Raw genomic sequence first — 134,466 nt, forward strand, 5'->3', positions numbered from 1 at the left:
GGCTGGGGGGCTCAGCTGCCACTGCCGGGTGCTGCCCAGGGGGTTGCTCTGCGCTGTCCGTGGGAACTCGACTGAAAACCCAGTGGCCCTAGGGGCCCAGGAAGGATGACCCCTTGCTGTGCCAGTAGTCCGGGTCAGGCACCTGGACACAGCGCACCCTGCTTCTGCCAAGGCAGGGTGAGGGCCGTTTCAGGGTTGCTGCCCCGGGAGGGCCGTGTCCCTGCTGCAGAGTTCCCATCCAGCACCAGAGGACAGGTCTTTCCCTGGGGCTCACCCCAGGGTGTCAGCCTGGACCAGGGGCATCTGGGAAAGCCCTGGTTAGGGGGAGTATCCCAAGCTCCCATCTGGGGATGGAGCCCGCTGGGTGCCCCGTCCCTCTTGGCAGGTCATTGTTTCCTGGGCTGGGCATGTGGCTCAGTGCTGCTTGGGATGCCTGCTGGGTTGGAGTCCCAGCCACCGCACTTCTCATTCAACTTCCTGTCGCTGTGCGCAGGGACACAGGTGCAGGCTCAAGGATGTGGGCGCAACTGACATGAGAATCAGCCGGAAGTGGGCTCAAGGCCGCGGGTCCCTGCCAGCCACATGGGAGGCCCAGGGTAACTCCTGGAGATCTGCTGGCCCAGGGCTGAATGCTGGGTGCATCAGGGAGGGAACCAGTGGATGGTGTGTCTGCCCTTCACACACACACAGAGACACAGACACAGACAGAGACACAGATACACACACACAGACACACACAGAGACACAGATACACACACAGAGACAGACACACACAGAGACACAGACACACACAGAGACAGACACACACAGAACAGACACACATACAAATTGATTTTATGTATTTAAAAGGCAGAGTTACAGAGAGATCTCCCTCTGCTAGTTCACTCCCCTAGCTGGTCTGATCCAAAGCCAGGATTCAAGAGCTTCTTCCGAGTCTCCCACGTGGACACAGGGTCCCATCCTCCATTGCTCTCCAAGGCCACTGGCAGGGAGCGAAATGGGAAGTGGAGCAGCCGGGACTTGAACTGATGCCTAGCTGGGAATGCCTGTGTTGTGGGTGTCAGCTTAATCCACTTTGCCACCACGCCAGCCCCCTCTCTGCCTTTCAAAGCAAGTGTTGGAGGAGCCAGCCAGTTCTGGGGTTCTGTGGGCAAACCCTGCTGATGCAGTTTGGGGTCACCAGGAGGACCCTGCTCCTGGCAACCCAGCGGTACACCCGCAGGTGCCTGCGTCCTGGCCCTCCCCGTTCCCTCCGCCCTGCCAAGCGCCCTCTTCGGGGGGCTCCTGTGTGCCTGGCGGGTGACAGCAGCTCCCCCAGTAATGAGAGGCGCCTTCTGTCGCCTTTTCCTGGCGGAGGAAGGCTTGTTCCAACTTGCCTCTGGGTGCTTGTTTTTTTATCTGGACGGCTCCCTGCCTAATTATTCGTCTGTGATGAGGCAGGACAGACCGCGTGCTCAGAGTTCCCCTGGCTTTGAGGAGGGAGCTGCAAATGAGAAGTTGTATCGGTAAACAGGCTGCTAATTGGATTAGCAGAAAAAAACGATGGATTCTGATTAAAACAGAAAAGCGGCCACCACCGGAAGACTGGGCGAGGCCGCCGTGGCCTGCTGGCCGCGCTTTTCAGAAGCGCCCCTCACCAAATTCGCTGTGGGCCTGCGGGATGCAATTGGGAGATGTGGGCCAAGTGTGTTTTCACCCAGGAAGGCCTGGGTGGGCGGAGGTGGGTAGATCGCAGCCACCTGACCGCAGAGTGCTGCCAGAAGCTCCGAGTGCCTCCCCCATCTGAGCCCAATGTCTCAGTCGTGTGTCCCAAGGGGCCCCGGGTTGAGTGGCTGGCCAGCATTTGACCTGTGTGCGAGCCACCTGTGGGAGCTGCAGACAAAGCACCCTGTGGGAGAGGGAGACGGGGCTGCGGGCCGTCCGCGTGGGTGTGGCCATCAGCGTGGGTGGCCGTCAGCGTGGGTGTGGCCATCCCGCGTGGGTGTGGCCATGAGCGTGGGTGGCCATGAGCGTGGGTGGCTGTCAGCGTGGGTGTGGCCATCAGCGTGGGTGGCCATGAGCGTGGGTGTGGCCATGAGCGTGGGTGGCCGTCGGTGTGGGTGTGGCCGTCAGCATGGGCGTGGCCGTCAGCATGGGTGTGGCTGTCAATGTTAGTGTGGTCACCAGCATGGGGGTGGCCATCAGCATGGGTGTGGCCATCAATGTGGTGGCCATCAGCACGGGTATGGCCGTCCGCGAGGGTGGCTGTCAGTGTGGGTGTGGCTGTCAGCATGGTGTGGCTGGGGCAGCTGCCCACGTTGTCTGGCTCCACGCTCAGCCCACTTGTCTGTGACCCATGACCCACGATGGCTGAGTGCTCACCACGGGCCAGGCCCTGGCGAGAGCTGCCCTTAGCCGGGCCGTGTGACCCATCCCAGGTGAACAGGTGCCTTCGGCTGTAGGTCAGGGGATGACATCTGACCAGGGAGAAGCGTGTCCTGTGTCCAATCCAGCAAGCCTTCCGACCGCAGCGATGAGCCCGTGGCGGTCCCATGGCAGGTGTCTGACTTCAGCTCTGATTCCTCACACCAGCTGGCTCACAGGTGCACCTGGGCAGGAAGGATGCTGTGACGGGCAGGAACACAGCTCCCCAGAGCTCCGCAGCCAGATTCCCAGATCTTAGAATGGCATCTCGTGAAGGGGCAGTGAGTGGGGACATGGTTCTTGTAGAGTGGTACAGAGCTGATAGCCAGCTGAGGTTCGGCCTGCAGTGATTGTCCGACCCATCCCTGCACAGAAGGCCCAGGCACCAGGCTGCACAGGAGGGCCCAGACCCCAGGCTGCACAGGAGGGCCCAGGCCCCAGGCTGCACAGGAGGGCCCAGGACCCAGGCTGCACAGGAGGGCCCAGACCCCAGGCTGCACAGGAGGGCCCAGGCTGCAGGGAGCCACCCAAAGGTCCCAGACCCCAGGGAGCTCACCCGGAGGGCCCAGGCCCCAGGCTGCACAGGAGGGCCCAGGCCCCAGGCTGCACAGGAGGGTCCAGACCCCAGGCTGCACAGGAGGGCCCAGGCCCCAGGCTGCATGTCCTATTCCAGCTCCAGCTCCTCCTGCAGACCTGTGAGGCACCTGGAGGCACCGGTGGCTCCAGCCCTCGGGAGATCCGGCTGCAGTTACCGCTTCCAGTTTGACTTGGCGCAGTCTAGCTGTGGTAGACACTTGTGGAATGAACCAGCAGATGGGAGTACTCACTTCCTCTTTGTTTCTCTGCCTTTTAAATAAAAGAAATAAAAAATAAAAAAGAAGGAAAGAGAAAGCGAGGATGAGGGTGAAAGCAGAGGTTGCAGGGAGCCAGGCTGGGCAGGGCGGCCTGAGGGTGAGGAGTGGGGAGGGGGAGCACCCTAGTGAGCCCTGGGTGGGGGGACAGACGGGCATTGTGGGGCACTGATATGTGCCAGGTGTGCAGCGGCCTCGGGAGCAGCACTCCTGCCCGGCTGTTCCTTCGGCTCCTGGTCTGATGGGCATGGGCAGCGCTGCCCCCTGACTGGCCCAGAATGGACACAGCCCTGGCCTGGGCCCAGAGTGTGCCGAGGGGTGCCGAGGGGTGCCGGGGTGCTCTGGGGTGTGCTCCTAGCCGGCACCTGCTCTTCCGACAGCTCCAGCCAGGGGTCCACTGCCTCATCCCTCCCGTCGCGGGGCCAGCCCCAGGGACCACGGCCTCAGCTCTTATCCCCAGCCAGGCTGGACAAAGCTGTGCCTCTGCCCCGAGCTGGGGTCTCGTATGCAATGGGCAGGAGATGGGCTGCCAAGGAGGCCAGGCCTTGGTGCGTGTGGGTGGGGTGAGGAGGGAAGAGCATCTGTCCCCGCCCAGGACCCAGCACAAGCCCGCCTTTCCAAAGCTGCTGGCTTTGACAGGTGGTCCTGGGTCCCAGATCCCCAGCTCTGCCCGTTGGAGCAATGGCTATGTGTCTCACACACCCGTGTGCCCCGTGTTGGCACACATACCTGCTGCCCATTTTGCACATGACCCCAGGGGCACGTCACACGTGCACTGCCGTGTGGATGTGAGCTCTCGTGTGGCCACACGGTCCTGTACAAATGCCTGCCCTTCCGGGGACACGTGCTCGCGTACGTGTGCTGTCACACACACGGGTACACACTGTCCGTCCACTGAGCTCACATCCCCCAGCACAAACGCAGACTTCCCTCCCTACCCTGGGGACACCGAGTGCGCCCTTAGATATGGGGGCCCAGGGGGCCTGCACAGTCTTTTTTTAAAACAAAGATTTATTTATTTTTATTGGAAAGTTGGATATATGGAGAGGAGAAGAGACAGAAGAAGATCTTTTGTCCACTGATTCACTCCCCAAGTGGCCACAACAGCTGGAGCTGAGCTGATCCAAAGCCAGGAGCCAGAAGCCTCTTTCGGGTCTGCCACGTGGGTACAGGGTCCCAAGGGTTTGGGCTGTCCGCGACTGTTTTCCCAGGCCACCGGCAGGGAGCTGGATGGGAAGCAGGGGACGGGGTTGCTGGGATTAAAACCAAAGCCCATATGGAATCCGGGCACATGCAAGGCGAGGACATTAGCTGCTAGGCACCTTGCACGGAGTCTGATGCCCTGAAGTTAGAGACGCGCGCCTGGAGACTTGGAATCCTGCCTCAGGGCGGCCTGTAAAAGGCCTTCAGGAGGTCCATGGGAAAAGTGTGTCACCAAAAAAGCTATTTCAGAAACCCTAACCCTAAACACAGGTCCCTTGATTAGCATAAGGTCGATGGGGACAGCGAGACGGCGTGAATGATTCAAAGTGCTTTTGCAAGATTTTATTAGTGACATTAACCTCCAAGCTCACGTTGATAGAAAAAAGCCGACTCCACAGCAGACGAGGCCTGAGTGGATTACAGAATTCCGCAGTCCATGCAAACGGAGGTGGGGCTGCCTTCAGGTGGTCATAGGGACATCCACCCGGGTGCCAGGCAGGGCGAAATTCCTTGCGGCCCTGCCTGCCATGCAACAGTTCTCTTTGCACCTTCGTGTCCCCCACATTCACTGCACAGACCCCAGCAGCCCTCCTCGTTAGAAGCGCGTGGGAGACGGACTCTGCTTTCGGATCCGAGGACAGAGCCGCGGGGACTCAGGCATGCTCCTACTCTATAGAATTGGGAATTTCTGCAGTGTGGGGCTGTTGGGAGATAGGCTGTCCCCACCCCGGCTGCCCCGCCTCTCAAGCTCCGCGGAAGCTGCCCAGGTGACTGTGAGGAGGGCACTGCCATGTCCACGTGGGTGACAAGACCCAGGCCTGGGCTCCCAGCCATGCCCCGCCTTCCCAGGCTGCTTGGTGGCTCCGGCGGGCCACGCTGTGGCCGCCCAGCTGCCTGGGCTCCAATGTCATCACCTAGGCGACAGGACGCTGCCACCGCCACCCGCCTGCAGGAGCCAGGAGCTGAGCCGCTGGCCTCCGGGCCCCCTCGGCAGGGCCCCGCGGACCCTCCTGGGGCCCAGGGCAGGACAAGGTAGGTTGGATTCGGAGGGCTGCCGAGGCCCCCACGGAGGGCCCCTTGTTGCCCCTGCCTGGGGCAGAGCCCGCTCTCTATGGCCTTCCCCTACACACTCCCAGCAGCAAGGGGTCAGCGTGCACTGTGGTCAGCTGTGGTAGAAGGGCAGCAGGTGGCTTGGTCTACCAGAGGGCAAGGGCCACTGCCGGGCAGCCCTTTGGAGAACCACATACCCCAGGTGGGTGGCAGGCTCTGGGCTAGTGGCAGACGTGGCCCTAGCTCCATCTTCTCCCCTGGGGTGCCGGGAGCTCTCCTCTTCCCGCCAAGGAGGCCCCGGAGCCTGTCCAGGCCTGAGCCAGATGGGCACTTCCGGGGGCTTGCCCAGCAGCACTGCTGCTAAGCCTCATGGGCCAGCCCAGAGGGGCAGCTTTCCCAGCTGGCCAGCCCTCCGAAGCCCAGAGCCTCGCCCAGCTCTGCCACACCATGCCCAGCCTCCCTGGCCATCACCCTGGTTTGTTCCAGGCCAGCCCCAGAGCTGGCCAGGTCAGAGGACCCACAGCCTTTACCTGGGCGCACCTGCCTGCTGGGCTGGACGCCATGACCAGGGCCTGGGGAGCTGGTCTCGGTGAAGAAGCCACATGTGAGTGCATGTAGGTATTTGTGAGCCCAAACACGTGTGTAACACTGTACACACATGGCCTGTATGTCATGGATGTGTCCACATGTGTGATCATATGGCTACACACACGCACATGTTGACATGCATGCCAGGTGTACAGATGTGGTTCCTGTGTCTACATTCGCACCTGCGCATGCGTGCTCACTGTGCGTGTCGTATGCATCTGTGTGGAGGTCCTCCTCAGCCCGAGCCTTGGCCTGTGCACACTTAGCTGGCATGAATTGTCATGGGGTGCAAACCAGATCACGCCAGACCTGTCTTGGGTGTGTCAAGGAATCCTTATTAACCAAGCCAAGCTTGGTGATAACAGGACCCACCAGAAATTAACAAATCACAAGTCCATATGGCAATCCAGTCTGAATCGAATCCAGTCAGAACAAATGGTCATGACCCCGAAGTCCACCCGTTAAGCTGAAGACCTATGGACAGCTTCCCCAGCAATGCCATCCTAACAAACAGGCTGGACACACTCAGAAAGCTGCACACTCACCTCTCCCTGGCTTCTCTGCTCACGTTCCCTCACTGCCAGGCCTCCCCTCTCCCGACAGCACACACATCAGAAATACAGACATCTTAGCATTGCCTGCTGCGCTGTCCCGCCCGGGCCGTGCACAGAGGGTGAGGAATACAGACACACGGGGCATGCTCAGGGCTGCCCGTCCTCCTGTCCTCAGCTCTGTCCACCGGAAGCCAGAGAGCAAGCAGGTCCTGGGGAGGCCAAGGGTGAGCGTGGCAGAGCAAGGGAGGCACAGGACAGAGAGAGCGAGAGAGGAAGAGAGAGGGAGAGAGAGCCCTCCCTGTCACGGGCCTTTATGGGGCTTGCGAGGGAGTGGTTACACAACAAGGCTCTGAGGCTCCAGTGGGCGGGAGGGGTCACCTGGGTGGAGGTGACCCACAGGTGGGCAGAGGGGACGGCTGATGGAGGTGACCCCACAGGTGGGCAGAGGGGACAGCTGGGTGGTGGTGACCCACAGATGGGCAGAGGGGACGGCTGGTGGTGGTGACGTGGGCAGAGGGGTCACCTGGGTGGTGGTGACTCACAGGTGGGCAGAGGGGACAGCTGATGGAGGTGGGGAATGACTTCCAAGCATGTGACCCTGAACTGGCTGCCTGCCCCACAGCAGTGTGTGTGACTGTGTGTATGTGCGTGCTATGCCTGTGTGTACACATGTGGGTATGTGTGTGCTTGTAGGTGGGAGAACTTACAGGTACTGCAGGTGGTGAAGGGGTGGGTCCCCAGTAGCCAGCTGCTCCCTGGAGCGTCAGCACTATTCTGCTCCCCCTGCTCTCAGCTGAGGCCCTGCCCCCGGATGGAATGTGGCGTGGAGGGTGAGAGCTGGGCTCCACCTGGGCCGCAGCTGCCTGCGGGGTCACACGGGGTCATGTGTGACCGCGAAGAGGCCCACCTCATCCTCTGAGCAGGGCTGGCATGAGTGCCAGGCAGCTCGCTGTCACCTGCGCCCTGCACACTCTGAGCTCTCAGACCCACGGCCAAGGGCGGGCCCACGGGAGCCCGGTGCAATGGGGCAGAGGATCAGGCCCGCACATCCAGGCCACTGCTTCTCCCGACACCCTGCAGTCTGATCGGGCCCAGCGGTCGGTCATCACCTACGTGGGAGCCAGCACAAGGGAGTCTTCCTGGGGCAGTGAACCAGGAGGGGACAGGCAGGTGCCCGGGACCTGGGAGTGCCAAGGGCTGCCTGACCCAGGAGGGCGGTGGGGGGCTGGGCAGAGGAAGGAGCTGCCGACCTCTGACCCCTCCCCATTTGCTGTGAGGCCACATGGGAGCTTGGCATGCACCACTGCAGCCCTGGGCTCACAGCTGAGTCAAGCCTCAGCCGCAGCCACCTGGGCAAGTCCCGGGGCCTCTGCTCGTCCCCGCGTCGGGCCGAGGTCCACCCTGGCAGGGTTGGGCAGGCCTGGGACCCTGCAGTCCACTCTGCAGGCAGGCAGTCAGACATGTGGAGTGTGCGCTGCCCGCCCCCTTGGGATGCCAGCAGCACCCAGGCCGCCCTGCCATGCGGTGACCACAAAACAGCCGTTTGAGCACCCCCGAAGGTCTCGGGACAGCAGGGTGAGTCAGACCGAGAGGCCTGGGGGGCGGGGTGGGGGAAGGGCTGGCAGGGGAGAGGCGCGAGCTTTCCCGCCCAGGGAGCTTGGGCCCTCACCGGCCTGCCGCCTGATCTGTGGATCACGAAGGTCCCAAGAGCTCCTTAGGGTGCCACAGGTTTGGGGGTCCTGAGAAGGTATGGTTGGGTCCTGATTCTGCTGGGGCAGGGTCAGCAAGGGCTGCTTCCTGGGAGTTGGAGGGAAGGGGGACGGGAAGCCTGGGGCTGTAGCATGAGCCTGCTCTGCTGGGTCCTGGGAGGCCGGGGCAGCTGTGGGAGCCTGCAAGCCATGGCAGGCGGTGCGACTGCTCCCCATTGCTGTACCTGCATCTCCTCGACTCCGAAGTCTGCATCCTGGCTCCTCCTTGGTGGCGTGGAACACGTTTCTGTTCTAGAACTGTGTGCCCAGTCTCGCAGCTCTGTCCTGGCCCATGGCACATGTCTGGGTCGGCCTCAGCTCCCTTTGCTCTGATGTGCGTGGCATTCGCCAGCCAAAGCCTGCCATGGCCACGCTCTGTGAGTGAGCAAATCCCCAGGGGAGAGGAGAGTGTTGGCTTTCATTCTGTGGAAGCCATTTCCGGGCAGGTCATCTTCCCCCTTCAGAGGCTCCTGCTGCATGAGGGCAAGGGACAGGGGACAGGGCTGTGGCCACACCAGGGAGCCCGGGGCCCGGCAGGTCATCCTCCCATCTCGGAAGCTCCTGAGGGACCTGCTACCCAGAGGACAGGGGACAGGGCTGCGGCCACACCAGGGTGTCCTGGGCCGCCCGACACCTGCAGGGATGCCGCCGGCTCAGGTCTGGGGGGAGCCCTGTCTACCTGCCCAGGCAGCTGAGGGTCTGCCTCCCTGGTCCGGGGTCCCCGGCTTCAGAGTCTGCCGATAAGTCAGGAACTGGGAGCTTCGTGGTTCATGATTCGGATGGGTACTGCACGGCTCCAGAGCTTGCTACCCTGGGAGACTGTGGGTGGCAGCCCCCTTCAGTGTGGGCAGAGGGCGTCCCTGCCCTGTGTCTGGGGGTGGGGGTGTCGCTTTCCTGAGGCTGCCCCCTTGGGATCTGGCCCAGAATTATCCTCAATCCCTCCCTTGGCTGCCAGCCTTCGTAAAGATGCCGACTGCCTTGTGTCGTGTGTGTGTGTGTGTGTGTGTGTGTGCCTTGGAGTCTACAAACTGACTGGTACCACACGCCTGAAGTGAACATGAGGCTGGGCCTGGGCTGGGCCTGGGGGCCAGCTTCCTGGGGGTGTGGTTCCTGGGGTAGGCCTGGGGTGGGCCTGGGGGCCAGCCTCCTGGGGGTGTGGTTCCTGGTGGTGGGCCTGGGATGGGCCTGGGACCAGCCTCCTGGGGGTGTGGTTCCTGGCGGTGGGCCTGGGATGGGCCTAAGGGGCCAGCCTCCTGGGGGTGTGGTTCCTGGCGGTGGCAGCAGCTGGTGTGAGGTCACTGTGGATCGCTCAGGGGTCCTGGAACAGGTGGAGTAAGCCAGGCATGGTGGGTGTGAAGGGTGGAGAAGATGGGGTCACACCCCGGAGTGGGATGCCTGCCCTAACCTGGGTTCTCGCTGCCGCTTCCCTGAGAGCCTAGGGGGATAGGCACTGGGCTTCTGGGCCTGTGTGGGGCTTTGCAGTGCTAATCTGCCCCTGGCCGCCACAGGCACCTTAGGGCCACAGAGCTGCCCTCCAAACGGCTCCCCGGGGCCTCCTGCAAGGGTGCGGCTACACCCCACATCCTCCTCAGGCTGGGAGTCTAGGCTGAGCTCCCACACTGGGAATGAGCTGGAAGAAAGGCAGGCGGAGGGAGGGGCTGTGGGGTCCCCGGCCGTGGCCCCAGCGGCACGCCAGCTTGCATGGAGCCGGGATGAGATGCCCAGGAGCTGACAGGCTGTCCCTTCCTGCAGAGTAAACCGCCAGGGCCCTGGGAAGATGGCCCAGAGCACCACCTCCTCCTCACCTGACGAGGGCGCCACCTTCGAGCACCTCTGGAACTCACTGTGAGTAAGCGCCTGCAGGCATAGGCTGCACCCCACCGGGAGGGCACCCCACTCAAGCCCGGACTCTCCTGCTCCCTCACAGCTGACCGGGACCAGAGAGAGGGCCCGGCAGCGCTGACCGGGCCTGACAGGCTCCCGGGCTGCAGCAGTTTTTGAGGGAGGTTATGGTCAGGAAAGGTCCTGGGGAGAGGCCACCTGTGACCATGCCTCCCTGGCATCTGACCAACCCCGGGCCTGGGGGCTCTGGGGACAGCAGCAGGGGGGCAGCCTTGAGCCCCAGGCCTGGGGATTCTGGGGACAGGAGCAGGGGGCAGCCTTGAGCCCTGGGCCTGGGGATTCTGGGGACAGGAGCAGGGGACCGCCTTACCCCGGGCCTGGGGCTCTGGGGGACAGGAGCTGGGGTGGGACCAGCCTCGAACCCCGGGCCTAGGGCTCTGGGGGACAGGAGCTAGGGGGGCAGCCTTACCCTGGACCTGGGGGCTCTGGGGGTGGCACAGGATGAGGGTGCTGATGGAGTCTGTCTTCCCTTCCCGGCCCAGGGAGCCAGATAGCACCTACTTCGACCTTCCCCAGCCAAGCCAAGGTGGCGCTGAGCCCGGGGGCAGTGCTGAGGCTGGCGTGGACGTCTTCCAGCTGCAGGATGTGACCACGCCTACCATGGTGAGTGGGGGCTGTGTGCAGAAGGCAGCCTGCATGCTGCTAGGATGTGGGCACCCCGTCTGAAAGGCAGAGTGAGAGACCGAGAACTTCTGCTGCCGCCTCACTCCCTGCCTCGCTGCAACAGCTGCACGTGGGCCAGGCCAAACCCCAGAGCCGGGGCCCCTTCCCGGTCTCCCGCGAGCAGGGCGGCTGCCCGGTACCTGGGCCCAGGTGCAGTAGCAGGGAGCTGGATGGAAAACAGCTTGATGACCTTTGGCCCTCCCCAGGGGCAAGGAGTCCAAGATGGGTGTCTGGGGGCTCCCTGCGAAAGGGCATGGCGGGCTGGGATTGTCCCAGCAGGTGACAACAGGTGAGTGGGTAGCAAGGGGGCCCCATGAGGGGGCTGCCCCTCACATGCTCACGTGGTCACGCCCTGGGCCAACTCCTCAGGCTGCTCGGGGTGCACAGTCCAGGCCCCGCCCTCCCTACAGGCCCCCATTTCGGAACCTGGAGCCCCCCCCAGGTGCAGCACCCCCTTTCCCCTGCCTGCTTGAGGCCTGCAGCAGGGGGAGGTGACTCAAGGGGCCGCCCACACCTCCCCTCTCTGCGTGTCTATCCAGGATCCCAGGCAGGCCTGGGGCTCGCGGGCCCTCACCAGCCGGGTCAGGGACCCCAGGCTGGGCTTCGAGGGTCCCTCAGCCTGGCCTGGCTGCCTGCTCCCATCTCACAGCTGTGCCACCGGAGCGGTGCTGGGCCAGTCAGGGTCAGAGGGCAGAGCTCCGTCCCTCCTCCCCTGGGACCCTCCAGGTCTCGCTCTGCCATTTGGAGGGACAGCGGCTGGCTGCGGGCTGCAAGGTGGGGAACTCTGAAGATGCCTCTCTGCCCACCCGCAGGAGGGTGCCCGAGACCCTCCAGGAGGGGCCCTGGGGCAGCCCTGGGCTCGTGTGGGGGGGTCATGCTCGACCATCCGGGCCTGGGATGTTCTCGCCTGTTTGGGCACGTCATGCCCGCTGAGGGGGGCGGAGGGCGTGGCTGGTGTCAGGCTGTGGCACGCCAGGCTGCAGCAAAAGTCATGTGGAATTCCTGATGCACACAGTTCAGCTCCCAGTGAACGGGGATTCCCTGGCAGCATGGCTGGTTGGGTCCCCTGGACAGAGTAGCCCTGGCCCCTGGCTGTAGCCTCACAGGAGTTGCCCAGTGGCTGGAGCGGTGCTCTCACCAGGGCTCAGGGGCTGCCTGGGGATGCTGGGTGGGGGGCCCGTGGTGCCATCCTGCCCCTGAAAGCCTTACTGTCCCTGGCCGAGCCTCATCTCTGGGGGGGGGTCACCTTGCATAAGAAGCCCCAGCCGGACATGGCTCAGATCACACAGGGCATTCTGAGTTCCCTGCTGGGGACCAGGGCCTCTCGCCCCGGGCTGGCTCTGGGAGGCTCTGCCCTTGAGCAGGAAGGGGGTGATCCCTCTGCTTTCTGGTTCCGGAGGACCTGGGCCGTGCCCCTGGGACACAGGGTCCTGAGCTCCACCCAGCCTGGGGTACAGCCCCAGTGGCAGCAGGAGCCAGGCAGAGTGGGTGGGCCCGAGTTCCTGCATGTTTTTGAGCTTCCGTGTCGTGGCCCCTGAAGCTGCAGCGGTACAGGTGTGGGGGGGACAGCAGGTGCCCTCAGGGTCCGGGACCCTTCCGGCAGCATCAACTGAGGGCTGGGTCCTGGGGTGGCATCTCCACTGTGGGCGTGGGCAGAGGGTGCCCCCAGGGGCAGCAGCCCCAGCTCTCACCATAGGGCCGCATGGCCACTGCTCAGCTTTGGCCGTCCCCCAGGACTGCTCCCTCTGCAGGGACAACGTGAACAGGCCAGGCAGCTCTTGGTGTGCGGGAGGCAGGTGCGGGAGCCGCAGGCTGGTTCCCCATCTGTGCCCCTTCCCGCCTCTCCTGGCGCCTTTTTCTGATGACAGCTGTCGGCAGGTGGATCGTGCGGGCGGGAGTCGTGGGGAGGAGGAGGGGCTGGAGGCAGCGGGGCTGGCCGATTGGCCTCTGAGCCTCGCAGGGAGAGGAGCAGCTGGACAGCTCAGAGGACAAGTCCTTCTTGGCTTTGGTGTAGAGGACGGTGGCAGGGAGCCGGCCCTGAGAAGGGGGAGGGACCTGAGGGGGCCATGCCTGCTAGAGGAAGACAGGTCGAGGTCAGGACTGCAGAACAGTGCCAGGGGTCCCTAGGCCACCCCGCCTCCATGAGCCTCGAGCCAGCCCCTGCTTCCCTGATGGAAGACTTTGGGGTGCACAGCCTGCACCCCAAGCAACCCCCAGCTCTCAAAGCCTTCGAGCTTATAGGGACTTCCATGGGGGCTACCAGAGCCGCTGCCCAGCAGGCCCAAAGCATCACGAACTTGAACCTGAGGGACTCAGCACAAGTCCCTCTGGCAAGCCTGCGCCCTCGCCGCCCATTGCACGGTGCTGGGCCGGGGCTGCCGTGGCCACCTGCTCTGCTGCGACGGTCTGTGAGAGGGCCAGCAGGAGGCAGATGCAGAGCAGGTGTAGGGCCTGCTGGGGGCTGCTGAGGGTCCGACAGGGCGAGGCTCCGAGGGCCAAATGGAGCAGGGGCCCAGCCCTGGGGGGAGGCCCCACCCCCACGCTACCCTTGGAATGTCCAGCTCAGAGAGTGTCCCAAGGGAGCCGCAGGCCACTCGGCAGGAGCCAACCACCCCGGGCACCCTCCAGCTTGGCTCTGCCCCACACTGCCCAGACCCTCGTGTGTGTGCGGCTCCCAGCTTCCTCCTGACGGGGCGGCCCTGGCTGCTGGCTGTCCTCCAGCTCCCTGCGCTCTGCCATGTCCGTTTGTATGTCCAGCTGGCTGCGAGAGCCGCGAGGTCCCGCTCTGGAAGGCGGGGCCGGGCCATCCCCTTGGGTCAGAGTGGAGCCGTGCAGCCAAGAGGCAGCAGTGGGGGACGGGTCGGGGTCATAGGTGGGTGGGGGTTTGGAGCCGCTCCCTCCACATGGCCCACTTCCGAAGCCCAAGAGGGACCCCAGATTCCACCATGCAAAAGTGCTGCCCATGCTGGGCTTCCTGAGCGTGGCCCCCAGGACCCAGCTGAGGGACAGGCCCTCCCTGGGGCGTGAATGGGGCTTACCAGGGACCTTCCTGCCTATGAGCGTCACCTGCACATGTGCACACACACACACACACACACATACACAGCTGCTGCTTCTACCAGAACATGTGAGCGACCCCACAGCAGACTCCCGTGGGCTTCCCCAGGGACCCCTGCCCCATGGAGCCCAGCACCCAACCTCGGGGAGTCCCTGGATCTGGGTGTCATGGCCAAGCTGGCGGGGCCGGGTCCTTCACTGTTGGTTCTCCGAGCTCCGGAGTCCTGGGAGCTCCTTGCCCCTTGAGCACCCCTGGGCCCTGCTGCTTTGCTCCTCAGGTAGTGTGGCCAGGCATGTCCACCAGTCTCTGGGGGTCACAGGCCAAGCTCCCACTGCCCTGAGCCTTGGGACTCGCCAGAAATGCTTGAAGGGGGTCTGCACGCTGCTGTGCAGCTCCGTCTGCATCCCACGCGGTTCCGGCCCAGGGGCTCGGCAGTGGGGGGAGACACAGGTCCTGATAGCTGGCTTCGTGGGAGACACGTGTGCGTTGGGCTGCTCGACCACTTCTGGGCAGCCTCAGTGTTGCGCCCCAGCTGGGTCAATCAGGATGGGGAATTCAGACACTCCCAGAGGCAGCCGCAGCGGGCGCGCCTTGCGGCCGTGCTGGGCTCCTGCTTTCTGGGGCTTGGCCAGAGCGGGGATGAGGCAGCAGCTGTGGGGGCAGAGCTCAGGCGCTTGGCCTACACCTGCAGCCAGGGCAGCTGGTGCCTGTTCCTGTCCCCTGGCTCCCAGAACACCCTGTTACCTGTGGGTGGTCCCAGAGGACCACTGAGTTACTTGGGTACTGAGTTCCTGTAGGCTGGCTCCACCTGCATCTCCTTGGGCAGCCACACCACATCTTCGCTGTGGGGTGGCCCAGCCATGCCTACCCAGGCCTGTGGGGGGCTAGGGATCCCCACTGTGCACTCAGGTGCAAGTCTGGGGGCCCCAGTGCTTCCCCGGGAGGCAGCTCCGAGAGGCCGGGATGGGGGAACGTCCATTGCGAACCTGGCGGCTGCCTGGGCATCCTTAGCCCTCCCCCCACCGTGGCCTCCTTGGTGCGGCCCGACACGCGCTGGGCAAGCTGAGGCCTGCCCAGGGCTGGCATGAATAGTCATGAGGAACCAAGGGGTGGGCTGTGGTTCTGTTGTTGGATGCAGCCGGTTGACAGAACGCAAGGAGATGGCAAATGCGAGAATGCCAACAAACGGCCCACATGTTTCCGGACATCCCTGGCTCCTGCCTGCCTAGCTGCGGAGCTGTGTCCCCTCAGGCCACGCCGCCCAGCCGCCCTCCCCGGCCACTCAGACCCATGCCTCGGGCTGAGGCTCACGAGCTCCCCGGCGCGTGCAGACCCCCGAGCGCATGCCATGCTGTTCGTCGGTGACCCCATGCGGCACCTTGCCACGGTAGGTGCGATGCGCCTTTCTCAGGCCGCTTGGGGTGACCGCATCTCCATTGTTGCTCGGGCTGGGCTGGGGTCTGCCGTATCGCAGGGGTCGGAGGCAGGAAGTGAGGCGTCAGGGGCTGGAGGCAGACCCAGGCATGGGGGAGAGTGCTCCGGGACACGCCTGCCTCTCTGGGAGTGGCTCTACGGACCTGTGCCCAGGGACTGGGCAGGGATTAGGAACTGGGCCAAGAGGCTAGGCCAGTGTCTGGTCATGGCGGGCGAATGGTACCTCTGCCCCGATTGGTGGCTCCTGGTGACACTTGGTGTGGGCCAGTGGCTCTGCTCTGGCAGGCATGGGGATCTCCCCGCTGCTGGACTCCTCTTTCATGGAAGCCCTCTTCCCTGCTGGGCGTGGTTGTGAAGCTGCCTGGCCCTAGGTCCCTGAGCAGCCTCCTCCAGGGCTTGCTCACCTGATGCCACAGCAGGAGGGGTGTCGGCTGCGGCCACGCTCTGGGCTCCAGGCTGGACTGCGGCGCTGGCTCCAGCCACTCGGCTGCCCCTCTCATGAGGGCAGCTGGCCCGGAAGAGGGGAGGAAGGCCCCGTAGCATGAGCGTGGCCCCTGCAACCCAAGCCCCAGGACCTGGGCTCACTTCCAGCCTTGCTGTATCCCCAGGGCTGGGAAGGATGCAAGCTGCAAACTGAGCAGGGCGGGGGTAGGGAGCATTGCTCCCCACGGGGCCGCGTTCCCTTCCCGGGAAGCCGAGGGGTGCTCAGCCATGGGGCGATGGGGGCGGAAGGATGCAGGCAGCTGGGCTGAGCGTAGACACAAGGACTGGGGACTTAGAACCTTGAAAGAGGCCAGAGTGCTGGGCGGTGTGGTCAGAGGTGTGTGTGTGTGTATATTGTCAGGTGCACATGGGAATAGTGTGTGTGTGTGTGCGTGTGTGTATATATACTGTCAGGTGCACATGGGAATCGTGTGTGTGTGTGTGTGTGTGTGCGTGCTGACATAGGTGTAGTGTACAGCTCTGTGTATGTGAGAAGGGTACGCATGTGTGCATGCAGGATGGGGGGCACCTGTGAGTGTGTGTCCCGGCAGGGCTGCTTGGCTCGGTAATGTGTGTGTGTGTGTGAGGCCCCCAGGGTGGCCAAGCGATGTGAGCAGTGCCCCGGCACAACCTGACCTGGCACAGGCTGCGTTCCCTCGTGTCTCCAAGCTCCCTGGCCCCCACCCCGACACTTGCTGGGCTCGGCCACGGTGGGAAGCCACACGGGAGGAGGAGGTCCCCTCTGCCTGCCGCCCACTCCCTGACTCCCCGATGCATCACCGTTGTTATTGGAGATGCACAGCTGGCCTGGGGCTCCCCTGAGGGCAGGCAGCCTTGCACCCCCAGAGAAGCAGGTGGCCTCTGGCCTGGTCACACCTGAAACTCCAGGGGTGCAGCTGGGGCCCCCCGTCTTGGCCGCCCAGAGGCCTGGGGAGCAGGTGCAGCCTTCTCCCTGAATGTTGTCACCCTGTAACCCACAGTGGGGAGGGCTGGGCGGGGCGGAGCCTGGCGGCCACATTCCCAGGGGCGGGAGGGTCTCTGGGCACCAGCCTCGGCCACTCAGGTCCCTGCTGCTTGTTTCCACACCTGAGCTAATAATGGTTAACCCACTCACTCGGTCATTCACGTGGCCAGTAAGAGTCGACTGAGCCAGACAGCTGGTGCTGCGGAGGGCAGAGGCGGTACCGAAGGCCCTCCTTGGCACCCAAGCCTTTTGCCCTCAGGGACATGGGCTGGGCCAGAGAGAATCTGTGTCCTTGCCCCACCGTGTGAGGCTGTGCGGCAGAAGTGGTCTTTGCCCACAGTGGACGATGTGTGTCGGGACGTGGCCTTGGTCGTGGTGGAGGGTCAGCTCTGGCTGCAGCCCTGCAGGGAACGTCTTTGGGGAGTGGCACCCCTTCATCGGCCTCCTTCAGCTCTGTAAGTGATGCCTGAGCCGAGGGTTGCAGCAAGGGAGGGGAGCCCCTGGCCGTGCTGGCTCTCAATGGCGCACACGGAAGCCGGGCCTGGCAGGTGAGCATTCATTGTCGCCTGCCTTCCTTCCTGACCGAGCCCCCACAGCCCTGTGGAGCTTCCACGGCCTGCGTCACACAGGCCTGACTGGGGCAGGGTGGGCAGGAACAGGCAGGGTCTCCAGGACGAGACAGGTGCACAGCAGGGTCTCAGGACTGGGACCAGCCGGAGTCTCTGACTTCCCGAACAAGCCCCACACTGGCTCCCGGCCTGATGCTGCGCAGAGCTGACCTGAGAGTCCTGGGCCCTGTGGGCATCGGTCACTTTCAGGGCAAGCAATGTGAACAGGTGGGAGGTGCAGGCTGCCTCTGGGCAGGCAGGAACCCCAAGCAGGACTGTGGTGACAGGCACTGGTTCCTGGGCACCTGCTGTGTGCCACACAGGGCACAGAGCTGGCCCAGATCCTAGCAAGGCCCCGTGCAATGGGGGTTCGGGGGTGACCCCAGTGAGGCCAGGCTGAGGCTGGCTGAGGCTGGAGGAGCGCTCCAACCACGCAGGGCATGGAGGCTGGATGTGGGGTATGGATGGCAGGTACCAAGTGGAGCTGGGGGCTCTGCTTGCCCATCGTATCCATAATGCACACGAGCTGCCACTCGGGAGCGAGGGGAACGGGAGGACGTGGTGGACAGATGGAGCGGGGGACGGGGGAGGGCAAGAAGTGCCTCCCAGTGGCTGGGGCCAAGCTTTGGAGGCAGTGGGAAGTAGTTGGGCTGGGATGGGCAGGTGTAATGGTGACCTAGGAAGAAGGGCAGGACCTGAGGCAATGTCAAGGTTTCCTGTGGCGTGGGGCAGGGGCGGCTCCGCCAGTTCCTGTGATGGGAAGCCGTGGGAGAGGGTGAGATGGGGGCAAATTCAGGGGCCTGGGCCATGCCGGCTGGAGCGAAGGACTGGGGCCGGCAGGGGGCTGGGGGCTGTGTCGAGGGAGCAGGCGGGAGCCAAGATCTGGGACCACACACGAGCTCTAGGGAAGCCATGGAGACTGAGATGGGGCTGGGGGCCACAGAGGCTGCACCGTGCACGGGGCGTGAGGATACAGCTGTGAGGCAGACCCTCTGCAGGCCTGGGGCTCTGGCCACCTGGGGATAGAGAAGGGCCTGGCCTGGGGGTGGAGGAGGCAGCTCAGGGGCAGAGGCCCCCATGGCATCCAACTGGGTCTCTCGACTTGCATGGGCACTCAGTGTTGGCTCTTGCCAGCGGGGTGTAGCCTCATGCCTCCAGGCCAGGTGTCCTGACCAGGCTAGGGTGCATCCAGCTCCAGCAATGCTGGCTTTTCTGCCCCCGGGCAGGAAGCCTCCCGCCCTGGACTTGCGTGATTGACTGCAGGGGTGCAGCCACCGTGCGGTGCACTCTCCCCTCCCCAGCTCCTGTGTCTCCTGGCACCTCATTTTTCCAGCTCCCAGATATGAGGGGGAGCCGCAGCTTCTGTGGGCTGTGCTCAGGCTGTTCCTGGAGTCCGCTGCCCTCCCACTGTGGGCGCGTGGCTTGGGGGATGGCCATCATGTTTTCTGTGCTGTGCACCCCCTGGCCCCTTAGCCAAGCCCACGTTTCGGCTGCTGTGAATGGCTGCCACCGGGAGACCACAGTGCTGAGGCCTGTGCTCCGGAGTCCTTTCCTGGGGCCGTGGAGCCCAGAGGGGGCAGGTGCCAGCAGACCCTGCCCCACGCCTCTGTCCCCAGTGGCCATGCTTGCTCTCGCGTCGCCCGGAGGAAGCGCAGGCCCCTGGGGCCGTGGCTGCCTGCTGCCAGTGGCCTTTCCCGGCACGGCTTCCCCACATCTTCCCACGGCCCTCCTGGCCGCTCTCTGCTCAGCCACCTGCCCACGACCAGCCAGATGGCGTGCTTTCTCTTGCTGTTGGGTTGCGTGGACGGAATGCGGGTCCAACCCCCCCCCCCCCCACCAGGCGAAGTGCCTGCAGCTGCTCCTCTGCCAGGTCGCTGGTGCCCCTGTTCCAGCATCGTCCTGCTTACCAGCTTTGCCCAGGACCTATCCCGAAGTGCCCCTCTTCCAGGCCCACAGGTCTGGTCCTGCAGGGGTGCAGCCACCGTGCAGTGCACTCTCCCCTCCCCAGCTCCAGACGCTCCAGAGCGTCAGCCAGTCTCCCCCCGGGGGGCCCCCAGCCCATGTCAGCTCAGGTCCCGGGAATGCGTCTCTGCCACGGGCTCAGGCCTGACCCTGGCACCGTTCTTGGCCCAATGTTGTGTGTCAACGACGTCCCCGCAGACCCAGACGCCCTCTGCCCACTCTTGACTCAGAGGCGGCCGGCCTTGGCCCACTCCCTGGCTTGGTTGCCACCTCATGCTCGAGTGGCCAGCATCCCTGCTCAGCCCACTCCCCCTGCAGCCACCCAGGGGCGGACCCTTCCTGCCACTCAGCCCCACCCAGTGTTCCTGAGCAGCAGAGGTTGCCGCTTTGCTCATGGCCGTCTGCCCAGGGGGCGCAGGGGGCACAGGGGGCGCAGGGGGCGCAGAGGAGCAGGGGCCACTGCTCCCCCAGTACCTGCAGGTTGCCCGAGAAGGCCAGGAACAGACGGGGAGCAGTGCCAGAGTGGCAGGCCCACTGCAGGGCGTGCGCAGGGCAGGGTGGGCTCCTCCTGGGCAGCAGTGGGTGCTTTTCCTCGTGTCGCCTTGTCGCTAAGTTTACTACATCTGTGGCTCCCCCACCCGCCATCGCCTCCACACGTCAGCCTGGCTGCTCGCTGTCACACCTGGCCCCGACCTGGCAGCCTGTTGACCTGGCTTGACTGTCAACAAGACAGAGGGACAGGCAGGGTGGGGTCAAGTATGTGGACTCAGGGTGCTGGGCCGACACCGCCTGGTGTGGGCTCTGGCCAGCGGGCACAGGCCAGAGCTGACTGCGCCTGCTCCTGGCCCCGGCAGGCTCCACACACGACCCTCCTTCAGTCCAGCTTTGGCCTCCTGGATGGAGCCGTCCCCCAGGGCGTGTCTGTCAAGCCCAAGGGTCCACCCTTGGGGTACAGCCTCGAGACCCCCAACCTGGGGTGCTCTGGACCCCGCTGCGTCTGCCGCCCTGTGTGTTGCAGATGCTGGCCCGGGTCCTGCAGATGCATGTCTGTGGCAGCCGCAAGGGGCCTCCGGGGGCATGCTTCTTGAGGCACTAGGGGTGGAAAGTTCCATGTGGCCACAGCACAGCGCTGAGCAAGCTGGGCCTCGGCGGGCAGAACGGAGGGCGCTGTGTGCAGATCTGTGCAGGCAGAGGCCCCCCACCCCCACCCCGGGCACAAGTCGGATCTTGTCATCATTTCCATCCGTTTAATCACAGACTCCAGGAGACACTGTGGGAAATACCAGTGAAATGGAGGGCTCCCGCCAGCATGCCAGCGAGCATGAGCGGCCCTCTCTGAGCCGAGGCCAGGCTGCTGTGGGCCCCTCACCCCAGGGGAGGCTGCCACCCGAGTCCAGACCTGCCCGCCGGAGAGGCTGGGAGGTTGTGGAGATTCTCATCCTTAAGGACCCAAGGCTGGGCACGAGGCTCCACCGGCAGCCAGGGACCCTGGAGGGGGCGGCTGGGATGCCAAGTGGGAAGTCAAAGGGGAGCCTGGAGAGGCAGACCCAGCCCTCAGCGTCGTCACATGGGATGTGGGCAGTGCCCGGGGGGGGTGGGTGGCTGAGCAGGAGGGCCCGGCATGCAGGCCTGGGGAGGGACCAGCAGAGCTGCTGTGGGCTCCAGTGACTGTCCCTCCCCGTGTTCGAATCAGGCTGTGGTCCATAAGGATGCTACTGGGGGGTAAAGTGGTGGTGGCTCTGCTGTCCCTCCAGCAGGGGCCAAGACGTCAGGCTGCTGTGAACTGGAGCTCAAACCCACAGCTTTCCTGCAGCTGGCCCACCAGCACAGGGCCCCATCGGGGACAGCCAGGCAGGGGAGGTGGGCGAGGTGTGCTCAGGGCAGGCTCAGGATAGAGCTACAGGCATGGGGCGGGGCAGGGCTGCGCCGCCTGGGCAGGAAGGCCATGGCTGTGCACTGCCGTGGCTGCTGCAGGGCAGGGCCCCCTGCCCCCGAGAGCTGGCTTTCTGCTGGGACTGTCGGCGAGGCCTGGGTGCGTGTGGCCGTGAGGGCAAGCAGCAGCGTGATGGGGTGGGAGCTGGGGGACGTGAAGGCCCAGGCGCTCACTTCTGCACCAGAGTGCTCGGGGAGACGTTGCGTGAAGATGTAAGACAACGTGTTGACATCTAAGGCATCATCTGAGACGGGCTGTCAGTCAGCTCCAAGTGGCCGCTTCCAGCAGGGTCCGCTGGAGGACGCTTCAGCCAAGCCTCCTGCCATGTCACCAGCAAACATCGTGGGGACAAGAGCGGCCCCTGCCCCCAGGGGCTGCCCGCTGGCTCAGCTCTCTGGCCAGTCCAGCCTGCTTCCTCCTGGTCGGCTCTCTGTGCCAGTGAGGTGAGACCCGTATCAGACAGGGAGCGCCAGGCTGTCACTTCTCATGCTTGCCCCCACCCTCACCGGAGGGCCATGTTGGGTGTTCAGCCAGTAGCACGGGGGCTGAGGGGCTGGGCCAAGCTCCAGGCTGCAACCTCCTCTATCCTGGGCTCCTAGGCAGGGTCCCCGGCTGCTTCCTGGGGGCTGGGGGGCTGGCCGAGCTGGCGCTGAGGGTGGTGTTGAGGGCCAGATGCTGCTATGTGTGTGGCCTCAGGCTCTGGCCTTTCCCTAGCGTGTCCCCTGGACAGGGCTCGAGTCCCCTTCCATCCTCTGAGTTGGCCCAAGAGATGGTTGGCTCCGTAGTCCTGCACTCCTGGGCGGGGCCTCCCTAGCGGGCCTCCAGGACTCGGCACCAGGTGCTCACCGCAGTCACTGCCCTGTGTCCTTCCAGAGCCCCCACCCACGCCCGCCCAAGCACCTGTGTGCTGTTTGCCTGGGCCTGGCACAAACAGCCCGCCCTGCAGCCCAGGACCAGTGCCCCTAGTTCAGAGAATAGACACCCCAGACAGTTAGTGCCCCGTGGGCGGCTCTGATGGCCTCAGCTGTCCCTGCCCCGCAGCCCGCAGTGGACAGCAATGCTCTGTACCTATCTGGGGAGACTGCAGAACTGGCCAGTGGGTATGGACAACTGGAAGCTGAGAGGCCTGGATGGGGCCGGGAGACCCCATCGGGAAGGTCAAGCTCTCTTCACCCCATCTTAAGGCACAGGGACCGAGCAGGGCCTCGCTCCCCGCCACGGGCTCCTGGCTCCCCTTCATGTCTTGCAGCCCTGCTTGGGTCGCGCCCAGCAGCCCTGCATGCACAAGCATACACATGTGGGTGCCGCGGGCCGGGCGTGTCCTAATTAGCCCGCTATCTTGCAGTTCTCATTGAAAGCAAAACAAACCAAAAAGTCCTGGTTTAGCCTGGGTGCCGCCCTGTTGCCAAGCGGGTCTCACCCGGGCTTCCAGGGGCCTGTGGTTCCGGGGACCCCGCCAGGCTGGCCCCACCACCCGGGCCCCGGCTCCCTGCTGGGCAGTATCCCCTGGGCACTGTGGCCATGGAGAGGGAGGGCATTTCAGAGGTGACCCTGGAGACAGGGTGAGCAGAGGCATGGCCATGGCACTGTCCAGTGCAGTGGGCATGCCCATGCTTAGTGTCCCTGGGTGGAGGGGCTGGGGAGCAGTTGCTGTGTGGCACTGGTGAGGCCTCTGTTGGGCCCGGGCAGGAGTGCCAGGACCCCACGCTGTCTTTTGCCGGAGCCCCTGCCCGCCGATGGCCCTGTGCCCCTCAACTCCAACCAGCTCCTCTGTATGCCCTGGCACCCTGCTCAGCTCCCTAAAGAATGCAAATTAAGCCGTGACTGCTCCCTTCACCTAGGTGAGGCCTGCATTGTTCCCAAAGAGAGGACAAGGCAGGTGTTGGGGCTGAGGGTATCTGCTCTCCAGTCCTCCCCGGAGAGACCCTCTGGACAAGCCTCGAGGCCAGGGCCATCCCACTCAGGAGTACAGGGGGTGGGGCCCGCAGCCCTCAGGCCAGCCCGGGACCCCAACCCACTGCAGGGGAAACCCCTGCTAAAAGAGATGGGAGATTCCGGCAGGAGGGGCTGGCTCGTGGCCACAGCCTCTCCACCATTCATTCACTCAGTCGCCTGCCAGTCTTCCTGCTCAGCAGGTCACTGGCTGAGGCCCTGCCCAGTGCCATCAGATGAGAAAGCAGCATGAGCTGCGGGTGCCCTGGGCTTGGAGTCGCCTCCCAGAGAGAGGAGGCTGCGGCCCTCCTGTCTGTGGACCTGGGCTTCTCCCCGCCCCCACCCACACGGTTCCGTTAGCCCTGACTGCAGTTCACGGGCCATGCACCCTCAAGGCCAGCAGCTGCAGAATCAGGCCCCAGGATGGCCTGGACTCCCTCCTGAGACTTACAGTCCACCAGGGGCGGGGGGACGGAGCTGTGCCCTGTCATTGGGCTAAGTAGAACTCGGGCGTGGATGGCTGTGCTGGGTCGTCGGAGCTTGTCTGGGCTGTGGGCAAGCGCTGAGCAGACCAGACGGAGGCTTCCAGGCAGGGACGGTTGGTGAGAGCGATGGCAGGAGTGGGCACCAGGACCTGGGAAGCCTTGGAGGCCATGGCGAGGGTCTGAGGTCTGGGGAGTGGGCTGGTGGAGCTGGGCACTTCCCCTGAGCCATATCTGCTGGCTTTCGTCCCCAAGCCCTGCTGTGGAAGTGACGCGAGGCTGTGCCCTCCCTCCTTGCCACTCCTGGGCCAGACTCCCCCAGGACAGAGATGTCCTGCAAAGGGGCAGGGTCAGCTGACCTGATCGCAGGACCCTCCCAGCCCAGGAAGCCGGAGAGACCAGGGACCAGGCCTGCCACTAAGGGGGGGCTTTCAGCAGCACTCGCATGCTCAGTGCTGGAACATTCCCTCACCCCAAGGGAGCCCTGGCCCTGCCAGCCTCCACGCATGGTCCTGCCCTCCGCCCAGCCCTAGCGATCGCTGTTCTGCCTGTAACGCCAGCGTGCACTGAGGCTGGGCATGTCATGCCCACTGCACAGAGGGGCCTCTGCTGCCCACTCCTCTCCCCTGGCGTGATGGCTTTAGGGTCTATCCACGGTGCCTGTTCACACGGTTGGGCAGTCCTCAGCCCGGGGCCCCTCTCCTGGCTTGCCTGGGTCTACATGCTCGGTGGGCACACCACTGGCCCTGAGCCCTGCAGGTGGGCAGAGCTGGAGGGAGTGTGCCACCTGGGGGCCTGCCCAGGCTTTCCCTCCCTCCAGTGTTAGGGCGTGGGGAGCCAGGGTTGGAAAGACACAGGAACATCCTTTTCTGGTTTGGGGTTTGAAGGAGATGGATGGGTGAAGCGAGAAGTAATGAGGGCTGTAGGGACCCCACTGGCTGCCCACTGTGCCTGGGGACCCAGGCTCACTGCCCAGCTGATCACTGCTCCCTGTGTCCCCGAGGACACTGTCGGGTTGGGTCACTTTCTCCTCCAGACCCCTGTCTGCTTGGCTGTGGCCTGGGGAGAGTTCCCGCAGCCTTGGGTGCATCCTTCAACAGACAGCCCACTGCCCTGGTTCAGAGGAACCCCTGTGAGCCCTGGCCCTGCCTTCCGGGAGCTGCTGGGCGAAGCTGGCCTGGGAGGCCCCCAGGGGGCATGCTCACCAGTTCAGGGCAGGGCTGGTCTGTGGGAGCTAGCCTAGGATGGGGCAGCCGTGTCCTGGGGGAAGGGCCAGTCGATGGAGCCTTGGGCCTCCGGGGACTGAGCCCTGCCAGGTGCCCAGCCCTACTGCCTGGCTCAGGGTTTGTGGGTCTCCCCGAGCCTGTGGCTTTAACCTGAGCCACAGCGCCAGGGCTGGGGGCTGCAGCAGGACCTGTGGGGGCGCAGGCTGGCAGGAGTGGGGGTGCTCCTTGCTGGACCCCTGCCCTGTGCTTCGCAGCATCCCGTTCAGGCTGGGTGGCTCCCTGAAACCCTGGCACCCGGGAGCCACATGTGGAGGGGAGCAAGGTGAATATGTCAGTTCATCCCTACGCAAGTAGTGGCCTGTTGGGGTTGCAGGGGGGGCGGGGACGTGTTTGGGATGACTGGTACTGGCTGGCCCTTTAAGGCTGCTGTAACAGGACACCTCCCAGGACGGGACAGCCCGACGTGTGTCTCTCCCCTCCCCTCTCCCCCTCCCCATGCCAGGCCCAGTTCAATCTGCTCGGCAGCACCATGGACCAGATGAGCAGCCGCGGGGCCGCCGCCAGCCCCTACACCCCAGAGCACGCTGCCAGCGTGCCCACCCACTCGCCCTACGCGCAGCCCAGCTCCACCTTCGACACCATGTCGCCAGCGCCCGTCATCCCCTCCAACGCCGACTACCCCGGCCCCCACCACTTCGAGGTCACCTTCCAGCAGTCGAGCACCGCCAAGTCAGCCACCTGGACGGTGAGTCCCGCCCCTCTCCGGACGTGCCTGCTGGACTCAGGTTGGGACCAGGTGGCCGTGTCATCCAGGGCTCCCGACTCAGGACCAGGTGGCCGCGTCGTCCAGGGCTCTGGGCTTGGGGTTGGGAACAAGTGGCTCTGTCGTCCAGGGCTCCCGACTCAGGACCAGGTGGCTGTGTCTTCCAGAGCTCTGAGCTCAGGGCTCGGTACCAGATGACTGTGTCGTCCAGGGCTCCGGGCTCGGGGCTGGGGACCAGGTGGCCGCGTCGTCCAGGGTTCCAGAGGGTAGAATACAACCCCACTCGCTGGCTGCCTGCATGGGGCTCAGCAGGGAGGAGCGACGAGGGTGGGGGGCGGGAGGCGGGTCCTAGGGCTGGGCAGTCTGGGTCTGCCCACTTCTCGGCCTGCGGACCCAGGGGACAGGAGGCAGACACGGACCCCGGGAGTGTCTGCCAGTTCCCCTGCGCCCGGGCTGGGGCTCATTTGAAATGCTTTCCTGAGGGCTCGGCGAGAGGCTGGTGCACGGACGGAGGTGGGAGGGGAGCTGGGGAGAGGTTGGAACTGCTTCCTCCAGGCAGCCACTGGCGGCTTTGGTTATCCATTCAGCATTCAAGGTGTCCGCTATCATGGCTAGAGGAGCAGAGCCGCAGCATGGATGAGGGCTTGGGGTCCAGGAATGGCCAGCTTCAAGGCTGCCCCCCTTGCAGCCCCTGGCCATGGGTGTGGCCCCACAAGCCCCAAGGTGGGGGCCCTCCCTTGCAGCGGAAAGGAAACTGAGGCACGGGAAGGGTGGTGGCCGGCACCCAGTCATGCAGATTGTAGCTGAGGATATTGATGGGGACCCGTAAAGTTACGCCCCGACCACTGAGCTGCCCCCAACCACCGAGCTGCCCAGCCCGTACCACACAAGGGAACAGAGTGCTGCTGGACACGGGCCAGTGGGCGGGAGTGGCAGCCTCAGGGGCCTTCAGGGTCTCCTTGCCTCTCCAAGAAGGCGCCCTCCTGAATGGCCACACTGTGGGTGGATGGCAGGAGGTGTGCCAGGGTGCTCCCTGGCAGGGTGGGCTGACCCCCAACCCCTCCTAGAGTCAGGACCCGTGGAGCGGATTCATCCAAGCTCAGAGCCCTGAGCGCGCAGCGCCCGAAGTTCTTCCCCTTTAAGAACTGGTCCAGGCTTGGTGGGCAAGGTGGGCAGAGCCTAAGGCCCAGGCTGCATCCTGCAGGTGGCCTACTGGCCGCAGCCTCAGTGGGAATCTGGGGTCCACCCCCTGCACTTACTTATCCCTGGTTCCTGCCAGGCGTGGGCTGCCTGCTGTCCCTGCTTTACCTCCCCCCCTCCCCCAGACCGGCAGTGGTCAAGGGAAGGCTCAGCATGGGATGCTAGGGCAACCCAGCCCTGGCCAGAGGTTGAGCACTTCGTGTCTTCCAGGCCCACTCCCTGCAGCTGTCCGCTCTCCTGGCCTTGCCTCTGGCTCCCCAGAGCTGAGCTGAGCAGCCACGGCTCTGGGTGCGGTGTTCCGAGCCATGTTCCCTGATGGTGTTGCAGTGGCTGCACTTGTTCTGGGCTCCCCCAGTCCTCTACTGCCTGTCAAGACAGGGCCCCAGTCTGTCTCCCTACACAGCGACTTGGAGCTGGGGCATCCCATACAACTACATGCCCCTTGTGACAGGGGCCTCACCACTGCTCCATGTTCAAGCCCGCTGTCCTGTGTCCGAGGGGGAGGGGGCAGCCTTGCATCATGAGGGTCCGAGCTGAGACCTGGCAGGTAGCCAGGACGGGGTGGGGGGATCGGCTGCCTCTCGGCAGATGTGGGAGGGTGCCAGTGGGGTTGATGCCATGCCTGGGCACCTGGGGCTCCTCAGGCCATCTGAGCTTCTCCCACCTCCACCTGGGGCTCTGCTGCCCTCCCCCAGATCACCCACACCAGAACCTGACCCGGTGGCCAAGCAGTGGCCCTGGGCACCTGCAGGGTCTCCTTGCTGCCTTGGGCATGCAGGGAGCAGAGGCAGCTGCCTGCGCCCAGGCCCCTCCCCAGCCCTGTCCTCAGGGGGTGGAGGTGGGACCGACATTGATAATGAGATTTTTGGCACCTCAGCTCTCTGGACACAGATCCCTGGGGGCTGCCTTCCTGCCCGAGGAGGGGCCAGCGACACCTGCTCCTGGCCCCCGGGGTCCAGCTTTGCAGGCACTGCCAGCGCTTGCTGCCCCACCCCCACCACACCACCCGCTGGCGACCACTTCTGCGTGGACTGCTGGTCTTGGCTTTCCCACCGGAGCGCGGCGGCTAACCTTGGCCTCTGCGGAGGTGTGCCCTGGCCCCTGTGGCCCATCTGCAACCCACACGCATGCACACGCACAGCACGCGGCTGCACCTCCGTGTGACACACACATACCACACACCAGGTGCCCACGCATGCACATGGGGACACACAGGAACCACGCACCAGACACCTCTTTGCACGTGTCTTATACAGGCCGCACAGGAGGAAGTGTGCCCCGCCAGGAGGAAGTGGGGTGGGTTTATCGTGTGGTACAAACAGGGCACCAGTGGCAGCCAGGCCAGCATGTGGCAGGAGGAAGGGTAAGAGGCAGGATGGAGTTCAGCCGCCCGCTGGACACGGGCCCCTCCGTGGGAGAGCGCGCTGCTGCCTCAGCTCTCAGTGCTCCTCACTGCAGGCGGCGTGCTTGGCAGTGCCGCCACGCTGCTCAGGGCTCCCAGCCAAGGCTGGTCCTGTTCTTGGACCCACTGGAGACAGCAGGGACAGACCACGGGTGTGGGCGAAGGCCTCCAGGTCGTGGGCAGGTGGCCGAGAACCCCTGCCTGGGCTTCCCACTGGTCCCAGGGAGGAAGGATGGGGCAGGGGGCTCTTGTATCCCACGGCCATCCAGCCCTGCTTCTCCGCTTCCTGACCCTGCTTTGCCTTACAGGGAGGGCAGCTGTCCTTGGTGACTGGGAGCCTTGGGCACTGGGCAGAGTTGGGCAACAGGTTCCTTGTGGGGGTCGGAGCTGGCCCGCTCAGGGTCAACAGCCAGCAGGGTGGCTGCCAGGAGCTGTGATGCTGAGCCCCCGGCTGCCCTCGTGTGGCACAGCTGTGATGCTGGGCCTCCAGCTGCCCTCCTGCAGCACAGCTGGCCATGCTGCATGGTGCATGGAATGAGAGTGCCTCCCGCCCTGTGGGTAGGAGCACATGGCAGGCAGGGCGAGAGGAGGTGTTCCCGGGCAGCAGGAGACTGAGTCAGTGTTAATGGATTCAGGAGCAACGTTCCAGCCCCTGGCAGGTCTGCGAGCAGCAGAATAATAGCGGAGGTGTCCCGACACGATCGTGGTATCAACTGCGTTATCCCCCACGTTTATGGAATGCATAGGAGGAATTAATATCCTTTACTGGCACCGGGAGCAATTATGTGTGTTTAAAGGCAAGGGAAGCGTTCTAACGATGCCGATGGTGGAGCTGAAGCGTGGATTATTGGGGGGAAATTGCTCACATTGTACCCAGTGGCCCCGGGTGGTGTGAGCCCAGCCTGGGCGGCCAGGGACGGCAGGACTCAGCTCAGGAGGCCCAGCTCCAGCCCTGGGTCCTGGCCAAAGCGTGGACTCACAGGGTGGCCACCCATTGGGCCTGGCCACCTCCTCGCACGGCCTGGATCTTGTGTGGGCGGCAAGGAGCACGGAGGAATGCACCCTGCCCTGGGACAGGGGGTGATGGGACCTGGTGCCGCGTGCATGGCACTCAGATGGAGCCAGCTCTGCCATCCAGGGCCACGCAGGGCAGTGCCACGGTGCCACCTAAAAGCCTTGCTGTGTGTTGGCCCTGTGGCCATGAGGCGGGCAGTGAACACATACTCTCCAGCCACTCGTTTTCCGGATGGGGAGGCCCAGGTCATCCCGCGGCAAAGTGCCGAGCTGAGTCTGATGTCCACCTTGGACCCACCGTCTGTGTACCCTGGCTGCAGCCTGGCACCTCCTGTCTCCGTCTCCAGGACAGCTCTCTCTCGCTCTCTCTCGCTCTCTCTCGCTCTCTCTCGCTCTCTCTCCCCTCCATCACTGCTCTTAGTTCCTGGGGCCGGGGGGACAGTCTCTGGGACTCTAGGGGTCCCGGGTGGGCCAATGATAAGAGGGGGTTGACCTCTTAGGCTACACCCACCTTGACCTAACCCTCCTGTTTGTATCGGCAGTGGCAGGTGCCACCTGCCCTGTGTGGACAAAGGAGACATCACCTTGACACTTTTCACAGTGCCACCCTAGCACCAGTGTGCGCTGAGCCTGCCGAGCCTGGCTGACCCTACGGACCCAACCCATCTCCGCCAGCTACGCTGCATGGCAGGGACTGGGAGGTGCCCCGGCTTCTTCCAGGTCACACCCCGAAAGAGCAGGGCCGTGCAAGGCTCTAGGGCCGGCCGGTGGCTCACTGCTGCTTGTAAGCTGGGGGTAGTGGGGAGCCGCGGAGGCCAGCAGTGGGCAAGCCCATGGGCAGATCACTGGCATGGCAGGCGTGAGGCACATATAAGCTCAGAGCCCCCCGAGGAAGGACCTGCACCCTGCAGTGCCACCCTTGGGCCATGCCAAGTCTGGCTGGTACCGTCCAGGGGAGAGCAAATGCTTGGTGCCGAGGCTGCGGCCCCAGGCCTGGCCCTGGGGGGCTCTGGTGTGGGGCTGGGGGGCAGGGGTTTCTGATCCTTTGCCGGGTTCACTGAGAACTTGGGCTCCAGCCAGGAGCCCTGCACGTGTCCACAGCTCGGCTCTCCTCTCCTCGATGGGGTCTGGGTACCCGCCTGAGACTGCCCCCGGAGGCTGCTAGAAGGAGCTGGGCCACCGATGCCCGGCAGCTCGGCCTTGTGGGCGTGCATGTTTGAGTTTGTGTATGTGCTTACATGTGGACGCATGTGTGAGTGTCCATGTGTATGCCCAGCCACGGAGCCCGGTGAGGTAGCTGCTGGTGGAGGTCCAGGGCTCCTTGCAGCCCATTCTGACCCCCAAAGACCCACAGCACTACCCTGCCACTCGCCCAGGGCAGTTCCTCCTCCTGGCCCGGCGGCTGAGCGAGTGGCCAGGACCCTGCTGGCCACCTGCCATGTGTGGGCTCTGCAACTGGCATTCTGGGCTGGGCCTGACATGGAGACTGTCCACCCAACATCTGCGCAGGCCACCTCCCCTCCCAAGTGGCCACTCCGCCCTGCAGACAGCTGAGCTCATCTTGATGTCCGCTGTCAGGGGAGCCATCTCCCCGGCTGGACTGCAGGGTCCTCCTGTCCCTCGGCTCAGGGAGCCCGCCCCTGCAGGTGCCAGTTACCAGTCCTCGGTGGGTTCCTCAAGCTGGAGTCTGGATTCCCACCTTCTCCCTGGCTCTGAGTTCGCTGATAGCTCAGGGGACACAGGAAGTGCTGTGGCCCCCAGGGTGGCCATGGGGCTGCAGAGGACGGGGACACGTGGGCAGCATGCCGACCTCACACCTCGTGCTCAGCTCCCAGGAGCTGCTGATGCTTTGGGATGTTAGGAAGGGTGGTCGGAGACATCGCTGGCCTTCAGGAGCTCCTTCCTCTCCACCCAACCTCCCGCTGTAAACCCCTCCCCTTTATTCAAGCTTTGGTCTGTCTGGCAAGCAGCTCCTTAGCCCCCAAGAAGGCACCCCACACCCCACGCAACAGTCCAGGGACTGGGGGTGTTATGTGACAGGAAACTGGGGCCCGGTCTCCTGGCATCACAGGGCAAAGGGCCTGGCCAGGTGTTGCTGGCACAGCCCGGTTGTGGCTCCCTGAGCCCACACTCCGGGGGCTGAAGTGGGGAGGGGTAGCGTTAGGGCTGGCAGGCGGTGACCCAGGGGCAGACGCAGGGCAGGGCTGTCCAGGGAGGGACCACTCTGTCCACCTCAGCTCTGGGCCCAGGGCTCTGGGGGTGGAGCACACAGCGCCCCCATGTCCAGCTAAGATGCCTGCTGCCCCCGACACCGCCCCAATTCTGTCCAGCATGACCCCGGGAGCTGTGCCGTTGTGAGCCCCGTGGCCCGGGCGTCTCCCAGCTTCCGGGCCTCAGGGAAGGGGCCAGCTACCCAGGGCCTCCCAGAGAGCCCCATGTGGCTCTTGCCTGCCTGTCTGGCTCGGGGTGTTAATGAGCCAAGCTGCTCCGTGCCCAGGGGTGCCCTAGCTTAGCCCATCTCTCCCCCGGGACAATTTCCACCCCCTCCACACTGGTGGTCAATGGTCAGGCCTGAAGAATTGACCTCACACTCGTCTCCCACCCTGGTGCCAGCTGGGTAGACACTTGATGGGTCACACGTTGGCTTGGCCTGGGGACGGGTCTGTTGGCTGTGAGCTTCGGCTCGACTCCAGGCTGGGGGCTCCCTGGGGAGGGGACCTGTCTTCTCTGACGTCTGTCGGAGCCTGTCCCCCAAGCACCCGGCAGCTTGGTGCCAGAAGATGCCAGGGACAGCGGTGGAAAAAGGCGCTGGCAAATGAGGGGTGGACTACCCAAAATTGCAAGGGACCCGTGGGGGCCGTGGTGGGCTTTGCAGAGTAGGCTGTGAGCCTGTCCAGGTCACGCCAGGGTCAGCTCTGGGAGTTTGTGGGCAGGGGGTGTCCGTGGCGTGGATATGGCTTAGAGCCTCGCACACGCGCGTGCACACATATGCACGGGAGGCGGGTAGCTGCTGCACAAAGCCGTCTGGAAAAGCGGCGTGGCACGGCAGGCCCGTCCCCAGCATCTGTTGTAACAGATTCACCGGGCTGGTTAACGGTATTTGCGGTTTGCAAGAAGCTACATGTCCCGGGAAAATGACGGACAACTTATTATCACTTCTTCGCTGTCCTCCTGCCCAAACCTGCCCGTGCCAGGCACCCAGCTGCCGGGGAGCGAGAAACCTACGGCCCCCGTGCCCGGCCCCCACCTCCTCGCCCCCGCCCATCCCTGGCAGCCGGGGCACCCAGCCAGGCCCGGTCCATCTTGGACCAGGTGGGGAGGCGAGGAACAGCTGGGGGTTTGGGCAAAGCACTTGCCGCGAGCAGACGGAATACACGCATCCCGAGCAGGCAAGTCCAGGCGGCTGCGTGTCAACAGCCGAAGATAAACAGGATTTTATCGGCTCCGAATCTGTTGAAACACATCCATCTAGCGGTCCAAGGAGGCAGGAGGCGGCGTGGCCCCGAGGCCAGGGAGTCCTGCAGCCCAGAGGGTCCGCGGGGAAGGAGCTGGCCTCTAGCCAGGGGCACTCATGCCTCCCTGGACTCAGCTGTGCCAGCTAGAGGCCCCTGGTCAGGCTGGGCAGCCCTGGTACAACCTACCCCGAGGGCCACAGGAGCAGTGGGCCGGGGGGAATCCCCGAGGGGACCAAGGCATTCTGTGGGGTGTGGAGTGGATAGAGCAGGGGCTAGGATCTGCCCAGGCTGGGCAGCTTGCCCCTCAGCCCTGAGTCCTGGTATCCAGCTGCATGCTGGGTGCCAGGACAGTCCGTGGCCACCAGGCTCCCCTGGGGCAGGGCGTCTGCTTGACCCCCCATCCCCGTGGCTTCTGGCCTGACCGTGTGCCTTTGGCTTTCCTAGACCTTCTGGGGCTGCAGGTAGCTGCCCCTGCCTGTCCAGCCCTAGCCCAGGCCCCCAACCTCTGCCTGCTCCCCAGGCCATGGAGCCTGCTCCACAGCCACTACCTCAGGCTGCAACGCATGAAGTGGGGGCCCACTGCTGCTGCCTAGGCAAGTGGACAAGAAGACCAGCCAGCATGGAGTGGGGTGTGAGAGGAAGGAGAAGCGGTCCTGGGGGAGGGGACGAGGGGTTTTGCCACCAGGGCCAGGGGCTGGCAGTGTCTCCACCTGGGGCGCACCTGCTCCAGTGGGGGCTTGGTTCTGTCCTGTGGGGTTGGGGTGCAGGGGCCTAGGCAGCATCCCCTCCCCTCAACAGGTGAGGACCATGCCCACGGGCTCGTCACACCACAACCCATCCTGCACAGCTCATGCACAAGGACTCACCTCTTAGGCCGTGGGCTGCAGCACTGGCTGGGCGATGCCACAACATGGCTAACCTTGGGTAGGGAGGGCAAGGGGGGCCTGGGAGCCCGTTGGAGTCCCTCCTCACCCCCACCCTCTGCAAGCTGTAGCTGCCCCAGCAGGGAGCAGGTACTGCCTTGCCCAGGGGTGGCCATGGCACAGTGAGGATGTACGTGGGGCAGGCTGCCCAGCTCCAAGGGTGGCTCCAGGGGAAAGGCCACCAAGTACGTCCACCACCCCCACCCCCAGCCTGTTCTGCCCGGATTGGCCGGTGGCCCAGCCAGCCACAGGTTCTCAGCAGACACTGACCTAGCTCCTTGCATGGGACAGTGGAGCTGCCCAAGGCGGGACATGCTCTGAGGACTTTGTGTGTGAGGCCAGTGGACTGGGCTGTGCTCTGGACTGGTGGCTGGGGCCCTGGCACTTACGTCCCTGGACCTGGGAAGGCCGCAGGAGTGTGCGATGAATGGGTCTGGCTGAATCCCAGCTGCACACAGCAGACACGTGACTGCCGAGAGATGGCGCGGTGGTGCCAGCCCCCCACCTTCCCCAGGGCTCTGCACACAGTAGGTGCTGTGTAAATGCTTGGTAGCTGTCCCGGGGCCTCAGAGATGCCTTGGAACCTCCTTCTGCAACCCTGGCCCTGTGTCCTCGTGTGAACACCTGGCTCACCCCATCCCTGCTCCTTCCTGTCCCCAACAGGCTGAGATGGAAGCAGGCTGCCAGGTGCCTCCTTGAGAAGCCAGAGGCCCAGCCCAGGGTGCTGGCACCAGGAGCCCATGTGCCCATGAGCCCAGGACACTGGGAGCCCGCAAGCCCAGGGACAGGGCACCCAAAAGCCATGGGACCACCACCTCAGCTAGGAGGGGCTGCAGCCCTGAGCTGGACCACCGCCTCAGCTAGGAGGGGCTGCAGCCTGAGCTGGTGCCTCTGCCAGGACTGAGGCAGCTCTCCTAAGGCTATTTCTTGCATTTGATTTTGTTTGAGTGTTTTATTGATTTATTCTCATCTGCTTGAAAAACTTAGCAAAGAGGGAATCTTCGAGTCTGGCTCACTCCCCCGATGATCACAGCTCGGCTGAACGCAGCAGCGTGGGGTCCCACTCGGTCTCCCGTGTGCGAGCTAGAGACTCACGCGTCCTGAGCTGGCACCTGCTGCCTCCGGGCTGCAGCCGAGGGAGCTAAGCAGAAAGCCCAGTAGCTGAACTCAGCCTGCTGCACCACTTCACCGGTCCCATCTCCCTGCACTCTGAACTCGGGGTGTGCTGCACACACAGAGGCCCCGGGGGAGGCAGCCCGCTCGGGAGGCCCAAGTGGTCCCGAAGGCCTGGGTCTCCGGACTGGACACCAGGGCAGGAAGGGCATCCCGCGGGGGGCGGTGGATAGGATGCTGGGGCCGTGGTCAGAGCCCCCAACAACAGCGGCCGGCGACTCTGGGACTCCCCAAGCCAACACGGTGTCCTGTCCCTGGGCCGCCCCTGCCAGAGCCTGCCCCCTCACCCCAGCAGCTCCCCGGGGAAGTCGAGGCATGGGGATACAGCAAACCCACCCCTTTCCAGGGCCATTGGGTGAGTAGGGTGGCTGGTGGTGGGGCCTGCCCGGCTGCAGCCGCTCCCCGCCCCCCGGCACCTCCTCCCCGCATTCCTGGCCTTCCCTGATCTCTCCCATGACGTGGACAGCGTGGTGGCTCTCTGGTGGCTGCCCGGCTGCCGAGGTCCCTGGGCAGGGCTGGGGCTCCCATGGGGGCTCCTGCGGACTGCCCGCTCCCCTTCTCCTGCAGTACTCTCCGTTGCTGAAGAAACTGTACTGCCAGATCGCCAAGACGTGCCCCATCCAGGTCAAGGTTTCCAGCCCGCCACCCCCTGGCACCGCCGTCCGAGCCATGCCTGTCTACAAGAAGGCTGAGCACGTAACCGACATTGTGAGACGCTGTCCCAACCACGAGCTGGGCAGGGACTTCAATGAAGGTGGGCCGTGGTCCCCGCCTGACAGTGCCCTGGCCGACTGTCCTCCCTGCCCGGTCTCCCCAGCTGATAGTCTCCTGGGCTTCCCCAGAAGCAGGTGCCTCATCTAGGCCCTTCCTCCCTGCCAGTGATGAGCAGCAGGTCTTGGGGGGCTGGGAGGAGGTGAGGGCACCGTTGGGCCTTCTGGTACGAGGGGAGCCTGTGGGCACCCAGGTTTCCCCAGGGTGCCTGGCGAGGCCTTGAGCTCCTCTGGGTTTAGCAGGGGACCTGGGCAGCAGAGCCCAGGGCCGAGGGCTCCGGGGCTGCCAGCCAGCCTGGGGCTCACTGGGGCAGTGACGTGCAGTGGGCGCCTCCTGAAGCAGCTCCCCTCCCGGCAGGACAGTCGGCCCCGGCCAGCCACCTCATCCGCATAGAAGGCAACAACCTGGCACAGTACGTGGACGACCCCGTCACGGGCCGCCAAAGCGTCGTGGTGCCCTACGAGCCGCCCCAGGTAGGCAGGGCACCCCCCTGGGACACGCTTGCTGCACATCTGCTGGTCCCAGGGCCCTGCCCTCCTGGCCCGGACTAGGCTATGGTGGGCAAAGGCCCTCTGTTGGCCACCTAGACCCCAGCTCTGCCAAAGCAGCCAGGGCCGTGGGTGTGGGAAGGTCAGGTCACAGCCTCATGGGAACAGAGACTTCCACTCAGCTGAGAGAGGCAGGCCGGCAGGGGCCTGGAGGTGGGGTGCAGGTCAGAGTGCTGGCTGGAAGTGGGGTGCAGGCTGGAGGTGGGGTGCATGCTGGGGGTGGGGTGCAGGCTGGAGGTGGGGTGCATGCTGGAGGTGGGGTGTGGGTCAGAGGTTAGGGTGCTGGCTGAAGTGGGGTGCAGAGGTCTGGCCAGGAGAGGCTGAGCATTCTGCCCTGGACCCACTTTCAGCGCCACAGCCTCCATTCCCAGCTCATGTGAGGCACTATAGGAATGCACTCCTGGGTGCAGGGGGCAGCCTCGGGACTGTGGGGGTTGAGAAGGGAGGGGCTGGGACAGGAGGCCGGCGAGACGCTGCCCCAGGACCCCCTTCCCCAGGGCTGGGTTTGACGGGAGCCTATGGTTCCTGCTCACTTCCCACCCCGCCTGCTGGGTCCTGGAAAGCGAGGCTCTCCCGCCCTCTGGTGGTGGTTCCAGGAAAGGCTGCTGTCCTCCCGCTCCAGTCCACATCCTGAGCCAGAGAGCAGGACCCGGTCCCCACTTGTGTTTGCAAGAGGCCCAGAGGCCCAGGTTCCCCTGTCGGCTCTGCCACAACCCCTGGGAATCAGACTGTCAGGGGTCCGGCAGCTCTGGCCAGCACTCGCAACCCTTTGCCTAGAGGGACCCAGGTGTGCCCAGTAGGTGTCATTATCAGGGCCTTGTGCACTCATGCGCGGCTTCTGGCATCTGGCACTGACCGTGGGGCTCTGTGTTGCCCTGGGAGCAGACAGTGGGTCAGCTTCCCCCTTGGGTCCAGAGCCAGCACAGCACCCACTGCCTGACATGTGCCTGGGTGACAGGGTGGACAGATGGTGGGTGGTTGTACAGGATGGTGGGTGGATGGGCAGATGGGTGGTGGGTGTGTAGCTGCCCCTACGTCAGTACACGCTGACGCCCAGGCCTCCTTCGGCCTCTCCTGTACAGGTGGGGACAGAATTCACCACCATCCTGTACAACTTCATGTGTAACAGCAGCTGCGTCGGGGGCATGAACAGGAGGCCCATCCTCATCATCATCACCCTGGAGACCCGGGAGTGAGTGGGGGGAGACGGTGGGCGGGGAGACGGCAGGCATGATAGAGAGCAGAGATGGTGGGGGCGGGCCTGGGGTGCTCAAGGGGTGCTGTGTTAGTGACCTGAGGCAGAGGCCTGCAGGCCTGGCTTCCATCCCAGAGGAGCTGATCCTCTGGCTGGGTCGGGTTTGGGAAGCCTTGGCTCACGTCTGGGACCCCTGGCCTCACTCTCCGGCCCGTCGAGGCCCGTCCAAGGGTCCGAGGTGGGCAGGGGCTGAGCCCCGGAGCTCAGTGTGTGCTGTACCTGCCCGACAGCGGGCAGGTGCTGGGCCGCCGCTCCTTTGAGGGCCGTATCTGTGCCTGCCCTGGCCGAGACCGCAAAGCCGACGAGGACCACTACCGCGAGCAGCAGGCCCTGAGCGAGAGCAGCGCCAAGAACGGGGCGGCCAGCAAGCGTGGTGAGCAACGTGACCACCAGGGTGCTGGGGGAGCCCCCAGGATGGGGCCACCCGCCCCCAGGCCACAGGGGCTGGGACACAGCCAGGGTGCTGGGGGAGCCCCCAGGATGGGGCCACCCGCCCCCAGGCCACAGGGGCTGGGACATGGCCAGGGTGCTGGGGGAGCCCCCAGGATGGGGCCACCCGCCCCCAGGCCACAGGGGCTGGGACATGGCCAGGGTGCTGGGGGAGCCCCCAGGCCACAGGGGCTGGGACACGGCCAGGGTGCTGACAGGAGCCCCCAGGATGGGGCCACCCGCCCCCAGGCCACAGGGGCTGGGACACGGCCAGGGTGCTGGGGGAGCCCCCAGGATGGGGCCGCCCGCCCCCAGGCCAGCAGGGCTGGGACACAGTGTGAGCCTGTCTGGGGGACACAGGTCATGTAATTCCAGAGCCTCAGGCCCAGGACTTCTCCCAGGCCCTGACCTGGGTCCAGCACCCAGGGTCAGGGTCCATGGGCTGCACACACGGGAGGCCCGGTTCCCGGGGGGCAGGGAACAGGTGTCCCCCACTGCCCAGCTGCCCTGGCTCCTCCCATGGTTCAGCTAGCCCTCCCTGCCCACCCACCAGCCTTCAAGCAGAGCCCCCCTGCCATCCCGTCGCTGGGCCCCACCGTGAAGAAGCGGCGACACTGTGATGAAGACTTGTACTGCATGCACGTGAGTGGGGCAGGCCGCAGGCAGGCGGGAGGCGTGCCCGGCCAGCGGGCAGCTCTGAGGCCAGCCAGCCAAGCACGGTGGGGCAGGGGCGTGGGGCTTCAGAAAGCCCACTGGAAGCACGTGTGCTGGCAGGAACCACGCGAGGACCTCAGCAAACACCTGCCCCACTAGGAGCTTTTCATTCCCTGTTGGTTCAGGGTTTCTGCAGTGCCTTTGTGGGTGCCGCCTTGGCAGTGGGGTCTGAGTGTGGGTCCAGGGCAGGGGGTTCAGTGGGGCAGGAGAAGGGGCTCAGGGAGCCCCCCAGGAGGGTGCAAGCAGCCAGGTGTCCTGTGCTGTGTGTCCAGGTGCGCGGCCGGGAGAACTTCGAGATCCTGATGAAAGTCAAGGAGAGCCTGGAGCTGATGGAGCTGGTCCCGCAGCCGCTGGTGGAATCGTACCGGCAGCAGCAGCAGCTCCTGCAGAGGCCGTGAGTGCGCCGGCCGGCAGGGGGCGGCAGGCGGGGGGGGGGCACCTCTGAGCGCTGGGGCGAGGAGGCGCGCCTCCACTCCCTGCCATCCCTGGGCTTGAAAGCAGGGGTGGAGAGGCTTGCTGGGGTGGAAGCCGCTCTGTGCTGTGCCTGGGAGGTGAGGGGTCCCCCCACAGTCCCCCGGGGCTGGGGGCTTCCGCAGAGGCGTCCCAGTGGGGTGAGGTGCCAACGTGTTTGCTGTTCCCAAGCAGGAGCCACGTGCAGCCTGCATCCTACGGGCCTGTGCTCTCGTCCATGAGCAAGTCGCATGGGGCCCTCGGCAAGCTGCCCTCGGTTAACCAGCTGGTGGGCCAGCCTCCCCCGCACAGCTCAGCGGCCGGGCCCAACCTGGGGCCCATGGGTAAGTCCCCGGGCTGTGGAGAAGGCCTAATTCTAGATGTTTCTGCTAGGCCCAGGACCCATGGGCCATACTCCTGTTGGCTGCCTGACTGCAGCAGTGGGACATGGCCATGCACTCCGGGGGGTCGGGGGTGACCCTCGCTCATGGGCCTGCACCTGCTCTTGGCGGCTGGAGGGGCTTGCGGGGGGCAGGGTCCTTACCCTCACACGGTCTGCATGTTGCCATCAGCAGACTTTCTTGCAATGGGTTAATGACACAAGGCCCCACCAGGGGCCCCACAGAGGTGGCATTTGGGACTTTTAGTCCTGGAAGATCCTCCTGAGGGTGCAGGTGGACCTCACGGCCCCTGGCTGGCTGTGGGAGTGCCCAGCTCTCCTGGCACCTGGAGCTTGGTCTCTGTGACAGCCTTGCTGCCTTCCTGTCCAGGCCCAGGGATGCTTGGCACCCACGGCCACGCTGTACCGGCCCACAGCGAGATGAACGGCAGCCACAGCTCCCAGTCCGCGGTTTCGGGGTCCCACTGCACCCCACCACCACCCTACCATGCCGACCCCAGCCTCGTCAGGTATGTAGGACACCGCCAGCCCCGGCTCGTGCTGTCCCCCTGTGCACTAACCCCGGGGGCTCCTGCCCCGTCCCCTGTGTCCCGAGGGAGCTGCAGCTTTGCCCCAGAGGGAGAGGGCGGCCAGGAAGCCCAGCCGGGCCAGCGCCCAGCCCGCCAGGAGGATGTGCAGCCGGGCCAGTGCCCAGCCACCAGGAGGATGTGCAGCCGGGCCCTGGACAGGCACCGCGGCTGCATGTCTGAAGCCTTCTCTGCAGTTTTTTAACAGGACTGGGGTGCCCCAACTGCATCGAGTATTTCACCTCGCAGGGCTTACAGAACATGTACCACCTGCAGAACCTAACGATAGAGGTAACTCCCACCCCACAGGGCCAGCGGGGCCCTGGCCGCGCGTGGTCGGCTGGCGCCGGCAGCCAGGCACAGCGAGCCAGAGCACGCATGCACCTGCCTGGCCCGCAGAGGCAGGCGGCCAGACAAGCACAAGCAGACGCACAGGGCCGGCGGGCGTTCCAGTGGTCTAGATGCTGGTCCCAAGAGACGTGCTGGTGTCCTGGGCCACTGCAGCTCATGACAGTCTCAGCCAGGGGACACACAAGAAGCCCAGATCTCGGGAGCAGGGCTCTAATTCGTGCTTCGCAGCACCCTGCAGCCCCACTCCCCAGCTAGAGGCCCCAGCCCCCAGTCCAGGGGTACAGGCTCGAGATGGGAGTTTTCCAGAGGGAGCAGGGGCCAGCTGCAGCTCGCTCCGAGTGTGGCCATGTCTGTGTGTTCACTAACCTCCCTCCCCTACACCAGGGGCGGACGCCCAGGGTGTGGTTGGCTTGCTCTTCCGGTCTGGTGGTGTGGCATGTGCGGGGCGTGATGGCAGGGTGGGGGACAGGCGGTGAAGAGGAGCTGTGATGGACGTTCCTCTCTCCCGCTCCGCACCGCCCCAGAGTGGTTCCTGTGGAGGGCAGGCGGGCGGGCGGACCCCCTGCTCCGCCCACGGTGGTCCTGGGCTCTTGCAGGACCTGGGAGCCTTGAAGATCCCCGACCAGTACCGCATGACCATCTGGCGGGGCCTGCAGGACCTGAAGCAGGGCCACGACTGTGGGCAGCAGCTCCTGCGCTCCAGCAGCAGCACGGCCGTGGCCATGGGCAGCTCGGGCCAGCGCGTCATGGAGGCTGTGCACTTCCGCGTGCGCCACACCATCACCATTCCCAACCGCGGCCCCGGCGCCCCGGCGGGCCCCGACGACTGGGCCGACTTCGGCTTTGACCTGCCCGACTGCAAGGCCCGCAGGCAGCCCATCAAGGAGGAGTTCGCGGACGCCGAGAGCCACTGAGCAGGGCCTGGCCGCCCCCTGGCGCCGCGCGCGCCCCGCACGAGCCGCCCCGGCAGGCAGGACCTCCGGGCGCCGTTCCCAAGAGGACACTGGGGCCCCGTGGACAGCGGACGCCCGCCGCCTGGGCCTCAGGAGCGTGCCTAGGGACACGGGGGACACCGGGTGGCCGTCCGCGTGTGCGAGGAGCCCTCTGCGTGGCCTTCCTGAGGGACCCAGCGCGAGCCTTCCGCCTCGGGGGTCGCCCTGTGCCGAAGGAGCGGCCTGGACAGCAGGTGCAAGGGGTCGGCTGCCTGGTTCTGGCCCCGCCCCCTCTTCTGTGGGCAGGAGCTGGGGTGGCCTCTGCTGGACCTGAGGACCCCTCCGTGTTCCCAGCTGCTCCCACACCGCGGTGGCCATCTGTTGTCCATCCAAAGCAAGAAGCCACGTTTTGCTGGAGTTGGAGGAGGACACGGCTCCATCAATCCGAGCCTGAGCGCCCCGCAGCAGCGTGAGAACCATCCCCCAGCCCTGCCCCCGGGTGCTAGCGGGCACCCCCAATGCGTCCCCCCAGTCCTGCCCCCACGTGCTGGCGGGCACCCCCAACGCGTCCCCCCAGCCCTGCCTCTGAGGTGCTGGCGGGGGCACCCCTCGGGGCCCCAGCACGCCAATCTTTGATAAAACCATACCCTTTTCTATGTGGTGAGTCGGCCTTGTTTGTGGTTCTGTTCAAGTGTTCTCCATCACATTCTGGCTCTGTGTATGTCTGCGTCTGGATGGGCGGTGGGCAGAGACGGCTGAGTGATGGGCAGGGCAGGGCCAGCTCTTGCCCTAGGACCGCTGGGTGAGAGCATACCCTGGCAGGGCCTCGTGCATGGCAGAACCGGCGTGCTGGGCTGTGGGGGCTCCACTGTGCTCCCACGGCCACATTTGTGGGAAGGGTCAGCGGCTGACCCTCAGACCATCGGGGCCCAGGTCCTGGACCTGCCCCCTCCTTCCTGGGGCCACCCTGGGCCCTGGTGCCCCAGCAGAGGCAGATTTTCCATCCACTGGTTTATCCCCTAGAGGGTCACACAGTGCCCAGGCCCAGGCAGAAGGCAGGACAACTCCAGCTGGGTGTCCTCTATGGGCACAGGGCCCGGGGGCTGGTCTTGCCTCCACAGCTCTCCCAGGCACATTAGCAAGGAGCTGGATCAGAAGTGGAGCAGCCAGGACCAGCTCAGATGGGTCACAGACGGTGGCTTAACCCGCTGTGTTCCGTCTCCCGATGTGTAGTTTACAGATGAGCTGGCCCTGCCTTTTCTCTGGGTGCCCTGGGTGCCCTGGGCAGGAGTGTTTCTGCCGGCTGACTGCTCAGGGCTGGACAGGTGCGTCCTGTACCTCCGCTCCCTTGGCTTGACCCCAGTTCTGGCTTTATTCCCTCATGTAGCGTCCACACGTGTACGTGTCGGAGCAACAGTCATGGGGGCTGCTGCTCGTGCTGCCCACGGGGGAGACCCACCGTGAGGCCTTCTGGGTGCTGCCAGATGGAAATGCTGTATAAAAAGAAACTCCATGTTGCAGGCCAGGCGTGGCCATGTCCCAGAGGGCTTTGTCCCATGGGGCCACGGGGCAGGAGGCTCCCCAGGGGCACCGGCAGCCAGGGCATATGGTAACTGATTGCCACGGGCACCAGGCTCAGGCAGGTGGGGACGCAAGCTTGAGCTGCCTCGGGCTGCCAGCGTCATCCCGTAGCAGAGCCGGTTCAAGTCCCAGCGACTCCGCTTCCCATCCAGGATTCTGCTAACACATCCGGGCCGCAGCAGGTCATGCCCGGGTCCCCAGGCTCCTGCCACGCACACGGGAGATCCTGGTGGGTCGACAGCTGCGGGGCCCCTTCTGGCCTCACCCTGGCAGGCATTTGGGGGTAAGGCCTCAAGAGGCCCCTCTCTGTAGATAGATATTAGAACTTAACAAAGACACGGGTTAGAAACGAGTGGATGGGGAAAATACAATATGAAATGGTATCCTAAGAAGATGGATACTCGTCCTGCTCTCAGAGGAGTGGCACTGCGCGGCAGAGAGGCGGGGTGTCTTACACGCATGCACCCCAAAACACCGACAGGCAGAAGCTCAGAATCAGACGGAAAGGAGGTGACTCCCAGGTCGCGGCTGCAAGATCTGAATCTTTCCCATCGCACCCCCACCTCAACGACACGGGGCAGCGAGAGGGCATTCGGCACGTTGTCAAGAGCCGGCCCGGATGCCCACTCCCATCGTGGTTTGAGTCCCGGCTCTGCTTCCCACCCTGCCGCCTGTGCACGCGTGCGTGGGCAGCAGATGGTGACAAGCACTTGGTCCCGGCCACCCACAGGGACGACTCGGATGGCATTCCTGGCCCCTGGCTTTGGTCCAGCTTGGACCAAAAATGCTGGGCATTTGTGCAGTGACCGAAGAAGTAAACAAACAAGCAGATAGAATGAAACAGCAAACCCCGCAGTGAGAGCGGAGCGGCTGTCGCTGTCCGGGAGTGTGTCGCTGCCTCTCAGCCCGGTGCTCCTGCACCTGTGGCACCTCTCCCCTGGGTGCGGGTCACCCCCGGGCATGGGGGTGAGCACAGAGGGACGAGGGGAGACCAGGCAAGCCCCCACACCATCAGCCGCCACGGAGGTGATGCATGAAGATTTTCTCTGCAGTTACTTGTTGCTGCGGAGTCACACTGCCAGCGCTGGGAAGCAGCCGAGACCACCGGCGGGTGCAGGGGTCTTCACACGCAATCCGGAAGACCGGATGTTCACATGCAAATTGGAACTCAAGAGGGACCCCAGAACCCGGCAGGAGGGCTGGAACTTAGCGCCTTTCAGGAGCAAATGGAACGCATCTTCCAGAAAACAGGCCCAGCAATGGTTTCTTAGACACCGGGCAGGAAGTGTGCAGCATGCGTGTTTTCAAGAACACCCCTGTCAGCGTGGAACTTCGGCCCACTGAGAAGGCACTGCCAGCCAGGATGGCCCACAGCCTCTCGCAGGGCTGGTGCTGCGGTGCAGTGGGTTAAGGCATCACGCACTGCCAACATCCCATACGGGTGCTGGTTCCAGTGTCGGCTGCCCCGCTCACAACCAGCTCCCTGCTTGGCCTGGGGAAGCAGCAGAGGTGGCCCAAGTGCTTGGCCCCTGCTCGTGGGAGACCCAGGGGCAGCTCCTGGCTTCAGCCTGGCCCAAACCCGGCTGTTAGGGCCGTTTGGGGAGTGAACCAGCAGACGGAAGATCTCTCTCTCCCCAAGTCCCCTCTCTGTAACTCTGCCTTTAGAACAAATACAAGTAAGTCTGCAGGGAGCCAGCGCCTTGGCATAGCATGTTCAACCTCACCTGTGGAGCTGGCGTTCCGACTGGGCACCAGTTCACGCCCTGGCCGTCCCGGTTAAGGCCTGGGGAGGCAGTGGAGGATGGCCAGGTTCCAGGGCTGTACTCCCATGTGGGAGACTCGGAAGAAGCTCTCAGCTGCTGCGTTCCTCGGGGCTCAGCTCTGGCCGCTGCGGTCCTTTGGGGAGTAAACCAGCACATGAAGGTCTCTCTCATACTCTGCTTTTTAAAGGAAGAAAAATACATCTTAAAAAGAAAGCTTTTCACATTTAACTCACATGCAAATTTGAAAGTGAGCCAGGAGATGGCAGGACATGGAAAGCCCTGGAATACTGCCCATGGCCGGCAAAAGGCAAGGGAAAGCCATGGGGCGTGCACGAGCTCACCCCGCTGCAGCCAGCGTCCGCAGGGAAGTGCAGCCCAGCCCAGGAGGCCAACGGTGCATGTGGATGGCCACGTAGAACGGCTATGTCCTCGAGCCTCTGAGCCGTGTGGCTAGAGGTGGCTGTGGTGTGGCAGGGTCAGGTCTGCAATGTCAGCTGACAGGTCCCATGGCAGTGTGCAGGGCCCCTGGGCAGCATGCAGGGCCCCATGGCAGTGTGCAGGGCCCCATGGCAGTGTGCAGGGCCCCATGGCAGCATGCAGGGCCCCATGGCAGCGTGCAGGGCCCCATGGCAGTGTGCAGGGCCCCATGGCAGCATGCAGGGCCCCATGGCAGCATGCAGGGCCCCATGGCAGCGTGCAGGGCCCCATGGCAGCGTGCAGGCCCCATGGCAGCGTGCAGGGCCCCATGGCAGCGTGCAGACCCCATGACAGCATGCCTGGGTTCAGGACTGGGCTCTGGTCCACCAGTGTCCTGTTCCCGCAGCCTGGGAGGCAGCTGTGACTGCCCAGGCACTCGAGTCCCAGCCTCTCATCCACTGGGGAACCCTCTGTGGACCCTGCCCGGCTCCAGGTACCACAGGCACTTGGGGTAGGGTGCAGGGGTAAACCAAATGGCACTTGCCCACTTCCTTACTCTCTGGAACAATTCCGTTTTAGTGGTTGCAATGCCGTAGTTTAGTGTTGTGTCTCCTCACTCTGGGGTTTGGTGGGAGGCAACCATCCCTCCTTCTGCCCCAATTCCCTCTTTTTTTAAAAGTTACTTATTTTTATTGGAAAGTCAGATTTACAGAGAGCAGGAGAGAGAGAGGAAGATCTTCCATCCTCTGGTTCACTCCCCAAGTGTCTGCAACAGCCAGAGTTGAGCTGATCCAAAGCCAGGAGCCAGGAGCCTCTTCCGGGTCCCCCACACGGGTGCAGAGTCCCAAGGCTTTGGCTCCTTGATTGCTTCTCCAGGCCACAAGCAGAGAGCTGGATGGGAAGTGGAGCACCTGGGATATGAACTGGCGCCCATATGGGATTCCAATACATACAAGGAGAGGACTCGAGCCACTAGGCCACTTCACTGGTCCTCCTGCCTCAACTCTTAAAAAACAAACGAAAACATTTTCAGTTTTTGAGAAACGTTTCTAGGGCACAGAGGTTAAGTGGCCATCTAAGGTGATGGTGTCCCATGCGGCCAGCAGTTCAAGTCCCGGCTGCTCCACTTCTGACCCAGCTCCCTGCTAGTGCTGCTCGGACGGCAACAGGTCCATGCGCTTAGGTCCCTGCCGCACGTGAGATTCCAAGTGCTGGCTTTGTCCTGTCCCAGCCTCAGCCGTCGCAGCCACTCGGGGAATGAGATTTGAAAGGCCGAGGCCGGGGTGGGGAGGGGCGTGGTGGGAGGAGGCAGAGAGAGGATGAATGTTCTATCTGCTGGCTCTTTCCCCATTGGTTGCAATGGTTAAACGGGGCTTGCTGGAATGCAGAAGCCAGGAGTCTCCTTCGGGTCTCCTGTGTGGGTGCAGGGGCCCACGCCCTTCCAGGTCTCCCGGGTGGGTGCAGGGGCCCACACCCTCCAGGTCTCCCGGGTGGGTACAGGGGCCCACGCCCTTCCAGGTCTCCCGGGTGGGTGCAGGAGCCAGGAGCCTCTTCCAGGTCTCCCACATGGGTGTGGGGGCCCACGCCCTGGACCATCCTCCACTGCTCTCCTAGTCTGTTAACACAGGGCTGGATCAGAAGTGGAGCAGCTGGGACTCGAACCAGCAGCCAAATGGGATGTCAGCATCTTAATCCATTACGCTATAACACCTAACACCAGCCCTGCCTCCCCACCCCAGATCTCTAAAAATAAAAAGGAATGCTTCTAAATCGTGCATTTTAACCAAAGATACCAGAATTGTAACAAAGCCATTAAGGCTGTGTTGGATGTTAGGCAATAAAAAACTAAAAAACGGAATAAAGGCGGCCGGGAGTGGCTTGGGACTGCGGGAAAAGATCAGAAAACGGAGTGTCACGCTGGTGGCCTCAGGCTACACCCAGACCTGTGACACCCCGAGATTTCATGGGAACCGCCTTGCAGAAAGCAGAGAGCTGCTGGTTTCTATGGAAACGCCTGTGATGTCACGTACTGCATCGCCTGGGACGTGCAACCTTGGGGTCCGGCGTCTGTCCACGCGTGTCCCTGGACGCTCTGGGCCACACCAAGGACAGATCCACGGGGCTGTCTCCACTGCTGGGCAAGCAGTCTGGCTTCCCTGATGTTATCTCAGAAAACCAAGAAGCTCAGCTGGGGCCCCAACTCCATGGCCAAGGGCCTGATGGCGCTGCAGATGGTGGCCGGCCGGGATGCCCAGAAGCCAGACTGGAGACTGCACCAAGCCCGGCGCTGCGTCAGGCTGCTTGAGCCTGTCCCCGGCAGCACTGGGAAGGTGGCACACACAGGGAATGGCAGGGGCTTGGGGGCGGGCACAGCCACCTGCTTGTCCTGTTCCCAGGGCAGTGGGATGAACCTGGCCAGTGGCCGCCTGGGGGAAGGGACAGGCCAGGCAGCTGCTGCAGAGAGGGAGGCTCACACCTGAGCCGGGCACAGGGCCGGAGTGGGGGGTTGCAGGCCCCAGGGGCCGAGCCCGCTTCAGAGCGCCAGCCTCTTTTTGCCCACCCTGCAGCCTAAGCCTGCTGTGGAGCCGCCTGCAGAAGAGCCGGGGAAGGGGGTACTCCTGCGCCCCGGCTGCCCGCAGTTCAGCACCAGGGCCACGTCCACGTCCCACTTTGGTGAGAGACAGGGTCCGGGCCTGCCTCCTGGCTCACGCGAGCCTGTGTGGGGCCTGGGCTGCTGCTTGGACACCCCCTCTGCTTGGGTCAGGGCACCATTTGGGCAGGCGGCAGGGACACCTGGTCCCGTGTGTCCTGGAGAACCAGTGGGGAGATGGAAATGGTTGGAGGTTCTGGAAGCTTCTGGAAAATGGCTCCTATGGCCAGACAGCTTATCAGGAGCAAGCACTTGGAAGGGGTGCATTGTTGTCGCGAAAACGGGGGGCCCAGACACAGTTGGCCAGCTCAGGGTCTCCGGGGGTTTCAGTCAGAGTCCAGATGAATCGTACCCCCCAGTCCTGGGGCCTGGGCTTGCCCTGTGTCCCCCACCCTCCTGCAAAGGCTTGCATGGGTGTGCACCCCCGGGGAGCCTTCAGGGCCCACGCCCCTGTACTGGGTGTTCAGTCCCAACACCCACCAAGAGGGCCACCCTAGCGTGTTGGACCTGTAGATCCAGCCGCCCTGGAGGGCCTTCCCCGGGACCTGTGCATCAGCTCGGAGATCCGCAGGGCTGAGGACCTACTCCTGGGCAGACGCGTCTCGGACAGGAGCCAGGACGGTGAGGAAGCTCCCGGGGTCTCTGCTACTGCTTGGCAGGGGAGGTTGGGCTGAACGCAGGGCCAGCTCCCCCGCCACCTGGGAGCACCTGCTCCTGCCCCGGAGACCAACTTCCTGGGACCAAGTGCCTCCTGAGGCCTTGCAGTGGCCAGCTGCCACCCAGAGTCCCTTTTAGGGGCTGGATGCTACAGGTCCGCACCATCAGATCCTTGGTGGGGAACCTGCCCCGCTCTCATCTCAGAATAAGACGGGGCGCTGAGGCGCTGGGGGGCGGCCCCGGGTTGCATGGGGAAGCTTGGGTGCCCTGCTATCCCACCTGGCTCTCTCGATGCCAGCCTCCGCAGGGGAGGTCACAGGTGCAGCTGGGCAGCCCGGGGGCGGAGCCTCAAGGACACCCGCCGGCTCCTCTGCAGGCTGCCTCCTCCCGGCCAGTAAGAGCCTGTACGAGCTGAGGGGCTCGCACAGGACGCAGGAGTCACAGACGTGCAGTCCCATCCCCAGTGGCTCGGTGGTCGCCGAGAGCCCCCCGACAAAGAGGGTGCCCTGGTACCTCTCGGTCATTCACGAGAAGGTAATGGTGCCACCCTCCTGCCCGGGAGGGTTCTGGTCTGTGTCTGGTCCAGTCAGCGGTCCTGGTCCCTGCCCACACGTGTGAGGGGCAGGGCGCCAGCACGTGCGACCCCCAGCTGACCCGGAAGTTCCACCTTGGGGACAGGGTTCACTGTCAGCTGGAGGCCCAGTGATTCACTCACAAGTCACGTGTGGTTCCTGGTGACGCTCCTGCGAGACACACTGGCCTGTGGTCCCCATTGCTGTCCCCCTACGTGGGCCTGGGGCTGTTCACCTGCAGTCTGTCACCCCAGAAGGGCTGGCCTAAGTGGGGGGGCACCTGGAGTCTCCCGGGGGATTCCAAACTGAAACAGAGAGAGAAAGGTTTCCATTGGTGATGTCCTCTCCCTAAATGGCTGTGCAGACAGGGCCGGGCCAGGCTGAAGCCAGGAGCTCCTCCTGGGTCTCCCACGTGGGTGCAGGGACCCAGCTACTTGGGTTGTCTTGTGCTGCCTTGCTAAGGCATCTTAGTAAGCAGCCGCACTGGAGGACAGCAGTGGGATTTGAACCGGCGCCTCAGTGCGGGATGCCAGTTTCTGCAGGCGGCAGCTTAACCCACAACTCCACCATGACACCTCCAGAAAACTAACCACAAACTCGGGTCCTTCCAAAGCCATGTGGGTTCCTTCTCCCCTTGGGGGTGCTACATTCTGGGAATGGGGCCTGCTTCGGACAAGTTTTCGGGTGCCTGGACCCCACACCATGCGGGACTCAGGGGAGCAGGTCCTTTCTCAGCTGCTGAGCCGGGAACCCCATCACCATCAGTCATGCTAGAGGCTTGTCCAGCTAGTAACTTTCCCTTAAAAGCAGCTGCAGGCTCAGCAGGTTTTCTCGGTCCTTCTGGCTGCCCCGGGAACGCCACATACTCTGCTAGGATCCCCAGCTCCTAGGCCAACAGCACCTGCACCGACCAGCGGGCTCCGCGTGGCTCGGAGCCCCCGCACAGGCGCCCTCTTTCCAGTAGTCTCCGTGGGCAGATGGAGAAACGCATCTCCACATTATCGTGTGGCATCTCAGATAGCAAGTTGCAAGAATAGCACACAGTAGGGCCGGCATTGTGGCGCTCTGGGTAAGCCACTGCGTGTGCCGCCAGCAGCCCGTGCGGGAGGGCCCAGCACCAGTCCAGGCTAACATGCCCAGGAGGCAGTGCAGGCTGGGCCACGTGCTGGGGTCCCTGCACCCACGTGGGAGACCTGGAGGGGAGTGACGCAGCAGCAAGATTCCCTGTGTGTCACCTACATCTTTAAGCAGAAAAGGAGTCTGCAGGCTGCCCATTCCTGGAGTCCCTGCACCAAGGCAGAGCCAGGCTTGCTCTGCGGCCTCCCCTCCCCACACCCCATGTCCCTCCCCTCCCCACGCCCCTCCCCACACCCCATGTCCCTCCCCTCCCCCTCCCCTCTCTGTCCCTTCCCCTCAGCTCTTTCCCCAGGTCCCACCTGCGGTTTTCTCCGAATCCCTCAGATGACCGAGGTCTCTGGCCCACCTACCCCCCTGACCCCACCACCCCCGACCCCACCGGCCGATTCGGGGCAGTTAAGCCTGTGCCTGCCTCTCAAAGCTGGGGGCCCAGTCCCATCTGCCTCCTGTGGCTGTATCCACACACCCAGGCTGGGACCGAGTGAAGAAAAGGGGTTTACTCAGTCCCCCCTTCGAGGAGCTCATGTCCACCGGCTGGCAGCCCCACTGATTTGGCCTTTGGTGGGCCACACCCATCTGTGTCCCCCACGGGCAAGCAGGTGTGAGAGGCAGGGGTCAAATGGCAAGGGGTCGGCCCACTCTGGTGAGAGTTTAACCCCTTCCCAATGGCTCCACTCCTTAAAGCTCATGTCCTGCGGCACTTGCCCCATCTGAGTTCTGGGGGCGGGCACGCCGTGCTGGGGGCTGTGGCCAGCGGCCCAGCGGTGCCCGCCTTCCCTCCCAGGACCACCGCCTGCACCAGCTCGAGGAGGAGCTCCGGCGCCTGGCCCCGCTGGAGACCCAGGTCCGGAAGAAGGACGAGGAGCTGCTGGCGCTGCAGGAGGAGAGGGAGGCCCTGAGGAAGCAGCTGAAGGGTCTCCTCCGGACCAAAGGTCGGCAGGGACCTGTGCCCTCCCCCCACCCAGGGTGGCCCAGGCCGCGCCCCGCGATGCACTGCAGGCACCAGGCGCAGCTGACAGAGGGGAAGGGCAGAGGGGCCCAGATCGCCTCTGGGGAGTGCAGGAGGGAGTCCCAGCTTGGGCCTCGTGGGCAGTGCCACTTCAGTCAGCCTGCCCGGCCAGCCGGCCTCTGCTGTCCACTCTCAGGTGCGGTGCCTTGCCTCGGAGTCCTTGTGGACCCAGAGCTGGCATGAAGTGTCCCCCAGCCCCACTGCAAGGCCCCTTGTGGGGTGGCAAAGCCCCGCCCCCACCCATGCTGTTCTGTAGGTGGCTGCCCTGCCCACCAAAGCAGCACCCACTTGGGGCCCTGCCTGGGTGCGGGAACAGTGGGCAAGCAGAGGCAGCACCCAGGGCCTTACAGGGCGGCCCTCAGAAGCGGCGCTGAAGCTGGCGCAGCTGAGCCTCATGAAGGTGTCAGAACGGGACCAGGAGCTGCAGCTGCGCACTGAGGTCTGGAATGGCCGGGAGCCAAGGCCAGTGGCTTCCGCAGGGCTGCCCCGGGGAGGGGGAGGTTCCAGGGCCTGGACAGCCCCGGCCCTTGGGAAGTGGTCCCCAGGATGGGCTCTCAGAGGAACCAGTGAGCTGGTGGGCTCGAGGCCCGCCGGTTGCCCCGGACTATGGCTCTGGGGACCTCTGAAGCTGCACCGGCAGGTCCAGCCTGGGATGGGGTGCCCGAGTGGAGGAGCCCCCACCACCAGAGGGACTCACCTGCTCCTTCTCCTCCCCCCAGACACAGGGGGAGTCCCAGGCCTTGCAGGCGGCCAAGGAGCCAGCTCTGGACAGCATCCAGAAAGAAGAGGGCTTGGAACGGAAGCCTGAGGGTGGGAGAGAGAGGGAGCTAGCCGGGGAGAGAGGGGCTACGCAGGAGGAAGAGGAGGAGCAGGAGGAGGAGGGGCAGGAGGAGGAGGAGCAGCGGGAGCTGACGGAGGAGGAGGAGGTCTTCAGGCCCCCTGGCTACCCCCTGATGGAGGCCTTTGAGGAGGAGCTCATGGCGCAGCTGGAGGAGTATGAGCAGGCCATCCTGGAGTTCCAGCACGAGCTGGAACTCTCCAGGAACAGATACTCGCTGACCACAGGTAGGCTGGGCCCAGCCAGGGTGCCCTGTGGCCAGGCAGTGGGCCGGGCGGCCCCTCAGCCTCAGTGCTGCCTCTGCCTGCTCCCCCAGGAGCCATCACAAGCCTGGAGCGGCAGCTCAACTTCCAGGACTTGGAGATGCGCAGGATAAACACGGAGAACGAGGCCCTGCAGAAGGAGCTCCGAGAACGCAAGCAGCAGCTGCGGGCCATGTCCGACAAGGTGGCTGCCCCGGCACAGGGCCCTCGCACCCTGCCGCCCCTGGGGCCAGCTCAGGACTCAGCCACCGCCCCTGGGGCCAGCTCAAGGCTGGCTGCTCGGCCTCTCAGACCTCCTCAGCCCCTGTCTTCCCCTGTGCCTTCCTCAGCAGTGCCCTGGGCTCCCGGTGGGGTGAGTCAGGGAGGGGAGCAGGTGGATGCGCAGCACAGGAGCTGACCGCCCTGTGGGTCCCGCAGTTCTCCAGCCTCCGGGAAGACAAGAAGCACCAGGAGCTGACAGATCTCACTGAGAAAGATAACCTCCTGCTCCGTCAGGTGTGGGCTGGGCACTGCTGGGCACTGCGGGTGCTGTGGGCACTGTGGGCGCTGTGGGTGCTATGAGCACTGTGGGTGCTATGGGCACTGTGGGTGCTGTGGGCCCTGCGGGTGCTGTGGACACTGTGGGCACTATGGGCGCTGTGGGCTCTGTGGGTACTGTGGGCACTGTGGGCGCTGTGGGCACTGTGAATGCTGAGGGCTCTGTGGGTGCTATGTCTGCTGTGGGTGCTGGGGGCACTGTGGGTGCTGTGGGCACTGTGGGCGCTGTGGGAACTGTGGGTGCTGTGGGCACTATGGGTGCTGTGGGCACTGTGGGCACTGTGAATGCTAAGGGCTCTGTGGGTGCTATGGGCACTGTGGGCGCTGTGGGTGCTATGAGCACTGTGGGTGCTGTGGGCACTGTGGGCGCTGTGGGCACTGTGGGCACTGTGGGCACTGTGGGCGCTGTGGGTGCTGTGGGCACTGTGGGCACTATGGGCGCTGTGGGCGCTGTGGGCTCTGTGGGTACTGTGGGTGCTGTGGGCTCTGTGGGTACTGTGGGCACTGTGGGCGCTGTGGGTGCTGTGGGCTCTATGGGCGCTGTGGGCTCTGTGGGCACTGTGGGCGCTGTGGGCACTGTGAATGCTGAGGGCTCTGTGGGTGCTATGTCTGCTGTGGGTGCTGTGGGCACTGTGGGTGCTGTGGGCACTGTGGGCGCTGTGGGCACTGTGGGTGCTGTGGGCACTATGGGTGCTGTGGGCACTGTGGGCACTGTGAATGCTAAGGGCTCTGTGGGTGCTATGGGCACTGTGGGCGCTGTGGGTGCTATGAGCACTGTGGGTGCTGTGGGTGCTGTGGGCACTATGGGCACTATGGGCGCTGTGGGCGCTGTGGGCGCTGTGGGCACTGTGGGCGCTGTGGGTGCTGTGGGCACTATGGGCACTATGGGCGCTGTGGGCGCTGTGGGCTCTGTGGGTACTGTGGGCACTGTGGGCGCTGTGGGTGCTGTGGGCTCTATGGGCGCTGTGGGCTCTGTGGGCACTGTGGGCGCTGTGGGCACTATGAATGCTGAGGGCTCTGTGGGTGCTATGTCTGCTGTGGGTGCTGGGGACACTGCTGACACTGGGCACTGCAGGCAGTCTGGAAGTCCCCACCCTCTCTGTCAGTCAGTCCTGGTGCCCCCATGGTGGGGAGCTGAGGCCGGAATCTTCCCTGCTCCATTGACCAGCAGCCCCTCACCCGCCCAGGGCCGCAGTGCCACCCGAGGGCGACGCATGTGGCCATGCGGTCAGCTGGGCCAGGGGGACAGCCCTGAGAGCTGGCGGCCAATTTGGGGGGAAGGAGTGGGATCAAGGTGGGAAACTGGTCCTCCTTGGTTCTCTGCAGCAAATCTCAGAGCTGGACAGCGAGCTCAGCAGGCGGGGTCTTGTCATCACCAAACTGGAGGCCAAGGTCAGTGAGCTGCAGGAACAGGTGGACCTGGACCACAATCACCTACAGAGGCAGAAGCAGCTGTGGGAAGACCTGCGGGGACGGAATGAGGTGATCCGGCAGGCAGAGCAGCAGGCCCGCGTGGCCCTGGAAAGCACCCAGGCCAGGGTAGGTCCAGCCCGCACCCACACAGGGAGACAGGCTAGAGCAGCCAGGGCTATGGTTCGCCTCGGCCCGCTTGGCCTGGGATGCCCGCACCTGTTCGGAGCTGGTGGAGGAAGGGTAGGGCTGCGAGGTGCCCCAGAACGTGCTGTCCGCAAGGAGCCGTGGGCAGGTACCGGGTTCATCCAGGGAGGAAGGTCTTGGTTGGGCTGCAGGAGGTAAAATGCACTCAGGAGGGAGACCGGCCTGCAGGTGGCGGTCTGAGCGAACACACAGCCATATGCTGCGGCAAAGCTGGCCTTCTCCCAGGCTGGCCATCCCCGTCGCCCTGCCCGCACGCGGCCGTTTGCCGGTGGGCCCAGCAGCCCCAGACCCTCGGTGGTGCTGGGACTAGTCCCGTGATCTTACCTGCAGGCCCCACTCGGCACCGCGTGGACGAGAGCCCAGAGGGAGAGCCCACGGGAGGCGCAGAGCTGCTGACTGGGCCCCTCCACTGAGCTGACCACCCCAAGCCGGGAGGGGGGAGTTTTTTGTTTACATGGTTTTTTTTTTATGTGTGTATTCTAAAAGCAGAGTTAGTGAGTGCCAGAAATGGGGGGCGGGGGGCGGGGAGAGAGAGATGTTTCAAGAGCTGCTCTGCTTCATTCCACACGTGGCCACCACAGCCAAGGACGGGCAGGCCAAAGCCGGCCGCCGGCAGCTTCCTCACAGCCCCCACAGAGGCACCAGGGACCCAAACACTTGGGTCATTTTCCATGGCTTTCCCAGGCCATACACAGGGAACTGGGCCAGGAATGGAGCAGCCGGGTCATGAACCAGTGCCCCCTGGGCTGCTGGGGTCCCAGGCCCCCTCTTCCCATTTTGTAAAACCAGTGCGGGTCAAGAAGTGGCACTAGGGAGAGAGTGGGTTTGGGCGCATTGGGTTCTGCCCACCGCAGGTTCCTGCTCCCAGAGCCGAGTGGTCACAGCAGAGCCTTTTGCCCAAGCTCACACCCGCCGATGGCCAGCAGGCCAGGCCCCGTCCCCGCCAAGGCCAAGGCCACGGCCACGCCCCATCCCCCCCCCCGCCAAGGCCAAGGCCAAGGCCAAGGCCAAGGCCACGCCCCATCCCCGCCAAGGCCAAGGCTGGCACCGTGTGTGTTTTTCCTTTGCTCACAGCTCGAGAGACTGCGGAATAAGATTCTGCAGGCCACCTTCAGTGTCACGGGGTTCAAGTCTTCCACCGAGATCACGGACAGCGACATCCTAGAAGCCCTGCAGGTTGGTCCCGTGTGCCCAGGGCAGAGGGCAGCCTGCTCACAGCCCACCTGTGCCAGCCACACACAGGGAACCCCCTCAGCCTGGCTCCCTCCAGTTGCAGGGGCTCCCCAGAGGCCTTGGAGGAGGAGCAGGGTCCCCAGGCTTGGGGTGGTGGGCAGCAGCAGTCACCCCAAGGTGCTTCTCACGGGAGAGGGTGTGCGTCCCCAAGGCAGCCCGGGGCTCTGGGCAAGACCCCGCTTCTGTTCTAGTCTCAGCCCTTAGACCCCAACAGGTGCCCTGCGTCTCAGACACCTGTGTCTCTCTGGGGCCGGGGTAGGATGCTCTGGGGGAAGGCCTCCAGCCTTGTTCCTGATCTGAAGTGGGACAGGAGGAGAAGGGAGAGGCTGGGAGGAGGAAGAAGGGAGAGGAGCAGGGAGTTCTGGAGTCTGAAAGGGCAGGCCAGGGGTAGGCTCCAGGACAAGGGGCCTGAGGTGTGTGGGGCACATCTCCATACACCCCCCACGGCCCCCCACGGCACCTCACCCTGCTCCCCAGCACCTCACCCTATGGCAGGGTCAGCCATTGTCCTTGATTTTGCATTCGAGGTTGGCCAGGGTCAGTGAGCTGAAGCTGTGTGTGCTAGAGGCACAGACAGGGGTGAGGGCAGCCACAGGCAAGGGTGCAGGTGGGGGGTGTGGGCAGCCAGGGGCAAGAGAGTAGACAGCTGTGAGAAGGAGTATGGGCAGCCAGGGGCAGGGGTGAGGGCAGGTGGGGCAGGGGTGAGGGCAGCCAGGGGCAGGGGTGAGGGAAGCCATAGGCAATGGTGTGGGGAGTCAGGGGTAGGGGTGTAGGCAGGGGTGAAGGCAGCTGGGAGCAGGGGTGAGGGCAGGGGTGAGGGCAGCCAGGGGCAGGGGTGTAAGTAGGGGTGGATGAGGGCCGCCGGGGCAGGGGTGAGGGCAGCCGGGCAGGGGTGAGGGCAGTGGGGAGCAGGGGTGAGGGCAGCCGGGCAGGGGTGAGGGCAGCCCCTGAAGGCTGTCTCTCCCAGAGGATCATCACGGAGCGGAGTGACTTCCACACCCAGCTGAAACAGAAGGGAGTCAAGGTGCCACCCCTGCAGCAGTCGGAGACCACCCTGCCCATCAAGTCCAAGAAGACCCCATCCAAGTAGGCCCGCTGGGCCTGGTCCCCCGCAGCCGGGCAGGGCTGAGTCCGAATAAACTAGGTGTTGACTGCAGTCTGGCCTCTCTGGCATGGGGGGAGGGTGCCCCACAGGGAGCAGGGTCCCCCAGCCCAGGTCCCTAGGAGGCCTGGCCCACCCTCCGCGTCCAGGACCCTGGTGACCCCACAGAGGCTGGGAGTCCTCCAGGACAGGAGCTCCAGTGGGGAGCCCGGGCCAGGACAGGGAACCCCGCTTCTCCCACGCGCGTCCGTGGGCCTCGTCCCTGCTGTGCCCGCCCTGCTGCCCGAGGCTGCGGGACCTCCGGCCCAGGGGTCAGGACGGGGGCCACACCTGCGGCTCCTGCGTCTCGGGACCAGGACGCGAACCTCTGTCCTGGAGGAGGAGGCCCTTTGCAGACCTGGACAGCTGCACATCCCTTGGGCGCGCCGGGCCCCGCCCACCCAGATCCCGCCCACCCAGACCCCGCCCCTCCGCCGGCTCCGCCTCACCCGCCAAGCAAGGTCCCGCCCACACCAGCTCCACTCCCGCCCGGCTCTAGGCCCCGCCCCTCCTCTGGCCCCGCCCCCGCCGGCTCCGCCCCACCCGCCAAGCAAGGTCCCGCCCACGCCAGCTCCACTGCCGCCCGGCTCTGGGCCACGCCCCTCCTCTGGCCCCGCCCACGCCAGCTCCACTCCCGCCCGGCTCTAAGTCCTGCCCCTCCTCTGGCCCCGCCCCCGCCGGCCCCGCCCCACTTGCCCAGCTAGGCCCCGCCCACGCCAGCTCAGCCCCGCCCGGCTCTAGGCCACGCCTCCTGCCCGCCTCTTTTCCGGGCCCCGTCCACTCAGGCTCCCGCTCCCACCCAGGCCCCGCCCACGCCAGCTCAGCCCCGCCCGGCTCTAGGCCACGCCTCCTCCCTGCCCCTTCTCCGGGCCCCGTCCACTCAGGCTCCCGCTCCCACCCAGGCCCCGCCCACGCCGGCCCGCTTCCGCCCTGCTCCAGGCCCCGCCCCGGCTCCGTCCAGGCCACGCCCCCGACCTGGAGAGGCGTCCATCGCGCGGCGGCCGCGCTCCTGGGCACAGGTGAGGCACCCGGCCGGGGCCGCAGCCCCCAGCTCCGATGCGGCTGCAGGGAGAGGTGGGCAGAGCTGCCGGCGGCCCCGGCCCTCCGGGGACCGGATGTGCCCGGCCGCTCCCGCTGACCGCCCGAGGACGCCCTGGGCCCTTGCCGTGCTGGCCTTCTGCTCCCAGCGGGTGCGGGCCCGCCAGGTGCCCGTGGCAGGGGCCGGGGCCACTGGGGCCAGGGGCGGCTCCCGGGGCGGCCTCCTGGCCGTGGCCCCGGAGCAGGTCAGGGCCTCACGGGCTTGGGATCCCACTGCCCCTGGTCAGGCTGGAGCATGGCGGCTCGGCCTGGGACTGAGGTTCCAGAACACACAGCTCCAGGCTTGGGGCGACAACCTGTTAGGAGCTGCAGGCAGCTTCCCAGGGAGGCCTGGGAGGCAGGCGGGGGTCAGTGCCGTGGGGTGCCCGGCTGACTGCGGGGAGCAGGCGGGTGGTCAGCCGTGGTGCTGGCCTAGAACAGGAGTGCTGTGTCTTAACGGGCACACTGCCCGTGAACGCTGCCCCGAGCTCTGTAGCAGCCGGACTCCCCCTGCCTGGGCTGTGTGCTGGGTCACGGGGCAGGCCAGCCTTCCTGGCAGTGGGGACTACTTGCCCGGGACCCCCCACGGCCGGTTCGGACCTGGTGTCAGGTGCCCTGACCCCTCTCGGGTCAGTGAGGGTGGAAGGTGCGGGAGGTGCCAGGCCAGGGTCCAGCAGCAGCAGCGAGGCCAAGGCCTGGCATGCTGTCCCAGGCCACGCCCCGTCTACACTCAGGGTCCAGGTGCGTGGCCTAGTGCTGGGAGAGACAGCAGCAGGGACTGGCTGCTGGGCCCCCTGCTCCTAGCGCCCACTGCAGCAGGGACTGGCTGCTGGGCCCCTGCTCCTAGCGCCCACTGCAGCAGGGACTGGGCTGCTGGGCCCCTGCTCCTAGCGCCCAGCTGTCCCTGAGCCTCTCATCTCTGCACCACTGGGGCGTGTCCCCAAACCCCGACCTCCTTTGCAGCTGGTGTGGGGGTGGGGCTGTACCCTGGGTAGGCCGTGGGTACAGCTGCAGCCGCTGCCCAGGCCTGGGGAGCCAGGCCCCCTCCCTGGCCGGGCCGGGACGTACCAGCCGCCACCCCTGGCTGGCTGCCCCTCCTTGGGCAGCCTTATCTGCGCGGGCTGGGGAGGAAGATGGTTACCAGGGGCAGCGCGGCCCTGCTGGCCTCCCCTGATTAGCGTGCTGGCCTCCGGGGGGGAGGTGCGGCCCCCAGCCAGTCCTGATGGAAACAGAGTCTCTTCCGTTCCTGAGCCGCGGCTGACTACCTTAGAATTCCCTCCCAGGTGACCCGGGCAAGTTCCTTAAGCACTCGGCCTACTGGGTCACCTGTGGGTCAGCTGAGGCGATGCGGCCAGGAGCGCCAGCCCATCTGAGCGCCCTGTCCCCTGCCTCGCACCCAGGCCGCGGCTTGGCCACTACCCTTGATGGGGCTGTGCTGCACGGAGACGCCAGTGTCCGCTCGCCTGCCCGTGAAGGCCTCAGCCCCCGCCGCCGTGGGCCCCCAGCATGCAGCCCCCGGACAGCAGCGTGCATTACAGCAGGTGGGACGACAGCAGCCGGGAGGAAGTCAGCATGGCGTCCGTGTCCGGCCTGGAGGAGGCCTCGTGTTGTGAGAGGTGAGAGCCCTGGGGTGAGTCTGGGGTGTCCTTTCCTGTGCCCTCCTGAGGCCTGGGGCTCACCTCCCGGTGGTTCTCGCCCTAGGACCTCCCGGAAGCTGTGCACGGGCAAGCTGGGGCTGGCCATGAAGCTGCTGGGCGGACTGGCTCTCTTCTGGGTCATCTTCATCCTGGGATATGTCACGGGTTACTATGTGCACAAGTGCAAATAAAGGCTGCGCGTGGCACAGTCCAGGTGGGCACGACACCCTGCCCCCACGCACACGACCTCCCACACAACGCCATGCACGCGGCAGGCAAGGCCGTGGGTGCGCGCACACGCACAGAGCTAAAGCAGAACTCTTAGGACAAGCCTGCCATCACGCACACCTGAGGCGCACCTGCTGGGGAGCCACACCCGACCTCAGCCCAGGTCTGCCCTGCGCTCAGTCCCCTTACCACTTCAGGCTGCTCTTCCCCTGCACCCCAGGGCCCAGCCAGGCTGATGGGGCCACCTCTGCCCCTTCCCCAGCAGGGCACCTCCCCATGGCGGTGTCATGCAGAGCCCTGTCCACCTCTCCCCTGCACCCCAGGGACCGAAAACCCCGGAGATGTTACCTAGGCGGGAATGGCAGGGGCACGACCTCGGCCTCCTTCCAGTACCCCCAACCCCCACCCTTCTTTGGGTGGGCTGGGCTTTCTGGGCTGCCCGGAGAGGGCCTGGCAAAGGTTGGGATGGCGCAGCAGGACTGGGCCCCGCCAGGGGGACCCCAGCAAGGAGGCAGCTGGGCCATTCCTGCTCACGGAGGAATCATTAACCACTTGCTGAGGGAGCAGTAGCTGCCCGGCCAGGTGTGACGTGGGGCCTGGTCTTCCCTGGCAGCCCCTCCCAAGGGCAGCCCCTCCTGAGGGCCACACGGGCTGGACCTGTTCTGTCCTGGGGCTGCTGCCGTGCCTTCTCCTGACAGTATTCCTGCTGGTGTCTCAGAGGGGCAGTGTTGGTCCCCAGGCTGTCAGCCTGCAGAGCTCTGCTCACCCCCCAGCCCTGGGCTGGCCTCGGGTTGCTGTGGTCACCAGTTACCATCTGGACCTTGGCCCGGTCTGGCTGTGCGCTTGGTGGGGCAGGCAGCTGACCAGAGTCCCTTGCTTGAGCACTGCCATTGCAGGAGGCTGTGAGGCTTTGGCCTGCAGGGAGCTGGGCTCTGCGCCTGGGCCCTGGGGCTGGCTTGGCAGGGCAGAGGGAGAAGGGGTGTCTGTCTGGCGGCCTAAGCCGGGAAGGGAGCTTGGTGAGGCCGGCCCTCCTGGCCCAGGCCTTGCGTCTTCCCCTCAGCAGCGTGCAGAGGCTGGCACTGGGGTTGGCTCCATAGCTGGCCTGGCCCCATGACAAGCACATGGCGTCTTGCAGCCTGGCGTAGCTGCGTGTCTCAGAGCTCAGGAAGGTATCCTATTTGGTTCTTGACAATAGCAGTGGGCCCTGGGCCTCTATCTGAAGACAGGACTCGGGTTCATGGGGCCCTTGGGCACCCCCCAAACCACCTGCTGCCTGGGCCCTGAGTCATGAAGGCTATAAGGTCATAAGGCAGTGGGGCAGTGAGGGCCGCCCGCTCAGTTGGCCAGGTCTCCTGGGCTGAACATACTGGGTCTGGGGGGCGTGCGTGTTCTTGGTGCACAGGCCCACAGACGGGCCGTGACCTGGGACATCCAGAACTGGTCTGTGTGGCTGGCTGAGCGGCTGATGTCCATGACAGGGGGCTGCCTGGTCCACCGTGGGGCTGCAGGTTAGTGCCCAGGGCATCAGTGATGATGGGCAGAGGGCTCGTGGCCTGCAGCTCGTGGCAGACAGCATAGCCGCCTGGCGCCACCGCTGCCTGTGGGTTGCCTGCCTGGGAAGTGCCATATGGCTCTGCACCCCTAACCAACCCTAAGGTCACGTTTAGAAAGTGGTGCTGAGAACAGAATATAGGGGCTGGCACGGTGGCTTGGCGGGCTAACCCCCCACACGCTCCACTTCCGGTCAGGCTCCCTGCTTGTGGCTGAGAAGCAGGTAAGCTGCACCCTTGGCCCCCCGCGCACAAGGAGGCCTGGGAGAAGCTGCTGGCTTGCAGCTGGCCGCGTGGGGAAGTGAACCAGCGCGGAGGATCTCGGCCTTTCAAACCCGGCTGTCCTGGGGAGCCAGGCATGCTGCCGACAGAGTTCCCCTGGAGGCCGTCACACCCCACTGGGCGGCACGACCCACAACACCTGGCCCTGGGGACGGAAAAGCCAGCGTGGTGACACAGAACAGACAGCTGGGGAATGCAAATTAAAAAACAACAAATAATTTAATGTCAGCATGTGGAGATGAACGGCATGGGATAGCCAGCTGCGCCTGGCGCCTCAGCGGACAACGGTGATGTGGGCCGGGGCGGTGGCCAGGTCAGTGGCTGATGGGTACACCACCTTCAGGCTGCCCTCCAGGTCTACCACCCGCACCTGCTCTACCACCAGCTGGGCCTGGCCATCCTGCCCCGCACTGCCAAGCTGCCCAGGGCCCCCGTCGGCCTCTGTGTCTGACAAGGACGCTTCCTCCTTGTTCTCCAAGGTGTCCTTGTGCAGTTCTGCCATTTTCTGCAAAGGCAAAGCAAGTTTTCAGGCTGGCGAGGAGGTGGCGGGGAGCCGTGTGCGACGCCGGCGGGAGGCCTCACTCACCAGGACCAGGGCGTCCATGACATCCTTGCACACCTGCAGGCTGATGGCGCTGGTGACCTCCAGGAACAGGCTGGACGTCGTCTTCTTAATCTTGGAACGGAGATGTGGAGGGCTCAGAGAGCAGCTGAGTTACCCCAGGTGGGCGGCGGCCACGGCGCGCTGCCTGGCACACGTATCTCCCACCAGCCAGGGTGCATGGACCTCCCTGGCACAGACGCGTGCTCAGCTTCCCGGGGGCCCGGTGGCATGAGGGCCGGACTCGCGGCCGGCAGCACCGCCTACCTTGGTCTTTTCGCTGTTGGTTATGGGGGGGAAGGAGATCACGTCTCCGTCGGCGTCCACCAGGCAGGGGTAGCTCTCCTTCCCGTCCAGCAAGTGAAGGTACCTGTGTGGGGAACCGCGCGTCAGAGCAGCCTGGGGGCCGGACCCCGTAAGACACGTGTGGGGCTGCGGGCACAGGCTCAGCACGGCTCTGGGAGGGGGTCTGCACCAGGGACGGCAGGTTCCAGGCTGGCTGACGGAGCCCAGCAACGTGGGGTCTCGATCAGGCGCCACGCTTGGCTGCCAATGGCTGCGACAGCCCCTCGCATGCAGAGGCCGCAATGACCTCTGCAACAAGCCAGGGCGGCCAGCTCCCCCTGAAGAGGACGTGCGGCTCCCTCGGAGTGGGGACCTCCACAGCATCTCCCCTGGAGGGAACAGGGAAGCGCCCCTCCCTCCCTGTGCCAGGCCTGCCAGGGCACCTGTCGGGGCCCTCCCTCCCTCCCCCGGGTCTGCGGGGCACCTGTGCAGGCCCTCTCTCCTCCCCTCCCCCGGGTCTGCGGGGCACCTGTGCAGGCCGGACACGTTGTGCCGCTTGCGCTGTTTGCGCTGCTCCTCAGCCTCCAGCTGCAGCTGCCGCACCAGCTCCTTAGCTTTGGCCTCTTTGCGCCCCAAGGGGACAATCTGCGAGGGAAGTGTGTGGGCTCATGCCACGGTCCCAGGCTCCGTGGGCTGACCCTGGCCTGCAGGGCGATAGGCTCTGAGAGAGGTGCTCACCCCCCACCCCTCCAACGCCTCTGCGGGGTGGCAGTCTTCCTGGGGGTAGGGCAGCCAGGCCGGTGGGCTTGGGCTCTGGGGCCTGCCCAGCAGGTGTGGGTTCGGCCCCGCTGGCCCCCGATGCTACAGGCAGCCCCTGCCAGGCATGGCGCCAAGTCAGGTAGCAGGAACCCACGCTCAGGGCGCAGCATACGGCCTCGGCTGAGCACCCAGCGGGCTGTGCCGCCCTTCCCACAGCCAGCGGGCCTGAGGCGGCTGGCAGCCCTGGGAGACGCTGGGGAGTCCTGGGATGTGGGCAAAGCGGGTGGCACCTTGAGGTCCTGTGGCGGCCGTGCCCCGTACAGCAGGGGCCCCCGGACGGCATGCAGGTCATGGGTCGCTATGGTGGCCGCTGTTCTCTTCTCACAGACATCCTCGTGGAGTTTGGTCTAAGACGGGAGAGCAGAGTAACCGGCCCGGTCGGCCCAGTCCAGCTCCGACAGCCTCGCTGCCCAGCCCCAGGAGAGTGCTGGCCCCCGCTCCCTTCCTCCCACCACCCGTGCCCTCTGGGGACCCCCACATGGACAGAAGCGGCCGACAGCTGGTGGTCACCCACAACTGTACTATCTGTACTTGACCCCACCAGGTGGGTGACGCCAGGCGACACTGTGTGTGGGTGCGGCTTCCTCCTGATTCTAGAACACTGCACTCAGACCCGGGGAACCAAGAGGCTGAGCCCACGGCCGGGCGAGGCCGCACACAGGCTGGTGGCCCTGCAGGATGTGCCCGGGGCCTCTCCCGCAGGCAGCAGGCTGGCAGATGGCCCAGTCTAACTGAAACCTAAACAGCTCACATGAGAACACGTTGGCACAGCCAGCCGCCTTCGGTAGCCTGCAGCTGACTGCCAAACCAGCCTGCCAAGTCCCAGAACCGGTTGCCCGCAGAGAAGAGGGCCGCGTGCGGGGCGGCCCGCACCGGGGTCCGAGTTCCCACCTGGGAGGTGAGAAAGCGCTTGAGCGCGTTTCCGGGCCGCAGCTCCACGCCTCGCACGATGGCCCCCACGAAGTAGGGCCGCACGTCCCGGACCTCGGGGCTCACTCGGACCAGCAGGGGCGCGGGGCTCTCCGACAGGCGCAGCACCCGCAGCAGCAGCCGGCCCGCCTCCTCCGCCTCCGCCTCGCCGCTCTCGGGCCTCGGCCTGGGCGCCCGCCGCTTCCTGCGGCCCTCGTCCTTCTCGCCGTCCGCCTTGGCCCGGCACTTGCCGCGGCCGCCGGCGCGCAGGTACTCCAGGACGGACCTGGTCTGGCAGCTGCCCACCATCTTCTCCAGGCGCTTGTCACGCAGCCTGTTCCCACGCAGGTTCACCTCCTTGAGCTTGGGGCAGTCGGCCAGTTCGGCCGGGATCTCGCTGAGCTGGTTGTTGGCGAGGTCCAGCGTCTGGGGAGAGAGGCCGGGGTGTCACTCAGTGGGCACCCCGGGGTCCTGCCGCACCACTGCCGCCCCTGTGTCGCCTGTGACACCCTCGGGGAACACGCACCCTCATCTTGGCCCAGCAAGGACACTGTCGGCCCAGCGGTGCCCCTAGGAAGGTGGGGAGAGTGTGGGGACGGTGGTCGTCTCTCTGACTTGTCCTGACTCAGACACCTCGTTCCTGGCTGACCACAGCCAAAGGTGAGCCCAGTGGTTAGCTCAGCGGAGGCAGCTGGGGAGCGTTGCCCTGAGCAGGCGCTCTGAGACCACACTCCCCAGCAGGCTCACCTGCCCTCTGCCACGAGGCAGAGGAAGGCAGAGGGTGCCCACTGCCTCACCCCCAACTCGCATCTGCCACCCAACTCACATCACGCTGCCGCCCAGGGCGGGCAGCAGAAGGAAGCCGCGACTGGGAATGCGGCCAGGCCAGCGCTGGGCACCGGGACAAACACTTCTTGCTTTGGCCTGCTCCCTGCTCAGCCGGCAGGACCTGCCCCTCACTCAGAAGATTCTTCGTGGGCACGGGCAAGGGAGCTGCTCAAGCCTCAAGCTGGGGAGGAGGGGGGAATCTTCTGGAATCCCTTGGCTCAAGCTCTGCGGCTCTCAGGTGGGGCCAAGGGGTTCGGAGATTGCTGACCGTGGAGCAGGAGGCTGCCAAGAACACCATGTTACGACCAACAGGTGCATGTCTTGGAGGCACGGGCTGGCAGGGAGCCTGGGCAACCCCAGGCCTTCTCCCACCCAGCTGGCTCCAGGGGCTGGGCGGGACTGGCTGGCAGTGCCTCCCACAGGGGGCGGAGCCCTGCTGCCCTCCCCTGGGCAGCTTGCAGCTGGCTCCAGGGGCTGGGCGGGACTGGCTGGCAGTGCCTCCCACAGGGGGCGGAGCCCTGCTGCCCTCCCCTGGACCCACCCCTGGGCAGCCTCCACTGGGCAACCAGCACTGTGGGTTCTAGAGCCCACAGGCTCCTCCTGCTGGGCATTAGTGCCAGGACTAGCCTGGGCCAGCCTGCAGCCTGTACCAGCCTGTGAGCCTCCTGGCAGGGCAAGGCTGGTATGTCAGGGTTGGGCTGCATCCTGGCCTCACACCCACAGGGATCAGGCTATGATACATCTGCTCATGTGTGCAGGCCAGCCTACCGCCATGAGAACACACACACACAAAGCTTTGCTGCCTAAAGGGTCTTTGGGTGTCGAGCTCCATGGGGTCAAACCCCAACGTTCCCCACAGACACTGTCGGGGGTTTTCCAGAACAGCCTCAGGTTCCCCCGAGGACGCAGGTGGTACTGGCTGGGGGGAACTTCCCCCAGGGACCACCATCCCCCAGGAAAGGGCAGACAGCTGGCAGAGCTGGCAGCACCGGCTTCTACGGCCTGGGGCCAGTGCCACAGGCTGGGGAGTCGTCAGCATAAACAGGGGCCTCGCTGCGCACAGGCGTCCGACACCGGGCACCTGGCAGGCTAGCCCCCCACCCTCAAACAGGTGCACCCCGTGAGGGCCACTGCTGCACGGCACACGCCAGCAGGAAGGCCTAACTCAAGGGTGGGTGTGAGCGGCGGGCCCCTAGCTGACTCGCTGGAGATGTACGTGCAAGGTCCGTCTTCACTCGCCGACCAGCAGGGTCCCTGGTGGCCGAGGCAACATGGCCACAGCGGCCTCTGGCAGCCGCTGAGAAAGCCGGGGACGGATCCTCTTGCCGGCCCTCCCTGTGCAGCCACTGAGACACCGCCGCTGGGGCCTGGAGCCCCCGGGGTGCTGACCTGACCCCCCAGCCAGCACACAGGCACAGGCCTAGCCATGCAGCCGGGCTGGCCTGGCCCAGCACCGAGGAGCCTCGGCCCAAGAGGCGGTGTCCCTGGGTGGGTGCGGCCGGCCAACGTCTACCACTCCACACAAGACACACGCCTGGTGCACGAAGCTTCTGGAAAACCCCAAGCCCCCAGGACCAAGGTCTTGGGCATCAGTGCCCACAAGCAGGAGGGCTCCTGGATGGGCTGGCCTGCGCCACGGTACACACACACACACTCCCTCCCTGACACGCACTGGGATCCAGGACGGGCAGGGCGGCCAGGTGCTGACATGGTAACAGGAGGAGGGAGGCAGGGAAGACACCCACCCGACCCTGGCCGACCCTGGACGGCTGTGGCCAGGCAGCCCCTCCTGGAGAGCCTGAGCTAGCCACCCTGAGGCGCCAGGCTCCAGCCTCGGGCAACACCCCCGCTCGTGCGCTCAGGGCTCCCCTCTCACAAACAGGAAACTGGCAACACGAATGAGTGGGTCAGGTTCCCGGGGCGTCCCTCCCTCCCGGGGCCCGGCCGCCCGCGGGCACGTCTGCAGGGCGGGTCGCTGACCTTGAGCGAGGCCAGGTGCGCCACGTCGGGGCTGAGCTCCTGCAGGCGGTTGTCGGCGGCGGCCAGCTCGCTGAGCAGGGGCAGCGCGCCGGGCAGGAAGAGCGCGGCGGGCAGGCGGTCCAGGCGGTTGCCGGTGAGGTTGAGGCTCTGCAGGCGCGGCGCGCAGCGCGCCAGGTCGGCGGGCAGCTCGCGGAGCCGGTTGCCGCTGAGGTTGAGGCTCTGCAGCTGCGGGAGGCCCGGCGGCTCGGCGGGGCCCAGGCCCTGGCCCGGCGGCAGCTCCTCGAGCGCGTTGCCGGACAGGTCGAGCACGCGCAGCGCGGGCAGCGGGCCCAGCTCGGGGCTCAGGCCGGGGCCCAGCGCGTTGCCCCGCAGCACGAGGCTGTGCAGGCGCGGCAGCCCCTGCGCCAGGCCCGGGCCCGGCGCGCGCAGGCTCGCGCAGCCGCTCACCTCCAGGTAGTGCAGCAGCGGCAGCGTGAAGAGCCGCGGGGGCAGCCGGCCGCCCGCCGCCCGCACGCGCTCCTCCAGCGCCGGCCCGCTCAGCAGCAGCTCCCGCCGCCGCTCCCGCTCGGCCAGCTCCAGCTCGGGCCAGGCCTCGGGCACGGCCGCCGCCATCGCGCCGCCGCCGTCCACCGCGCGCTTCCGGGGCCTGCGCAGAAGGGCCGGCTGGGGGCGGAGTCGGAGGACGTGGCTGCCCGCGGGCCCTGCGCAGGGACCGGCCGCGAGGCCGCACGCCGAGGCGCTGGGGTCGCGCACACGCGGGGCGCGCGGATGGCCGGGGTGGCCGCCCCCGTGCTGCGCGGCTGCCCGGCAGGCGCTGTGGGAGCGCAGTGGCCACCCGCAGTGGCGCCCCTCGCTGGGCCCGGCGGTCAGCGGCGCACCTGCAGGCCCGGGAGTTGCCTGCACCGGGCTGCAGCTCCCTGCTGCCTGGCAAGGGCTGTGCCAACGCCCGGAGTCCGCATGGACCCTCAAAGCAGCCCCTGCACGCCAGGGCTGTGGCTCACTGGCAATGTAGAAATTGACAAGAGAACCCCGCGTAGTCCAGCTGAAGTTTATGGAGGGGGCAGATGGCACAGGACAGAGTCCCTGGTGGGCAGCCATTCCCACACCCCTGGCCCCAGTTCTCCAGGCTGCACCCCGTTGCATGGGGCACACTTGCAGTGGCAGGGGTACTCACTGCCAGCACCCCTGGAAAGCCACCTGTCGGTTGCACTGCACTGTTCTGGGAAGGAGCAGAGATCCAGAGCCTTGGTCCTTAGTTACTTTGCTGTTTGAGAATTCTGAAAACGCCCAGGCCTGGAACTCTCTGGAGGGAGCGGCACAAGTGACTGCAGAGAGCCTGATACCAACTGCAATAAGGAAAATCGAACTGTAGATCTATGGGTGATGCAGCTTAGAAGTCTGCCCCAAGGAGAAGAGCCTGCTAACCAGAAGGACAATGACCAAGAGCAGAAGAGACAGAGGCACAATGAATAGTACTGAAGGCTCCAGGAGCACAAGCCTTTGCCAACCTCGGAGTTAACTGAGGAACACATTGGGAACATGGGGGGTACAGAATTCAGAAAACTTATAACGCTTCTTTTCAACAATGAGAAGCACATGCAGGAGTTCAAGCAATTTAAGCCATATGTCACAAGAAATAGCAACACTGAAACAAAAACAAGCCAAATTATTGCAAATGCAGGAAGCGACAGAGCAAAGTGAGAATTCCGTGGAATAGAATGAAGCAGGAGGAGAAAGAATCTCAGAACTGGAAGATATTTCTTGCCACAATGGTGAAACAATCAAAAAGCTAGAAGTGGAGCTGGGCCAAGCAAAAAAGTACCAAAGAATTAAGAGACTATTAAAAGGCCAAATTCAAGAGTTGTGGGAGTTCCAGAAGGTGGAGAAAGAGAAGCTGGGTTTAAAAATGCGTTTAATGAAATAATAAATGAAAACTTCCCCAAATGGAGAAAGAATTGGGAAACAGAATCCAGGAGGGGCACAGACCCCCCAACAGGGTTGGCCAAAACACCCATGACACATGATAATCGAGCTCTCTTCAATCGAACATTAAGAAAAGATCCTTAAATGTGCACGTGAAAAATGTCAATTGACCTATAGAGGAATGCCAATCAGACTCACAGCTGACCCCCTCACAGGAAACTCTACAGGCCAGGAGGGAATGGAGTGACATTCCAGGTGCTAAAAGGGAAAAATTGTTGGCCCAGGATAATGCACCCAGCAAAGCTTTCCTTTGCCTTTGAAAATGAAATGAAATCCTTCCACAGTAAAGAAAAGCTCAAAGAATATGCCTCTTCCAGACCTGCCTTACAAAGGATACTTACAGATGTTCTCTTGACGGAGAAGAGGAATAGCACCCAGCAAAACCAAACGCAAAAGATCATGTGAGTAAAAAAAAAATTAACAGAAGACTAAATCAAACAATGAAAAACCCATTCCTAAAATGACAGGACCGAGTTACCACCTATTCATGTGAACTCTGAATGTAAATGACACATCTCACCAACAAAGATCAGTGGAAATCTCAGGGATTTTGATGTTTTTGCTTTTATTTTCATTTCTTCAAAAAAGTTTTCTCATATTAAATTCTTCCCTGACTCATAGGTCCTACGGTTGCATCATTTTCTTCTAGAAGGTTCTAGATTTTCAGTTCTTCAGCGACACAGTCATCATAGCACGTTATTTAACTTCATGTTGCTGTACATTTCTAGTTTGCTTCCTGTTGAGTCTTTGTGAACTGCTGCAATAACGAAGGGGAAATCAGTGTGTGCGAGAGGAGATGTGGGGAGGGCCAGGGGAATCCCAGAACCTACGGAACTGTATCATAATAATGATAAAATAAGGAAGAAAGAATTCTGAAAATCTAAGTAATGTACCGGGCTGTCACTGCTGACCTGACAAGGGGCTCACACTGGACCGGCAGCTGTCTCGTGTGTCCAGCTGGTACCCGGCGGTGTTGGCATGCATCCAGCAGGACTGCTGGGATGGCAGGGCCCGTGGGATCCAGCTGGGGACAGGGTCCAGGAAGGAGGCGGAGGGCCTCTCAGCCAGAGCGTGCTCTTACCAGGGAGTCCTTGGATGGCAGGCGAACATCTGTGTGCTAGTTAGCCAAGGACAGACAGAACTGCTGATCTAGTCCCTGCTCAGCAATGCTCTGACCAGCTCGCCTTGTCGGCCTCCTTGATAGGGTTAATTCTGAGTTGTGTCTGAACTACGGTTTTACTAGTGTGAAATAAACTTGGTCAGTTGCCCGAGACAGCACTGGGCCCCATTCCTTTCTGGTCGCAGCTCCTCGCCAGGAACCCACACAGCAGACTTGCACGGCAGGAAAGCCCACGGTGCTGCCTCGTGCCATGGGGTCCTGTGGAAGGCAGAGGCGGCTCACCGCAGCGGGCATGCAGCTTTTCCCTCTGGAGGAGCTGCTGTTGCCGCAGAGCAAGTCAACATCCCATAGGGACACTGGATTTGCGTTCCGGCTGCTCTGCTTCCCATCCAGCTCCTTGCTGACGCACCTGGGGAGGCAGCGGAGGACGGGCCAAGTGCTGGGCCCTGCAGCCATGTGGGAGACCCGGATGGAGTTACGGCTCCTGGCCGCAGTGGTCACTTGGGGAATGGAACATCTCTCCATAATTCTGCATTTCAAATACTACTGCTACTACTAAAGTGAGGCAGGAAGTCTGAGGGGACATCCCGGAAGCAGCTGCACACCTTGGCCCCCACGCGCTGGCCCCACGCCGCCTCCTCCGCTGGCATCAAGGCCTTTCTTGGGGGTCAGTGTCACTTTCAGAACATACCAGCTCAGACATAACATTTGTCTTGCTCGCTCTCCCACCCCGCCTTCCTCTTCTCTCACTCACATACACACACACACCACCAAAGTTACAGTTTAAAGCCACTTTTAGTTTAAACCATGTGTTGCTGTTACTCTGTATCTGTGTGAAGAAAACCACACAATTCCAAGATAGCAAGTTCTGAAGCCAAGGCTGATACAAGCTTAAACACAGCTACAAATCTACAGCGGGAGTGCAGCACTTGTACTCACGACCAGCAGGAGCGCTTCGGCAGTGGGTCCAAATGGCCCCGCTCTTTCAGAGCCCGGAGCCCCCAGACGCAGAGCCCTGCACACCCCGACCACTGCCCAGGGTGCAGCTGGGCAAGCTTCGGCTCCCCTCCTCAGCTGGAACCAGCCGCCAGCGACCTGGCCCCAGGGAAGCCGCCCACACTCATTCATCTGGAAACTGTCAAGTATCAAATAAAAATGGCCAAATGCTGAATGAGCCTTTTATTATATTAATAAGTGCAGGGTGACTTAATCCTTTTGCCATAAAACAACAAAAATATATTACTATTTTATAATTGTCGTACCTGAAGTGAATACAAATAGAAAAGGGTGCTGAAACATTAGAAAGTTGCAGATTTTCATGAAAAGTTTTGACATTTTTTACTAATGCCAAATTTATATATACAATTCTTTTAAATTAGTGTAATCATATCCCCAAATATGAAAGTAACACATATTAAATGCCCACAACATATTCATGAATGGAATCCAGTTGTTCATCTGTGACGGCCTAGGGCCGCTCCTCCCCCTTCGCCCCTGACCCTGCCACGCTGGGCGCCTGGGGCCAAGCGTCTTCGCTGCCACACACAGGCCGTCCTGGGTCTCTGTCCTGAAGCTGTGGCAGAGCGGGCGTGAGCAGAGCGGGCGTCCTGGGCTACTCCCTGCGCTTCTGAGAGGCCATTCTTAGAGAGCAAGCCAGTACGCTGCTGCTCCCCGCACGCCTTCACGCTGCTCGGCCAGCGTGTGGTGAATGCTTTTCTCTAGTAGCTGGCAGCATTCTGAGCCGGCCGTGCCAGATGTCAGATGACCGAGCTGGATGGTGGTGGCCCAGAAGCCAGCTCAGCCAGCTGTCCAGGGGCACACGGTGTTGGTTCTGCATTCCATGGGCTTGGCGGTGAGAGGACACCAACACCGCCAACCCGGCCCAACTCCAGCTGGCACTTTGCAGGCCTGCTCGTGGGAGGCTGGGGAGGTGTGAGCCTTGCCAACCACGGGCACCAGCCAGTGTCCCTGCATAGGCCACACAGGCCCAGCCCTTCCAGGGGGACCAAGCATCCAACTAAGCTCCGGCGAGGAAGCGCAGCCTCCCCGTGGGCGGGACCTGCGAGGCTTGCTGAGGTTCTGTTTTCTGAACTGCTGAGGGGGAAACGCTCGGCTGCCAGTGCAGCGGGGACCTGAGCAGGGCGACCCTTCTTGGGAGCAGCGCGGCAACCACCACGGTGCAGGGTGGCCAGAGCGTGGGGCTCCCTGGCTGGCAACCAGCACTGGAGGTGCAGAGCCCGTGAGGCCCCCTTTTTGGGAATTCACAAGTGCAGAGGATCTGGGGACCCCTGAGCAGAGGCATCCACTGTACCCCCTGGGGGTGGACCATGGGCCCAGCCAGGCCAGCTATCAGTAACTGCTGCTGTGTGGAGGTTTCCTTGTAGCTTTATTCATGGTCAGGGGGACACACAGGTTCTATGGCGCTGAGGCCAGCTCCCCTGTGACAGGTGCCCTGGCAGATGGGCGCTCTCTGGCCTGCAGCCATGGCCATGTCAGACCCTGCCCAAAGTCCCCTGCCCACAAGAGGCTGGCTGTGGCTTTTTCATGACGTCACACCAAGTGACCATTAGAGAGGACACTGCTGAGCAGCCCGAGTGGTCGCTCCTGGCCAGCGGGGGCAGCGAGCGCCTGAGGCTCAGGTGCAGTGTGGCGAGACCCTCCCTGCCAGCTTGTCGGATCTGCACGTGTCGCTGAAGCTGCAGCCAGGGCTGGAGGGCACAGAGTCCAGGATGCCAGGACAGGATGGTTTCAGGAGAAAAGGTTAAGCCTCAGGAGGCGCTCAGCCCCTCCGGGGACAAAGGGACAGAGCGGCCCGGGTCACCGCTTGGCGTGCTTCCTGTGTGAGCCCTTGCTCAGGCCTCCCCTCGGGGTGGGGATCTTGCTCCCGCCCCGCAGTCCCGAGGCACCGGCCTTGGTCACAGTGGAGCCTTTACCTGCGGAAGACACAGGGTCTGGATCGGGGGAGGCTCTCATGCCTGGACCACCGCAAGCCCCAGGACCCACAGGGGAATGACCAGAGCAGCCAGACACAGGGCAGGGCCGGGTGAAGGCCTGGTCCCCACGGGCAGCCCTCAGCACAGCGCACAGCTCAGCCTGAGGCTGCCTGTGTGTCCCCCGACACCCATGTGGTGCTCTGAATGGGGGCGACAGCCGAGGAGACGCTGGGTCTCCTTGCCAGGCCTCCTGAGAGGATGGTTGTAAATCAGGGCACAGCAGGGCCTCGGCAGCCATAGATGTCGCTTGCCTTGACGCTCAGAGCTGCAGTGCATCCTGGGACGGCCCTGCAGGTCTGGCTGCTCCCTAAGGGGCAGGGGACGCGAGGAGGTAGGGACGCAGAGCCCCGTGGGCCGGCGAGAGCCTCACCTGGCGGCAGGCCTGGGGCCTTGTGCAGCACGTGTGTCTTCCGCAGGTTCATTGTGCAGCCAGCAGGGCCCATGAGGTGAGCTTTCCAGGCCTGAAACGGAAGAGAGGGCAGGAGTGCCAGGTGGCCCCTGGGGAGGGCCTGGGAGCCGGGCCACCAGTCTGTACTGAAGCGGGAGCGGCCCAGTGTCCTGCGGGTGCCCTTTAGGCTGGTGGGCCATCAGACACTCAGGGAGCACGTGAACGACCCCTGGCCAGCCTGCGTCTTGACCGCCACGCTGATAGCATCTCTGAGCTGCACCCTGGCACCCCGGAGAGGCACAGGTTAGGGTGCACAGCTGCTTGGTGGCTCTGTGGGATAAGCCACCACCTCCCCCCGGCTGCTAAAGGGTCTGGAGAAGCAGCAGCCAGGCTGAAGGACTGTGGAGACCCGGATGGAGTTCCTGGCACTGCTTGCCGCCTGCTCCAGCCGCAGCTGTGGGACCGTCTGGGGAGAGGACCAGCAAACGGGAGATCTCCCTGTAACTGCCCTTCAAACAAGGAAATACACCTAAAAAACTTTAAAAGAGAGTGTAGACCTTAATGCTGGCACGATGCACCAGGCCTGTGGCGGCCCTTCCCTCACCTGCACACCCCGGGGTTACCTCACATTGTTCCAGCTGTCACTCCCAGGCGCATATCCCTAAAAGTGGGCGCTGCCCACACAGACTTGACTCTGACACTGAAGAACCGGGCGTTGATGTCCCTGTACCACCTGTGGGAGGAGCACGGTGCTCACGTGGCACCCGCTGCCTCCAGCTGCACACAGCACCCTCCCTCCCCCGCCTCCAGCTGCACACACGGCGCCCCCCCGCCTCCAGCTGCACACGGCACTGCCCCCCCTTCCAGCTGCACACACGGCGCCCGCCACCTCCAGCTGCACACACGGCGCCCGCCACCTCCAGCTGCACACTCGGTGCCCGCTGCTGCACACAGAGCACCCATCCTTTCGGCACTTGGTGCTGCTGGCTCCCTTTCAGGAACCTGGCTGCCATCTCTCCAGGCTCCTTAGTTCTCTGCTGGCCCCACCTCTGGCCACCAGAGGCCGCTGTGCTTCACACCCTTCTACTGCCACCCGTGGCTGCCCCAGCAGGGTCACTTCAATTCTGTTCAGCTAGAGCTAGCTCCGGGCCCCGCCCAGTCCCCCCAGGAGCTGGGAGCTGCTGAAACAAGCTGCTTTCCCCTGGTCCATCAGCCCCATCAGCAGCCGGGACAACTGCTCACCCCTTCTCCCTCTGATTCGGCTCCCTGCTTGGTTGTCATTTGTGGAAGAGGATGACAATGCTTTGCTCTGGCCAGCGGGACAGCACAGACAGCAGCAAGCCAGGACGACCTAATGCGCCTGTAATAACTACACCACAGGTGGTCAAGCTGCTGAGTCAAACGCCCACACCACCACCTTCTACAAACCTTGGGCAAGCAGGGCAGAGCGCACAAGAGCCACCTGCCGGGTCCTTGGTGCACTCCTGACTGCAAGCATGCACGGCAGGGAATTGCAGAAGTTAATGTTTAAGCCTCCTTAAGACGAGTACAAATCAAGCAGACGGGGTGAACGTGCTTAAACCCATTGGCACAACCAACTGCTGCTCCAAGGGCCAACAGAGCACAGAAACTGGACCCCACGCCACTGGGATAAGAACAGAGTGGGGGACAGCCATGACCCCGAGGGGTCTCCACCCTACGGCTGGGGCACTGCTGCCCTGAGGCCGGCTGGAGTGCCTGCAGCAGCGGGTTCTAGAAACCCAGACTCATGAGGCAATAGGAGGGCACTCAGACGCCTGGTGGGTGTGGCCTCATACAGCCTGGCCAGTGAAGTGGGCCTGCTGCTATCTCTCCTGGCCAGCTCAGCAGCCGTGTGCGGCAGGGACAGAGCGCAGAGGGGCCGCAGAGAGAGCCTGCGTCACGGGCTGAGGCGGGCTGCTCCTGTAGCATAGAGCGGAAGCTCGTACCCTGATGGACGATCCTGAAATTCACATGCTCAGGACACCACAGGAAGGACCTGACCAAGCAGCTCCACTGGAGGACAGGCACCGGCTCCAGAGACGGACGGTAAGCCTTGTCCTGCTGGGGCCAGGCAGGGCCGGTGGGGCAGAGCACCAGGCTGGCCCGTGCACAGGGGTTGCTGCAGGCACCCCACCCCACAGAGACATGCCCCAGTGGAAAGGACGCACATAGAATACAAGGCGATCCCACCTCCAGCTATCAGGCAGCACAGAGGATCGCAGCCTGTCAGTCCCACAGCACGGGGATCGCAGCCTGTCAGTCCCACAGCATGGGGGATCATGGCCTGCCTGTCAGTCCCACAGCATGGGGATCGCGGCCTGTCAGTCCCACAGCACGGGGATCGCGGCCTGCCAGTCCCACAGCACGGGGATCGCGGCCTGTCAGTCCCACAGCACGGGGATCGCGGCCTGTCAGTCCCACAGCACGGGGATCGCGGCCTGTCAGTCCCACAGCACGGGGATCATGGCCTGCCTGTCCCACAGCACGGGGATCGCGGCCTGCCAGTCCCACAGCACGGGGGATCGCGGCCTGTCAGTCCCACAGCACGGGGATCGCGGCCTGTCAGTCCCACAGCACGGGGATCGTGGCCTGTCAGTCCCACAGCACGGGGGATCATGGCCTGCCTGTCCCATATCACGGGGGATCGCGGCCTGCCTGTCCCATATCACGGGGGATCGTGGCCTGTCAGTCCCACAGCACGGGGGATCACGGCCTGTCAGTCCCACAGCACGGGGATCGCGGCCTGCCTGTCCCACAGCACAGGGGATCATGGCCTGCCTGTCCCACAGCACGGGGGATCACGGCCTGCCTGTCCCACAGCACGGGGATCACGGCCTGTCAGTCCCACAGCACGGGGGATCACGGCCTGTCTCACATCACGGGAGATCGTGGCCTGTCAGTCTCACAGCACGGGGGATCGCGGCCTGTCAGTCCCACAGCACGGGGGATCGCGGCCTGTCAGTCCCACAGCACGGGGGATCGTGGCCTGTCAGTCTCACAGCACGGGGGATCATGGCCTGTCAGTCCCACAGCACGGGGGATCGCGGCCTGTCAGTCCCACAGCACGGGGGATCACGGCCTGTCTCACATCACGGGAGATCGTGGCCTGTCAGTCCCACAGCACGGGGGATCGCGGCCTGTCAGTCCCACAGCACGGGGGATCGCGGCCTGTCAGTCCCACAGCACGGGGGATCGTGGCCTGTCAGTCTCACAGCACGGGGGATCATGGCCTGTCAGTCCCACAGCACGGGGGATCACGGCCTGTCTCACATCACGGGAGATCGTGGCCTGTCAGTCTCACAGCACGGGGGATCACGGCCTGTCAGTCCCACAGCACGGGGGATCGCGGCCTGTCAGTCCCACAGCGTGTAGGAAGGAAGTGTGTGTCACACAGTGCGAGCGACAGCGGCTGCCTGTCCCCCCACACACTGCAGAAAATCTGAGGACTTCTGGCCTCAAGTCATGAAGAGAAATACCAGAGAAAGAACAGGAGCTGCACCCCGTTCCAAGACACATCAGGGGCCTGCCCGTGGCTTTGCGATGCCCCGCGGCCTTGCGATGCCCCCCGTTTCTTTGTGATGCCCCGCGGCCTTGCGATGCCTTGTGGCTTTGCCACGTAAAGCTGTGGTTCTGTGTCTCACATGGGCAGTGGTTCAAGCCCTGCCTGCCCCACTTCCCACCCAGCTCCTTGATGCGGCCTGGAAAGCAGTGGAGGACAGCCCATAGCCTTAGGAACCTGCACCACGTGAGACCGGAAGCAGCTCCTGGCTCCTGGCTTCAGGCCAGCTCAGTTTCGGGGAGTGAAGCAGCAGACAGAAGTTCTCTCCTTCCATCTCTCTATCCTTCCCTCCCTCCCTCTCTGAAACTCTGCCCGCAACATAAAAACAAATGAGTGTTTAAGCAGAGAGCCATTCCCCACATGGGGATCAAGGTTTCCCTGCGGTAAGGGCTCAGCTCCGTCGGTCCTGGCACACTGTCAGGTGGATGCAGCTGGGCCCTGCGCCCCCTACAGGAGGGCCCTGTGGGCATAGGGAGGCAGGACTGGCCGAGCTGTGTGACTGGGGCATGGGGGGCTCCTGGGGGCTGCTCGGTGGTCTATCTGAAGCTCTCCAGGCAGGGAGCTGAGCGGGGTGTGGGTGGGAGTGTTGCAGGGGTGAGCAGGCTGCAGAGGCGTGCTAGGCCGGCCCACAGCTGCAGTGAGCCCCCCAAGGTCTGAGAGCGGCAGGGAAGTGGCTGAGCACACAGTCTCCAGGAGCAGGCCTCAGGGCTTGGCGGCTGCTGCCTGGCATGGGTGCATCACTGACCAGCTGGGCAGAGAGCTGTGCAGTCTGCCAGCCCCTCCTCTAGGCCTCTGGTGCCCAGGCAGCACAGTGCGGGAGAGCTGTGCCTTCCTGCCAGCCCCTCAGTCTCGGCACAGCTCACACGGAGGCTGAGGGAGGGGCAGCAGTCACCCAGGAAGCAGAATGGGCAGAACAGACCGGGCCCAGCATGGTCACCAAAGCACCTGAGTGTCCGGCCAAGACACCACCGAGGCCTCGCTGTGCTCAGAGCGAAATCACCCCGCGTCGTGCTCACATCCCTCGGCACCAGAGACGCAGGACACGGAGGATGCGCTGCGATGCACAGCCACGTCCGCCTGCCTGGCCGGGCCTGCCGAGCTGCACCTGTCGGCGGCGTGCCAGTCACTCCCTGGCCCTCACCTCTTCTCCAGGCGTGAAGTTCTCGTGACACAGAGGGCACCGGTTTGCCAACTTCTCTGACTTGGCGGCTGAAACGATCCCCATGAGACAAGCGTTAGGAGCACGGGGAGGACACTGCCCGCTGCCCGCTGCCCGCTGCCCGCCAGGCCCGCCCAGGGCACTCACGGTTGCACTCCTTCGTCTTTATGTGGCTGGGCAGCTCCTCCTTCAGGATGGCCTCGCAGCAGCGGTAACACTTGCCAAATCCGTCCCTTCTGTCGCATTCTGTCAACAGGTGCTCAGTCAGGCTGGAGATCTCCACCACCTGTTAGCACAGTGCACGCTCAGGGGGCTGTGTCCTGGGCCGTCTGTGCACCTGCTCCTGGCACCAAAGGGCTGGACGGCATGGCGGGGCCGTGGACGCAGCGGTAAGATCTGTGTATACATGTCACAGTGTCCCGAAGACCCTGCCTTCTCTTGATGTTGAAGAGCCCAGGTGTTTCTGCCTTTGTGAGTCTGCCTTGATGGCTTGGCTGGGGCTGTGTGAACTTCAGGCCTGATAGTCTTGACACCCAGCAGGACACCTGGCAGGTCACGCGGGCAGACCACTCCCCAGGAAGGAGGTACCTGGTGTTTGATAAGATCCACTGCCCTATAGCTCATTGATTAGTACCTTTTGAAAGTTGCTTGTTTCAAACCCACCAATAGAAGCCTGCTAAATCATGACTGTATAATAACCTGAAATGTGTAAGAACTGGGGGCTCCATCTGGCTCGCCGGCTCTCTCCTTCTTTTTGCCCTCCCTGCGGATCCTGCAGCAGCCTCGCTGAGGCTGCCCCTTCCCTGCCCAGCCCTGCCGGGGGAGGGGGCTGGGAGACCTAGGCTAACCTGAACAAACCACCTTCATGCCTCAGCACCGACTTCAGACTGGATGATTCTGGGGATTTCAAAATCCGGCCCCACACTGTCACTGTAGTGCTGCGTGAGGTCACTGCTCTGGGCCGAGGGGCTGGAGCTGTGGGGCTCAAAAGGGTAGAGCAGCTCAGCTCAGTGTGTGGCCCCAGGCTCAAATCCCATTCAAATCCCATTTTCAAGAATGTGGGCAAGAGACTGTCCTTTGCATTGCCTGCCCCACACACTGGGCCAGGGCTCCCGCCGCTCCCCCCCCCCCACACCTGGCTCCAGTCTGCCCCTGGTGCGCTTGTCCGAGCCCCAGCCTGTCCCTGGTGCGCCTGTCCGAGCCCAGTCTGTCCCTGGTGCGCTTGTCCGAGCCCCAGCCTGTCCCTGGTGCGCCTGTCCGAGCCCAGTCTGCCCCTGGTGCGCCTGTCCGAGCCCCAGCCTGTCCCTGGTGCGCCTGTCCGAGCCCAGTCTGCCCCTGGTGCGCCTGTCCGAGCCCAGTCTGCCCCTGGCGCGCCTGTCCAAGCCCCAGCCTGCCCCTGGTGCGCCTGTCCGAGCCCCAGCCCAGTCTGCCCCTGGTGCACCTGTCCGAGCCCAGTCTGCCCCTGGTGCGCCTGTCCGAGCCCAGCCTGCCCCTGGTGCGCCTGTCCGAGCCCAGCCTGCCCCTGGTGCGCCTGTCCGAGCCCAGTCTGCCCCTGGTGCGCCTGTCCTAGCCCCAGCCTGCCCCTGGTGCACCTGTCCGAGTCCAGTCTGCCCCTGGCGCGCCTGTCCGAGCCCCAGGCACCTGTACACCTGGCAGCACCTGTACCCAGGTAAATGAGAGAGGTTCCAGTTCCTTCCTGGCTCTTTCTTTTTAGCTGGTGGCAGGGGGGTGAGGGTTGGAGAGGGGAGCAAGGCCGACGCCTGGGGCAAAAACTTGGGACTGGAGACTAATTACTTAGGACACAGAAAGCAGGAGCCATAAAAAATTTGGCAAGATGGAGACACTGGAAGCTTCCATTCATCCACAGACTCCTGAGGACAACGGCCAGGAGGGAGGAGACAGCACCGGAGATGGCCTGCTGTGGGCAGTGGCAGAGTGGGGGACCCCGTGCAGAGGGCCTGCTGTGGGCAGCGGGCGGGGGACCCCGTGCAGAGGGCCTGCTGTGGGCAGTGGCAGAGTGGGGGACCCCGTGCAGAGGGCCTGCTGTGGGCAGCGGGCAGGGGACCCCGTGCAGAGCCAGCACAGGGGCAGGAGAGCAGACGGCCATGCCCAGGTGGCTGGAGGCTCACAGCAGGCGGTGCTGCTCCAGACGGCCCACCATCAGCAGGGAAATGGTGCGAGCTCGCCAGCCTGGCTGGGGAGAGGGGACACTCCAGGCACCCTGGCAGGCTCGGCCTGTGGCAACATTGTTCATAACAGCACCAAATGATTCAACCAGAGTCTGGGCCGACCCGGGCAGTGCCAGTCAGGGTGGCACACGGATTCCTTCTACCACACAGCCACAGGAAGACAGGTTCTGGGCAGGCGATGGCAGCTTCCTCCAGCCAGTGACGAGCCATTCCTCCACTGCCACCCAGCGAGCTGTGCTCCCCTCCCCTCCCCTCCCCCAGCGAGCTGTGCTCTCCCTCCCCTCCCCCAGCGAGCTGTGCTCCCCCCCCAGCGAGCTGTGCTCCCCTCCCCACCCCCAGTGAGCTGTGCTCCCCCTCCCCTCCCCCAGCGAGCTGTGCTCTCCCTCCCCTCCCCCAGCGAGCTGTGCTCCCCCCCCAGCGAGCTGTGCTCCCCTCCCCACCCCCAGTGAGCTGTGCTCCCCCTCCCCTCCCCCAGCGAGCTGTGCTCTCCCTCCCCTCCCCCAGCGAGCTGTGCTCCCCTCCCCACCCTCAGCGAGCTGTGCTCCCCCCTCCTCCCCCAGCGAGCTGTGCTCCCCTCCCCTCCCCCAGCGACCTGTGCTCCCCTCCCCTCCCCCAGCGACCTGTGCTCCCACCCCCATGTCCTGACCTGTCGGCAGTGCTCACAGCGCGTCAGCATGAGGCAGTGTTTCCAGTAGTGCAGATCCAGGCCTTCCTCTGTGAACGCCTCGCTCCTCTCCCCGCAGAAAATGCAGAGACTGGAAGGGAATGGCAGTGTGAGCCCAGGGGCCTCTCCATCACCACCTCGGCCTGCTGCTTTGGGAGGCAGGGCTCGGAGGCTGGGTGGGCATGGTCAGCTGTAGCAGTAACCCCAAGACTGACGCCACCATCCTGGACCCAGCGGCCACCTTGAAACCCACTGATCCAGCGCTACTGTAAACCCCCTAGGTCTTGGCCCCTGTAAGGCCCACTTGCCTAAGCGAGCTTGGTGACCTTCAGGTTTAAACTGTACGCTCCACCAATGCCCTGAAGCAGTTGCCCCTGCTGTCCACTCACAGTGCAGCTGCCAAGCCCTGACCTGGCACCGCCCACACCCACTCGAGGCTACGAAGGGGCCTCTGCCCTTTCTGTCTGCTCTTCTGTGCCTGCCCCACCTCCCCCGCTGGAATAAAGGCCTCTCCTGTGGCTTGCTTGCTGACTGGTGTCTTGGAAAGAAGCTAAGGAGCACCAGGGTGGAGAGGTCACCCAGCGGTGCGAGCACCAGCCAGCGCCCCCGGCTGTGGGCTGCGCCAGCACCACCCAGCACCACCCAGCACACGGCGCTTGAAGTCACAGGAAGTGCCTAGAGCAAAGCTTCCCCCGTCAATTCCTGGGCTGTCTGTCGCGGCCGCTGTACAGTAAAACATGACATTTTGTGCCTCTCACAGATGGTCTGTCAGGGACAAGGCAGGGCAGCTGTCCTGACTTACACAGAGTGTCCTCCCAGCTCCCACAGCTCCTCCCAGGGCTGGCTGGCTGATGGAACCCTGCGACCCTCCTGAGCTCCCGGGTGCAGGGTCCTGGGAGTGCGGGACCGGGCAGGTCTGCAGGTGACAGGGCCCCTGGGAGTGTGGGACCAGCAAGGCCTGCAGGTGACAGGGTCCTGGGAGTGCGGGACCAGCAAGACCTGCAGGTGACAGGGCCCCTGGAGTGCGGGACCGGGCAGGCCTGCAGGTGACAGGGCCCCTGGAGTACGGGACCGGACAGGCCTGCAGGTGACAGGGCCCTGGGAGTGTGGGACCAGCAAGGCCTGCAGGTGACAGGGCCCTAGGAGTGCGGGACCGGGCAGGCCTGCAGGTGACAGGGCCCCTGGAGTACGGGACCGGGCAGGCCTGCAGGTGACAGGGCCCTGGGAGTGCGGGACCGGGCAGGCCTGCACCCAGCACTTACTTGTCCAGGAAGTGATCCTCCAAAGGGGCTGGAGTGGCTGGTGGGGCTGCCCTCTTGCCTGGAACATCTGAGGAGACGAAGGGGACAGGCTGAGTGAGGACGGTGCCTGGCCGCCTCTCCAGCTCAGCTCCTAGCTGAGAAAACAGTTGGAGGCAGCCCCTGGCACCACGTGAGACCCAGAGGGAGCTCCAGGCTCCTGCCTTAGTCTGACGCAGCCCTGCCTTGGCTCCCAGTATGCCCTGCCTCGGCTCCCAGGATGCCCTGTCTTGGTCTGACGCAGCCATTTGGGGCGTGAGCTAGTAGCTGCATGATTCTCTCCCCTTTACTCTCTGTAACTCTGTTTTTCAAATAATCTTTAAAGAACAAATTTTGTAGAAATACTGTGGCATGCGCCCCACTTTGGAACTGCTGTGCACACTAAAGAGGGGGTGTTCTCCGCATGCCGCGGGCACCGCTTCCCGTGGCCCCAGCCAGGCACTTACGCACCCTGGTGCTGTGGCTCCCCCATGGCAGCAGCGGAGTCCTCTTCCTCCTAGGACACAGAAACAGAGCAGTCAGTGACAGACGCCGACCCGGGGCGGGTTGTGGGTTTGGCTTCAGATGTCCACGCACGACCGAGGCGGAGCCATGCCTGCACCCCCCGGCTCTCAGCTCTGCGGCCCGGCCCAGCAGGGCCCCATGGTAGCACAGGTAACCATGCGGCAGACAGCACTGAGAGCTGGGGCGCTGGCAGCGTGGGCAGCCATGCGAGAGCCGGCAGGAGGCAGCAGGCACAGCCGGCAGGAGGCAGCAGGCACCGGTCAGGGCTGAGCCAGGACCAGCTCCAGCCCTCGGCAGGGCCCTTCAGTTGCCCGGTCCTGCGCCTCTGGGAACCGCATCCTGTGTAGGTGACCTGGCGGGTCAATGCAGACCCAGCGTGCTCGCGTGGGCCCGCCCCTCCGTCCTCCTCACTGGACTGGTGCTCCCACAGGCCTTTCCCACAAACCTTCAGCCATTCTCACGCATTTCTTTCCTGGAAAGATGGCGTAAACATGCTTCCCACAAGGCTCCAGGCACAGCAACCTCAGCCCTGCACGCCCAGAGCTTTCCTGGCTGTGCGCCTGGAGCTGCTTCCCCTCACCGTTCTCTCCTGACAGAACCTTCTGTTCAGTGCCAGGAGCTGCAAACAGGTGAGCCTCTCACGGCAGAAGCAGACCTTCAGCAGGGGCCTGTCTGTTCAAGCACCCCGTTCCTGCACCGTCCCCGCGCTGTCCCAGTGCCATCCCTGCGTCGTGGAAGCCGGCGCCCAGGGGCCTGCCTGTTCAAGCACCCCATTCCCACACCGTCCCGGTGCCATACCCGCACTGTCCCCGCACCGTCCCAGTCCCCACACAGTCCCCGTGCCGTCCCCGTCCCCACACTGTCTCCGCACCGTCCCCGCACTGCAGAAGCTGGCTCCCAGGGGCCTGGGGGCAGGGTGGCCCATGGACAACAGCCACCCAAACCCCTGGGGCAACCACAAACTTGACTGTCCCTCCTTGGAGAGGACCCCAGAAACCTGGCGGGCAGCTTGGTCCCTCCCCTCCCTTAGCCCCTCCAACTCCCCACTGCCTGGCTCAGCGCAGCCTGTGGAAGGGCGTGAGGGCTACGCAGCACCTAGCCCAGCACTCAGCTCCAACTAGCCCTCCAGGGAGCGCCTCCACTTCCCCAAATGAGGCCAGAAGAGCCCACCTGCCGATCCCAGGGGCCACACCTGGCCCTGCCCGTGAGCCCCTCCGGCTCCCACCTTGGCTTGTGGCTGGCTTTCCTTCAGTGCTGCCAACTGCTCCTGTAAAGCTTTGATTTCCTCTTTCTTCTGTTTCTCTGCCGCTTCTGTAGCTGCTTTTTTTTGTGCCTGATAAGGAGATAATTTTCCCGTGAGGAAGGCTCATGGGAGCATCCTTGGGATGTGCGACAGTCAGGGGGTATCAGCTCTCTCCTAAAGGACACAATATCCGATGCTGGCACGAGGCTGGCACAAGGCTGCAACGGGCGCACTGACCCTGGCAGGAGACCCCGCAGCTCTCTCGGCCGGTGCCAGCTCCTCAAGGACAGAAAGGAGCCTGAAGCCTGACTGAGCTCAGTGCACCTGTGCCGCCCCTCAAGCAGCACGCTGCGAGGTGGGGGTGAGGGTTTGCGTCTTCTGCAGAGACGGGGTGTGGCTCTGGGGATGTCGCTCACCCGCAGCTCCGAGTCCGTGGGCCTGCCGTCCACCCTGGCGAAGCCCTCAAACAGAGTCTTGTAGAGGACGCTCCTGCGGGCGCTGCTGTCCTCGGCGGGCAGGTACTCCAGCACAGAGGCCGGGTGCCGCTGGTACAGCTCCAGCACGACCCTCACGGCCGCTTCCCGGACCTCGAACACTCTGTGCTCCAGGGCGCTCACCGAGAACTAGGCAGAGGGGAACTTCCTCTCAGCACAAAGCACAGGATGCAACGCCTCTGGCCCCGGATCCCACAGGGGCGCAGGTTCGAGACCTGGCGACTCCACTTCTCATCCAGCTCCCGGTTCACGCACCTGGGAGAGCAGTGGAGGACGGCCCGAGTACTCAGGCCTCTGCGCCCATGTGGGAGACCCGGACGAAGCTCCTGGCTCCAGCCCTGCCCAGAGTAGAGTGACCCATGGAGAGAAGGCCCCTCTGTTTCTCCCTCCCAGACTCTCCACCTCTCAAGTGACTCAGGTTGTGTGTTTACCGTGTGGCCTGCCACGTCCTGCCTGGTGCACTCTCAAACACTCCCAAGGTGGCACCCTCCACCAACTCCCCGTTAGGAGACGGAAGCATTCCAACACCAGGAAGCAACGGGACAACCCTGAGAGGCACCCCGGAGGCACCAGAGCTGGCCACTGCAGCTCTGGAAGTGAACACCCTGGCCTCGGTGTCCCGAGCCCCGTCGGGGAAGCGGGGTCTTCTCTGGGGGCGCCCGGCAGCCCAGTGCTCAGTGCTCAGTCTCCCTGCTTAACACTGTGAGGGGACTGCCGATGTTTGCAGGAAAACAGACTTACAGTATATAAACTACATCAACTTTATGTCTCGACACACTCTCCATCAAGCTTAGGACACGTGCGGCAGGCAGTGTGGCATAAAGGGCTGAGTGCTGCTTGGCTGCCACACTGCCCACGCCAGGGTCAGGGCTCAGTCCCTCCCGCTCCCCACTGCCCACGCCGGGGTCAGGGCTCAGTCCCTCCCGCTCCCCACTGCCCACGCCAGGGTCAGGGCTCAGTTCCTCCCCACTGCCCACGCCAGGGTCAGGGCTCAGTTCCTCCCATTGTCCACACCAGGGTCAGGGCTCAGTTCCTCCCATTGTCCACGCCGGGGTCAGGGCTCAGTCCCTCCCCACTGCCCACGGCAGGGTCAGGGCTCAGTCCCTCCCACTGCCCAGGGGGCCTTGGGAGGCAGTGGATTTGGGCTGCTGCCACCACGTGTGTGACCCGGATGGAGTCTTGGCTCCTGCCCTCGGCCTGGCCTGGTGCTGGGCACTGCGGGCATGTGGAGAGTGAGCCAGTAGATGGAGGATCCGTCTCTGCCACTCTGCCTCTCAGATCCAGGAAGGACCAAGCCAGCCTGCCTCCCTCACCGGGGCGAAGCTGACCTTGGAAAGAGTGAAGGAGCCCTGCAGGCCAGTGCCTGGGGACCCTGGGACTCCTGCAGCACCCTGGGGTGCTGTGGCGCCTGGGGACCCTGGGACTCCTGCAGCACCCTGGGGTGCTGTGGCGCCTGGGGACCCTGGGACTCCTGCAGCACCCTGCTCCCTGCCCCCTGAAGCCTGGTGAATGGCCACACCCACCTGCCAGGATGAACTGGGCTGCAGGTCTCAGCCGCAGCAGCCAACGCTGGGGACGCAGCCGCTCGGCTTACACAGAGCTGCAGGGAGCAGTCAAGGGCAGAGGAACTGCTGTCTCTGGGACCACTCTGGTACCAGCCATGCTGCTCCAAGAACACCCCACTTCTGGCACACCTCCATGGAGGGGTGCAGCACCCACACAGAGTGCCGAGACCCCTGCCTGTGCTTCCGGACCCCACTTCCGGCTCCCACATGCTCAGCCGGCAGCTGGTGGCCAAGCACCTGGATCCTGCCGCTCACGCGCCCTGACGTGAGCGGAGTCGCTCTCCTGGCTTCGGCCTGGCCCAGCCCTGGCTGGCTGAGGGCATGTGCGGAGTAAACTGGCAGATGCACAACCTCTCTGCCTTCCAAAGAAAATGAGCATTTAAAGAAAAATAACTGCAAGCTCTGCTCCTGTCCACAGCTCATCTGGGCACAACAGCACTGGCACCCACGGGGTACAGCTGACCTGTCTGATGGGTGTCTGGCTGCTGTGGCTGCAGGCTGCTCCTTCAGTCCCATCTGTGTCCACCTGACCCGCCTGGCCCCCCTGTGAGCTGCTGACCCGCGACTCTGGCAGGCAGCCACGGGTCCTCCACCGCCAGCTGATGCTGAGGCTGGCAGAGCCCAGGCAGCTGGGACGGCTCCTCACCCTTCCTGCGCTCTCAAGCTGCACCGTGCTCAGACGATGCACCACCAGCACAAGTTTATTTTGTTGCAGGTTTTTCTGAACCCACTGTGGCCGAAGAGCTGGACACACGGTGCTCCCACTAAGGGAACACCAGTGCAGAGACGCCCCCGCCCGACCACTCTCCTGAACGCTCGCCCACCCCTGCACGCAGGGGCCTGCTCACCTTCATCACGCTGTCCACGGTGAAGCCGGAGCCCTCGGTGCCCAGGTCCCTCAGCAGCCGGGCCAGCAGGTCCATCTGACTCATGGCCAGGTGAGTGGAGGAGTTGGCTTTCAGTGGCTGCACCAAGTAAGACGGGATTATCCGCAGGGAGCTGACCTCCTGAGACAAGGCCAATTCCTGTGGGAAGCCGACACCTCTGCTCAGCCTACGCAAAGAGCTAGGAGGAACGCGGGCGGTTTCATCAAGCTTCAGACTGAGCGCTGAAAGGACTGAGACAACGACAGGAGGCGCAGGAGCAGGGCTGCAGTGCTGCGACCTCTCGGAGGGCTGCGTCCCCTCAGGGCCCCGGTGCATCCCTTAGGGCAGCCCTCTGTCCTCCAGCCCAGCTTCCTGCTCGGGGCCTGGGAGGCAGGGACGCCAGCCCCACCCACAAGGGGACCAGATGGAGTTGACAGCTCGTGGCTTTGTCTGGCCCAGCACTGGCTATTGTGGGCACTCGGCAGAGTGAACCAGCGGCTGGAAGAACTCTCAGTCACTGCCTTTCAAACAAACAACAGAATCTGTAAGAATATCGGACAAACTGTGGCAAAATCATCAATCTATAAACTCACATTTCTTTATCTCTTTCATAAAAAAAAGCCCCTTCTCACCCTGGTTTGCGTTTATTTGAAGGCAGAAAGAGACATACAGACAGACAGATGATGGGCTCTTCCCCAGAGGCCTGCAGCAGCCAGAGCTGTGGGTGGGCGCTGAGGCCAGGGGCCAGCGGCCAGAGCTGCGGGTGGGCGCTGAGGCCAGGGACCAGCGGCCAGAGCTGCGGGTGGGAGCTGAGGCCAGGGGCCAGCGGCCAGCGGCCAGGGCTGGCCCTCCCGCAGGGGGCTGAGCTGTCACTGCTGCCGCCCAGGAAGCATGAAGACAGGAAGCTGGATCAGAAGTGGCCACAGAGTGAACCTGCGCATTCCTACCCGGCACAGGCAGTTGCAATCAGCAATCTCACTGCGGTGCCAAATGCCCACCCTGGACCCTGACATGTCCACCTGCAGTGCAGCAGAAACAGGCAGGAATGAGCACCGGAGGCATGGGAACAAAAGCGAGGCCACCTGGAGAGCAACAAAAGCTTCACAGAGATGCTAACCGAGCGGGCAGCGAGCTCTGCTCTCAGCAGGCCTCATCCCGCCACAAAGGTGTCTTTCTCTGAACTTACGTGGAGTTACAAGTTCCCTGCTAGACTTGTCATCATTTTACCGTTTATTCAAGGTCTCCCAAACGTGCAGCAACACGTTCTTCTTGACACAGTCACTGGTGGGCCAAGCCAAAACACCCTGGGAGTGGGGCGTCTCAGCGGCTTAGCAGCAGGTGTACCACACTCCAGAAGGAAGCGTGCTCACCCAGTCTCCTCATCCCGTCACCAGCTAGCGCTCCAGCGGGCTACGACGCATGGGGCTACGAGCGACAGCACGGGGCGAGGGCGCCTGACAGCACGGGGCTACGAGCGACAGCACGGGGCGAGGGCGACTGACAGCATGGGGCTACGAGCGACAGCACGGGGCGAGGGCGACAGCACGGGGCGAGGGCGACTGACAGCACGGGGCGAGGGCGACAGCACGGGGCGAGGGCGACTGACAGCACGGGGCTACGAGCGACAGCACGGGGCGAGGGCGACAGCACGGGGCGAGGGCGACTGACAGCACGGGGCGAGGGCGACAGCACGGGGCGAGGGCGACTGACAGCACGGGGCTACGAGCGACAGCACGGGGCGAGGGCGACTGACAGCACAGGGCGAGGGCGACAGCACGGGGCGAGGGCGACTGACAGCGCGGGGCGAGGGCGACGTGGCGGAGAGCTCTCCAGCGTGCCTCTGGACAACTGCAGGAGGCGCCGCGCACCCAAGATCTCTGTCTCTCCTTCCCTCCGTAAATCTCCTTCCCCAAAAACATTTTTAAAAAGTACAGGAAGTGATCAAAGGATTCCATGTCCTGAGGACGGCATGTGCCAGAACTGAGCTGCGTCCACGAGGACTCTCCGCACTCAGCACTCAGCACCGCTCGGTTACTAGATGAGACTGCTCTATAGCGCTGTGCATACTAGAGATGATTTCTCTGAAAAATTCTGCAAACCTTTCCTTCCTAAGACAGACGGACGGGTGACAATGCCTGTAGGGGACTCGGTCTGAACTCCAGAACTCCCGCTGCGCTGGCACGGCCTTGGCGTGGGCTGAGCCACCTGTGGTGCTGGTACCCCACCACGTGAGCTGCTCCACCCCAGTGCGGCTCCCTGTTCCTCAAGCCTCCCCACGGGCAGACCTGGGTGCGGCTCCTGACTCCAGCCTGGTCCAGCCTCAGCCATGTGGCAGCCTGGAGAGTCAACCAGTGACAGAAGACCTCTCTGTAACTCAGTCTTTTGAATAAATATATATACAGACACAAAAAGGCATGGTTACAGAGAGAGTGAGACAGCATGAGCATGCGCCGGGTGCTGGGTCACTGTCCAGATGGCTGCAGCAGTGAGAGCTGGAGCCAGGAGCTTCATCTGGGTCTCCCAAGAACTTGGGCCACCTTTCAGCTGCTTTCCCAGGCGCATGAGCAGAGAGCTGGGTTCGAAGCAGAGGAGCCAGGACTTGAACTGATGCCCAATGGGATGCTGGCGTCATAGGAGATGGCATAGCCCACTGCACCACCACTGCAGCGTCCACATTTACTTATTTACAACATAGCTATGCGGACAGAGACCAAATCCACCTCACAGGGCTACGGAAGCAGTGGAGTGATGGTTCAGGCTGCCGGACGAGGGGTGTGTGAGCTACGGGGTCACATCTCGGGTATGCTCAGACCTGGATGAAGTTGCACGCCAGGACGCGGAGGCGGCCGGAAGAGTCTCCTGTGCGGGCAAGCAGGACAGGGACAGTGCTCTCCACACAGTGAGTGGTCTCCAGGCGGCCCAGCCGGTGTCTGGGAATGTACTGGGTGATGACCATCTTGAGCAGTTTCAAGGAAGCCTGGAAGACCTGAGAAAGGCATACGGGAATTCCTGAACGAAAACAAGACGCACCATTGGTGACAAATACTAACAGCACCCGGGCGGCCAAGCGGCCAACCGGAGACTGGAGAGAAGGCACCCTTACACCTGTGCCACCACGGACTCGGCTGATGCCCGCGGTCACAGCGCCCCACCCTGCCTGGCGCAGGAGCTTCTGTGCCGACATGGACAGTGCCGAAGCGGGGTGTCCACTTGTAAGGTCCCTTTGGGATTAGCCAGTTCAGCAGGAACTCCTGGGTGCCTGCAGGTCCCTGCCCGCGCCCCCGCGGAAGCTGTATGGCTGTGAGCAGGGCGCTGCCCCAGCTACCTCCTGGTGCTGAGGGCAGTTTAAGGTCAGAGAACCCCAGGCTGGGACGAAGCTCAGGGCAGCCATTCCCCAACAGCACGAGGCGTGTCACCTAGGAGCGCCTCAGCTCCCGCCACACCGGGGGCCTTGTCACGCTCCCCTGGGACCTCACCCCAGGGACTCACCGAGGTCACGATGTCCCTCATGGCTCTTCTGATGAGGAAGATGGACGCTCTCAGTGTGTTCCTCAGGTCCTCTTTGGGGGTCCCCACCGGCGTCTCCATCATCCTTTTACACAGTGCAAGCAGCGCCTCTTCCCTGTAGGACCACGTCTTGGAATAGGCCCCGGCGACCTACCACGGGACAGGGTTTCATTTCCAGCATTCGGGTCCACGACCCCCCAACCAGCTCCGCGTCCTAGGCCGCCTGAATGACTTAGACAACCACAAAAACTAAGGAAGCTTCAACAGGAAGACCTCTCTACAGAACAAACACCTGCATTTAGGAGAAATAATTTCTCTGCTGCAGAGTCCTGAAAATTTCACCCAGAGAAACACTTTCAGGTTGAGAATCAGGTTCACTCTTTTTTGTTTTTAAATGTTTACTTGAGAAGAGAAGAGAAGAGAAGAGAAGAGAAGAGAAGAGAAGGAAGAAAAAGAGGAGGAGGAAAGAGGGAAATCTCTCCGTGAGCTCACTGCCCAAGTGCCCGCCACAGCCGGGCCGGGACAGAAGGCGAGCTCCGAGGACCCGGCCGAGGTCTGGCGGCAGGAGCGCAAGCCCACAGCCGAGCCCTGAGCCCAGGTCTTGCCCCCACAGCTCGCTCCCGCCCTGTCCTGCTCCGTGTGGGGCTCACAGGGGGCGTGCATGTCCCATGGGAGCTCTGAGCACCAGTGCGTCATCTCACCTCTGGTAAACACTCAGCCCTAAGATCTGAACTCTGGGACCCCCACGCCAGCTCCCACTGCTGCACGTGACCTGCGTGACCCCAGGGACTCCACGCTTGCGAGAAGCACAGGGGAACTCGCTCATGTCCTTTACCAAGGATTCTCCCAGCACGTCGATGGCAGAGCTGGCTTCTCTCAAGGCCTTCTCCGTCAAGGGCTCCGGCTCCCCAGAAGGGCCGGTCCTCGGCGCAGCCTCACCGACACCTGGGCCGCCCGTCTCCGGCTGTCTCAGCGCCTCCCCCGGCTGCCGGAGAGCGGCTGGCAGAGGTCGCTCATCATAGGGCAGGGTCTCCGCCTGCGGGAGAGCAGAGAGGGGGTTCCGGCGGCTGCCTGGGGATGCCCTGCCCGTCCTGGTGATCCTGTGAAGGATGCTGTTGCACTAAGCGCTGGCATGGTCACATGGCAGACATGCTGCGGGGGAATGAAAACAGGGCTGTCTGCTCCTGCCCAGCCTCACCAAGGATGCGACAGCAAAGCAGCGCTGTGCGGCCGTGAAGGCAGAGCTTAGGTCAGCCTGCTTCTGACAATCTTCAGACAGTTTTCTGCTTAGGAAAAAGCCCCTCCACTTAAGAAAATACACACGTTATTAGGTGGTCTCATCTTAACACAGTGCCTACGGTGGACCCTGCCACTACACTACCCTGCCGCACACAGGAGTGGATCCTGCCACCACGCTGTCCTGTCACACGCCTGGAGTGGATCCTGCCACCACGCTGCCCTGCCACACACCTGCAGTGGATCCTGCCACCATGCTGCCCTGCCACACACCTGCAGTGGATCCTGCCATCACAGTGCCCTGCCACACACCTGGGGCAGACCCTGCCACCATGCTGACCCGTGCACACCTGGGGTGCTCTGGGCCTCGACCATGCCTGGATCCAGTAACAGCCCCCAGAGGCAGACAAAGGTGCACACTGCCTGGCCACTGGTACACCCTTGGCCCTTAAGCAGAAGAGAGCGGACGGGGGAAAGATGGTGTGTGTGAGGGAAGGCGGTCTGGCTCCTGACGCTGTGCTCAGGCAGGGTCCCGGTGACATTGCTGCGTATAGACAAGGACGCCATCTTCCCTGCTCCTCAGGGAGGCACCACTGAGTGTGAGCAGGCCTGAGTGTTGCTCACTCCCAGTGTTCTCACGGCTGTGAAATACTTTCAGACAACAAAGCACGACCACAGTGACCTGAGGCTGAAGCCATGCAGATGGCTTGGTGGGCGGTGACCCCAGGGACAACGTGGGGACCGACATGGTTGCAAGAGGCCCTCCCGGCTCCACAGCAGGTACTGGTCTGGGTGTGGCTAGTGCTCTGCCCCTGCATGGCCCCCAGGCTCAGTCCCACTGGGCTGGCAGGGTCCCTGGGGCAGGTGCGGCCAGCTGCTCAGCACAGGCCCGTGGCTGCCATGGGGGCCTGGGGCAGCCTGGCCAGCTGCTCAGCACTGGCCCGTGGCCACCACGGCAGAGGCGCTCACCCAAGGGCACAGATGCCCATGTGTGGCGGCATCTGGTCTGACTCTGGGTGCCTGTGAGGACTGAGGTGCCCTGGTCACTGCTGGACGTGGACAGTGACCAAGGCTGAGTACTCAGGGTAAATTTGAGCATGTCTGCTGAGAGTGGAGCCTACAGTGTCTGTGTGGGGGAAGCAGGGTGGGAGGCTGGGTGGAGTGCTAGAAGACACCATGGGAAGCGGGCCCCAAGCCACCTAACCCTGAGACTGCCTGGTCCCACAGACACGAACACCCCTGACTCTCCAGACCACCAGTCATCCACCGCGCTGTTGGAGCCCGGTGCTCTGTCACTGGTGCCACAGGGCGCAGGGGGCGTGATGGGAGTGCTCACCATGCACAGCCCTGTGACCACAGTGGCCCCTCAGGTGCCAGGCACCCTAGTCTCTGGCTCCTGAGACAATGCTGCAAGCAACCAGATGTGTGAAACCACAGGCTGACAGTGGACACAGGAAGGCTGGGCGTGCTGGGCCAGGGCAGCGGGCGCTGTGGACATCCATGCCTTGCCTTGCTCTGGCAAAGCAGGCCAGGACCAGGCTGGCTGGTGGGGCCCGAGCCATACCTGACCCCTCCCAGCAGGCACCTGCCGCCTCCACGCAGACCAGAACCAGGCTGGCTGGTGGGGCCTGAGCCATACCTGGCCCCTCCCAGCAGGCACCTGCCGCCTCCACGCAGACCAGGACCAGGCTGGCTGGTGGGGCCTGAGCCATACCTGGTCCCTCCCAGCAGGCACCTGCCGCCTCCACGCAGACCAGGACCAGGCTGGCTGGTGGGGCCTGAGCCATGCCTGGCCCCTCCCAGCAGGCACCTGCCACCTCCACGCAGGCCAGGGTTACTTACGTTGCTTCTGGCAGGAGGCCTCGTGGCTGGTGGTAACTGGGCCGCTGCAGGGTGCTGTGGGGAAGCGGGGGCAGAATATGCTGGCTTTTCCTGTGAGTAAGGCTCGGCGAAGTGGCTTTCCAGCACTCTCTCCTCTGGCTGGGGTAGTGAGGGCACTGGTTTCTGGTGGCGGGGACTGCTCAAACGAACGAGGGGCTGGACCGGCAAATCCAAAGGTCTTCGCATCTAGAGGACAGAGAGGGCCATTTGGTTCCCAGTATGCCAAGCATGCCAGGCATGCCCGATTTAGCCCCCAGTGACAGACGCCTGGCACTTAGAAAGGCCGTGGAAGGGGACAGTCTTTAGCTCAGTGGAAAACCTGCACAGAGCACGACTCAAGTCCTGTTTGGCCACATCACTGGCCTCAGCTGTCTCTCCACGTCCCGTGTGGGCAAGTGCACCCTGAGAGTAGGGTGTGCACGAACCTGCAGGTAGCAGTCACTACAGGGCACAGCAGTATGCCTACCCTGTGCCCATGGAGGGCAGGCCAGCTGGCAGGAAGCTGTGGGCTGGAGGCAAACAGCCAGTGGTGAACCCAGCCCTGAGTCCCTTTAGAGTGCCCACAGTAACCTGAGCAAATGGAGCCAGCGGCCATGATTCCCGGGCACGGCGGCCATGATTCCCGGGCACGGCGGCCATGATTCCCGGGCACAGCAGCCATGATTCCTAGCATGGCGGTCCGAGTCTGCACACTGATGGCCTCGCTGTTGTAGTCCAATGGGACAACAGAGGCCCAGGGCTGGGGAGCTGCCTGGGCTAATGCAGTAACAGTCAAAGTGAGCATGTGGCTGGGGCAGCCCAGCTCCAGGCCCAAGCTTCCCTCACCAACGTGTGGCACAGGCCTCACCTCCCAGCTCTGTCGAGTAGGTGAGTGCCACCTGCCTGCAGGAATTTCCAAGATGGGGAGCCAAGCCCCTCACGTGAAAGCTCAGTACACAGAACCTGTCAGGATCAGGCCTGTCCCGGGCAGGTGGGACGACTCTAACTAGAGTAGGGAGGGTGGCTGGGTGGGGAGGGACTCCTGCGAAGGGGCTGGAGTCGCCGTGTTCCGTGACTCTGACCTCCCCACTTCCCCTCTCTGCTGTGCATCCTGAGAGGACGGGCTCAAGAGCTGTCGCCCGCTGTGACTGTCGCCCGTGTGTGACCAGCCTTTGTGCTGCGCTCGGGGCCCACGGGCAGCGGTCCTCCCCTGGCTCGCTGTGCCCAGGCCCTGCCCGAAGCCCTGTGCCCACCAGCTCGGCGTCGAGCAGGCTGTGCAGCTGCAGCTGCTGGTACACCTCAGCGCGGTACTGCTCCATCTGCTGCTTCTTCTCCTTGGCCAGGTCGTAGTCCTCCTTCTCCACGGCACAGCGCTTCTCCACCTCGTACCGCCCCAGGCGCTCGCCCACCTGAGGCACACACGGGGCTTCGTGTTTCCCACGGGATCCACCACGAGGGCAAGAAACCGCAGCGAGTAACACCTGAGGGCCTGAGGCCGTTGGCGTGTGGCCCAGCGACAGGGGCACAGCGCGGGGTGGGGGACACACAGCGCGGGGTGGGGGACGCACGGCCACCTTTCACACAGGCTGCCCCGTGTGGGACCACACCGTAGACCTGCCGTGAGTTCTAGGGTCCTCCCAGCTGAGCACGAGGCCCCTACTTCCCCGCAGCAGACTCTGCTAAGGCGCTGACTCACATGGACACCACAGCTCGTGGGAAACCTTCCTTGGTTTCCGTACCCAGAAACCCTGCACGGGCATGACGGGGCTGTCCCCCACACCTCCTGCAGGTCGGCTATGGCCTGTCTCCCCACTGCACCTTCTGTAGGTCGGACATGTCTGTCTCCCCTCTGTACCTTCTGCAGGTCGGCCATGGCCTGTCTCCCCACTGTACCTTCTGCAGGTCGGACATGGCCTGTCTCCCCACTGTACCTTCTGCAGGTCGGACATGGCCTGTCTCCCCACTGTACCTTCTGCAGGTCGGCCATGGCCTGTCTCCCCACTGTACCTTCTGCAGGTCGGACATGGCCTGTCTCCCCACTGTACCTTCTGCAGGTCGGACATGGCCTGTCTCCCCACTGTACCTTCTGCAGGTCGGCCATGGCCTGTCTCCCCTCTGTACCTCCTGCAGGTCGGACATGGCCTGTCTCCCCTCTGTACCTTCTGCAGGTCGGACATGGCCTGTCTCCCCTCTGTACCTTCTGCAGGTCGGACATGCCTGTCTCCCCACTGTACCTTCTGTAGGTCGGACATGGCCTGTCTCCCCACTGTACCTTCTGCAGGTCGGACATGGCCTGTCTCCCCTCTGTACCTTCTGCAGGTCGGACATGGCCTGTCTCCCCTCTGTACCTTCTGCAGGTCGGACATGGCCTGTCTCCCCTCTGTACCTTCTGCAGGTTGGACATGGCCTGTCTCCCCTCTGTACCTTCTGCAGGTCGGACATGCCTGTCTCCCCTCTGTACCTTCTGCAGGTCGGACAAGCCTGTCTCCCCACTGTACCTTCTGCAGGTCGGCCATGGCCTGTCTCCCCACTGTACCTTCTGCAGGTCGGACATGGCCTGTCTCCCCACTGTACCTTCTGCAGGTCGGACATGTCTGTCTCCCCACTGTACCTTCTGCAGGTCGGACATGGCCTGTCTCCCCTCTGTACCTTCTGCAGGTCGGACATGCCTGTCTCCCCTCTGTACCTTCTGCAGGTCGGACAAGCCTGTCTCCCCACTGTACCTTCTGCAGGTCGGACATGGCCTGTCTCCCCACTGTACCTTCTGCAGGTCGGACATGGCCTGTCTCCCCACTGTACCTTCTGCAGGTCGGACATGGCCTGTCTCCCCTCTGTACCTTCTGCAGGTTGGACATGGCCTGTCTCCCCTCTGTACCTTCTGCAGGTCAACCATGGCCTGTCTCCCCACTGTACCTTCTGCAGGTCGGACATGGCCTGTCTCCCCACTGTACCTTCTGTAGGTCGGACATGCCTGTCTCCCCACTGTACCTTCTGCAGGTCAGCCACGGCCTGTCTCCCCACTGTACCTTCTGTAGGTCGGCCATGGCCTGTCTCCCCTCTGTACCTTCTACAGGTCGGCCATGGCCTGTCTCCCCACTGTACCTTCTGCAGGTCAGCCACGGCCTGTCTCCCCACTGTACCTTCTGCAGGTCGGACATGCCTGTCTCCCCTCTGTACCTTCTGCAGGTCAGCCACGGCCTGTCTCCCCACTGTACCTTCTGCAGGTCGGACATGTCTGTCTCCCCACTGTACCTTCTGCAGGTCGGACATGGCCTGTCTCCCCTCTGTACCTTCTGCAGGTCGGACATGCCTGTCTCCCCTCTGTACCTTCTGCAGGTCGGACATGCCTGTCTCCCCACTGTACCTTCTGCAGGTCAGCCACGGCCTGTCTCCCCACTGTACCTTCTGCAGGTCAGCCACGGCCTGTCTCCCCACTGTACCTTCTGCAGGTCAGCCACGGCCTGTCTCCCCACTGTACCTTCTGCAGGTCGGCCATGGCCTGCTTCAGCTTCTTGGCATGATCGTAGCGCTCCTGCTGCACTGCCTCCCTCTTCCGCTCATCTAACTTGCGGATAATCTGTGCGACTTCGGGATCCTGGTACATGTCGAAAGCTAAGTCATCCAGCGGAGAGATGTAGTCTGATTTCCTAGGAGAAAGCAATGGATATCCTGGAGCCAGTGCAAGCCACGGGGCGGCACGCAGCAGGGAGCCCAGGGCTCGGTGCTGGAGACAGTCCCTGCTCCCCGATAGGTCAGCGACGGGCTTCAGGGTGCCGGCTGCAGGGCCTTGCCTCTGAAGGCCAACCTTTTGCCCCCACGCCTACGTCCTGGGACTTGACAGGCATGCACAGCTCAGGCACCCCGCAGGCCCTGCTGGTAGGCACCTGGGATGTGAATGAAATGAGTGTACACCGCTTGCAAGACAGGAGACCCGGCTCCTGGCCAGGGTGACGTGCCGGGCTCAGGCTCTGCTCCAGCCGCAAACCACCTCTGCTGCACACGAAAGCCAGAGAGCCACCACGACCGGGCTTTCCGTGCAAAGGATTAAGCGGTAGGCTAACAATCACCGTGCCCTCAGAAAAATAACTCCATGTGTAAGTAATCCTTTCAGTTAGCTAAATAACTTTTAAAATAAGAGATTAGGGGCCGACATAATAGCTCAACTGGGTAACCCGTTGCCTGAAAGTGCCGGCTTCCCACATGAGCACCGGTTCTAATCCCGGCAGCCCCACTTCCTACAGCTCCCTGCTTGTGGCCCGGGAAAGCAGTGGAGAACGGCCCAAAGCCTTGGGACCTGCACCCGCGTGGGAGATCCGGCAGCTCTTCGCACCCAGTGAGCTCCACTGTTGTAGTCATTTGGGGAGTGAGCCAGCGGACAGAACTTCCTGTCTCCTTTAAAGTCTGCTCCTCTAATAAAAATAAACAAATCTTTGGAGAAGACAGACAGATCTCGCATTTTCTGGTTTGCTCAAGCACCAGCAATAGTTGGGATTGCGACAGGTGGCAGCTGGGAGTCAGGAAGGCCATTGCGAACCCCCTGTGGGCGGCAGGGACCCCAGCCCTCCGGCCGGCCGTCACTTGCTGTCTCCCAGGAGGCAAGGCTGACAGAGGCTGGAATGGAGGCCAAGGCAGGACTCAAACCTGCAGCCCTAAGGGAGGATGGCCCTAGTGCTGGTCTACCACCCCACCCCAACGCCACTCCAGCCACCTCCTCCAACGCCCCCTCCAGCCCCCTCACCCCAACGCCCCCTCCAGCCCCCTCACCCCAACACCCCCTCACCACCTCATCCCAACACCCCCTCCAGCCCCCTCACCCCAATGCTTCCTCACCTCACTCCAACACCCCCTCACCTCACCCCAACACCCCCTCTAACCCCCTCACCCCAATGCCTTCCCACCTCACTCCAATGCCCCCTCACCTCACCCCAACACCCCCTCCAACACCCTTACCCCAACACCCCCTCACCACCTCACCCCAATGCCCCCACCTCACTCCAATGTCTCCTCACCACCTCACCCTAACACCCCCTCACCACCTCACCCCAATGCCCCCCCACCTCACTCACACATTGGTCTCCTCACCACCTCACTCCAACACCCTCTCCACCACCTCACCCCAACACCCCCTCCACCACCTCACCCCAATGCCCCCACCTCACTCCAATGCCCCCTCCACCACCTTCCCCAACACCCCTCTAACTGCTCATCTCTGATTCAGTATCACCTCTGATCCTCAAGTTCTAGAACAGGGTGGGCTTCCAGCTGCTGAGAGTTTAACATCACAACAGCACAGCTAGCCTAAGCACTCGGGCTGCACAAAGTGTACGAGGCTTCAAGTGCTGAAGCCACCAGACGCCGGGCACCGCTGATGCCAGCCAGCAGGTCTTACCCGGCATAGGTCCCTTCCAGGGCCGGGTCCTCCGTGCCGTGCCCGAGGTAGTGGTCGATGAGCTTCTCTCTGGAAGACTTGGGAGCAAACACCTGCTTAGCATCTCAGAGCAAAGCAGAAACAGATGTGTCTCATGCACACTCGCAGGGGCCCACGTCTCGGAGGGACACCGACCATTCTCAGGCCCAGAGCAACACGCCAGAGCTGCTCAGGCTGGGGAAGGCTGGGGAACAATACTTGGCCATGAAGCAGTTACTCCCTCCTCCCCTTGTTAGAGACGCCTTCTTCCCTGAAGACAACCCCCACTCACGGCAGTGCTGCCCTCGCAGAACTCCGCCGGCTCTCCAATGATGTTGACTGCGACCAGAGCGACCTGCGCCAGGGAAGTCGGCAGGGAGAGGGTGAGAGGAGCGCTCGTCCCAGCCCCGCCAGCCAGGCCCTAAGCCCAGCTCCACGCGGCTCCTCCCTGGCCATCGGAGACGCCCGCTCACTCAAGGCTGGACGGCCACGCACCCCACCGAGGGCGGAGACGCACGGCTCTTACCTGGTTGTACACGTTGTACTTGTTGATGTGGTTCTGGTGGAAAATCAGCTTCAGAAACCGCCCCACTGCATCAACGTGCACCGACTTCAGCTCCCGGGCTTTGCATCCCGTCTTCTCATTGTCGCAGAGGGAGACATAGCTGAGGGGAGATGTGGACTGAAGAATAACTGCCCGCTCCCACCCACGTGGAGCGGCTTAAGGGAATGCCACGTGCAGAATGGAACCCCCCAAACAGCCCCATTCCTCCAGTCTGCCCGGTTGCCAGCAGAGGCCTGCACCTGCCCACAGACAGCACCGCAGCACAGCCGGCACGCGCAGGCGCAGCCAGAAATCGTGAGCGGAGCAGCGCCCCAAGTCAGAGCTGGGAGGCAGAGCTCAGTGGGAGTGAGCTGGGGAATGCATGAGCTGATCTTACCCAAGTCTCCGAAAGCGCTCTGCTTGGTACGGCAGCAGGTGCTCGGGCAGGCTCTCGCTGATGTAGAACTCAACCTTGCTCGCGATCATGTACTGGTGAGCCAGCAGCTGCAGCTTCCTGATCCGGCACCGCTCCACCATCTGAAGGACGATCTCTTGTGGGAACTGGCAAAACCTGAGGACACACAGCTGTGTTCTGACTGACGCTCTCGCCGAGGTGGCCTGCTGCCACGGCCCAGCCCGCCCAGGAGCTGGACACTCCGGCCGCCATTCCCCGTGCCCTCCAGGCTGCAGGCTCCCGGTGGCACGTGCTTCAGTGCTGGCGAATGGCCTGCAGTGGGACTCAAACTGTGTGAGTCAGTCTAGCAGGGTGTCCACGCCGGGTCGGGACTGTGGCACAGCAGACGACCCACGGCATGGGCCTGCCACCCACGTGAGGCGTCAGGACTGAGCTACTGGTCCAGGCTGGCCATTTGGGCAGCGAACCAGTGGACAGAGGATTTCTTTTGGCCTTTCAAGTTTGTGTAGGGGCCAGAGCTGTGCTGTTGTGGGTAAATCTGCCACCTGCAGCATTGGCTCCTCACGTTGATGCAGGTTTTAGATTTGGCTGCCCCATGTGCAGTCCAGCTCCCTGCTAACAGCAGCAGGTGGCCCGTGTGGCTGGGCTGCTGCACCCATGGGGGAGCCCCAGAAGCAGCTCCTGTCTGCTGCCTTCAGCCAGGGCCAGTCCTGGCCACTGTGGTCACCTGGGGAGTGGACCAGAAGACAGAAGACCTCTCTCTCATTCTAACTCCACTTCTCAAATCAATTTTTTTTAAGTTGATAAAATAGGCAAAAGAGACACAGAGAATTTTTTTTATAAAAACTTGAATAATTTGGGAAAACCATGTGTCCAGAATTCTTAGATATTAGTAATTTTTACAAATTTATATTTTAATTCTGTTTTCCATTACTTCTTAAAAAAGACTTATTTTTTTTTTTTCTTGGAAAGTCAGATTTACAGAGAAAAGAAGAGACAGAAAGATCCTCCATCCGTTGTTTCACTCCCCAAGTGGCCGAAACGGCCTAAACTGTTCGGAACTGCGCCAATCCGAAGCCAGGAGCCAGGAGCCTCTTCCAGGTCTCCCACATGGGTGCAGGGTCCCAAGGCTTTGGGCCATTCTCCTCTGCTTTCCCAGGGCACAGGCAGGGGCAGGATGGGAAGTGGAGCCCTCAAGACACTAACTGGTGCCCACATGGGACCCTGGAGCACGCAAGGTGAGGACCTGGACACCAGCTACTTTCTTCTTTTTTTCCCCCTTAAACAACTATTTATTTTTGAAATGCAGAGTCAGAGAGGGAGAGACAGAGATCTCTCTCAGGTGCACCTCCCAAATGGCCACCATTTGTAGCTGGATTAGTCCAAATCCAGGGCTTCTTCTGAGTTTTCCCAAGGGCACAGGGCCGAAGCCCTGGGCCCGTCCTCGGCTGCTTTCTCAGGCCATACGCAGGGAGCTGCATCGGCACTACAACGCTGACACTGCTGTCTTAACCTACTGCACCACGACACTGGCCACAGCCGTCCTGTCCCTAAGGAGCACGGCGGGTGTGCTCGGGGTGGACGTGGAGAAGCCCGCGTGGCGGCCCAGGCTGGAGCCCCTCGTTTTGTTTACACAGCAAATACAAAGATGAAGGCAGCCAAGACCTAGCAGCACCATTCCTGACCATGACTGAGGCAGCTCGGCTGTGCCTGACACAGCACCGGACCCGTGTCCAGCTGCTGGCACTGGGGGCAGCGCACGCATGCGCAGCGGCGGTGTGGCGCCTCAGAACGGCAGTCAGGAAAGGCACCCGCATCTCTGGCAGGTGTGTGTGGTCCTGCCTGCTGGCCACACCTGCCCTCTTCCGGCTGGGAAGGCTCCAGGGCTGCCCTACACTTCCTGGAGAGCCAGCCCCCAGACAGGGCACCTCTGTAGCCCCCGATGCTGCGGCAGTGCCCCGAGGACTGCCTGCCCCTCGCCCCCGCCCCCCGCCGCTGTGTCTGGGTTTCCTGCAGTATTCCCACCGCTCTGCTCCCGCTGACACTCCAGACAGCCCCATTTCCAGGGGTCCAGGCGTGGCCCTGCAGCCTCTTCAGGAGCTCAGCATGCCTAGGCAACTGTCACACACCAGCTGGCCCCTTCTTCCTGTTCCAGCTGCCACTCCCACCCCCAGGATGGCAAACACGTTTCCTTCCTGGTCCCGACCAGCTCAGCTTCCCTAACTGCCCGAGCTCCTCCAAAGCCCTGGCCTGCTCAAGCGCCCAGGCTGCTGCCCTGGCCCTCCCCCTGCCTCTTGGCCGCTCCCTCTACCCTGCGCTCTAGGCTCCAGGCTCCTCTCTCTACCCTAGACTACAACGGGGGCCCAACTGGCCCAGGAACAAGCCCTGTGTAGCAGGAACCCTGCTTGCACACGGCCCGAGTCCCACTGCTCTGCCACGTGTGTATATGCAGAGCTGGAAGGGGCACACGTGACAGAAGCGCCAGGGCTCCTGACCTGACCACACTAGGGTCACAGGGTCAACTCCTGACAGCCCTCTGTGCTGTAAGCCACAGCTGGCATCCCCCATGCCTGCGGTGCCAGTGGTGCACTCAGTGACTTCCAGTGGGGAGATCAGAAGAAAAGCTTTCAATGAGTCTGGAAATTTGACGCTGCGCAGCAACTGGGCTGACAGGGTTGTCCGAGGCAGGGCACCCACTGAGGGGCGGCGCGTCCACAGTGGGGGCACCCACGGAGGGGCGGAGCGTCCACAGTGGGGGCGGGGCGTCCATGGGGGAGGGGCATCCACAGGAGGTGGGGCAACCACAGTGGGGCTAGGGTGGGGTGTCCACAGAGGGGCGGGGTGGCTACAGTGGGGCAGGGAGTCCATAGTGGGTGGGGCGGGGCATCACAGGGGGTAGGGCATCCACGGAGGGGCGGGGTGTCCACAGTGCGCGCGCGGGGGTGGGGGGCATCCACGGAGGGGAGGGGCATCCACAGGAGGTGGGGCATCCACAGTGGGGCTAGGGTGGGGTGTCCACGGAGGGGCGGGGTGGCTACAGTGGGGTAGGGGGACATCCACAGAGGGGCGGGGCATCCACGGAGGGGCGAGGTGTCCTCAATGGGGCATGGGTGAAGTGGGTGCGCTGGCAGAACACCCAAACTCGGAGAACAGTCCGAACTCCATGGGAAAGCATGCCTGGCCGCCTGATGGCACCCAGCATCAAGCTTGCAAAGCTACAGAGGTTGTCAGAGACATCTGCAGGGCAGAGGGGCAGGCAGGGTCCCCAGGGAAGCTGAGCAGCCTCCACAGGGGTACAGTGCTGCTACAGGAACCGCCGGGCGTGCAGACAGCCTCCCGCGGGCCCAATATTCTAACTTAACGGCGTCTGCCATGAAAATCTCCCAAACGGTTAGAAGGACACGGGGCCCCGAGAGACTCAGGCTGCCCCCTGCTCACAGCACAGTGCTGGAGGGCTGCCCCGGCCCCGCCTGGCCCTGCCCTGCCCCTGCCACAGGGCCCCCGAGGGCTTGGTGCGGGCTGGGGGGGGGGTCTGTCCTGCCCCCTGCTCCTTTCAGTGAGCGCTCAGTCCCTTCAACACTTTACCAGGAATAGGTGCTTTGAGTCTCCTTCAAAGCTCCAAAAAGGCAAGTCCATTTTAATTTGAAATGTGATTTATATTCAAATATAGCAATTTCCTTCTGAATCAAGGAAGACAGTGTGTGACCAAATCTAAAATGTCACACAGGTTAGTAGTCACGGGTCGAGGATAAGCAGTAACTTCTACCTGAACCTGGACAGGTTATGGACAGGGAGGGGACAGGAAGGGGTGGTGAGGAAGGGGCCAGGGCGGAGGGCAGAGGGTGGAGGTGGAGGGCAGAAGGCAGAGGGCAGAGGGCGGAGGGCAGAGGGCGGAGGGCAGAGGGCGGAGGACAGAGGGCAGAGGGTGGAGGGCAGAGGGCGGAGGGCGGAGGGCAGAGGGTGGAGGGCAGAGGGTGGAGGGCGGAGGGTGGAGGGCAGAGGGCAGAAGGCAGAGGGCGGAAGGCAGAAGGCAGAGGGCGGAGGGCAGAGGGTGGAGGGCGGAGGGCGGAGGGCAGAGGGTGGAGGGCAGAGGGTAGAGGGTGGAGGCTGAGAGCAGTGGTGGGCAGAGCCAGCACCAAGACTGAAAGAGCCTGTCACAGGTCCATGTGTATAGAGGTGCGTGAATGTTCAAGAAGGATTTGAAAGAGACTTTCCCAGGCTAAGGGTGCTGTCACATCTGAGCAGTCAGAGAGCCCAGGCGGCCAAGGTCAGCCCTCTCCCTCCCGCGGTTCCGTGGAGTGTGCTCACGCTGCGGGGGGACAAAGCCAGCCAACATCAAGCCTGGCACAGAATGGGACTGCGGTACTGCAGCACAGCCGGGTGGTCTTGGGACCCGCTCGGAAGAGGAGGAAGCCACGAGCTCTTCCAGACCCCGCCCACCCCACGCCCACCCCTGGCTGTCTGTGTACCTGGGTGACCGCCACCCGCTGACAGTGGGAGCGTGGATCATGAGTTCCCGGGCACTGAAGCCGTCCTCGTGTCCCGATGAGCTGACAACCACAAATCCAATCTTGTGGGGCATCCTGCAGGTGCGGGTCTTTGATCAGGAGCAGCGGGGTCCCTGCGAGGACAGGGAGCCACTGAAGATGCGCTTCCCAGGAGGCTCACCCAGAGTCAGGGCTCCGTGCCTGGCAAGCACTCGGCCATCTTGCTCACCACTCTGCCTCTAACCCAGGGCATTCGCTGGGTCTTCCCAAAGATTTGCTCAAGAAGCCTGACCAGTGCTGCGGACGGAGCTGCGTCCCCCGAGCTGCAGGCTCCAGTGTCTGACCGGTGGGGCCTGGGAACGGGACATGACCTGAAGGCGGCCCTTTGCACACATCCAGCTGAAGCCAGGGTGTTGGGTGGTACCTCACAAGAAGGGAGACTGGGTCCTGGGTCCTTATCCGGCATTAGCCACCCTGCACAGGTCCTGCCTAGGCACATCCTGGGAGGCCAACAGGTGCTACTGGTCCCTGGCACCCGCGTGGGAGACCCATACTGCCTGGCAGCCTCCTGGCTTTGCTCAACTGTGGCTGGCAGAAGTGTTTGGGAGTGAGTCAGCAGGTGGAATATGCTTGTCTCTCTGTGCCTTTCAATTCAGTAAACAAATAACTAACTTTAAGAAACAGAACACATTGCTATTAATGATTCTAGTCATTTATACCCCAAGTTTAACATGGCACATCACAGTTTCCTAGAAAAAAGCAAAATCAAACCAATCTCGAAAATAATAAAGAGCACAAAGCATTGGCTGAGAGGGGTCTTACCCACCTGCCTCCCCCTGCCCTGGCTGCCACCCACTATCCCACCCACTGCCCCCAGCCCAGCCTGCCACCCCACTGTCCCACCCACTGCCCCCAGCCCCGCCTGCCGCCCCACTGTCCCACCCACTGCCCCTAGCCCTGCCTGCCACCCCACTGTCCCACCCACTGCCTCCAGCCCTGCCTGCCACCCCACTGTCCCACCCACTGCCCCCAGCCCTGCCTGCCACCCCACTGTCCCACCCACTGCCCCCAGCCCCGCCTGCCACCCCACTGTCCCACCCATTGCTCTGCAGCCACGCCTGCCACCCACTGTCCCACCCACTGCCCCCAGCCCCGCCTGCCGCCCCACTGTCCCACCCACTGCCCCCAGCCCAGCCTGCCACCCCACTGTCCCACCCACTGCCCCCAGCCCAGCCTGCCACCCCACTGTCCCACCCACTGCCCCCAGCCCTGCCTGCCGCCCCACTGTCCCACCCACTGCCCCCAGCCCTGCCTGCCGCCCCACTGTCCCACCCTCTGCCCCCAGCCCCGCCTGCTGCCCCACTGTCCCACCCATTGCTCTGCAGCCACGCCTGCCACCCACTGTCCCACCCACTGCCCCCAGCCCTGCCTGCCCCACTGTCCCACCCACTGCCCTGCAGCCAAGCCTGCCACCCACTGGTCTACCCACTGACCCCCAGCCCTGCCTGCTGCCCCACTGTCCCCCCCCTGCCCTGCAACCCCCCCCCCCCCCCTGCATTCCAGCATGGCAGCTCCTCCCACACTCTTCCTGTTCTGCACTTCTGGGTCCTTCAGGTAAAAAGTCACTGCTCCGCTGGCCTGTGCACCTGTCCCTGCCGCCCAGCACATCAGAGTACAGGTCTTCTAAGAAGGGCTTGGTACCCACTGACACCCCCTCTCCCCCAGGCAGCCACAGCCATCTCCTTTCCTTGGGCATCTGCATTCCCGGAGAAGATGCTACCCCAGCACAATAGGACCCAACAAAGGCCACCTGCGGCCAGTCGGCCACGCCCACGGCCTCCGCTCTCAGCGCGAGGACACCCCTGCCTTGGTACTGCCCACGTGCAGACTGCCCGTCCTAACTCCTTACGGCACTACAGCTACTGGGCATCCCCTGTAACCTCAAAGCAGGGTCATAGGAAACAGAATGAAGATATGTTTATTTGTGTGCAAAAATTCTGAAATCTGCATTTTTCATAATGTACATTTCATACAAAATTTTTGAAGGCCTCTTGTATGCATGGATTTAAATTCCTTCCCTTTCTTTCTTTCTTTTTTTTTTTTTTTCGTGACAACCACCACCACCAACAACAAAGTCTTCCTGAAGGTCCCGCCCAGAGCAGGACACGCACAGGCAGACAGACACCTGTCCAGCTAACCAGGGTACTGGGCACACCCGTGGGTGGCTGCCCCATTGTCAGTGCCCCTATTGACAGCGAGGCGGGGCCATGAGCGCCGTGGGCAGTGAGGACCAGCTGGGAGCTGCGTGAGGATTCTGGGTGAAAAAATGAGTTCTTCCATGCTCCATCCCCGAAGAGGCCGCGCAGTAACCTCCAACAGCACACCTGGTTTCCACTTGCCTTGGTAAGAATGAAATGTTACACAAGTAACCACTTGTGTAACCACACAAGTAATTGGATGGGTTTCAAAAAATTGGAAGTTTAAGCAACAACAAAAAAGCAGAAAAGGACTGCAAGAGTCAGGGCCAGCGGCCCTTCAGACCGGCAGCTTGGGAAAAGGACACCAACAACAGGCCCGCCTGGAGCCCTGGGGCGGGGTGGGGGGTTCCTGTCAGCACCGGTCACCTGAGGCTCACCCCGTCTCACATCATCGAGGCCCACGCCACACCTGGTCACCTGAGGCCCACGCCCACCACATCCACCATGCCTGGTCACCAGGGGTCCACTCCCCCCCGCCCCGTGCCCAGTCACATGAGCCAAGCTTGCCATGCCTGGTCACCCCAGGCCCATGCCTGGTCAATGCGTGCCCATGGCTGCCATGCTTGGTCACCTGAAACCCACACCTGCACATGCTTGCCACGCCTGGTCACCCGAGGTCCATGCCCATCACGCCCAGTCACCCAGGTCCACGGCTGGTCACCCAGGGTCCACTCCCCCATGCCCAGTCACCTGAGACCCATGCCTGGTCGCCCGAGGCCCACTCCGGCAATGCCCAGTCACCCGGGGTCCACGCTCAGTCACCCAGGTCCACCCCTACTCACCCGGGGTCCACTCGCCCGTGCCTGGTCACCCAAGACCCATGCCCACCACACCTGGTCACCCGAGGCCCACGTTTGCCATGCCTGGTCACCCGGGGTCCACGCCCGTCACCCAGGTCCATGCCCGGTACCCCGAGGCACATCCCCAGTCACCCAGGCCCACCCCCAGTCACCCAGATCCACGCCCGGTCACCCAGGTCCATGCCCAGTATCCCGGAGGCCCACGCCGGCGACGCCCGAGCTAGCGACCCGCGCACGGCTCCGGGCCCGCAGCCCGATACCTGTGGTGTCCGGGCCGCGCCGGGCAGCGCCGGGGCCTCCGGGCCGGGCTCGCTCCGAGGAGGCGGCGAACCCTCCGCCCTGCCCGCGGACGCCGCTCTCATGACAACCAGCCCCGGGCCGGGGCGTACTGCGCCTGCGCGACCTCGCCGTGACCCGCCGCGCCTGCGCAGCGAGATGCCGGCCGCCGCCGTCGCTTCCGGGTTCCAGGTCTGCACCTGCGCACGGGAGGGACTCGCAGCTTCCCGGCTCCGGCTGTGCAGTCCGGTCCTCTCGCGGCCGGGGACGAGCCAACCATGCTCAAGAAACCCAAGAGCGTGAGGCTGCGCGCTCTGCACGGCGCCGCCAAGTTCGGGGTGGCCGGCAGGAGCGTCCGCGAGCTGCTGCGGAAGGGCTGCGCACGTTTCCAGGTGGCCGGGAGGCCAGGAGGGTCCTGGTCCAGGGGCTGAGTGATCTGGGGGTGGTCTGGAGGCCAGGGTCGTGGTCCAGGGGCTGAGTGATCTGGGGGTGGTCTGGAGGCCAGGGTCGTGGTCCAGGGGCTGAGTGATCTGGGGGTGGTCTGGAGGCCAGGGTCGTGGTCCAGGGGCTGGGTGATCTGGGGGTGGTCTGGAGGCCAGGGTCGTGGTCCAGGGGCTGGGTGATCTGCGGGTGATCTGGAGGCCAGGGTCGTGGTCCAGGGGCTGAGTGATCTGGGGGTGGTCTGGAGGCCAGGGTCGTGGTCCAGGGGCTGAGTGATCTGGGGGTGGTCTGGAGGTCAGGGTCATAGTCCAGGGGCTGGAGGCTGGAGCTTGGGTTGCCGGGGGTCAGTGTCATGCGGGGGTGGACGTGGGGGCTCAGCCTTGCCCTGTCTCGCCCTCCAGCTGCCCGAGCGTGGTTCCCGGCTGTGTCTGTATGAGGATGGGACCGAGCTGACGGAGGACTACCTCCCCAGTGTCCCCGACGATGCGGAGCTTGTGCTGCTTGCCGAGGGCCAGAGCTGGCTGGGCTGTGAGTGGCAGACACGGGAGGTGGGCGCTGGTGCTGGGGGCAGCAGCTATGCTCTTGCTGAGAGGACCACAAGTTCCCAGCGCCCTAGGCCGGCTATCGCCACTCTGGAGGGTGGCTGTGGGTGCCTGGGCCATCAGCAGGTGGCTGCGTTGGAAGTGCAGCCGCCGGGACTCAAACCTGTGCCTTTATGGGCTGCTGGTGCCCCGTGGTGGTTTAGCCCACTGTGCCCAGCGCCAGCCCCATCCCTTCTGTGCGCACAGACTGTTCCTTTCCCATGGGGACTCCTCCTGACACCCCCTGTTGGAACCCTGAGACCCACAGTAGGGTTTCCTCACTATGGCGAAGCCTGACCACAGGGGTTGAGGTTCCTGCTCTGGGGAGTCCTGGGAGGGCCTGGGAGGGGGACTGAGTGTCCAGGAAGGTCCCGAGAAGAGGCAACTGCTTAGGCCCAGAGGAGTCCGTGCGGTGGGGCCGGGGAGGCTGTTGATGCCTGCAGAGCCAGCTGGCCTCAGCTGTCTGCTGCACCTGCCTTGGTGGGCACATCTAAAGATGGGCGCGGGCTGCACAGCTGTGGGTACAGGGCTGGGGCTGTGGCCATCTGAGCTCTGAGCTGGGAGGTCTTGGGTGTGGTCAGGGACCTGAGGCCCTGGACCGTGTCCCCTCCTGAACCGTGTGCGTTTCTTTGTCCCCCACGGGTGGCAGACGTGAGCGACATCAGCCGCTTTCTCAGCGTGTTTCAGGAGCCGCACGCGGAGGTCATTGTGGCAGCGCAGCAGCTTCTGTCGGCCGAGCAGGCCCCACTGCGGCAGAAGCTGCTGTCCGACCTGCTGCACAGCGTTAGCCAGAACATCCCTGCCGAGGGCCGTGCCGAGGACCCGCCCTGGTTTGAAGGTGCGTGTGGGCTGGGCTTTGGGGTGTGGTGGGTGTGACCAAACTCAGGGAGTCAGGACACCCCAGTTAGGTTTCAGATCCCAGCCTGATGTCTCGTGGTGTGGCCCAAGGACTTGGGGCGCAGGTGGCTGCTGCTGCTTAGGGGCGAGGCTGGGGCCGCCCTCAGATGGGCATTTACTGGTTTCCAGGCTGTGGGTAAAGCGTGGGCCCGGGAGAGCGGGGTGTTAGCCATGTTCACGTGTGCTGCACAGGCGGCTGGGGGGCCTGTCTTCCTTTTTTTGGAATGTTCATCTATTAGAGAGAATGTTCTAGCGTTTGCTGGTCCGCTCCCCGGATGTCCAGGGAGCTGGAAACGCATGGCCAGTGTACCAGGCGGCTGGCAGAGACTCGGGGGTCCTGCTGCCTCCTCCGCGTGCAGCAGCAAGTGGCGCTCCGAGGCCCTCTGATACCAGGTGCCCGCTCTGAGAGCTCTTCCCGTTAAAGGCCGTGCTTGAGCCGCTTCCCTCTCCTGGGCTGCCCTCAGCCTTGTAAGCCTGTTGGAGGCCAAGCTGGGTCGGCCGTGGCTGGCAGAGTCCTTGGGAGCTGCGCGATGCCGCTGGAGGCGAAGGCCAGACATGCTGCACAGCCCGAGCCCGTCTCGCCACGTGAGGCCTCTGGCCATCATGGTCTCCATGTGGGGCCCCAGGCCGGAGTGCCACCGGCCACCCCATGGACTTGGCACTATTGTCCCTTCCTCTGGCAGGTTTGGAATCACGATTCCAGAGTAAGTCTAGCTACCTGAGATACAGCTGTGAGAGCCGGATCCGGAGTTACCTGAGAGAGGTGAGGCCGGTGCTCACTGTCGGCTGAGTTGGCCCCCGGGGCTTCAGTCAGTGGCACAGAGCTGTGGGCCCAGGCGCTGGCTGGGCATCTTGGGAGGTTTGCGGCCACGAGGGCGTGCCCCTGGACGGTGGCTCTCAGGGCTGGCAGAGCCCGTTTGCCTCCTTGCTGCACAGCCTTCTCTCTGCGTCCAATCTGCCGTTGTTACCCACTGCCCTCACAGGGGTCAGACCTCTAGGGCCGAGCTGTCCTGGACTTGAACCTTGAAAGCCCATTAAATAAACCCTTCTCTTCCTCAGGGTCATCCGATGTGTTGCTGGAATGACAAAGCTGGTGGCTGTACCTGTGTTAGGGCTGTGTGGCTCTGGGGCCTGGCCCCCGGGGCTTTTGGACACCTGAGGGTTCCTGGTCAGGCTGCCCCACTAAGCTAAGCCAGCAGGGCACCAGAGGCATTGCTACCTCACTGTCACTCGCTGTGATGTCACCTCAGGCAGCCCCAGGCTAGCCGCCTGCTCCCCAGGAGTGCCATGTTGCCCCCTTGTGCCTGTTGGTATGGATCCCAGGCCAGCCACCCGTGCCCGGGGATGCCACGTTGCCTCCGCTGTGCCTGTCAGTGTGGGCAGCCCCAGGCCAGCCACCCGTGCCCAGGTGTGCCATGTTGCCTCCGCTGTGCCTGTCAGTGTGGGCAGCCCCAGGCCAGCCACCCGTGCCCAGGTGTGCCATGTTGCCTCTGCTGTGCCTGTCAGTGTGGGCAACCCCAGGCCAGCCACCCGTGCCCGGGGATGCCACATTGCCTCCATTGTGCCCAAAAATCTGGGTTTCTTCATTTTTCTATTCTGTCTTGACATGAATTTCCCCCAAATAAACACCCTGCTTTGTGCCCTGTTCATGCTGAGCGCCCCCTCCTGAGCGCCCCCTCCCCCAGCACAGCTGATAACGGCTGCCTGCCCTGGGTTGGGCAGGCCCAGGTTGTGCCAGCTACCAGCCTGGCATAGCTGGGACGATGGCCTGCCCTGGGGTGGGTAGGCCTGGGCTGCGCTGGCTGGGCATAGCTGGAACAGCTGCCTGGCCTGGGGGTGGGGAGGCCCGGGCTGTGCCAGCTACCAGGCTGGGCATAGCTGGGACAGCTGCCTGCCCTGGGGGTGGAGAGGCCCGGGCTGTGCCAGCTGCCGACTGGACTCCGTAGCACTTTGGCAGGTGCTGTGAGCTGCTGAAGTCCCCTAGCCCCTTCCTGCTCAGCAGGTGCAAGCAGCAGCCTGGTGACCCTCCCAGGGGAGTGTTCTTTCTCCTCACAGAGGGCTGTTCCTTGGATCCCTTGCCTGGGTGGGGTCCCTGTCTCCGGGGGTGCAGTGGGCTGGCTGCGCCAGGTGTCAGGTGGGGGTGTGCGTCCAGGCTCAGCGTGATCCTTGCGTCTCCAGGTGAGCTCTCACGTCACCATGGTGGGCCCTGAGGCCCGGGAGGAGTTCCTGCGGGTGCTGGACGCCATGGGCCAGAAGCTCAGGTCCGTGCACTACAATGGCAGCTACTTCGACCGAGGGGCGGCGGCTGGCAGCCGGCTCTGCACACCGGAGGGCTGGTTCTCCTGCCAGGTGAGCATGTGCCCCGTCACTGGGAGGAGGGGCCGTGGCCCAGGTGTGCCCACTGACTGTGTGTGGGAGGTAAGGCCATGGCCATTGCCTGCTGAGCCTGGCAGCCCAGTGTCCTTGCTGGGACCACAGGGAGCTGTTGTGAGGCTGTGAATGGAGAGGCTGTTCGTTGGGGCGGCCCTGGCTGACCAGGTGCTGGCTGGGGCCCTGGCCAGTGGTTTCTCACCGGGTGGAGATGGGTGTGGGAATGCCAAGCTCAGGGAGGCTGGCATGGCAGTCCTGTCGCCTCCTGGAGACAGGGAGGCTGGCGTTGTGGTCCTGTGGCCACCTGGAGCTCAGGGAGGCTGGCATGGCGGTTCTGTGGGCACCTGGAGTGACAGGCACCGACATGACAGTCACAGGCCCTCACTTGTCCTCTTTGGAAATGCAGAGGAGTGTCCGTGGCAACGAGGGAGAGGGGTGCTCGGTGTCCTTTCAGGAGCGTAGCTCTGCCTGACTCCCCAGGTGTGGACAGCTGCAGGGGGTCTCCTTCTCTTGTCGGTCCTCAGGGTCCTTTCGACATGGCCGACTGCACGTCCCGACACTCCATCAACCCCTATAGCAACAGGGAGAGCCGCGTCCTCTTCAGCACGTGGAACCTGGATCACATGTGAGTGCCCACCCCCGGGGACAGGACCACGTCCGGGGACCTGCTGCGCCCCTCCCCAGCCTGGCCTTGCCCAGGCCAGCGGGACCACCCGGAGCGGTTCTGGCCTGGGGAGGGACCCTGGGGTGCATGTCGGGGAGAGGTCCTTGGGTTGTTTATGCCCTGGAGGACAGCTTGCCCTGTCCCTCCACGGGGGCTGCTGGGGTTTCCAGCTGTGGGTCCCTCAGGGGCCGTGGTGGTCACGGGGGCCTGGCAGACCTCGCCATGCTCTGGTGGAGAGAGACGCACAGCCTGCGGCCCAGGAAGCAGACAGCACCCATCCCGCCTGCAGAATCGAGAAGAAGCGCGCTGTGGTCCCCACCCTGGCTGCTGCCGTCCAGGACCCGGGCGGCAGGGAGGTGGACTGGGAGTATTTCTACAGCCTGCTCTTCACCACCGAGAACCTGAAGCTGGTCCACATCGCCTGCCACAAGAAGACCACCCACAAGCTCAGCTGTGACCCCAGCAGGGTCTACAGACTCCCGGCGAGGCCGCGAGCAAGGCCCGCCAGGAAGCGCCAGAGGCCGCGAGGGAGGCCCGCCCTGGCCCGGAGCCTGCCAGGGGGTCGCTGAGGCCAGAGCTCAGGACTCCCCGCCGCCTGGTTGTACCTCCCTGGTGTGGCATCCCTGCTCCAGCAATGTCCTGGCTGCACTCGGCCACCGGCTGGCAGAGCAAGTCTTACCTGCCTCACCCACGTCTCTGTGTTCTGCTGGGTCCGTGCTTGTGGCCATGACAGCTCAGAGCCCTGGACTGTTCCAGACTCGTACTAGATGTTTGAGAGCAGGACAAAATGTCCACTCCACACAGCATATACATGGACGGTCACTGCCAAGGGCTGGGGGGATAGCAGATGGGGCATGAGGCAGGGCTGCAGGCAATTCTGCAGGTGAAACATGCTGAGGCTCAGCCCGATCCCTCTGCGGTGCAGCCCTGCGGCTGGCCTCACGGGCTATGTGGGCACGCTAGTGGCTGGCCTCACGGGCTGCGTGGGCACGCGAGCGGCTGGCCTCACGGGCTGCGTGGGCACGCGAGCGGCTGCCCTCACGGGCTGCGTGGGCACGCGAGCGGCTGGCCTCACGGGCTGCGTGGGCACGCGAGCGGCTGCCCTCACGGGCTGCGTGGGCATGCGAGCGGCTGGCCTCGGAGGCTGCGTGGGCATGCGAGCGGCTGGCTTCACGGGCTGTGTGGGCATGCGAGCAGCTGCCCTCACGGGCTGCGTGGGCATGCGAGTGGCTGGCCTCGGAGGCTGTGCGGTGAGCCATGTGCATGGCCGCAGGAAGCCTGGCCGCACCAGCAGCAGGAATCCCAGGGAGGGACAGTCCTGAGTCATGTGTCTGATAATACTTGAAATTTTTTTTTTAAGATTTACTTTTATTGGACAGTGAGATATACAGAGAGGAGAGACTAGAGGAAGATCTTCCATCTGCTGATTCACTCCTCAAGTGGCCGCAACAGCTGGAGCTGAGTCAGTGTGTAGGCAGGAGTCTGGAATCTCTTCCGGGTCTCCCATGCGGGTGCAGGGCCCCAAGGCCTCGGGCCGTCCTCGACTGCTTTCCCAGGCCACAGGCAGGGAGCTGGATGGGAAGTGGGATGGCCGGGATTAGAACTGGTGCCCAAATGGAATCCTGGAGCATGCGAAGTGAGGACTTTAGCCACTAGGCTATCACGCCAGGCCCCAATACTTGAATTTTTTACGTGGGCATTTATAACATTTTAAAATGTATTTTTACAAGCCATACATTTTGTAGCTTAATTTTCAATGTGTCGTGCAATCAGAAAATGCAGTGAAGGTATCTCGTTTGTTGTGAAGTTGATTTACAGGTTCAGGGCCAGAGAGCGCGGGAAGGGAAACGGGCGGGAAGGGGACCGGGGCACATGTTTCTGCTTTCGGCTTCTGTCTGGGGAGAGGGCGCCCTCGCCAGGCCTGCGGGGGTGCGCCCTGGGCAGTAGGATGGGAGCTGTGCGGCTGCCAGCAGGTGACGCACGACACCTGCCTGTCCCACGGCCCGCCCCTGCCGTTCCTGCCTCTCGTTGGGCGTGCTGAAGGTGTCCTTCCGTCTCTTCTGCAGCTGCTTCCTGTTAATCCGGGGCCTTGCATGCTCCGGGTTTGGAAATCTACCTCATCCAATGGGTCCATCTCACAAGCCGTAGAAAGTGTAGCTGTCCGTGTCCCGGCTTGGTCACCGTCGCGGTGAAGGTCGCCGGCTGTGTCCCCGCATGGTCACTGTCGCGGTGAGGGTCGCCGGCCGTGTCCCCGCACGGTCACTGTCGCGGTGAGGGTCGCCGGCCGTGTCCCCGCATGGTCACTGTCGCGGTGAGGGTCGCCGGCTGTGTCCCCGCACGGTCACCGTCGCGGTGAGGGGTCGCTGCCTTTTTTGTGTTTTTGAAGTGGCATCCAAGGACCTTGGGTGGTGGGCAGGCCGACTCGCCCTGGGTTGTGTCTGGGCACGACTCGCCCCGCCCAGGGTCAGCACAGGAGGTGGCACATCGTGCACCGGGTGTTCCAATGCCCACACGCCCGGGTCTCTGGTCCTGAGACGGGGAACCCGGGTTTCTTGGCAGCACCAAAGGCCATCATCCCCCCATCCCCGATCCTGGCCTAGCACAGCTGGCGACCCCCTAGAACACGTCATATTCCTGGCCTGCTTAAGAGCAGCAGTGGGGCCCACAATGCACTCTAAGGACAGGTCCAAGTTTGCACTGGCTGAGAATGCTAAGACCCAGGACACCCAGGAGCCGAGGGGGCTCGTCGGCTGGGGGCTCTTGCCGTCGCTGGAATACGAGGCGGCCTGTGTGTGGGACATTCAGGGGCCCTGGGCACAGCCCCTGGTATGAACTGGTCCCAGCAGGGCACTGAGGAGGGCAGTTGAGGCCGGTGCAGCACCTGCTCCCCTTAGGTCATCCTCACAAAGGCTGAAGAACTTGCTGGAACCCTGGAGCTGCCGCTGCAGGAGGCTGGACAGACACCTCAGAGGTGCCCCTCGGACATGGCCCTTTGCTTGCTCTGGCCAAGCTGGGGGAGGTGCCGGGTGCCTGTTCTAGAAAGGAGGTGTTCCCAGTCAGAAGGTAAGGTCCCCCAGCTCCCCGGCTCTAGGATGATACAGCTGGCAGCTATCCACACACACGTGAGGTGGCTGTGCGATGCACTGACAGGCCGGCTCGGGAGCACCTGCAGCTGCCCTGAGGCGCCCTGTGGTCCAGGGTGGCGGTCACCAGGAGCTGGGTCACCTGCAGCTGCCCTGAGGCGCCCTGTGGTCCAGGGTGGCGGTCACCAAGAGCCGGGTCACCTGCAGCTGGTCTGAGGCGCCCTGTGGTCCAGGGTGGCGGTCACCAGGAGCCAGGTCACCTGCAGCTGCCCTGAAGCGCCCTGTGGTCCAGGGTGGCGGTCACCAGGAGCCGGGTCACCTGCAGCTGCCCTGAAGCGCCCTGTGGTCCAGGGTGGCGGTCACCAGGAGCCGGGTCAGCTGCAGCTGCCCTGAGGCGTGCCTGTGGTCCAGGGTGGCGGTCACCAGGAGCCGGGTCAGCTGCCCTGAGGCGCCCTGTGGTCCAGGGTGGCGGTCACCAGGAGCCGCCCCGGGCGACCAGCCTCCTGTGGGTTCACAGGCGAGGGATGCGAGGGACACCAGGCCCTCGCCTTCCTGGCTGTCAGGAACAGTTTCACACCTGAGACTTCTTGAAAATGATTTCCAAAATAATTTTATTTCTTTCTCATAAGTAGTTTGCAAAATTCCAGGGCAAATGTTAACTTCCTATACAGAAATAAAAGCAAGTCCTTTAATCATTGGCACAGCATCGATCACATGAATGATCAAACTCAGATCATGAAAAATACATCTGCATATTATAAAACTGACGCGCTTCCGCAGAGGGGCTCATTTTCATTAAGGCCTCGCTTACTGAAAGCTGTCTCGGAGCCGGCCAGGTCATCCTGGATGAGCACAGGAGCAGGCTGTGACGTTGGCATGGCCAGCAACGCCCAGCTGTCCCCGCATGCTGCCCCGGCTGGTCCCAAGGCCTCACTACACTCTCAGGCAGACGCTGTCTGCTTGGCACCGGGTGGGCGTGTCCTCTACCCGTCAGCGCCATCCTCCTCCTCGTCCTCCTTGGCTCTGAAATGCATTTTCCTGAACTCTCGCCTGCTCATGGAGGGGCACGAGGAAGACGCTGGTGGCAGGTCCTTGGAGGGGAAGGAGACAGGACTTCAGCTGAGGGTCCGCACCCCGGGGACCACACTGTCCATCAGCTCTGGAGCTGGCTGGGTTGTCCCCCTCTCCCATCCCCTCCCCAGGACCAGTGAGGACCACCAAGTCCCAGCACTGCCTCAGCAGAAGGGCATGGGGCTCCTGTCCCACTCTGCAACCACGTGGCTGTGTCCTGACCCTGTGACCCACACAGCTGCTGTCCCACCCTAACCCTGTGACCACGGGGCTCCCCTCCCACCTGCGGCTGACGGCCCATCCTGTGGCCACAGGGCTCCTGCCCCACTCTGCAGCGGGGTCCACTGAGGCCGGTCCCGTGGCTGATTCTCGGCTTGTGAGCCGATGAAGTTAGCGCCCTGCCTGCCTGGGGAGGCGTGACCTGCAGTCAGCCCGTGGGCGCGTGGCTTACCTGCATGAGCTCCACGTTGCCGAAGAAGCGGCTCACGGGCAGCGGCTGGTTACTGTCCTCATCTAGGAAGACACTGTTGTCCATGGCCAGCCCTGGGGCCCGGGCAGCCTCTGTCTCCGGCCCGGGCTCGGCCTGGGGGGCGCAGCAGCCCTGGGCATCTTCGTGGCCGGGCGCAGCCCCAGGCTGCGGCCTGGATGGGTCGTCCGCAGTCTGGGCTGAACGGGGACTAAGTGGCAGCCCGGCCACCTCCTCGTGGCCAGCGGCATCAGTCGCGGGGCCCGCCAGCGCTGCACTGTCCCCAGCGAACTCAGACTCCGGAGGGGTCCCCGGTGCCATTTTGGGCAAGGAAGCACCATCATTTTGGGGGGCGAGTTTCTGTAATTCTGATTTCACAAGATGGCCTTTGTCACACTTGAACTTCTTGGAGGACCGTCTGTCTATGGCCTTGTGTGATGAGGAAGCCTGTCGGGAAGACGTTAAAGGCAAACTAGACTGACCCAGGATAAAGACAGGGGTGAGGGCTCCTGCTCAGGGCCAGAGGAGCCAGGCGGGTGATGTGGCACAGGTCATCACAGCACCCAGGGCAGCCACATGGGGTGCCTCACCCCAAGCAGGAATGCCTGGGTTCGTGTCTGGACTCAGCTTCTGGTCCATCCTCCTGCCAGTGTACGCTGCGGAAGGCAGCCCACGCAGCCCACGCTCCCGGGCTCCCTGCTGCCCCGTGGACACTGTGGAAGGCAGCCCATGCTCCCGGGGTCCCTGCTGCCAGTGCACGCTGCGGAAGGCAGCCCACGCAGCCCACGCTCCCGGGCTCCCTGCTGCCCCGTGGACACTGTGGAAGGCAGCCCATGCTCCCGGGGTCCCTCCTGCCAGTGCACGCTGCGGAAGGCAGCCCACGCAGCCCACGCTCCCTGCTGCCCCGTGGACGTTGCGGAAGGCAGCCCACGCAGCCCACGCTCCCTGCTCCCTGCTGCCTGTGGGAGCCTACACTGACTCCTGGCCTCCTAACCGTAACTGTGGCATCAGGAGGGAGACAGTGATGCACCGTCTGTCCTCTTTTGATCTAAAGGGCTGTCCTGTACAACAGCAGCCCGGTCCCCCGCAGCCGCCCTCCACCCGCACTCCCCGGCTGCCCTGGTGCGGGTTCCATGCAAGCCACCTGGCGCAGAGCTGCCTGGAAGAGGGGGTCCCTCTGCCAGGACCCTTCCTCTTCCTCCAGGCCTACGGGTCAGGGTGGTGTCGTGACAGGCCAGTCTTCCTGATGAGCCAGTCCCTCTGGACCCACTGGGCTGGAGTGTTCCCTCCTCTGTGCTGTCACCATCCCTTGCTCAGACACGAGGCTGCGTCCACGTTTCCCTGACAATGCGTCTGGTGGCAGCTGTGCATAGAGCCGGGAGCCCAGGACCCGGTGCTGGGGGACACAGGCTCACCTGGCATGCTGTCTTGGCTGATGTGGCACCGGCGGCGTCCTGCGCGGCGGCTGAGCAGCTGCGGGCTCTCAGGCGTGCTGAACACCGCACCTCACCTGTGAGCTGGACGGCACGGGCTCGGTGAGGCGTGCTAGTGCGGCCAAGGGCACAAAGACGGGGTTGCGGGACACTCGAAGGACACTGCATGCCACCACTGCCAGCCTTCCACCACTGCCAGCCTTCCCGCCTCCCGAGGACACCTGGGGTCAGGCGAGGATCTGCCCCACACTAGTCTACCCTGGGAACCACCATCTCGAGTTCACAGCCAGGAGGACGCCTCAGGGCTGAGCCACGCCCCTGCCTCAGGGTGCCCTAATGCCTGGGCGCTGTGCCAGCGGTCCCTGCGGCATCTCCCGCGCGGTCCCCCAGGTCCGTCACAGTCTGGGGTCCGCAGCAAGCGGCTCTGTCCCCTCTACTTCATCCTGAATGTGCAGGAACAACTCGGCTTTCCAGAAACAAAGATGACAGTTACTTCGCGGCCCTGGGCCCGCAATCTGCCAGCTCGGAGCCCCCACAGCGACACAGCACTGCCAGCTCAAGGTCCAATTTCAGGGCGTCTGCCACCTCCCTGCCTGACCCAGAACCCAAAGCAAGGTAACAAACCAAACGTAGGAAGTGGTGCACCTTACAGCTCTCCCTAACACCTGAATGACAGTAGGACATGGGTAATAAACAGAGCCGATCCGGAAATGCACACCGGGACAGAGGAAGGGAAGGGAGACAGTGGCTGCAGGCTGTGACACAGGGCAGGCTGCTCAGAGCCGGAGACAGAGGCAGTGCATGTCGCCAAGGAAGGAAAGTAGCCTACAACCCGAGGGAAGGGAAGGCACCTGGCCTGCTGTGTGGCCCCTTGGGGGCTCCTGGCATGGGGCAGCACCTGCTGTGTGGCCTCTTGGGGGCTCCTGGCCGGGGGCAGCACCTGCTGTGTGGCCCCTTGGGGGCTCCTGGCATGGGGCAGCACCTGCTGTGTGGCCCCTTGGGGGCTCCTGGCATGGGGCAGCACCTGCTGTGTGGCCTCTTGGGGGCTCCTGGCCGGGGGCAGCACCTGCTGTGTGGCCTCTTGGGGGCTCCTGGCCAGGGGCAGCACCTGCTGTGTGGCCTGCCTGCTGGGGGCTCCTTATTGCGGCTCACAGGGCAGCTATGCCTGGGCCTTAGCTCCAGGGCAGCCACCCCGTCTCCCCGTCCTGAACAAGGCTGAATCCCTAAGATGCCCCATGGCAGGGCAGGGCCCCCCATCCCTGGTCCTGCCTGCCAGAAGGCAGCGGCCTGAGTGTGGCCCTGCCAGGTGCCACGAGCTACTGAGCCAGCTCTTCAAGCAGCAGCTTCTCTGAGACTCCTGACCCTAGTGGGCTAAAGTAAAGGGGTGGGGTGGAGCGTGCTGGCTTTGCAAGCTTATCCCCCACCTGCAACTGCTTTAGGTCCCATCCAGCTCCCTGTTTGTGGCCTGGGAAAGCAGTCAGGACGGCCCAAAGCCTTGGGACCCTGCACCCGCGTGAGACTGGGAGAGGTTCCTGGCTTTGGATTAGCTTGGATCGGCTCAGCTCCGGCTGTCCTGGCCACTTGGGGAGTGAAGCAGCGGGTGGAGAATCTGTCTCTCCTTCTGTGTATAACTGTGTCTTTCAATTTAAAAAAATCTAATAAATAAATAAAATCATAGACAAGATGAATCTATGGAAGATTTGCCAAAAACATAACGTCGTGTGGCTCCGAGGACACGCGTGACCGACAGATCCCCGCAGCCTCCCCCGTGCAGACCAACAGCAGCAGCAAACACAGCCCCAAGTCACCCCAGGCCACAGGGGGAAACAGGACCCAGTACCCCAACTTCACCCACAACACCGGAGTGAGCGGGCTCCCGCGGTCACCCCGAGCCGAGAGGCCGAGTCCCCTGGGCGCCTGCGAACCCCATGCCCAGTGGGGCAGAGCCCCTGCTGCAGCCAGCCTCGATGGGAACCCCACCTTCCTGGGGGCGCAGCCAGCCCGGGAACCCCACCTTTGCGGGGGCGCGACAGGGACGCTCCTCGGCCCCGCTCCCTGCGGCCCCGGCCAGGCACCGACAGCGGGGCAGCGCCCGGGAACCCCACTTTTCGGGGGCCCTCACCTTTCGGCTCCTCATGGGGCTGAGCGGTACCCCGCGCCCGGCCCAACGCTGCTCGGCGGAGCGACCCCTCGCGGCACCCGGACGCGCCGCGGCGTCTGACGTCACAGCCCGGCGACCGCTGGCACGTGACCCGCGCTGGCCCCGTAGACTGTGAGTTCGGGTTGCGCCTCGCAGGGCCCTGCGGGGTCACGGTGCGGGCGCCGGGCCGGGCCGCGCTGTTTGGCAGGGTTACCGTCTGTGCGCGTTCCTGTCCTCCCTGGCGGAGCGGCCGCCTGTCCTGGCCGCGGAGGGCCTGCCGTGGTTGACGGCGAGGCGGCCATGTTTGAGAAGGGCGCGCCCCCTAGCGCTTCGGAGGGCGCAGTGTCACTCAGCCGTCCGCCCAGGCAGCAGTTCGTCCGTCCGTCCACTCACACGTCCACACATCCATCCATCAGTCCGTCAGTCCATTCATCCACCCACGCAGCCACTCATCCATCGGTGCGTCCATCCGTCCACGCACACGTCCACACATCCATCTGTGTCCACTCACACATCCACCCATCCATCCACTTATCCACTCATTCATCTGTTAGATCTTCTGATCACCCGAGAAAGAAAATACCAACCAAGCACTAACAAATCTTTATTATGCAGAGAGAAGTCTGTTCCTGGGCCTTTCCCGTGCAGTGGAGCAATGAACAGGAGAGGAGAGGACCCCAAGTGGGAAGGACAGGTTGGGGAGCGGAGACAAAGGTTTTATACCCCCTCTGCATGGGTGCTGGCGTCACCCTGCTTGGGTCCTGATAGGACAGGAATGTTGGCCTTTGTCCATCATTGGCCTGTACGTGGCCTTGGCTGCCTTTGGGGTGTGCCAGATCTCTGGCTGAGGTCACTGTGGTGCCCACCCACTTCCTGTAACCGCGGTAACCATCACCACCCACCCATCCAGCCATGCATATCTGTTCATATCTATCCACCTTCCAGCTGTCCATCCCCCACCCAACCCCTCAGTCTCCACTTGGGGGTCCCTGTTGGATGCCAGGCATGGGGCAAGTCTGAGAGTCTTGTCCTTAGAGCTCTCCCGAGGGCATGTGTGTTTGGGTGAGACTGTCACATTGATGGCTCAGAGTCATGGAGAGCAGCGCCTGATGTTATGGCCCCTGGGCTGAGAGTGGCAAGGTTGAGAAGCCGTGAGCATCTATGGTGACCAGAGCCACCGCCTCCCTCCTCCCCACCAGAGGTTTTGGCAGGGAGTCTTCCAAAGTTACTAACGTCCACAGAGCCCCAGACTGGGTGGGCCACTCTCCTGGTGTGACCAGAGGGGCAGGGGGCCTGGTTCCTTTTGAGCCAATAGAATGAGGTTGGCCCGGCTGCTGCTCCTGGTTCCTCATACCCACTTTGTCCCTGCACAGGTCCTGTCCCTGGTCTTCTAGGGTGACGGGTCATCATCATCATAATGACTGGGCTGTGACACCTGTGCAGCCCCCACAGGGTGCGCGTGCGCGCACACACACACACACACACACACACACACACACGGTGGCTGGGTGTGAGACGGAAGCAGAGGGAGGGACGCAGGGTCCGAGCAGTACACACACACACACACACACACACACACACACACACACACACACACACACACACGGTGGCTGGGTGTGAGTCGGTAGGAGAGGGAGGGACGCAGGGTCCGAGCAGTACACACACACACACACACACACACACACACACACGGTGGCTGGGCGTGAGTCGGTAGGAGAGGGAGGGACGCAGGGTCCGAGTACACACACACACACACACACACACACACACACTTGGTGGCTGGGCGTGAGTCGGGAGGAAAGGGAGGGATGCAGGGTCCAAGCAGTACACACACACACACACACACACACACACACGGTGGCTGGGCGTGAGTCGGTAGGAGAGGGAGGGACGCAGGGTCCAAGTACACACACACACACACACACACACACACACACACACACACACACGGTGGCTGGGCTTGAGTCAGGAGGAGAGGGAGGGCCGCAGGGTCCGAGCAATACGCACACACACACACACACACACACACACACGGTGGCTGGGCGTGAGTCAGGACGAGAGGGAGGGATGCAGGGTCCGAGCAGTACGCGTGCACACACACACACACAAACACACACAGACACACGGTGGCTGGGCATGAGTCGGAAGGAGAGGGGGGCCGCAGGGTCCGAGCTCTGTGGTCTAGGTTTGGGCCACCGTTTATTTCCTAGGTTGTTAGCTTCTGCTTGACAAGCACGTTAAGCGCAGGTATCAGAAGGCTTAAACAAGTGGTCAATTTATCCAGAGGGTGAGGAACACGACCTTACCACTGTTCAGGGGGAGCGAACCCGGAAGGAAAGGCTGAGGCACAGCGATTGAGGCTTTGTCTTAAGGAAGAGAGTCGGGCCTGCAGGAGGCAAGAGACTGTGGGGGAGGGAGGGTGAAGAGAGCAAGCCAACCGTGGACGCAAGCGGGGAGGACCAGCCCCTGCCCGCACTGCTCTCCTAGGGCCTGCGAGGGCAGTGGCTGCAGGACAGCACAACCACCGTGGCCCCGGGGAACGGTGGACACGCTGACGCATGCGTGAGCTGAGGGGTCATCAGGCAGGGAAGGTGCGGTGTCCACTCCTCACCCAGGACTAGGTACCTGTCCAGACCCTATCGCGAGGACATTCGGCTTGTGTGCCTGGCCACGTGCCTGATGGCTGCGCGTGCTCTGTGCAAACGTGTGTGTCCACTGTGACGCATTTGCCTTCGGTACACACAGCAGGACTGGGCAGAGACTTGACAAGAATTTCATGCCAATGGGGACAGACAGGCTCCTTAGCTGAGCTCCCACACCGTGAGGAGCAGGCAGGAAGAATGCTGAGGCCCGGGACTGGCAGCAGAGACACCTGCTGGGCAGGGAGCCTGGCAGTGCCAGGTCAGCACCTGGGGACCAGTGATACTGCATGCTGCCCTGGCTGGTCAGTGACCAGGCCGTTGTGGCCACGCCCTGTGGAGAAACAGCTTGGAAAGGCTGGATTCCGGGCTCCCTACGAAACTGCCAATTCAGCTGCACCCTAGGGCAGGTGGTGAGGGATAAGTGGAGAGACGCTGGTGTGGGGCATTCTGGGCAGGCTGGGGCACAGGGGGAGGGCTGCTGGGCATGGAGGGGGCACAGCCTCCCACTCCCGCACATGGGTTCCTGGGCCCCCTCAGCCCCTTAACTCACTTGGCTAAGGGTCTTGTCATGTTGGGGACAGCTGCCACGGAGATGGAGTCTGACCCTGAATGTGATTTGAGACACCCCCCCCCCCCCGGGGACAGTTTCTCCAGGAGGCTCCTGGTCCCAGGCATCACCTGCGTGGAGCGCAGGGAGCTGTGGCTGCTGCCATAGCTGGGCAAGGTCACTGCGGAGGACAGGCGGAGCGGCCTCTGCTGGCCCTCATGGGTGCTGCAGGATACCTCAGGTGGCCGGAGACCTCAGGTGGCCAGTGCTGCCTCGGGGGCTGAAGGGCATCAGACTGCCAAGCAGTGTGCCCTGCGAGGGGATGGCAGAGGTCCCTGGCAGAGGGGGACACCCACCCTGAGGTCTCCCCCAGGAGCCTTCCAGTTCACGCGCTCCCTGCAGTCCCCAGGCTTCTGGGCTCGGCAGATTCTGCCTACAGTGGCTTCCAGGGGGAGCTCTCCACTTCCTGGCCTACTTGGAGGCAGGGGTTGGTGGGGGAAGGGTGGTCACATCTGTGTGGCAGAGAGTTGGCAGGTTGGGCGTGGGGATGGTGGGAAGTGTCCAGGAAAGGCGAGGGGGCCATGCATCCCCATGCCATCAGGGTGAAGAGGCGTAGGTGGGTCTGCGTGCACCGTGGCCAGCTCTCCTGCACGGGAAACACCCTTTTTCTTAAATGGCATACGTGCCCTGACCCACTGTCTTGCCAGCTTGCAGAGCAGAGAGCCCAGCGTTCCTTCAGGCAAGTGGCACCAGATGTGTATGGAACGTGGCACAGGCTGCGCCACCTGGCACTGCAGCCGGCAGGTATGAACGGATGCCCCCGCCCGCCTCTGCATCTGCGGGGGGTCAGGCACGAGGCTTGTCTGGAGTCCTGCTCATCCTGCCGCTGCCACTGTTGGCCTGGATTCGGTGTGAAGCACTTGGGCCAGGCCTTCGCTGGGGTCAGCAGACAGTGTGGTGTTAGCGTCCGAGTCCAGGATGTGGAATTCTGCCAACACACACACACACACACACACACACACGGCCGCCCGTGACTTCCCCTGACCACCCGTGATGTGTCCGGGGCATCCCAGGGCCGCCCTCTCGAATCCTCTGTTGGAAACACACAGAGCTCCCTGGAGGCTGCTGGCTTCACACTGATAACTTCCTACAGGACAGGGGCAGGAAGGACACGACGACACTGAGCCTAGGGCCAGAGCTCTGTTTTCTTAAACGTTTTTAAAGGCTTATTCTATTTACTTACTTGAAAGGCAGAGTGACAGAGAGAGGGAGAAAGATCATTCCTCCACTGGATCACTGCCCAAATGGCTGCAGTGGTCCGGCTGGGCTGGGCTGGTCTCCCAGCCAGGCCTCTACATGGGATGCCCCGTGCTGCCTTCCCAGGTCATCAGTGGGGAGCTGGGTGGAAAGTGGAGCAGCCAGGGCGTGAACTGGGTCCCCAGAGTTCTTAAGGGGGCTTGATCAGCTGTCCGATCGATTGCCTGCTTGGCTAGTGCTGCACTTCCTGCAGGCTGATGCCCTGGGTCACTAGCTTGGTCTTCCTGGCACAGGCAGCCCCATCCCCAAACTGCTGGACTGCTGGGTAATCCAGGGCCCCAGACAAGCTGTGACACTCCTGCGTTTACGCTGTGTCCAAGGTCAAATGCCAGTCCCCTGGGATACTCACTGTGCTGTCCACATGCAGGCACGGGGATGTGGGGAGCGGGGTGTTAAAGCCGCTCCTGGGATTGGAAGGGGCCATTGCAAGATGGCGGCTGGCCCAGGGCCAGGAGGCGAGATTGGTTTCGCCAGCAGGTAAACAGGAAGTCACAGGGATAGGCTAATGCCCTCGCTGCGATTATGTCATTGCTACTGGCCTATCAGATAGCGCCAAGTGGACCCACGGGGAGAAGTGATTGGTGGAGAATGATATAAAAGTAGCCGGTAAAAGCTAGGCTGATGACGGACGGCTGCGATGGACAGACAAATAGATAGACAAAAACAGACGAGAAAGACTAGGGGGGCGGGAAGAAGGGTGGCGGAAAGGAGACGGGGAAAGTATGGGAAGAAGAACAGGAGGAAGGGTGGCGGAAAGAGGGCCGGCCAAACAAGCGGGCAGGAAAGCTTAGACCAATGGGGACAGGAGCAGTGGAGATAAGGATTTAATCACAGTTGCTTTTGGCAGTGAGGGGTCTGGTTGCGACTCCAGCTTTCCCAGACCCTCAAGAGCGTGCCTGGTTGTTTTTAGTGTCGCCGCTGCCGGGCAGCAGCATGGGGAGGGTGGGCAGCAGCTCGCCTCTCTGCAGGCTGGCCACAGGGCCAGGTGCTCACAATGTGCGCCTGCTTATCAGGGGAAGTGTTCTCTGGAAATTTTTTCTTTTTAAAAATTGATTTGCAAGTGCGGGGCCCCTGGCCCAGGGGCTGCAGGCTGTCCGCAGGGAGGCAGGTCTGCTGGTGGGTGGCCCTGTGTCTGAGCAGTCACTTGGGGTTCTTGGCAATGGTGCCCTAAGCTGCTGGCCTGGGGTTGGCGGTCACCTTCCATGCCTCCTGTTCGGGTGTCTGTGCTCAGCACACGCTGAGCTGTGTGACCCGGGGTTCAGCACCGTGCCTGTGGGCAGGGGTCGGCCAGGCTGCTGTGGACTGTCTTGGTCAACCCAAGCAGGCAGGATGGGCCAGCTCAGCCATGGCTGGGGCCCCAGCCCATGGGCCCAGCTGCCCCCACTCCTGGGTGGCACCGGCTCTCACCCTCACAGAGAACCTGAGGCTGGCACACAGGTAAGGTGTCCCAGCTGGTTGGGGCCATTGACCCAGTAACCATGTCGTGGCTGTCACTCTGATGGGATGGGGGCTTTGTGCCGTCACCACCTGGGCCAGGCAGGCCCACAGCGTCCATCCTGTCTCGTGACTCCTCATCCTGCAGGAGCCGGGACACGGAAGTGGAGGGGCATGCACCTTGCTGGAGGTCTTACACCAGGAGCTGCCACCAGCCCCTGGCTTGGACCTGGGCTGCTCCCGTCCCTCACTGCTGCCTCCCTATAGGTCACTGCTGGGGAGGCAGCTTGGGGCTGAGCCGGTGGGAGTGGAGGACAGCTCTCCTGAACCCCTAGGCCTCAGCCTGGCTTGAGTCCACTCGTGTCCTCTTAGCTCCGTCCCTGACAGCAGGGGGCAGGAAGAGACCAGAGAAGAGGTGGCAGTGGAAAGCAAGGCTGGTGGTCTCTCCCAGGTCCAGCCAGGTCTGGGATCTCAGGGATGGTTGTCCAGGTACGGGAGGGCAGCAGCTCCCCTCCTGGCGACGCTCGGAGCCCCCAGTTATCCTGGTGTGAAGCTTCTGTTTCCTGGGGTGAAATCAGAATAGGAAAGTTGGACTGAGGGAATGGGCTCCCTGCTGGGCCAGCCCCGCCCCGGGAGCCCCTGCCCGCAGGGTAATCTGTCGCTGTAGAGACCCCCTCCCCTCCTGACCCTCCCCTGCCGTGGGGCCTCCTGGATGCGTGCGTGTGCGCGTGTGCGTGTGTGCGCGCGCGCGCACGTGTGCTGAGCATCCTCCATCCCTCTCTGCCGTTTTGCACACAGGGGCCTTTCTCGAGTGCCCAGCCCGCTGCCCAGGGCTTGGATGAGTGCTGTACCTCCCACACCCACAGGGTCCTCTGCCACTGGGACCCAGGAAGCCCCGAGAGCCGGAGGTGCAGGTGTAGCTCAGTCCTGTCACTCTCACCCCCTCCTCCCTGGCGCTCCCTCCCTTCCTCCAGCGCCCCCCCCCCCCCCGGTGGCCCCACAAGCCCCCTTGGTCTCTGGACTTCCAGGCGTATGTTTGCACGTCTATCCCAAGTCTGTAGTCAGGTGAAGAGGCAGGGTTGACATGAAGCTCCATCCAGCAGCCCCACATCGCAGCGCCGGGGAGCAGATGCAGTGTGTGTGTGTGTGTGTGTGTGTGTGTGTGTGTGTGTGTGTGTGTGTGTGTGTGTGTGTGTGGACTCTCTTCCGACCCCATCCCCTCCCTGAACCGCCTCAACCCCGGCAGGCCTGGACCACTGGCAGCCGGATCCTGGGCCTTGCTGCTTGCGCCTCCGCTATCGGACTGAACTCTGCTGACCCTGGAGGCTGTGCAGGTGGCCCCCTTGGACTCCTGGGGATGGACTTCTGACCTCTGACCTGCAGGCTTCGGGGCCCACGGCAGTGGTGGCTGCGTCCCAGAGTACGGTCCTTTCTGGCCATCATAGCCACGTGGGCAGTGAACCAGCAGGTGGAAGATCTGGCTTTCTCCCTATCTCTCTCTCTCTCCAATTCTACCTTTCAAATACATACATGTACACATACGTAGGTACCGTATGCCGGTAGTCTCCGGCCGGCACCATGTCTCACCCCGTGGTTTGATTGGCCCCTGGACTGTCCATCCTTGACATGGTACTACTTGGGGGCCAGACACATGTGGTCTTGGCTCTGAGGGTCTCTGCCCCACCCACCCACAGCTGAGGTGTCCACCTGCCTGAGGTCCCCCCGTCCCCAGCCGAGGTGTCCACCTGCCTGAGGTCCCCCCTGTCCCCAGCCGAGGTGTCCACCTGCCTGAGGTCCCCCCTGTCCCCAGCCGAGGTGTCCACCTGCCTGAGGTCCCCCCGTCCCCAGCCGAGGTGTCCACCTGCCTGAGGTCCCCCCGTCCACAGCTATGCTCTTCCATCTGCCTACCATCATGAGGTGGCTTTGCTCCCTTCCGCCTGCAGACTGCCCCTTCCCCGGCCCCCTTGCTTGCAGTTTGTTGCGGGCCATATGTCCCGGGGGCCTGCTGCTCCCCAGTCCGGCCCCTGTGCTGCCTGGTAGCCCTGGCTGTTGGTGTGCAACCAACAACCCTGAACAAGGCGATGCCTTTGGACACGCTGGAGCCAAGATGGCTAGCATGGCTGTCGGGGTGGGGGGCTTTGCTGCCCACCCTGATGTGTGTGTGGCGGGGGGCAGTCCCTGGTGACACCCTGGCCTCAAGTCTGGCATTGGTGTGGATACAGCCCTGCATCCAACTTTCCCCATTGGGTGCAGGGAAAGTGCTCAGCGTCATGAGCTGAAGGGATGGCCCCCGGGGCTGGCTCAGGTGAGTGGGTGAGGCTGTGCGGGAAGGCCCTCTGGGAACCACACCCCTGTTCTCCTGTAGGGCTGCACCCCCAGCCTGCTCCTGGCACTTGGGCTGCCTTCTCTCGCTGGGTTTGGAACGTGGTGGGGAGAAGGGTGACACTGTTGGGACCGCTCAAGGACTGTAGGTGTGTTTTCACAATGGCTTTGCTTTTGTCTTTCTGTTCCTGACCTCGGCATGTTTCTCTCCTTGGAAAGAGTGGCACGCAGGCTCTGGGGGCTGCAGGCTGAAGAGGAGGTCTGGGGATTGCTCTGAAATGCTCTGGCTGGGGGTGCTTGCCTCAGCCCTGGGGGCTCCCCGGGAGATGCTCCTCTCAGAGATGTGTGCAGAAGCAAGTGAGGGAGGTAGGAGCGAGCAGGTGTGTAGGGCCGGAGCCTGCTCCTGACCGCTCCTGGAAATGACAGTGTGCAAACTCACACAGGCACGAAATGCTGGGAACTGGACTCCTGCACACGTGTGTGAGAGGAAATCGCTGAGCAAATGCCCCATTCCTGACGCCAGCTGGCTGTGGCCTGGCAGGCCTCACTGGCGTCCACGCTGTCGCCTGGCACGGGCGGCTGGTCTCGGGAAGCAGCTCTGACCACGAGGAGCTAGAGGAGGGTGGATTTGTCTCACTGTGTTTTCCGTCTCCTATGCATTTGTCATCAAGTGGGGACATGGCTGACAAATTCTAAAATTCTAAATTAGGGCTGTAGGTGACAAGTGGCACCATTTGAAATTTGTTTTTCAATTGGGCCCATCCGAGAAGGGTGTGTGGTTGGTGCCAGACAGACCAGGCAGACCCAAGTTAGCTCAGCTCAGCTCTGCGCACCTGACCACAAGCCTTGTCTGTCTGTGCCGGAAGGGTCAGTCTCTGCTCCCTGGCCTCCAGTGGTGGCGAGGGACAAGCTAGAGAATAGACAGCACGCCCAGGGCCCAGCCTGTACCCCATATGGCTCTGTCAGCAGTTGTAGGGGTAGGGTGGGGGCGCAAGATGCCGCAGCAGTTCAGGGTGCCCCTCCGGAGTGTGCTCTGCTGGGCCCTGCCCGGCTGGCTGCAGAGCCAGGCTCCGTCCACAACTGCCTGCTCGGGTGTAGAGGGCAGTTGGGCACCATGCCCACTCTGCCCGGGCGGAGCGCAGCGTTCTCCGGCCTGTCCCTCAGCCTGTTCGCTGACACCCCGGGCAGGTTTCCTTGGAGACACTTGAGTGAATTCCTGGTCAAGCTGCCATTCACACATACCTGTAGCCAGCGGCCCTGGCTGGAGTGACAGTGACAGGCCAGGACCTGACGGAGACCAAGAGCCCTCCCGAGGGCTGGTGACGGGCAGGGGTTGCTGTCACTCACCCGGGCTGGCCCAGGAGGCGCCAGAGGTCAAGCTGAGTGCCTTACAGTGGACATGCCAGGCTGCGGGCTCCTTATCCCCCCAGCAAGGGTCCCCATTGTGCCTCCACCCCCACCCCACCCTGTGCTGTTCACGTGGGTCTCCTTGGTTCAGAGGGAGCCTCTGTGTGCCAAGAAGGCCAGCAGTGCAGGCTGCCTCCCCCCAGCAATCCCCTCTCCCCACCCACAGGGCTGCCCGGGGAACCTGCATCTCAACCCTGCCCTCCAGCACTTGAGGATGTGCCGCTTTGCATGTGGGCGTGGACTGGACTTCCCCTGTGGCTTCTTAGAGACCAGGGCAGTGGTTGGCAGAGTGACCGTGGGGGACCCAGTCTCTGCCCACATACCCTGGGCTAGTCTGACCAATAGGTAGATTATGGCAAGAGACCCCAGAGCAGGCTGCCTCACTCAGGCCCCCAAGGTGGAAGGGATGGAGTGATTGTGGGGTCCTGTGCCCCCATGCCCTAGACACAGCTCAGGACATCTTCCCAGTTGATGGAGCCCCGCCCTCTGTCCTCACACTTCTTCCTGAACCTACTTGGCATCCCCTTTGGGTCTGGGTTGGTAGCCTGTGCACGGGGCCCGCTGGGTCTGCTGGGTCCCTAATTACACGCCAGAGCCTGCACCGCCTGTGTTGAGGTCACAGAGGGTGGGGCTGGGTAGACAGGACAAGAAGCATGGGCTGCCTGGTGAGCAGAGCAGAGCGGAGACGCCTGCGCTCCGGCCTCGGGCGGGGTGCTGGCACACAGCAGCACCAGGCCTGTCTTGGCCTCTCCCTCCTGGGAATGTCCCTGCGCCTGTGGGAAGCAGAGTGGGGTGCAGTCCCGTCCCAGCGGCGTGTGGTCCAGGGTCATGTGGGGACAGGTGTGCATTGTACTCCACGCCGTCTGGTGGTGGATGGATTGTGTAAGATGCTCACAGTCAGAGGGATTACGCTTAAGTCTCAAGTTGAGGATTTTGATGGCTGCTGGCTGCACTGCGCCCTTTTGAAGTTGGTCCTTCCAGGGCTTCTGCAGGAGAAGCTGACCCCGGGGCAGCTGCGAGGGCCAGACCAGGAGGCTGCTGGCCTGCGGGGAGCCCTCCCTCTGCAGGGCTGATCTTCTTGGGCTGCCCCCCACCCCACCTCTCCAGGCTTTCTTTGAAGCAGCACCTGGCATCCAGGCACTGCCTGCCGGGGTGGGCAAGCAACCCACAGGTGTCTTCCAACTCTCAGTGGCTGGGTGGGGACCCAGGGCTGGGTCGCAGGCCTGGCTGCAGGCAGGGGTGTAGCCTGCTCGCAGTTGCTCCTGGCAGCTCTGGCTGGGCTGTTCTCACTGCAGAGGGGTTTTTGAGTGAGCAGCTGCCAGGGCTGCCTTACTGTGGTGGGGCTGGCCAGACCTGGAAGCCTGCAGCCCCATGCCACACTCAGCCACTGTCCTGGTCACAACCTTCCCCTGGCTGACCTAGCCACTGCCACTGCCTTTCCCTCCCGGCCCCCTCTCAGCGGATGGAACTGCATTTGTCTCAGCAGCCCCTGAGCCTGTCCCCACCCTGCCCTCTGCTCTGGGTGGACGGCCCTGGGGTGCCGTGGTCAGGACAGCTGTCCTCGTGGCTGGATTGCTTGGATTTGTTCCTGAGTGCTGGAGGTTTGCACCCGGGCATATGATGTCCACAGAGCCCAACTCAGCTCCTTGGGGAGGTGGGACCTGCTCCCCCCACCCCCCGCTCTGATGGGCCCCACCCGGGGGTGCCGTCTCCACGGGTGACCCCGGTGGCTAGCCTGGGTCTTCCACCCCAGGAGTGCCGGCTCCACGGGTGACCCCGGTGGCTAGCCTGGGTCTTCCACCCCAGGAGTGCCGGCTCCACGGGTGACCCCGGTGGCTAGCCTGGGTCTTCTAGGGGTGACTGCAATTCCTTCTCTACCTGTGGGGTTCAACCAGGATCAGTGAGTTCCACGCCAGGGAGCAGAACAGGGGCTCTGAGCCAGAATATTCAAGGAGGGGCTGGGAGCAGGAGGAAGGTAGGTGGCCCCTCAAGGTGAGTGGTCACCAGAGTCCTGCCCACCCAAGCCCTCCCCCAGCCTCTGTCAGGCTTGGTGATTCCCCACCTTCCTGCCAGGCTGTGGGAGCCACATGGTCGCCTTTAGCTCATCTTTTCTGAGACAGCTGGTGATGCCAGCATGGGAAGCCATCCCACGTCCCCTGGCCTTCTGCTGTGTGGGCAGTCCCCTTGCCCAGTGCGTTCTGTGCAGTGTGGGAGTGACCAGTCACCCCAACGCAGCGCTGCAGGGCACTGGGGCTTGGGGTGCCGTTCACACTCAGTCCTTCCTAGCGTCTGAAGGCACGCAGGCATCACCAGGACAAGCGGGGGCCTGTGGTTGGTCATGGCGTCTGGAACAGGGGTGGAGGCTGTGTGGCTCACGTGGCGAGGACACCGCGTGGCCACCGGATCTGCCTCCTGCGCCCTGAGCAGAGCTTGAAGCAGCACACATTTGCCCTCTCGGGGTCTGGGGGGCGGTTGTCCACACCAGCCCCGCCTCCCGCCCTCCCCCTTAGAAAGATTATGCTGCACCCGCCTGAGAACTCCGGGTAAATCCCCACAGTGCCCAGGGTCGTCTACAGAAATAGCCAACAGGATCTTGCCCTCAAATTTCTTTTTCTCTCTCCTGAAGGCTCATTTATCCGCGTGTATCTATGAGGTTATCTTGCATTCATCCGCACTTAGCTGCTTCCCCACGTTACTGCCCATGCCGCTGTCCAGTGCCTGTGCCGCCCGCCTGCCATCACTGTATGCATGGTAGCTTAACCATCAATGCCTTGTTTGTTTGAAGAAGGATTTATGTCAGAGTTACACGGAGAGGGAGAGCCAGAAAGAGACAAGCCTTCCTTTTCCTGGCTCACTCCCCAGATGGCCACAAGGACCAAAGCTGGGCCGGGCTGAAGCCAGGAGCCAAGGGCTTCATTTGGGTCTCCCACATGGATGGCAGGGGCCTCAAGGACTTGGGCCACAAACAGGGGCCGGGTGGGGAGTGGAGCAGCCTGCACAGGAACGGATGCCGTGTGGGATGTTGGCACTGCAGGTGGATAGCTGCTCGCCTGTAATCTTCCTGAAGCTCTGCCCATGAATGCCAGGCTTGCCTGTCTGGACGTCAACACAGACACCTAAGAGGGGTTTGTCATGCCATGAGGCTCACGTGACTGGGAAGCTGAGAAGTCCCTGTGGAGCCAGGCAGGCTGAAGAGTGAGCGGGGTGGGCACTGGCCCAGGGTTGGGAGAGAGCTCGTGCTCCCTCTGCCTTGGCTGTACTTGGGCCCATGGCGGGGTGGCCGCTGCAGGTCAGCCCCCCATGCACCCAGCCTCTGGGGCTGCACAGCATGTAGGCATCATGTCCTGGGCGCAAACTCTGTTTCCAAGGTGTGGAGGAAGCAGGCAGGCAGGAGGTGCCAGGCTCAGTCTTGGCAGCGGAGTGTTGGGTTTGCCTGGGCTGAGAAGCCCGCCCTGGGCAGAGCTCTGGCAGACGAGGCACGTGCCACAGTGTGGTGCGCCAAGTGAGATGGTAACTAAGCTGGCGGGGGCCATTGCTGCCCCGACACCTGCCAGTGACAGAAGAGGCCACTTACAGGAGGTTCATTAGAAATGGAGACACGATGTTGATTTCCAACAAACTTAAATTACTTAAGCTCTCGTGAGGGGATAAATACCTCACACTGCAGTTTGTGAAGCTCTGCCGACAGCGCGTCTGGCAGCACAGCCGGGACCTCTGGGAATGCCACTATGTGGACTTGGCAGGGACACGCTGCCCCAACTCTCCAGTACACTCGCTTGCTGGGCCCTGCTGCCAGGCACTGGGGCACCTGGCG

At 63.5% G+C, this 134,466-nt stretch overlaps 7 protein-coding genes across 10 annotated transcripts; 4 read left to right on the forward strand and 3 right to left on the reverse strand.

The window, feature by feature from the left end:
• The first annotated feature begins 10,174 nt into the window (after window positions 1–10,174).
• TP73 (tumor protein p73) lies at window positions 10,175–41,411 on the forward strand. Of its 3 annotated transcripts, XM_040987805.1 has the most exons (13): window positions 10,175–10,242; window positions 10,782–10,902; window positions 25,547–25,789; window positions 35,542–35,728; window positions 36,103–36,218; window positions 37,376–37,485; window positions 37,779–37,921; window positions 38,531–38,619; window positions 38,964–39,085; window positions 39,337–39,485; window positions 39,912–40,050; window positions 40,305–40,398; window positions 41,055–41,411. In XM_040987805.1, exons 1-13 carry the CDS (start codon window positions 10,175–10,177, stop codon window positions 41,370–41,372), a joined length of 1,899 nt encoding a protein of 632 aa, XP_040843739.1. In that variant the 3' UTR covers window positions 41,373–41,411. The 3 variants fall into 3 exon arrangements, with proteins under 3 accessions (XP_040843739.1, XP_040843740.1, XP_040843741.1); XM_040987806.1 differs by lacking the exons at window positions 39,337–39,485; window positions 40,305–40,398 and having other exon boundaries at window positions 41,055–41,372; XM_040987807.1 differs by lacking the exons at window positions 39,337–39,485; window positions 39,912–40,050 and having other exon boundaries at window positions 41,055–41,372.
• A 5,899-nt stretch (window positions 41,412–47,310) lies between these two features.
• Window positions 47,311–56,754, forward strand: CCDC27 (coiled-coil domain containing 27). Its single transcript, XM_040987590.1, has 12 exons — window positions 47,311–47,442; window positions 47,719–47,824; window positions 48,315–48,422; window positions 48,835–48,992; window positions 50,982–51,113; window positions 51,517–51,615; window positions 51,896–52,241; window positions 52,331–52,461; window positions 52,695–52,772; window positions 54,141–54,353; window positions 55,506–55,607; window positions 56,632–56,754. Exons 1-12 carry the CDS (start codon window positions 47,311–47,313, stop codon window positions 56,752–56,754), a joined length of 1,728 nt encoding a protein of 575 aa, XP_040843524.1.
• Window positions 56,755–57,763: 1,009 nt separating this feature from the next.
• Window positions 57,764–59,730, forward strand: SMIM1 (small integral membrane protein 1 (Vel blood group)). Its single transcript, XM_040987817.1, has 3 exons — window positions 57,764–57,824; window positions 59,283–59,498; window positions 59,584–59,730. The coding sequence occupies exons 2-3, from the start codon at window positions 59,389–59,391 to the stop codon at window positions 59,708–59,710; spliced, it is 237 nt and encodes a 78-aa protein (XP_040843751.1). The 5' UTR covers window positions 57,764–57,824; window positions 59,283–59,388; the 3' UTR covers window positions 59,711–59,730.
• A 2,049-nt stretch (window positions 59,731–61,779) lies between these two features.
• Window positions 61,780–69,968, reverse strand: LRRC47 (leucine rich repeat containing 47). Its single transcript, XM_040987591.1, has 8 exons — window positions 69,896–69,968; window positions 67,002–67,879; window positions 64,176–64,619; window positions 63,515–63,631; window positions 62,995–63,110; window positions 62,448–62,550; window positions 62,166–62,255; window positions 61,780–62,084 (listed from the first exon to the last, which is right to left on the reverse strand). The coding sequence occupies exons 1-8, from the start codon at window positions 69,966–69,968 to the stop codon at window positions 61,854–61,856; spliced, it is 2,052 nt and encodes a 683-aa protein (XP_040843525.1). The 3' UTR covers window positions 61,780–61,853.
• Window positions 69,969–71,770: 1,802 nt separating this feature from the next.
• Window positions 71,771–104,634, reverse strand: CEP104 (centrosomal protein 104). Its single transcript, XM_040987803.1, has 21 exons — window positions 104,486–104,634; window positions 99,999–100,172; window positions 99,584–99,722; window positions 99,350–99,412; window positions 99,040–99,116; window positions 97,129–97,297; window positions 94,904–95,059; window positions 93,633–93,857; window positions 91,390–91,590; window positions 90,537–90,704; window positions 89,860–90,033; window positions 87,030–87,206; window positions 84,539–84,745; window positions 84,105–84,212; window positions 82,826–82,871; window positions 82,340–82,406; window positions 81,060–81,168; window positions 78,372–78,510; window positions 78,207–78,274; window positions 73,468–73,558; window positions 71,771–73,037 (listed from the first exon to the last, which is right to left on the reverse strand). Exons 1-21 carry the CDS (start codon window positions 104,596–104,598, stop codon window positions 72,922–72,924), a joined length of 2,787 nt encoding a protein of 928 aa, XP_040843737.1. The 5' UTR covers window positions 104,599–104,634; the 3' UTR covers window positions 71,771–72,921.
• Window positions 104,635–108,044: 3,410 nt separating this feature from the next.
• Window positions 108,045–113,360, forward strand: DFFB (DNA fragmentation factor subunit beta). The gene is made up of 7 exons (XM_040987813.1): window positions 108,045–108,229; window positions 108,680–108,806; window positions 109,509–109,697; window positions 110,440–110,519; window positions 111,935–112,105; window positions 112,651–112,751; window positions 113,080–113,360. Exons 1-7 carry the CDS (start codon window positions 108,116–108,118, stop codon window positions 113,357–113,359), a joined length of 1,062 nt encoding a protein of 353 aa, XP_040843747.1. The 5' UTR covers window positions 108,045–108,115; the 3' UTR covers window position 113,360.
• A 3,110-nt stretch (window positions 113,361–116,470) lies between these two features.
• Window positions 116,471–121,044, reverse strand: CUNH1orf174 (chromosome unknown C1orf174 homolog). Of its 2 annotated transcripts, XM_040987816.1 has the most exons (4): window positions 120,966–121,044; window positions 118,826–118,927; window positions 117,396–117,857; window positions 116,471–116,964 (listed from the first exon to the last, which is right to left on the reverse strand). In XM_040987816.1, the coding sequence occupies exons 1-4, from the start codon at window positions 120,978–120,980 to the stop codon at window positions 116,857–116,859; spliced, it is 687 nt and encodes a 228-aa protein (XP_040843750.1). In that variant the 5' UTR covers window positions 120,981–121,044; the 3' UTR covers window positions 116,471–116,856. The 2 variants fall into 2 exon arrangements, with proteins under 2 accessions (XP_040843750.1, XP_040843749.1); XM_040987815.1 differs by lacking the exon at window positions 120,966–121,044 and having other exon boundaries at window positions 118,826–119,829.
• Between the last annotated feature and the right edge of the window lie 13,422 nt (window positions 121,045–134,466).

The sequence above is a fragment of the Ochotona curzoniae genome, unplaced genomic scaffold, assembly GCF_017591425.1.
Source record: "Ochotona curzoniae isolate NIBS_2020 unplaced genomic scaffold, NIBS_Ocur_1.0 contig_4792, whole genome shotgun sequence".
Lineage (NCBI taxonomy): Eukaryota > Metazoa > Chordata > Mammalia > Lagomorpha > Ochotonidae > Ochotona > Ochotona curzoniae.

What these genes read in the sequence shown, in the direction of transcription:
- CUNH1orf174 (XM_040987815.1), bottom strand. Translation starts at nt 119,011, where the DNA reads ATGCAGTGTCCTTCGAGTGTCCCGCAACCCCGTCTTTGTGCCCTTGGC. An exon ending in CAGCCAAGACAGCATGCCAG is followed by an intron (nt 117,858 to 118,825) that starts GTGAGCCTGTGT and finishes TCTTCCCGACAG; the next exon opens with GCTTCCTCATCACACAAGGC. An exon ending in GCAACGTGGAGCTCATGCAG is followed by an intron (nt 116,965 to 117,395) that starts GTAAGCCACGCG and finishes TTCCCCTCCAAG; the next exon opens with GACCTGCCACCAGCGTCTTC.
- DFFB (XM_040987813.1), top strand. Translation starts at nt 108,116, where the DNA reads ATGCTCAAGAAACCCAAGAGCGTGAGGCTGCGCGCTCTGCACGGCGCC. An exon ending in AGGGCTGCGCACGTTTCCAG is followed by an intron (nt 108,230 to 108,679) that starts GTGGCCGGGAGG and finishes CTCGCCCTCCAG; the next exon opens with CTGCCCGAGCGTGGTTCCCG. An exon ending in GGGCCAGAGCTGGCTGGGCT is followed by an intron (nt 108,807 to 109,508) that starts GTGAGTGGCAGA and finishes CACGGGTGGCAG; the next exon opens with ACGTGAGCGACATCAGCCGC.
- LRRC47 (XM_040987591.1), bottom strand. Translation starts at nt 69,968, where the DNA reads ATGCATGCCAACACCGCCGGGTACCAGCTGGACACACGAGACAGCTGC. An exon ending in CAGTGTGAGCCCCTTGTCAG is followed by an intron (nt 67,880 to 69,895) that starts GTCAGCAGTGAC and finishes CCGGGCCTGCAG; the next exon opens with GTGCGCCGCTGACCGCCGGG. An exon ending in CGCACCTGGCCTCGCTCAAG is followed by an intron (nt 64,620 to 67,001) that starts GTCAGCGACCCG and finishes CTCTCTCCCCAG; the next exon opens with ACGCTGGACCTCGCCAACAA.
- TP73 (XM_040987805.1), top strand. Translation starts at nt 10,175, where the DNA reads ATGGCCCAGAGCACCACCTCCTCCTCACCTGACGAGGGCGCCACCTTC. An exon ending in GAGCACCTCTGGAACTCACT is followed by an intron (nt 10,243 to 10,781) that starts GTGAGTAAGCGC and finishes TTCCCGGCCCAG; the next exon opens with GGAGCCAGATAGCACCTACT. An exon ending in TGCAGAACCTAACGATAGAG is followed by an intron (nt 40,399 to 41,054) that starts GTAACTCCCACC and finishes GGGCTCTTGCAG; the next exon opens with GACCTGGGAGCCTTGAAGAT.
- CEP104 (XM_040987803.1), bottom strand. Translation starts at nt 104,598, where the DNA reads ATGCCCCACAAGATTGGATTTGTGGTTGTCAGCTCATCGGGACACGAG. An exon ending in GGCCTCCTGCCAGAAGCAAC is followed by an intron (nt 91,591 to 93,632) that starts GTAAGTAACCCT and finishes GCTCTCCCGCAG; the next exon opens with GCGGAGACCCTGCCCTATGA. An exon ending in ACGTGCTGGGAGAATCCTTG is followed by an intron (nt 90,705 to 91,389) that starts GTAAAGGACATG and finishes GTCCCGTGGTAG; the next exon opens with GTCGCCGGGGCCTATTCCAA.
- SMIM1 (XM_040987817.1), top strand. Translation starts at nt 59,389, where the DNA reads ATGCAGCCCCCGGACAGCAGCGTGCATTACAGCAGGTGGGACGACAGC. An exon ending in GAGGCCTCGTGTTGTGAGAG is followed by an intron (nt 59,499 to 59,583) that starts GTGAGAGCCCTG and finishes TTCTCGCCCTAG; the next exon opens with GACCTCCCGGAAGCTGTGCA.
- CCDC27 (XM_040987590.1), top strand. Translation starts at nt 47,311, where the DNA reads ATGTTATCTCAGAAAACCAAGAAGCTCAGCTGGGGCCCCAACTCCATG. An exon ending in AGCTGCAGCTGCGCACTGAG is followed by an intron (nt 51,616 to 51,895) that starts GTCTGGAATGGC and finishes TCCTCCCCCCAG; the next exon opens with ACACAGGGGGAGTCCCAGGC. An exon ending in ACATCCTAGAAGCCCTGCAG is followed by an intron (nt 55,608 to 56,631) that starts GTTGGTCCCGTG and finishes TGTCTCTCCCAG; the next exon opens with AGGATCATCACGGAGCGGAG.